This window comes from Symphalangus syndactylus, chromosome 11, assembly GCF_028878055.3.
Source record: "Symphalangus syndactylus isolate Jambi chromosome 11, NHGRI_mSymSyn1-v2.1_pri, whole genome shotgun sequence".
NCBI classification, from domain to species: domain Eukaryota; kingdom Metazoa; phylum Chordata; class Mammalia; order Primates; family Hylobatidae; genus Symphalangus; species Symphalangus syndactylus.
The window spans coordinates 16930494-17056589 of record NC_072433.2 but is presented as its reverse complement, the minus strand read 5'-3'; the positions used below and the strand labels follow the sequence as shown (position 1 = coordinate 17056589).

The window sequence follows — 126096 nt, the reverse complement described above, 5'->3', positions numbered from 1 at the left end:
GAGGGGAAACTTGTCTGTGCACAGAGCCCAGATCTTTGCCGCATAGACAAACACAAAGTGAGGGGACGAGTCTTAACAAATGTTTGCCAAGTCCCCGGCTGGCTTGGGAGTCAGGAGTAAGCTTGTTTGGCAGAACAAAGGGGAAAGCAGCCTCCAAGGGGCCATAAATAGCAAGGAAAAGGGAGTGGCCTGGGCCTGAAGGCTCCATGAGACCTTGTCTCCAGGCTTGTGTCCTCTGCCAAAGCTGCCATCATCCTCTCCCACGTGCTTTAGGCCAGCTGGCCAGAGCTTGGACCATGTTGGTGGCAACCTTCTTGCCCCACAAGCTCCATCTCCCTGGGAGTCCCTGGGTGCTGGGTCACCTGAGGTGCTTGGCAGGCTGGGAGGTCAGTGTGACTTGTACATCCCGAGGTCCCTCTTCCTGTAGGAACCAGGAAGTTTGGCTAAAGTCAACAGTGGTAAAGTTTCCTAAGAGGCAGAGCTGGTCTAGCCCTGGGACCTGGGAGCTTGTGACACCTGGATATACTCAGGCTGGGAGGGGTCCAATACTGCCGTCCCCAGAACTGGGGGGCTCAAAGGAACCTTGTTCTTTCTGCCCATATTCCAGACAAATATGGCCACCTACTTTTTCAAAGGAAGAGGGCAGGACAGGAGGCGGAGGGTGGCAAGACCAGACACTTTGCCTATTTGGGCCTCGGTTTCTTCACTGTAATATGGGATCCTCACCCTTGGCCAGCCAGCTCTGATCCCCCACCTTCTCACCCCCTGTAACTATGAGCATCAGGTGAGGTACCGCATCAGAGAAGGCTTCCTAGAGGAGGTACATTCGCACTGGGGCTCGAGACCCTGGCAAGACTTCCTTCAGAGCGGGTGAGAGGGTGTTTAGGAGAATGCACAGATAGGCAAGCACGTGGAGCTGGGGAAGGTGGGCAGTGTTTGGGGACCTGCAAGTTCAGTTGAGTTCAGGGTGGCAGAGCCCAGAGTGCTCATGGGGGTGTGATGAGGTGCCTTTCCCACCCCCTGGGGACCATCTCAGGCAAGGATGTCTAAGCTGGGAAATGGCCTGAGCAGGGCTCTGCTGTAGGAAGGTAGGGAGGGAGCAAGAGGCGGCGGAGCTGGTCTGGATGAGAGGCCAGTGGTGGACTACAAAGGGCCCCTGCCCTTTTCCTTTGAGCTGGGAAGGAGGTCTCCTGGCAGGGGGTGGGAAGGCCAAATTCCTGAGTTCACTCTGATGATCTGGCCTACTTAGCGAGGCTGGGCCTCCTTTTTTTCTGAATGGAGGCAGCCCAGACCCCCAGGCTCTGGCCCCTGGACCCCCAACCAGGGATGTGGCCTGAGCTCTCCATGCCTCAGTCTGTGTCTCCATGCTTCCCACTGGCTCTCCATGCCCTGTGTCCAGTATTCTTCAAGGCACCCACTCCATGGGCCCTCAGGAAGAGGAGGGCTGGCCAGGAGACTTGGTAGAGAAAGTCCGAGTGCTTTCCCCATCCTGGGCTCTGTCACAGGCCCACCCAGAATTACTGTGGAACTATCACCAGATGTCCAGGCTTCCCCAGCTGTGTACCTTACTTTAGAGGTGAGCTTGGGGCCTCAATGCCTAAGACAGGAAGGACTCAACCCCAGGTCAGGTACTTTCTTTCATTCCAGCAGCCTTGTGGGGTTCCCACCTGGCCAAGGGTCCATCTGGGCCTCTAGCATGGCAATGGAGAAACCCTCTTTAGCCACCCTCACCCTAGCCTACAAGCAGGGGAAGAGGGGCTCCCAGTGTGTGTGGGAACTGCTTTATGGGAAGGCTGGTGACTGGCCCTCCCTCCTGGAGGACAGAGGAATGCAGGCTGGGGCCTTTGTGGAGTTTGTTGCTGGGTTCTGGGTCCATACGTCTGAGTTCCCTGCTTCCTGCTTACACTTCTGTTTTGCCTTCCACTCTGGTGGGCCTGGGATGGTTGGAGAGTGGAAAGAGAGAAGCAAAGGTCCCCACTTCCCCAGCCACCTTCATTTAGGTGTGGACTTTTCACCAGCGTGTGTCTGAGGCTAGATCCCTTGAGTTCATTCTCTGTTCTCCATTTTGATTTGATTTTTTTTTGTTTTATGGTATGTACTTAAGAAAAGGCCATCTCAAAGCCTTTTGGGAGAAAGTGGGTCTAAATATGTAAACATAATTAAATCATAAACACAAATCACTTAAAAAAAAGACATTTTGGAGAAATGTGAATAGTTTAAAAATGGGGCAGATGCTCGGCTTCCTGACAGGTACCTGAGTTTTTATAGCAGTTTTATTTGTGATGGCCCAAAGCTGGAAACAACTAAAATGTCCTACAATAGATGAATGGTTAAACAAACTGGAACATCCATACTATGCAACACTACCCAGGAATAAAATGGAATGAACAGTTGATTCCTTTTGGCCAAGTCTCAAGGGCATTATGTTGAGTGAAAAAAAAAGCCAATCTCAAAAGGGCACATACTGTCTGACTTCATTTATGTAACACCCTCAAAATGACAGACATTTCAATGTGGAAAACAGATTGGGCCAGGAGCTGGGACTGGTGGGAAGAGAGGGGGTGAGTGTGCCTGTCAGGAGAGCAGTGTGGAGATCTTGGTGTTGATGGAGTGATTCAGTGTCTGGATTTCGGTGGTGATCTCATGAGTTTACATATGTGATAAAATGACATGGAACTATATGCACACTTTATACCAATCAATTTCCTGGTTTGGCTATTGTGCTAATAAGATGTAGCCACTAGGAAAAACTGGGTGAATCTGTATTATATCAGATAAGGAAATATGGGGCAACTCCCGTGAATTTATATTATTTCAAAATAAAACGTTTAAAAATGTAAATACATAGGCAGTTTGAGGTTCTGCTTGTGGGGCGGCGGGCATGCCCTCATGGCACACCAGGAGCTGTCTCGGGACCTGGGAAAGGCAGGAGGGTGAGGGGCTAGGGCGATGGAAGGGGGAGATCAAGAGTGGCGCGGCAGAGGGAGAGCGCCCTGAGCCTCGCTGGAGCCCATCCCGGCATGGCTGCTGGGACCGACAGGCCGATCGCGGGCCGCGAGCACATCTCACAGAGCCTGGGCACAGAGGGCCCGAACTGTGCCCAGCGAGGAGGAGGCGTGTGGGTTTTGCCTGCAAGGGTTCTGACCACGTGGGGACAGCGAGGGCGCGTAGAGGCGCGGAGCTCAGAGGTACACTTGGGGTCTCCGCGCCGCCTCACTCTTCCGCGCGAGGTGCCGAGTGGCCCAGCAGCAGGTGCTCGCGCGCAGGTCCAGAGCGGCGCGTTGCAGAGCCCGCTGTGCCACCGAAGACCCGTGGAGCCGCCAGGGCCACACTCGGGCGTCTGTTCCCAGCCTCATGGTTGCCAGCAGCGCCAGCGCAGGGGCGCGCAGGCGGTGAGAGCAATGATCCAGCCACCTGGGGCAGCTGTGATTTACCCCAACCTTGGAGTCCACACGGCTGATACTTCAGGCGACACATTCCCGCCCGCTCTCTGGCCTCCTCGCCAGTCACCCCGGAACACTCCCCTTTGCTGTGATCCAAACGGAGTTTCCCCAAAGCGATCTACGTTGATGTGGCTGCCTTGTCCCACATCTTCACCAATCCCAGACTCCAGGTCAACACCTTCAACATGAGACTGAGCTTGCCCAGCCTACATTCAAGGTTCTTGGTAATTGGATGCCGGTCCACCATTTCTGTGCACCCTCTGCTGCCCTTTCCCAGACATCTCTGCCTCCTCTCCGTGGGACTCACCAAGGACCCAGCACCAGCTTAACTGACTGCAAGGAATGCCTTTCTCCTCCTCTTCTTTCTCTTCCTTTTGGCAAACTCCTATTCACCCGTTCAGGCCCTGCCCAGATACCTCTCTTCTGAGAAGCCTTCTCTGGCCTCCCTTCCTGACCATGATTATATCTACTCTCCTGTTCTCTTGCCATGATCCTGGAGTTTTGTATTTAGCATGTCCTGTCTTTGTAGGCTTATTTTTGGTCACAGGCTTTTTGGGAGTCAGGACTATGCCTTTCTCCATCTCTGAAGCACTCTCCTTTCCCCCAAGCACAATGACATGTTAGGAGCCCAGTATGGTTTGCCACATATGTAGGGCAGGGGTTAGGGCCACCATCATTCAGACGAGGCTGGTATGAAGGTTTCAGGCTCCCAGGGCCCAGCCAGTTTGTGAAAACAAATGGTGAGTTCTGGCCTCTTGGCTACTTTGTCGAGTCATCCAATGTAATGCTCCTATTGGTTGAGTTCCTTCTGTGTGTCCCATCGTGCAAGGTTATGTACTGTTGCATGGGCCATTTTACAGATGAGAAAACCTAAGGCCCAGAGGGAGTTACTGCCTCAGGCAGCAAGGGGAGGGATTGGGATTCAGACCTAGGTTGGCTGATGCAAGAGCTTCCTGCCCTGGTGCTTTCAGCCTTTTCACAATCCTGGCAAGTTCAGGGGAGTGGGGATGGCAGAGTCCTAGCTCCAACCTGGGTGTGACCCCAAACCCTGCTTGGGGAGGGAGCCCTGAAACGCTCTTCCCAACTTCAGTGGGCTTTGGGACAAGGGCTCCAGAGTGTCCTGATGAGGGCTGCTAAGTGGTCTCAGGAGAACCTCAGTCCCAGCCTCAGCCCTGGTTTTGTTTCCATGTGGCTTTGGCTCAGTCAGGGCTTCCAGGAGGGCTTGGATCTGCAGATTTATTGCCGTGCTCAGGAATTTCTTGTCCACCTCAGATATGGGTGTCTGGGGGATGGCCGCTTGGACTGGGAGTAAAACTGAGGTTATCTTGATCTCCAGATGAGGTTGTATCTGCTTGTGGAGTTGCTGGGGAAGGCTCTTTGCCTTGGATCTTGCTCACGCTCTCCTTCCGGCCCCTGATAAAGAGTCCCAAACACAGGGCCGTAAAGGTGGTCATAAAAATGGAGAAGAAATGCTGGCGCAGCTGGCTTATCAAAGCGTATCGCGACGCCCGCCAGGTCTCCCTACTTCAAGTTTATTTCTCCTCCTCTGCTTTCTCTCAGAAGGTGTCTCGTAAACAGCTAAGAGGGTCATTTATAAATGTCTCCTGCCTTCCTTCTCAGCACAGGCGCTGCCGCCTTGCTGTCTTCCTGCTTCCAGGTACGTGGATGATAAAGGGATGGTCCAGGCATGGAGCACAGTGACCTTTTTCTCCCGTCTTCCAGGTGCCAGCTGAGATGAGACGTGAAAGCTGGAGGGGTTCGGCATCCCAGAGAGGGGTGAGGCTCCCAAACGTGAGTGACAGCGACCCTGGTCTTGCCAGCATCCTTCCATCATATTGGTGGGGAGCAGGGGGGTGGGCTGGCCTCTGAGGGGGCACCTTGCCATGGGCTGGCCTCTGTAGTTAACCCACATCACAGAATGAATCCTATGGCATCAGAGCTGAAAAGACTTTAGAGATTGCCTTCCGCAAGTCTCTCATTATTCTAGTGATGCCCAGGGGTGGTGGGGGACACTTTCCTGCAGTGGAACCAGAGGCAGAACTCGAATATCTTGCCTCCTGACTGGGTGCAAGAAGCACAGACTTATAACCATAACAGCAATAATCCCTCCTGCGTGTTTCAGGATGCGGAAGGCTTTGATGGTTCCCATTTTGTCTGATCTTTGCAGTGACTCCTTGGGCATAACATGTGATTCCCATTTTACAGATAAGAGGAACTGATGCTCACAGGTGCTGGGTGCCTGGGGCCAGCTTGCCTGGAGCCTCTCTTGACAGCTGTGTTCACTCTTTGGCCCTTCCATTCTTGACAGAGTTTTTCTTGTGGAGTTTCTTCTCATTCATTTTCAAGAGCGGCTCATGGGACATAATCTAAACACAGCTTTCGACTCCCTAGTCCTCCTACCCTAACCTCCTGAACTGTCAAGCCCACAGCTTCATGGTCATGAGACGAAGCAGAGTGGGGTACTTCCCTGGGTCTTGGTCCCACTTCCTGGGGGTCGTTTGGGATCCTAGCAGGTGAGAGGCTCATGACTGGGTTTGGCAAATCTCCCCAAATGGTGAGAAGCACTGGGGACTCAGAGTCCTGGGCAAGAGGGCCCCAGATTTTGAAGATGGGTGGGTGGGGTGGTCAGAGTGGGTGTGGGGTGGGGGGCCCTGGCTGTGGGAGCATGAGCCTTGCCTGAGTCCCTGTCCCTCTGGCAGCGCCCAGTGCTTGGCACGCAGCAGGCACTCAGGAAATGCAAATTGTACAAATTAGCTCAGCCTCGGTGGCCATGGTAACTGCACCTGCCTTGACCACAGAGTGGCTTCCCCTTTTTTTTTATAGTGCTTTTTGTTAAAGGTTATCTATGTATTACACTATATCTATTTAGAACCTCCTGCCGTGCCCCACCCGAGTCAGGTAAGATTGTTTTCACATTGGCTGCTCTTCAACCCAGCAGGACTTGGTTTTGCTCTGGGCACATCCATCTCTTGCACGAGGTGGGAACTCATTCTGCATTTCTGCACTTCCAGAGCTGATTCCTTCAGGCAGGCCGATTTCACTTGTGAATAGGCCTCCACAAATAAGTTCTCTGTGATTTAGGAGAATAGGTTCTCCCTTCATTCAGGAGCAAACAGAGGCTTTATGTGGTCTGGTGACTTCACTGGGGTTGCACAGAGAGCTGGCGGCAGATCCAAGGTTATGATCCTGGCCTCAGTGTCTCTTTTTGCCCCTTGTTTCTTGTTCTTTCCCAGAATAACTTGCTGAGTGGTTAGGGGATGTGCAGGCTGCTGTGGTGGCGACCCCTGTGAGGCCAGGTGGGGGAGGCCCTTGTGTCTGCCTGGTGCCTGTAATATATTTGAATTATCTCCACAGATGAGCCCTGATTTAGCAAACAGTCTAGAGTAAACCTAGCTTGAAGACAAATACAATTGACACTGGGCTTGAGTGGTTCAAAGGTTATTGGCACAAAGCTGTCGGCTTTGTTTAGCCAAGGGGCTGTATTTATGATGGGTGATACGCAGTGCCATCCATAACTTGCCGGCAAGAGGGGCTGACGTCGGACCAGAGACAGCTTATTTACACTGAGCCTGGAGTTTAGTTTCTCTGCTGGGACATGCAAAGGCAATTCGATTCTTGGCCCATGTTGCTTTATGGGTTGCTGGCTTAGGTCTGTTGTCATAATTTGGGTCATCAGTTAACCTTGCTGGGGAGGGATAGCACCCCTCAAGGGGATCATTTCCTGGGTGTGTGTACAGCAGGGTGAACTGGGGGAAAGGTGGAGATGTAGGAGAGGTCCTTGGGGCTATTCAAAGCATGTGATCAATGGGTTTCACATTGACCCCTAATTTAAGCCTCACATACACTGGAGTAGCAGCATGTCTGAGTCCCTGGGGCCTGGGACTTGATTCCTACCTGTATCTCTTGGATGCTGTGGCTAGTTTAGGGGAAAGGAACCGTGGGGCAGACTTGCACTGAACAGATTCATGTGGTTGCAGTGCTAGACAGGCAGGCTTTATTGACACTGGATTCCTTGGGAGAGAAATTATCCCAGGAACGAGCAAATTGTGGCTGTAAGGAGCCACGGCCAGTGCAGGCAGAGGTGTGTGAGGTTGCTATTAAAAGCTAGCCTGTGGTTTGGCCTTTTGGAGAGCAGCAGGCAATCTGTATCAGGGCCTTACAATATGCTTCTCTTGGTGACTCATTTATGCTACTGGCTAGAATCTATCCTGAGGAAATCATCATAGATGGGGACAAAGATTCATGCACCTGGATGTTCACTGCAGTGTTATTTATAATCGCAAAAAAAGGAACAAGTTAAATGTTCAACAGTAGGAAATTTTTTATTACATTAATTATGGCATCTCAATAAAATGGAATACTATAAATTGACTCAATTAATGTATATAAAGAATGTTTTATGATTTGCAAAAGTGATGCTAAGTAGGAGAAAGAAATATTTTATAAATTGTCTGTAAAGTATGTTTTCTGTTGTATAAAACACAGCAGAATGTGCGTTAGCTCAGATGGCGGGATTCTGATTGTTTAATTCCCTGACCTCTTCATGGAATATATTTTCAGTTTCTACCAGAGGTATATATTACTTTTCAGCCTCAGGAAATATTATTGAATAAATAAACAAGAATCAAAGTTTACACTTCTTTGGTGGTCCCTACCCTTCTCCAGACCTCAGTTTCCCTGGGTCTAAGAGGAGATGCTGGGCCACTCTTGTTCTGCTCTGGCTTGAGTCCTGGGCTAGGAGGAATGATCCTCTGAGCCAGTGCTGGCAACGTGCCTGTGATCACCATGTCCTGGATCTAATGGGCCACCTAATTTTAGTGCATGCTGGGGCAGCTGCCTAAGTGTGGCCCCAGCTGCCAGGCAGACGGTCAGGGCAGCGTTGGCAGTATCGGCAACCTCTCTGCCAGGCTAGTGAGGTCAGAGCACGGCTTGGGACCCGGCTGGGTAAGTCACAGAGCCGTGGGGGAATTCTCCAGTGCTCATGACACAGAACATCACAGCCTGCATTTGGAAAGAAATCCACTAGCCGGGATCCTTGGATTGAGCAGATGGGAAGGGGGTGCCTTTGGGGAGTGAGGGAGAGGAAAGGCCTGCATGCTTTGAGTGCTGAGTGTCATTTTGCTGGAATTCCAGAAGTCACCCTGCTATCAGGGTTCCCAATTTATGGCTTGAACTTGTCTCTGAGCCCAATTCCATTTGTCAGCTGAGGACTTGCACGGAGACGTGAACGTTTCCCTGAAAGGTCTTGGCTGAGGGCATCTTCTGATAGTGGGCAGCTGTGGGCACTGTATCCTTCGCCAGAATAGCTGGAGTGTGAGGTCTTCAGGGGTATGAGCTTGAGAACATCTCTACCAGGAAGATGGTTCAAGGGCAAATGGAGAGCAGGGCTCGGTTGGTGAGGGAAGACGGGGATGCTCTGGCCTCCTCCCTGGTCTCTTGCCTTCAGCTTTGTGTCACTTGCTTTGCAAGTCAAGTCACCTTTCTAAACCCAGCTCTTATTTGTCACCCTCACCCCCACCCCTGTCTTTGCTCTGCAGAGGCCATGAATAAAGCCAAGACCCCTGAGTGTGGTGTTCAAGATCTTTGCCTAACTTGACCTCAACCTATTTTCCTGCTTTTTTGCTCACATACTCCCTACCCTAGCTAAACCATAGCCTGTCCCTTCTCTATTCTTGAACACACCATACATTCTCATTTCCCTTAGGCTGAAATTTTCTTCTGTGACTCTACCTCAGTTTAGTCACTGTTTATTTATGGAACACCTACTATGGGACTGGGCAAGACTCACCAGACAAACTCCTATTCAACCCTCAAGACCCAAATGTCTTTCGGTCTGACATGCCCTCATCAGCATGACCTCCTAGATCATCCCATCTCTACTGATGATGATGTTTTATATCTCATATTCTTGGAGCGTTTTGTCTGCTTTTCCTACTGGGCCTTGGTAACTTTCCTCTGTGCTCCTGGCACAAGGCATAATTTTCTCTAAATAGCTGTTGGGTGTCGTCATACGGAGAAGAGTCATTAGTGAATGCCAACAAAGCAAGTGAAAGGATCTATTCCCTGGAGTTGTAAGGAAATGGGATAATGATAGCAAATAGTGTCAGTTTACACTTACCAAGCACGTACCATGTGCCAGGCACTGTACCAGGTGCTTTCCATGCATTAACGCATCTAGTCCTCCTCGACCCAAGAGATCAGTGTGGTTACCCCCTCATGTTACAGATGAGGAAACTGAGGCACAGGCAAGTTAAGTCACTTGTTCAGGCTCATGAAGTCAGTAAGCAGATGAGCTGGGATTTGAACCTATGCAGCCAGGCTCTCAAACTTGCACAATATTTCTTCTTTCCTACCAGGCACAGCAGTGATATTTGGTCCCTGGGAAGTGAAGGGCACCCCCGTACCTGGTGGGTCCTGGTGCTGATGGTTGTTGGCAACCTTGCAGAGGTGCATGGTGTAGGGGTGGTCGGGGATGCCCTCAGGGGGTCAGGGCTTTCCTGGATCTACCCTAGTGACGTACTCAGGCATATTTTTACATCTCCTTCCCTTACCCTCACTGCCTGCCATGCAGGGGATGGCAGTCCCCTCTTCTTTGCCTCTCCGCAATGTGCATTTATTTTACTTACAGTTATGATGCACTTACTGCCCAGGCACTGGGGATGTAATGGTCCCTGCCTCAGTGGAGCATGGTCTCGTCAGCTGGCATGGCTTTCACATTACTTTAATCCTACATTGCCGGTCTGGCACAGATCCCAGGTGGTGCCCACCCCTGCTTGCATTTATCTCAAGCTCTGGGATGGTCTGGGGCATTTCTGAGGACCCCATGCCTTTCCCCACCTTCTATCTGTCCAGGGCTCTGTTGTGCAGTGTCTGGAGAACATCTTTAATGCTATGGAGGAGGTCGAAGCTGGGGACAGTGATTCTTTAATGAGCTGACTGAGTAGTTGAGAGCACTTCAGGAGGAGAGGGGCCTGTCTGTTTCTGAGACCCATCATGGGCCATATCTGTGCTTAGTTTTCAGTGTCTGCTTCCCTACTGGGGCCAGAGTGGAGATGCCTTAAGATGAAGGAGATGAGGATGACTGTGAGCTCAGTATTTGTTTGCTGGGGCTGCCATAACAAAGTACTAAAACCTGGGTGCTTAAAACAGCAGAAATGTATTCTCTCACTTCCTGGAGGCTAAAAGTCCAAAATCAGGGCTGGCTCTTTTCTGGGGGCTCTGCGGGGGCATCGTTCCATCCCTCTCTCCTGGCTTCTGGTGATGGCCGGCAACCCTTGGCTTTCCTTGGCTTGTGGATGCATCACGCCAGTCTGTGCCTCCATCATGTGGCATCCTCCTTGTGTCTTTGTCCAAATTTCCCTTTTCTCATAAGGACACTGGTCATATTGGATTAAGGGCTAACTTTACCCCAGGATGACCTCATCTTAACAAATTATATCTGGAATGACCCTATTTTCAAATAAGTTCACATTCTGAGGTTCAGACTTCAACATGTCTTTTTGGGGACACAGTTCAACCCGTGACAGACTCCCTGAGAGAAATGCCTGGGCGCTGCTTTGTGGGATTGCTGGACTTGTGGCTCAGTTGTCCTCTTTCTCTTGAGGGGAGCCCAGGAAAGCAAGCATGGATGTCCGGCCCACCTAGGCTTCAGCGGAAGGGTTTCCCGGCCTGGCCTCACAGCTCTGGGAGGGCCTTGGGAGAGACACGGATGATCAAAGATGGCTGAGGGGGCCGGGGAGCAGCTGAGTCTCTGAGTGCCTCTTCTGCCTCTCCTCTTAGAAATGCAAATGGCATCTGTGCAGGAATCCTTTTAAGGGATGAAAGCAGTTTTTAAAAAGACATTAATCTCCTCACTCACTTCCTTCTGATGGTTGGAGATGAGTGACAAGCCTCGTAATTGAAGATGGTGGGGCTGATAATTCGACAGTAGCCTCGGGAGGGATGTCTTGGGCTGTGAATCACTGCACTACACAGACCTGATCGTCTCCCTGATGGTACCTCCCAGGCCTTCACAGCCTCTTGCTGGCATACGAAGATTCACACACATGTGAAGGCTTGAGTTGCCTGGTTGTTAGGGTGCGGGATGCAGCTTCCTGGCCCAGGGAATTTTTTTGGGAGCAGCTGCTGCAGTGAGCAGGTACCTTTGTGCACAGGCACCTGCTAGGTGCGGGGGTGAGAGTGTATGTGCATAGTAGGTGTTTGATGTCTGTTGAATGGGAGCATGTGAGGCTCAGGGTAGGGCCTCAGATGCTTGGACAAGCTACACGTGGCCTCCCTGACACTCCAGGGCTCTTCTTGTCCTCCCTCACAGCAGCCTTCCTAGCACTCTCAGAAGGACCGGCCTCTCCCAGCTCATGGGGACCCACTGCCCAGGATGCTGCTGGTGAGTGTTGGTTCCTGGGGGATACTTGACCTTTCTGTTGCAAATGCTTACACCCACGCTTGTGCAAGTACACTCAGATCCCCTACTCTCGGCTGAATCTGGGGGTTGTGTGAGGATGCAGGCAGCAGTGAGTGCAGAGGAAGCCAAAGAGGGACTTATGGACCCCAGGGAGCCCCTGATGGGCCCATCATTGGCCCTGATGACTGAGGTCGGGTCGGTGTTGCTAGCACCTCGGATAGGTCCAGCCCTAAGCTGGGCTGGGTCTAAGCAGAGTGGAGATGAGTGAGAAGCCTTTCTACTCCACGTTTTCCCACAGCACTTCCGATAGAGCGTGTTGAGGGGGTCCCAGAAAGTGCAGCTCTCAGATGGGCTGTGTCCTAGAGACAGTGTGCTGAGAGGCTGGGGAAGTGATTTGGGGCTGTACTCTGTGTGTGTGTGTGTGTGTGTGTGTGTTTAAGGGGTATTCACTAATTCATTTACTCATTCATTCATTCATGTATTCATTCTAAGGTGCCAGTCACCATGTTTAATTCTGGGGTTTCAAGGTGGGGACAAAACTGACATGGTCCCACCCTGTGGGAGCTCACAGCCTATAGAGGGAGACAGACATCAATCCAGCAATCGCACCAACAGACACAAAAGTACTGATACTGCATGGGGACAGCACTCTCTGCTGAGTTCTGCCACAGGTTTGTGACTTCCCTCTTCATGCCAGGGTATTCACACGTTTCGCTTATCTGGAGACCTCTTTGCTGAAGTGAACGCTTGTCTGTACACAGCAGAACAGCTAGCTGGGTATTTCTGACCCCCATTCACTTGCCTTTTAAACCACCTCCCAAAGTCTCCAGTGGCCCCAATGTTCTGGGAGTACAGTTTGCACATCATGGCATTGGAGGGATAGCAAAAAAGCCTTGCAGCTTTCAGAACAGCAGCAGCAGGGCAGTGAGAAGTTGACATTGCTGTTGCAGGATGATGCACCCAGCAGAGTGGTCTGAGAGGGGCTGTGGCAGTAAAGGAAGGCTGTGTCATCCAAACAGAGGGATGAGTGGGTCTGGGACCAGCCTGGGGCCAGAGTGGGAGACTGAGCGGCTAATGGGAGCAGGCTCTGCTATGGAGTGCGGGCCTGCCCAGGGGCCCCTGTGGAAGAGGTGGGGGCCAGGGCTACCTGTGGGCTTGTGCTGGTCTCAGCATGGACTCTTGGCCCATACTTAGAAAGCAGGCTGTGTCAGTCACAGAGTTGAGCTCCTTAAGCGACGGCCAAGGGCAGGTCCTTCCATGAAGAAGCCTGAGAAAGGGGAGGGCAGGGTGGCTGAAATCTCTGGGGCAGTGTTAGTTTTCTATTACCGCTGAAGCACATTACCACACACTAAGGGACTTTAAGTCAACATGCATTTATTATCTTACAATTCTGTAAGTCAAAAGCTGGACATGGTCTCCCTGGGTTAGGATCAAGGCCTCAGTCAGGCTGTGTTCCATCTGGAGGCTCTAGGGAAGAATCTGTTTTCTTGACCTTTCTAGCTTCTAGAGGCTGCTTGCATTCCCTGGCTCGTGACCTCCTCCTCCATCTTCAAAGCCAGCCGCACTGCATTTCTTGGACACCCCCTTCCATCGTTGCTTCTCCCTCTGACCAGAACTGGGGAATACTCTCCACTTTTAGGGACCCATGTGATTACACTGGGCCCTCCCAGGTAATGCATGAAAATTTCCCCATCTCAAGACCCCCAAACTTAATCACATCTGCAAAGACCCCTTTTTCCATGTAAGGTACATCATTGCAGGTTCTGGGGATTGGGTCGTGGGCATCTTTGCTTGGGGTGGGTGGGAAGCCTTCTGTCCTGGAATCTTGGCAGCCAGGGACAAATAAGCTTGTGACTCTTATTTGACTTTGAAGGTAGGCAGTCCCCCAAGACTCAAACCTACAGAAACCACGCCCCCTAGCTAGAACTGGGTGTGGAGGACGCTTCTCCATGGGTCATTTCTGGTGGGGACACCTTGACTGTGAGGCCTGCCCCTCCTCGACCTGCCCCAGCCCCGGGGCGGGGCTCCTTCTCAGGCTTTCTCAGCAGCATGCCTCAGCTTGGGACTGCACTCCTGGTGGGGGAGGGAGCTGCGATGATGTGGGGCACACCGAGTATCCCCATGGGAGACTGTGGCTTCTGGGGATCCAGACAGGGTACCCCTTCTTTCTTTTCTTTTTCGTTTTCTTTTCCTCTTCTCTTCTCTTTCTACAGAGTCTTGCTCTGTCACCCAGGCTGGAGTGCAGTGGCATGATTTCAACTCACTGCAACCACTGCCTCCAGGGTTCAAGTGATTCTCCTACCTCAGCCTCCTGAGTAGCTGGGATTATAGGCACCTGCCACCACACCTAGCTAACTTTTTGTATTTTTAGTAGAGACGGAGTTTCACCATGTTGGCCAGGCTGGTCTCGAACTCCTGACCTCAAGTGATCCACCCACCTCAGCCTCCCAAAGTGTTGGGATTACAAGCGTGAGCCACCATGCCTGGCCAGGACCCATTTCTGAGTGAGGAGCTGGGGCTGAGCAAATGGGAAGCCCAGGTATCCCAGGGTGCGTTTCCTCCCTGTGCCACCTCCAGATGCTGTCAGGCGCCCTCTGACCACTGTGTACCTTCTTCTCCAGGAAGGCCCTTTAGGGTGGGTGCTGACCTTCTCTAGGAGCCCTCACTCAGGGGGTCTGGGATGTTGACCCATGACATGGCTATGAGGTTGCAGAGACTCCTCCAATGCAGAGGACGGGCTGGGGGAGCGCCCTGGACTGAGCGGCCTTCCCCGCAGTGCCACGGAAGCCACACTGGAGCCTGAGGTGAAGGAAACACCAGTACTACCGATCCTGTCTTTATTTAACATTTTGGTATTTTATTCATCATAGACTTTTGCATTAATTTTGATTTTTAGAAATACTGTGTGGAAATATTGTTTATCTTGATTCCTGAGTTTTTTTGGCTCCCTTAGCTTTTGTGTTTCACTTGCTCACCCTAGTCCTGGCCCTGCCTCCCAGGACAGAGCAGGGAATCTCCATGCCCCGGAGCTGACTCTGGCCTCTGGTCCTCTCTCCAGAGGAGGAAGGCGAGAGTGAGGTGGGTGTTCAGGAGAGGACGGGCTGGTGATATGGCGGTCTTGGTTTTTCATGGGATCTGCTGCAGTGACCTGGCAGGCATGAGCATGCGCTGGGCTGAGTAGGCCCTGGGGGCAGGGGCTTTTCCTGCATCTTCCAGCCCAGCTCCAGGTGAATCCTCTCACCCTTTGTGGGGTTGGAGGCCCTGCCTTGGAGCATCTGGCTGCCTGGGACTAAAGACACCTCCCTGCTGGGGTGGGGAGAGGCCAAGGGGCATGGCTGTGGAGTCTGAGGATAGGAGAGGAGGCTCTCTGAGCTGGGGACCCCGGCAGCCAGCCCCGGCAGCTGCACGTGTATCCGGGTGGCCGGGGGCCGTGTCTTGCTGGGTGTCTGACTGCAAGCCGTGTTGGCAGGGCCTGGGCTCCTGGGCCTGATGCTCAGCACGCTGTCAGCACTCAGCAAATAATAAATAATAATAATATCTCCAGCATGTTTGGGAGCTCGAGGAGGGAGGGAACACAGAAAACATGTGTTCTGTCTCATGGCGGGTGCCGGGAAGCTGAAGTCTGCTCTGTGCCTCTCTGGCTGGAATTTGGAGGGAGGCACACCCCCTCCTCCTAGCTGCAGCTTGGGACACAGGGAGGGCAAGCCAGGAGCTGGCGCTTGTGCTGGGAACGCGGGGCTTGAAGAGGGTTGCCTGGGGAGGTGCCCTTGAGCTGTCCTTTAGAAAGAGCCTGGACTGTCCTCAGATGTCCTCTGGGATTTGGATAGTTGGACTTGGACTGAGATCCTGGCTCTGCTCCTTCAGACAAGTCACTTTGCCTCTCTGAGCCCCTCAGTTTTCTCACTTACGAAAATGGGAGGTTACAGCAACTGTTAGAGTGGGTGCAAATGGTTGGCACTGCTGGCAGCGTCTCTTGGGCATCAGTGTTGCGGGTCCTTCGTGTGAGGCCTGAGCTTGATCCCGTGGCAAAAGACTATAAGGAGCAGGACTGTGTAGGTGGCTGACACTAGCAACTTGCTCCAATGCAGCTGACACCCATTACTGTTTGTTGATTGACTGCGGGACCCAGGAGCTTTCAGGGGCAGGGGATGGAGGTTGAGTGCTTGATGTCAGAGCCCTCTGGGGACTTGATGGCTCAGTGGGAGTCTCCTGGGTGACTCCTGCACCTGGGGGCTCAGCACCAAATCTTGGGCTGCAGCTCCCAGGCTGGGGGCCAGATGGGAATGCTGTTGGGCTGACACAGCAAAGGCTTGGGAAGTGCCCCAGCACAGCTCTCATGACCCCATCTCTCCCTAGCCTGCTTCCTCAAGATGCCAGGGAGGGACTGGAGTAGTAGTAGCACAGGTGCCACTTTCTATCCAGTGAGGCTGAGTTTTCCCCACCTGCTCAGCCATGAAGAGCCCCAGGCAACTCCTAGAGGGCACCTTACCGCGCCCCTGAATCTGACTCTGTGGCTGCTCTCTGGGTGAGCGAGACCTGGGGAGCAGATGTGCAGAGGTCCTTGAGAGGTGGCCCCTCTTGGGTGCAGAGGCCATGGGGCCTGTGCAGCCTCCCTGTGAGACGACTGTCTCCCACAGCCCCCTTTCCAGGGCCCTGTAGCTCCTCTTCTCTCCACTCCTGGGTCTCCAAGTGGGCGTTGCCCCTACTTACCAAGAGCCTCCTGCCTCCTGCCCTGAGGGGCCGGCTCCTCCTGGGTGGGCCAGCAAGGCCTAGACGGTCCCTTTTGCCTGGCTCAGGGAGGTGCCACAGGGGATGGGCCACTTGTCAAATACTGTTGTTTAATTTTCTTTACTCAGACTCTGCTTGTTCCAACACCCTGCAATGACTCCAGTGTTAATCGAGCACCAGGGACTATAATTATCAGGGGTTGAGAGACAAGAATCTCCTGGTGGTGCGGCAGCTGCAGGCAGGAACTGCAGCTTGATCTGCCCCTGGAGAGGAGCTGCTCCAGCCTGACTCGTGTCTGAGGAGCCGCCATGGTTCACACCCTTCACCCCCACATTTGTCTGCAGCTCCACAGGGATGGTGCGCTCCTAGGGTCGTGTTCAACCTCTGTCGGTGGGGCAGACATGGGATGTGATTCATATAGAGTGTGGCTGGCATTGTTCCTGAGCATCTGGGAAGGACAGGCCCCTCTTGTAGTCTTTGCAGATGTGCAGAGGCTTCCGCTCTGAAGGAAGGGCAGCCCTGACTGCATGGGTGCCCAGGAGGGGGGTTGCAGGGTGCCCACAGGCCGTGAGGACGCTTTGCTCAGCACAGGTGCAGACTCTTGCATTGAGTCAGGAATCATTTCCCTGGAGTCTAGTAGGACAGACCAGACTCAACAGCCAGGATTTTGGCTATGAAGTTGGGGTCAACTGGTCACATGCTCTGAGTGCTTAAAAAACACCAGTGAAGGCCACCTCCAGATGTACGAACAGTCATTCAGTGTCTTGGTTGATCTAGGGGTCTGGGTGCTCTCCTGGGGCTGGGTCCCCATTATAAGAGGCACAGGCAGCCTGGTGCTGTGACGATTGGGCACCTTGTCATGTTGGGGTGGGCAGCGGGGTGGGTGTGCTCTCAGAGCTGGGGATGGTCTGGGAGGGGTTGCTTACCTGGGCTCGGGTATGGGAAGGATACGTGTGAAGAGGTGGGAGCAGCTGGGCTCAGCTTTGGGGAGGAAGGTTTGGGTTCAGCTGCTGACTGTTGGATGACCCAGAATGGAGAGAGTTGGGTTGTTGGAGACTGACCCCTGGTCATCGGGGGTTTTGGCAGGCAGAGGTAGGGTAGCTGCTGTTGACATGTGGAGAGATGACTCCTACCTGAGGAGGGGCTCGGGCGAGATCTCTTACCCTGACTGAAGAGTCTCTAGCTCCGAGGCTAGCCCTGGATCTGCCACTGACTGGCACCTGCCCTCTGGGTAGGTCTCTCCCCTCTCTGTGTCTGTGTTCCTGCCTGGGGCAGGATCTAGGGGCCTGATTCCTCCTGGATTTTTCTTGTGGATCGTATGAGGGGACATGGGGAGCAGGGTGCAGGTGGGGGCTCTGGGAGCCTTCTGTGCCTATAGATGCAGCCATAGGATGCAGGCACACTGAGCCAGGGTGCTGCAGAGGTGTGGAGGTCGGTATTTATGGATGGAGCACTTTCTCCTAGGACTTCTGGTTCTCTAGTGAGGCCCTGAGGGCATAGGAATGTGACCATCCCATGCATGTCTGTGCTCTTGGGGCTGGTGTTGGGACCTGGGAATATGGGAGCCATCTGAGGTTGCAGGGCTGTGGGAGGTGAGGCCCTCACTGGAGTCTCCTGGCTCAACTCCCATGAGCACTGCATTGGCTCAACTCCCATGAGCACTGGCATTGGCTGAGCACACAGTAGGCCTTTCCTCAGTTAGCACATTCAGTGGGGTCTGCCAGGAGCATAGTCCCAGGTGCCAACGGAGTGAGTCTATTTTCTGTGAGCCAAAGATGGGCTTCCCGAAGGTCTGCTGGCCTTCTGGGCTTGCTCCAGGGCAAAGGGTTGGGGTCTGGGGAGGAAGGAGAAATTGGAGCTCACAGGGAGCATCAAAGGGCTGGTGCAAGGTTTATTGGGGCCTTTACTGCCCTAGTTTTCATTATTTACACCCTGTTGGTTCTAGGAGCTCCCGTTAAACGTGTAATAAATATAAAAATATTTTACAGGCCAGTGAAAATTCCACAGCAAAAATAACTCTATAAAGAGGGATTTCGCCCTGCTCTGCCCGCTGCCGAATTCTGTGTGGCATTCCTCTGAGCCTGTTGGCTGGCAGCAGGGCAATGAGGTGGCAGGGTTCCCTCGTCATGGCAGGGGGCATGGGCTGGGTGTTTAATTAGCCCCTTTACCAGCCTGTGAACGAGCCGCTCCTCGTAGGCTGGGCCTGCCAGCTCTCCCAGGTGGCGGTGTGTGGGAGTGGGCTGCCGTTGGGCCTGGGTCTCAGGTTGGGCTGTGGAGGTCTGTGATCCAGCAGCAGGGAGGAAGGGCAGAGGCTGGAGCTGCTGTCCTGGCACCTCCTGGCCCTCGCTGGGCAGCCTGAGGTGTGGCCAAGGAGGCGGGAAGGAAGGGTGGTGTTGAAAGACATTGCAGAGCAGTGATTTGGACCAAGGGCTCCAGGGTCAGACTGCCCGGGTTCCAGTCCTGCCTCTACCACTTAGCTGTGTGACCTTGGGCAGATGCCTTGCTCTTTCTGTGCCTGATTCCTCCTTTGTGAAACCCCGTCTCACTTGATTGTTATGAAGCTGCTCCAACCTAGGATGATCCCCCTGCCTTGGGATTCTGGTCCTTCTCCCATAGGCTTTGGCCCATCCTGTTGGCATCCCCCAGACCCCTAAACTACTACCATTTGGAGCTGGACGATTATAAGAGACTCTCATACATAATTGGTCTTACCCCTGCTGCCTGTGCCTTTCCTGCTTCTGCTCATCCTGACTCTCGAGGGAAGCCAAGTCAGGACCGGGGAGGACTGGGAATGGAGTGGCAAAATGTGGAGGCACCATCTTCATCCCTCGTGGGCAAGGTGGGGGAGGGCTGCAGAGTGCCATCCTGCCTATGGCCACCCCATGCAGACCGGCAGCTTCAGCACAAGCCCTTCAGTGGAGGAATGGTGGTGCTGGTGCAGGGAGGCTGATGTGAAAGCCAGCATCCACTGGCCTCGGCATGTGCCAGGCTCTGTGCTTTCCATACTCCAACCCCAGGAGGGGTGCTGGTGTGACTCCCATCTTAGAGATGGGCCTGCTGCTGCCAGGGAGGCCTAGCAGGGAAGTTGTGGGAATGGAGGAAGCCAGGGTGGTCTCACCACTGGGCCACCCTGTCCATCTCCAGGTTGGGTGGAGGCTGCTGTGTGCTGGCAGTGCAGCGTCAGGGCTGCTCCCAGTGCTCTGTCCTCCCCGGCGTGGCCAGACCTCCCCGACCCCTCCTTCCCGGCATGGCCAGGGCTCCCAGACCCCTCCTCTCTGAGTGCTCAGTCTCTCCTTTGCTTTGCTTTCCTGAAGAAAGTGCCTTGGAAAGCCAGCTGTGAAAGGGATGTTGTTACAGAAATTTCCTTAAATCTGCTGTAAATCTGTAGAGATGGTAAATCATTCCTAAATGTTAGTACTTAATTTTAGTCACAGATTTAGCCTCCTGTTAATAACAAGGAACCCCAGAGTGAAAGTCAAAATGTGTGTTTTGATCAGGGTGCTCTACTGCATTGCCTTTTCCTCCCTTAGAGGTGGGGGTGACAGAGGGACCATGTCACAGATGAGGAAACAGAGATGCCGAGGAGATTATTGGATCACTAACATCGCAGTGGCAGGAATAATGGTTTGCCACAGTCTCCAGTGGGTGGAGTGCATTCGTTTTGGTTCTGGGGCTGCCTTGGCTCTCTGAGTGGCCTGGACCACAGGCAACAGGTTGCCAGCCCAAAGAGTTCCCCTCTCTGCCAGCATGGCCAGCAGTGTGGATGCTGGTGTTTGGGGCAGTGAGAAGTACAAGCTGTGTGGCCCTGGTAAGTCTCTGCCTCTTGGGCTTGGTGTGCCCACCACAGCCTGGAGGATCTGATGTGGGTGCCCACCAGGCCCCAACCACTGTGACAGACAGCACAGGTGCAGTTCTGGGACCTCAGCAGGCCTGGGAATGCAGAGAGGGCCTCAAAGCTGCCGGGTTTGGTGGGCACATCAAAGGCGGCATGGGCGAGGGCCTCCAGTAGGGCTTAGGGGCTGAGGGGTCTAAGCCCCCTCAACGTGGGGGTTCTCCCTTCTTTCTCCAGGGGCCCTGCCATTAGTCCAGAAGCCTCTTGCTCAAATTTGCAGTCCAGGCCCTGCTGCTGTCCATCCTTGAGGCTGGCAGGTGTGCAGGCCCAGCATGTTTTAGGGGCTGCAGGGCAGGGCAGGGCAGGGCATATGACTGACTCTATGTCTTCCTGTCCTCCTGGCCTGATCTGCTTCTTCATGGCAGGACAGGGGCCAGGCTGGAAGAGCCTCCCCCTTGGCAGGCCCTTCTTTGGCTCTTCTGGCCCTCTGAGCTCTTTGCCTTCTGCCAGCACATGCCTTTGGAGCCATCGACCTTGGTATAAAAAACTGTGCTTCTGGCCGGGCATAGTGGTTCACACCTGTAATCCCAGCACTTTGGGAGGCCGAGGCAGGCGAATCACCTAAAGTCAGGAGTTCGAGATCAGCCTGGCCAACATGGTGAAACCCTGTCTCTACTAAAAATACAAAAATTAGCTGGGCGTGGTGGCAGGCGCCTGTAATCCCAGCTACTCGGGAGGTTGAGGCAGGAGAATGGCTTGAACCTGGGAGGTGGAGATTGCAGTCAGCTGAGATCGCACCATTGCACTCCAGCCTGGGGCACAAGTGCGAGACTTCATCACAAAAACAAAACAAAACAAAACAAAAAAACAAAACCCAAAACAAAAAAAACCACCAACAACAAAAAAACTGTTTCTATTGCTGTGAGCAAACCAGGCCAGATCCTTGAAGGCTGGGATCTCTGTCTTTCCCTCTAGACACGTGGGCTGGGATTAGGGGGCATTATAGAGCATTGGGATGACATTGTCCAAATGGAGCACACAGTCCATAGTTAACAACAGCCTTTGCCCAACTCCTCTGCCTAGAGCCAGCACACTTCGGCAGAGAGCCCCAGGAGAGGTAGCTGGGTCTCTCTGAGGCTTGCTTCTTAACCTCTTCTGGAGCTGACCACAGGTTTTTCCAGCTGTGGTTTAGGAGGGTCATGGTCCTCCCGAGGGGACTGGGGGTCTAGGGGATCAGCTTAGGGTGAGAGCCAGCCTCACTGTGTTGTGTGCTCTGCCTCACCCTGCTCAGGCTGTCAGGGGAAATGGCCATGCTGGGCATTGGGACCTCAGCTTTTTAGAGGGGGCTTCCTGTGGCTTAGCCCCCTGTCCAGTGGAGACAGTGACCACATTTTCTTCCCCAACAGTCCAGTTCCCCATTGCTGTTCCTAGGACAAAGTTTTGCACCCTCATCCTAGAGGATGCTGGAGTGACGCTGTGGGCCTGCAGAGTGGAGATTTCCAGGCCAAAGCCAGTGGCTTACTCTGCCCAGATGATCTGGCCCTGGCTGTGGAGAGAATGGCAGTGTGAGCTGTGGTAGCCACCTTCTGGGGCCATGGCCGCCATGCAGAGAAGGCCTGAGTGGGGCAAGAGCATCACAGGAGCTGGCCGGGCTTCTTCACTTTGCTGGAAGGCCACCATTGTTGCAAGGTGTTATGGACGGAGAGTCAGAATTTCACACAGGTCATGGCTGCTGAATACCTGCCCACCTCCTTTGTCTCTTGTGGGGGCTGCATAGGGGCTCTCAGCTCTGCGTGTTGCTTGCAGAGCCTCTCTGCTTTGAAGATGCAGACTTAGCCTCCCTGGCCCCGGCAGGCAGTCTTTAATCCCTCCTTTGTGTCGTCACTGGTTGGGGTGAGAGTTCATGAAGGAAGAGAGTACGCGGGCTATGTAATTAAGTTGCATGCTTGGCACAGAGACCTGGTTTTAATGCACGTATCTCATTTGCTGGCTTTTCCAGGCCATTGTCCCCAGCCCAGGCCCATGGACTAATTACAAGGTATGGGGCTCTGTGGTGGTTCTGTGGGCCCTGGCTGGTAGTGCTGAGTTGTGCCTGCTCTCAGGCTCTGTGCTGGCTGTGCTGCAAGGGGACATTGCCCACCTGCTGGAGGTGGCCTCAATGATAGCTCTGCTGTGACTGGATCATCACTGGGGGAGATGTTTGAATCCTCCCAAGCACTGTCAAGTTGGGCTGGCTTCTGAGATGGGCTGCAGCAACCCGTGGAGAAGAAAAAAAGGCAGAATGGGGAACAGAGCTCCCACCAGGGCTCTGTGGTAGGCGTGAGGAAGTGCATTCCGGGAGGTGGACTCTCCCCGTTGGTCGTGGTGTGGTCGTGGTGCAGTTGTGGTGCAAGAGCACTTCTATGGAGCTGTTGCTGTCAGACACATCTGCCGAGCCTCTCTGTTTGGGGCTTTGTGGTCCTGCCCCTGCTCCTGGTCTTTGGACTGTGGAGGGGACTCTGGTGTTCCCCAGAGGCAGATACAGAGGTTGCACGTGGGACTCACCATCAACAGCATGTCACGGATGAAGAGCCCACCATGTCCCATCCCCGGTTGTGGTGCATTACAGTAATGAAGTGTGGATCCCCAGCTCTACAGAGGGGCGTGGGTGTGCCACCCACATTCGTCACATGCAGGGAGCCCCAGTGCCCTGAGCATACTGTACAACAACAGCAGCTCTAGGGGGGCCTGTCTTTGGTTCCCAGTGAGTATGTTTGTCACCACGTGCATTGCACTACACATCACCTGCCGTTTTACTTGCCTTAGATTTAGAATAGATTTGAGGGGGATGGTTTGCGTGACTCATTTCTTCAGAAACAGTATCCACCACATTTTGAATAATTTTTTTTTCTTTTTCTCAGATTTGTCCCCAGGAAACAGGAGGTATTCAGGGTTATTTGGCTCCCGAGTATGCCTGGAGTGGAGGAAGCTAGGAAATGCCACGTGGAAGTGCCAATAATAGCTTTGCCATCAGCGTTTCCTCTCCAGAAAAGCGGTGGGGTAAATAATAGCTAACATTACTGAGAGCCAGACTGTGCCAGGCTCATCTCCCTTGATGTGTGTTATTTTAATCATCAGTCAACGTCTTGAGGTAGGGACTATTAGGAAACCTATTTATAGGTGAGGAAACTGAGGTACGGAGAGGGTGACATGTCCCATATCACACAGCGAGGAGGTGATGGTCCCGGATTGGGAAGGGGGATGTCAGCTGCCAGACCCTCTCCTGTCTCCACCAGGAAGGGCTGACCAGCATCCTCACTTGCGGACCCTGGTTACCCAGAGCCACAGAGGAAGTGTGCAGGGGCAGATTCTGGCCACATTGGCCAGGATAGGTGTTGTGGCTCCGGAGAGGGGAGCCCAAGCAGAGTCCTCTCTACTCTGAATCCACCTGACCACCAGGCCCAGCTTTCCTGCCCCTCCCCTGGCTGCCTGCCTCCAGCAATATCAGGTGCAGCAGGACTCCGAGAAAGCCTTGAGAGTGGAGACTAACTCTGTTTTAAAACCATGAGCCCCCCAGCCTCAATCCAGCAAGGAGCAGTTGGACCCTACAATGTGCAGAAGGTATTCCTGCCTATGAAATGGCCGGTGAGCTGTCCCCATGCCAGATGACAGGCATTGGCGGTGTTGTGGGGAGGCCTTATGATCTGTCAGTCACACAGTGGGCTGCTGTGTGTGTCTCAGAGAAGAGCTGCCACAGACACAGGGCAGGCCCCACCAGAGAGCCGTGTGATTCTGGGTCCCGCATGGGTGAGCACCTCTGCTGAAGCAGGCAGGCTCTGTCTGGGATCTGTGGTCTGCGTGGGAACCCTGGCCTCACTGAACCAGGCAGAAGGTCTTTTTCCAGCCGTCTGCCCCACAGGACCCAGCCCAGGGCTGCTGTGGGGCCTCAGTAAATGCTTATTCCACATACTTACTTTGGAGTTCAATGAAAAACAAATAGTGGACAATCCCTGCTCTTGCACAGTGGCTAAGTTCTCAGTGGACTTTGATGGGCAGACCCTCTTCATCCTCACAGTGGCCCAGCAAGAGCACCCCACCTCACACGTTCTTGCCAGCCTACCCTGTCCCTCTGGCCTCTGTACCTTTGCACATATGGTTCCTTCTGCCTGGCCTGCCTAATACCTACTTGGCCTTCAGCTGCTTACAACAGGCTGTCTCTCCTCCAGGGGCTTTCTCTTATCCCCACAAGCCTGGGGTTGGTGGGGCGATCTCAACGAAGCAATGATCACACTGTGCAAAATAGGCAAAGAGGCAGTTCCACCTCCCTCAGAGACGAGGACTGTCTTGTCCTTACTGTCATGTCCCTAGCATGTCATATGATAATAATGAGTGACAACAACGATAATGATGATGATAAGCACTCAGCCTGTGCCAGGCACTGTGCACAGCATTTTTCCGATGTTTACTTATTTACTTCTCATATCAGCCCTGTGAGGCAGCTACTCTTCTTATTGCCATCTGGCATGTAGGACACAGGCACAAAGTGTCTAGCTCGGGCAGTTTGTCGGGGCTGCTCTTAACGCTAGGCCAGGCCGCATCTCCGGGGTGCTCTGGAGCGTGTGATCTGTATCTAGTCATTTTGTCTTTTTGTCTCCCTCTTCACATGAGGGCCAAGGGTAAAGGGTGAGGGGCTTGGCTAAGGGCATGTGACTGGTAGGAACAGTAGGGGTCTGCAGACCACATTAGACCACAAGCTCTTTGAAGGCAGGGACTTGGACCAGTTTGTTCTTCTGTGTGTCACTGGCTTTTGGCTTGGAGCCTGGGGCATAGAAGGTGCTCATTCCCCGTGAATGACATCCAGGAGTTTTTGATTTCCTGGCAGTGACATCCCTGAATCTCACACCAGGAACCCCTGCAAAGAGGTGTTTGGGTTGATGGCTGTCAGAGGTGGCCTTGGCCGGCAGGGACAGCAGTCTGGGGGTGTGAGGCAGACGGAGGACCACCATGGGATACACCTATGATCCTGTCTCTAGCCTCCTGGAGGTGACTCTGCCCCTCAGATGGGGCCCTGAGTTCACCTTGGTCTGAGAGCAGTGCCATCTGGGAACACCTGCAGGGATCTGGGGCTGGAGACTTCCATGCAGCCCCCTACAGGAAAGGAGGTGCCTGTCTCAGAAGGTGAGGCTTTGTTTTCCCTGCAGCCTGGAGTGAGCTCCTTGTCGGCTGGGAGGCCCCTCCCGTTGTGAGCAAACATGGGCTCTGTAGGAGGTAGCACGGTGGTATGGCCTTTTGTTGGGCACACCTGGCTCAAACATCTTGCGGGCTGGGAGTGACTCTGTCAGTCCCTCCTCTCTGCATAGCAGCACGGAGTCGTTCCGAACATTCTCGTTTGGGCTCTGACAGCTGTGTCAGCTGCTGGCCTCACTCACAGGCAAAAGGCACGTCGAAAGTAAGGTTTAAACCTGTTACTTGCTGCCGCCTTCCTGCCTGGCTGGGTCCTGCTGCCCTGGCCCCAGCTGCACGTCTGTCCTCTGCCTGCCTTAGTGCCAACATCCAAGGCCCAGCTCACCATGTGTTTCCCCATAGCCCCTAGACACAAAATAACACCCCGTACTACACGCACTTTCCTCCAGAACCCTTTATAAATAGTCGTTAAAGAATTAGAATCACCAGGTTAAGTCAGTAATACCAGATGCCCCGGGTGGCAGGGAGGAGCACACTGACCACAGCGAGCTTGGACCGCCTCATCATTTGTGCCAAGGTCAGCAGCAAGCCAGAAAAAGGGCAGATCAAAGGTTGCTGTCATTGGCCCTTGAGCCTAGAATTGAGAAATCCATAACTGAGCTGTTCAATGAAATTATTTTCAATAACTCTCTTTTGTGCTAATAAGTCACGTCGTCTTCTGAAAACTCAAGCCTTGTTCGCCTTAGGCTTGTTATTAAAATAATAATTGGAGGTGTCGTCTCCCCTTTGTAAACTAGCAGCACAATGGCTGTTAAATAGAAAAGAGAACTGTAATTTATTTTAAGATTCAGGGATTTTGTGTTTGCAAATAGGCAGCAATTATGAAATGAATACTGTAATTATAACCGCTCTGGAAAGACGAATGAGGTGGTAACTAGCTGAGATGTGTTTTCTGGTTAGAAAATATATTATCTCAGTTCTGAGCAAACTCTGCTGGGCTTCCTGTCCCTGGGTCTTTGGGCGCTGAATCAGAGAGTGATTAAAAGTCTGGGAAAGCTCCCTCTCCCCCTGATTTGCTGAGGGAGCAATGCTGGCCTTTCTCAGATGAGCGGGGTGTTCTCTCAGAAGTCAGGCCGGGTGAGGGGCTCAGCAGGAAGACTTACAGCCAAAGCCAGAGAGGGGAAGTTATCCACTCTGCTCTCTTCTTTTGTCACTGGTGACAGGGCTGTGTGGCCTGTCCCCAGCCGTGTCGAGCTGGCTGAGCTGTGTCCTCCAGCTGTGCAGAGCTTCCCCTCATTTGGTGTCTCCCTTGGGCTCTGCCAGATCAGACAGATCCTTGCTGGAGATTCACGCCCTGGAAAGCATGACCCTTCCTCCTTATTTCCCTTTTGGGGAATAATCTGGAACCCACGATTAGATCCCTCAAAATCAATTATCTTTATCTGGTGATGTGTTTTTCCAAGAAACACTTCTAATGTTTGACTTTCTTCAGGGCATCCTTAGAAACATCTCAAGACTTGCTGGATGTTTGAAGGTCTCTCTGGATTCCTGGCAGGTGGTCTGATGCTTGAAGGTTTCCCACAGCTGGATGGGAGGGAATTCAGGTATGCTGAACATTGACATGTGACTTGTCTGGAGGAACTCAGAGACAGAAAATAGGACCTAGTGTTAGAATTCACAGGTCTCTTTACTCAGCGTGGACCCAACCTCAGGATCTTGTGGCTCTTTTAATAGATATCTCAATTGGAGCCAAGGTTTAAATATTTGAGAAAAATGAGACTCAACACAAGTGTGAAGTGAAAAGGACATTGCTACCTTGATTAAGAAACAAATCAGCAAAAGTAAAATTCCTTAGTAGACAGTCAGCTCCTTGAGGTGAGGATGCGTCTGCTCTGTTCATTGCTGCTTCCCCAGTTTCTGGAACAGTATCTGGCTCAGAGAGTCGGTGAATAAACAGGAAAAAACCTCAATAATAACTGGGTTTACTTGAAATCTTTCCTGTTGGAATGATAAACGCATCCTGGATTTGTGGTTAGGGCCCAAGCTCTCCTGGAAAACCCTTCTTCTTTGGAGAAAGCAAAAGGACCTGTGCTCCTCAGGTAGACCTCCCAGTTCTGTTGCCTGGGAGGTTGTGGAAGCAATCCTGCTGATTTTTCAGGGTGCTGATTTAGTGAGGATCCTGTTGTGGGTTGTTCTTCCATACTTTCCAGTCTCTTTGAGTAGTATTGGCATCAGTGGCCTAATATGAACATTAGCTGGGGTTTCTGCCTTAGTCATGTATGTCTAAATGTGTCTGTATTTGTTTATGTGCACAAATAGCAAAGATCAATATATTCTGATAAATTAAAGCATACTTTTTTTTTTTTTTTTTTTTGAGACGGAGTCTCGCTTTGTCGCCCAGGCTGGAGTGCAGTGGCGCGATCTCGGCTCACTGCAAGCTCCGCCTTCCGGGTTCACGCCATTCTCCTGCCTCAGCCTCTCCGAGTAGCTGGGACTACAGGCGCCCGCCACTACGCCCGGCTAATTTTTTTGTATTTTTTTTTTTTTTTTTTGAGACGGAGTCTCGCTCTGTCGCCCAGGCTGGAGTGCAATGGCGCAATCTCGGCTCACTGCAAGCTCCGCCTCCCGGGTTCACGCCATTCTCCTGCCTCAGCCTCTCCGAGTAGCTGGGACTACAGGCGCCCGCCACCACGCCTGGCTAATTTTTTGTATTTTTAGTAGAGACGGGGTTTCACCGTGGTCTCGATCTCCTGACCTCGTGATCCGCCCACCTCGGCCTCCCAAAGTGCTGGGATTACAAGCGTGAGCCACTGCGCCCGGCCTTTTTTTGTATTTTTAGTAGAGACGGGGTTTCACTGTGGTCTCGATCTCCTGACCTCATGATCCGCCCGCCTCGGCCTCCCAAAGTGCTGGGATTACAAGAGTGAGCCACTGCGCCCGGCCTTTTTTTTTTTTTTTTTTTTTTTTTTGAGAGATGGAGTCTTGCTCTATTGCCCAGGCTGGAGTGCAGTGACGCGATTTCGGCTCACTGAAGCATACATTTTAAGAGTACCATAACAGGGTATGTTGTACTGTTTGCTCATCTGAGATCATGTCACATATGTAACTGAGTGCATGTTGGTCATTTTCAGGGATGCAAATGGGATTTGTGTGTTTTCCACTGATGTGTTAAGCCAGAGCACTGGGTGCAAGGCAGCCGGGTCTGTTGAATACAGAACAGGACTGTGTGTGTGTGCATTTGAACGCTCCTTGGTCCATGGGACTTGTGCTCTGAGGCTGCAAATCAGTATGTCTGTATTTCCTCTTTAAATTGGACTTCTAGAGAAGAATTCCTATCTGGGGTTAAACAACTGACTTGGCATTGATTGGGACAGGCCTGGTCTTCTGTGGGTGTGGCTGACCCTAGGCGTGGACATGGGAGTCTCTGAGAGGCTTTGGATGAGCCTCCTCCACCCTCACACTGACCAGCTGCTGACCCTGGGTTCTTAGGGTCTCACTGCCCCATGAGTTCTGGTAGCAGAGATCAAGGTTCCCAAGCTTTTTCCTTCTTTGCAATTCTCACTGGGCTGGCGTGAGTGCTCCTAGTGAGGGGCCTATTGACCCATGGCTCTCTCCTCTCCAGGGCAGATGTGCTGCCGGAGCAGAGGAGTTGTTTCTGAACACCCAAGCTGTGGCTGGGCTGAATGGCGAAAATAAACACACACACATCCTCTCAGTCACCCGGCTCTTTTCTTCTCCATGGGAGTGCTCAGGGTTTCAGCATCACTAATATGCCTATTGTGGGCCCGATAAATGGGAAAGAGGCATTAACAGGCTGCAAGGCCTCATGGTGACAGAAGCTGCCTGCAGAATGCACTGCGGGTTCGGACTGGGGTGAGTCACCGCCAGCCTGGGAAATGCACTGGTGATGATGGATGGCCGGGGTGCTCGGATGTGCCCCTGACAGTATTTGCACAAACAGGGAACTCAAAGGAATGGGTTTTTTGAAGAGCTTATATAAGTCAGTTGGCAATGCACAGATACCCAGCTGTGTGGCATGACAGGACAGGGCTTTGCGTTCCTGTTCAGAAACAGGTGACTTTCAGAACCAGTTTGCCTGTGTCAGGACTTGAAATGGTTTGCTCTGCACTTCTGTTGTCATAACCCCCCTTTTCTCTTTGCCTTTCTCTTTATAAAAACTTTCTTTGCAAAGGGATTCTCATAACTGGGACAGTAGGGCTACTGTTGCTTCCAGCAGCTGCCCAAGGGGTTTGCTTTTCTTTGGGACTCTGACTTCCTTGAAAGATGCGTCAGGGAGGGAGTGGCAGGTGTGTGTGGCTGGGCGCTCTGAGAGGTAGTGGGGGGAAGGGGCAGGAGTTGGGGGGCATTGCTGGAAACGAACTTTACCACATTCCTGGGGTCACCTCCGGTGTCTGTCCTGGCTCTGGGGTATAGAATGGACACAGAATAACCTCACATCCACATAGCAATTTGCTAGTCCCTGGCACGTAGTAGGCATCTCATTTGCTCCTTCCATCAGCCCTGCTGCAAGGTAGGCAGGGCAGGGGTTGTTGTCATTTGTAAAGATAACAGAGTCAGACAGGGGTTAGCCCTTGCAAGGTCCCCCAGCAGGCGAGAGGGGGGCAGACCTGAAACACTGATACAATGCATTTCAGTCCCATTCCTTGCTGCCATGGTCCCAGCCTGCTCTAGCCCTCTGTCCTACTGGCTTCCTGGAGGTGCAAGGGCCTGGTACATAGGGCCTTCTGAAATGTGGAGCCTGTAGTTTGAGACCACATCGAAGTGTGGACCACACCCCATTGTTGAAGCTAGGGCACCAGTCCCTTACTCCCCTGGTGCTGTGGGACAAGCTGGTACTGATCCAAACCTGCTTGCATTGCACAATTGATTCTTTCGATCGCTATTGAGATTAAGAAAACCATTAGCTACAGAGGCAGCCTCTTGTCCAAGATTTTGTTCTAGATTTATCATTTATTTACAAGAAAAAATTTTTTACTTATTATAAAGTAGTACATGGTTATTGTGGAAAGAAAATGTGAAGAAAAAATATTCTAATGATCTCACACCTTTGTATGTAAAACAAAGTGGGATCATGCTAATCATTATTATTTTTTTAGGTGGAGTCTCACTCTGTCACCCAGGCAATGGCGCGATCTTGGCTCACTGCAGTCTCTGCCTCCCAGGTTCAAGCAATTCTTCTGCCTCAGCTTCCCAAGTAGCTGGGATTACAGGCACATGCCATCGTTCCCAGCTAATTTTTGTGTTTTTAGTAGAGACGGGGTTTCACCATGTTGGCCAGGCTGCTCTTGAACTCCTGACCTCAGGTGATCTGCCTTTGAACTCCTGACCTCAGATGATTCGTCAGCCTCAGCCTCCCAAAGTGCTGGGATTACTACAGGCGTGAGGCACCTCGCCCGGCAAATTATGTAACATTTTTATAACTCCAATTTTTCCTCTTATTTTATTGTGAATGCCTGTGACTGTCACTGAATAGTCCTAAACAACATCATCTCTAGGGCTGCAGACCATCTTCTCATTGGTTGGAACCTAGGCTGCTTGTAACTTCTGTTTTCCTCAACACTGGCAGTGTACAACCTCATGGCCAAATCTGCTCACATTTATTCTTTAACAAATATTTGTTAGGTGCGAGGCGTGTTTTCCATGGGCTAAATTCCTGCAGGTGGATTTGGTGGGCTAAATCATGTGTTTTTAAAGTTACTAAATTCATGGTAAAAAGTTTCAACAGTACAGAAGGGAATATAGTGAGAACTTGAAGACTTCTCCCTCCTCTACTCTCTAAAATAACCACTGCTAATTTCTTAGGTATCCTTCCAGAAGTTGTGCGTGTGTGCACGCATGTGTGTATGTGTGTACCTTTTAAGGACAAATTGATTCATAACTTTCATGACAGTAGGAACAATGATTTTTCTATTTAATAAGGTATCCTGGGCAACTTCCCACATTAGCGTGGCAGCTTCATGATATAGCTGTACCAGTCTCTTATCAATGGACTCTTTGAAAAAAATTACAAAGCATTTTTTTTTTTTTTTTTGAGATGGAATCTCACTCGGTGTAGTGGTACGATCTCAGCTCATGGTAACCTCCGCCTTCTGGGTTTAAAGGATTCTCTTGCCTCAGCCTCCCGAGTAGCTGGGACTACAGGTGCACGCAACCATCCCTGGCTAATTTGTGTATTTTTAGTAGAGATGGGGTTTCTCCATGTTGGTCAGGCTGGTCTCGAACTCCTGACCTCAGGTGATCTGCTCACCTCGGCCTCCCAAAGTGCTGGGATTACAGGCGTGAGCCACCGCGCCCGGCCACAAAGCATTTTTTTTTAAAAATGCTTCAGTGAACGTCCTTATGTCTTGGTATAGTTGCACAGCAGAACTGGAGAAATGCTAGGAGCAGAATTGTTGAGTTGGAGAGTTATGTCCATTTACAGTTTTTATAGCCATTGCTAAATCAGTGTGCATGTTTTATACTCTCATGTGTGTCAGCAAATTATTTTACAGGAAGGCTATATCTACCCCCTTACCAGCAGAGTCTAAGAATGTCTCTTTCCCCACATCTTTCACTACCACCATGGATTATAAATTTTAAAATGTCTATTTATTAGGTAAAAAAGAAGGAATTTGGTTTTTGGATATTAATTTGCATTTCTTCTGTTATTAGCATTAGGTCCTCCCTGCAGCTGAGATAGTGCTTCCTAGCAAACAGCTTGCAGCAAGCTTGGTCCCAAGCCTTCTGACTAGCCTCGTCTCCCCTGGGAGATTGCCTTGTGTAACCCAAGGAATTGTCCCCACTTCTGATACGTGCCTGTGGTTTGCCTTTGCTTCTGGAACATGATTCCGGTAAGAGCCTGCTGACTTTCTGGTAAGGGACCTCCTGGCGTTGTCTTTTTATTCAGTGTTATCATCCTTTCAACTTGGTGGCTGCTCCACTCACCCTCACACCCTCCTGACTTCTCAGTCCTCTGGTGCCTGAGGTCATAAGATGTAGTTAGCTCTGGCTGTGTATGAAGGAGGGTGGAGATGGAGCTGCCCTGCCAGAAAGCAAGTCTTCGACCTCTTTCTGAAAACTAGATGAGGACTTGCTGAGTCCTTACCATGCACCAGGCACTATGCTAGCTACTTCACATATATCTCTCCAGGAATCCTCCCAGCAGGCCTGGAATGAGGGCCACATTACCCCAGCTTGCACAGGTTCAGAGTGGTTGAGGAACTTTTCCAGAGTCACAGAGCCAGCTGGTGGCAGAGCTCAGAGCTAGTTGATTTCAAGGCCTGTTCTCCTTCCACCGTTTATGCTGCTGAAGACAGGCAGACCCTCGGCTCACACCTGTTAGGAGTCTGGAAACCCACCACCAGAGAAGATCTGTTAGTCAAGATTGAAAGGGTGCTTCACACCTGGTGCAGGCTGCAGGGACACCTTCAGGGCACCAGAGAACATCCCCACTAACAGCAATGGTGACTATTATCCCAGCCTCACTAGGTCCAGGCTAGCTAGGTCCCTCTGCAGTTCCCAGCCAAGGATCCCAAAATGAGCCTCTGGGGCGCAATCACATCATACCAGGGAGAGTCCTATTTCCCATGGGGCAGATCCTGTAGGGCCAGACGTGCCCACCAGCAAGCGTGGCCAAGACTTCTAGCTCAGGAAGCAGGCAGAGGACCTACTCACAGGCTTTCAGCTTTCTGGAATGGTCCCTCCCTAGCCTGGGGTTGATGGGGCCACACCTCCTAATATGTCCTCTGGGTGACATTTTATTTTTTAAAATGAAAACATGTTGGAATTAGTTATTTTAGTATGTATTTTCTTAAATTTCTAAAACTTTATTTTTTTCTGCTGATACTCACTGTAAAAAGTCCAAATAATATAATGCCTAATATAGTTAAGTGCTCAATAAATATTTGGAGAACAATGTATTAGTCTGTTCTCACACTGCTATAAAGAAATACCTGAGACTGGGTGACTTATAAAGAAAAGAGGCTACATTGGCTCATGGTTATGCAGGCTGACAGGAAGCCTAGTGCTGGCCATTTGCTCGGCTTCTGAGGAGGGCTCAGGAAACTTACAATCATGGCGGAAGGGGAAGGGGAAGCAGGCTCATCTTCCACGGTCAGAGCAGGAGGAAGAGAGAGATGGGGGAGATGCCATACGCTTTTACACAACTCATCTACCTCTATTTTCTACTTCCCAGAGAAAAGCAATTTCAATCCTTCTAGCTGATTTTTAAGAATATTTACTTTTATAACTCTATAAAACATGTTTGTATTGTTTCTTTTAAATTGTTCAGTTTTGAGGCTGGGCACAGTGTCTCATGCCTGTAATCCCAGCACATTGGAAGGCCGAGGTGGGCGGATCACCTAAGGTTAGGAGTTCGAGACCAGCCTAACCAACATGGTGAAATCCCGTCTCTACTAAAAATACAAAAAAAATTGTTCAGTTTTGAGCATTATCTATTTACTTCTCACTGTGGGAGATTAGCCTCCAGCTTTCTTTTATACTTCTCACCCACATGCTGTATCCCATGCCCTCATGATACTCCCCTGTGCTCCCCGAAGAGTTCTATGTTTTGATAAATCAGTTATTTGGGCTATGTCATATTAGACTATGAGCATTTTCTTTTGGCTACATGATGTTTTGTTCCCCCACAATTAATAATTATTGTTATGTGCTTAGTTTTCTGTGTATTTGTCATTATTTTGTTTGCACACTGTTCTCCGGTTGTATAAATCTCCTCTCAATGTATTTAGATGCAATAGGTATTTACTAGGTTAATGTTTCTGAGAAAAATCTCTCCTGGAACATTCAGACTTGCTCTGGTCTGGGCTGGTTGCCCTCTATGCTGGGTGTACATATGTATTCCTGAGATTTTCCTTCACCATTATCCTGGGAATTAGTTTTATTTATCTTCCAAGTAGGATTTCCTGCCTCTTGAATCCCATGCCTTCCTGCTTGGTTTACTCCCTCATTTGTCAGAGCATACTCCCTGTGGATTCCCAAGAAAGAGTGCATTGCGGGTAATGTTTTTAAAGGCACTTACATGTTATAAACTCTTTACTCTCCTATCACACTTAATTCGATAGTTTGGCTGGGTATAGAATTCCAATTTAGAAGTAATTTTCCTTGGGGAGTGGAGCCAAGATGGCCGAATAGGAACAGCTCTGGTCTCCAGCTCCCAGCCCCAGCGACACAGAAGACGGGTGATTTCTGCATTTCTGCTTGAGGTACCGCTTTCATCTCACTAGGGAGTGCCTAACAGTGGGTTCAGGACAGTCGGTGAAGCGCACTGTGCGCGAGCCGAAGCAGGGCGAGGCATTGCCTCACTCGGGAAGCGCAAGGGGTCAGGGAGTTCCCTTTCCTAGTCAAAGAAAGGGAAAACAGACGGCACCTGGAATATCGGGTCAGTCCCGTCCTAATACTGCGCTTTTCCAACGGGCCTGGAAAACGGCACACTAGGAGATTGTGTCCCGCACCTGGCTCGGAGGGTCCTATGCCCACAGAGTCTTGCTGATTGCTAGCACAGCAGTCTGAGATCACGCTGCAAGGCGGCAACGAGGCTGGGGGAGGGGCGCCCGCCATTGCCCAGGCTTGCTTAGGTAAACAAAGCAGCCAGGAAGCTCGAACTGGGTGGAGCCCACCACAGCTCAAGGAGGCCCGCCTGCCTCTGTAGGCTCCACCTCTGGGGGGCAGGGCACAGACAACCAAAAACTCAGCGAGAACCTCCACAGCCTTAAATGTCCCTGTCTGACTGACAGCTTTGAAGAGAGTAGTGGTTCTCCCAGCACGCAGCTGGTGATCTGAGAACGGACAGACTGCCTCCTAAAGTGGGTCCCTCACCCCTGAGCAGCCTAACTGGGAGGCACCCCCCCAGTGGGACAGACTGACACCTCATTCAACCGGGTACTCCTCTGAGACAAAACTTTCAGAGGAACTATCAGACAGCTGAATTTGTGGTCTCACGAAAATCCGCTGTTCTGCAGCCACCGGTGCTGACACCCAGCCAAACAGGGTCTGGAGTGGACCTCTAGTAAACTCCAACAGACCTGCAGCTGAGGGTCTTGTCTGGTAGAAGGAAAATTAACAAACAGAAAGGACATCCACACCAAAAACCCATCTGTACATCACCATCATCGAAGACAAAAAGTAGACAAAACCACAAAGATGGGGAAAAAACAGACCAAAAAAACTGGAAACTCTAAAAAACAGAGCACCTCTCCTCCTCCAAAGGAACGCAGTTCCTCACCAGCAACGGAACAAAGCTGGATGGAGGATGACTTTGATGAGTTGAGAGAAGAAGGCTTCAGACGATCAAACTACTCTGAGCTACGAGAGGAAATTCAAAACAATAGCAAAGAAGTTAAAAACTTTGAAAAAAAATTAGAAGAATGGATAACTAGAATAACCAATGGAGAGAAGGGCTTAAAGGAGATGATGGAGCTGAAAGCCAAGTTTCGAGAACTACGCGAAGAATGCAGAAGCCTCAGTAGCAGATGCGATCAACTGGAAGAAAGGGTATCGCTGATAGAAGATGAAATGAATGAAATGAAGAGAGAAGGGAAGTTTAGAGAAAAAAGAATAAAAAGAAATGAACAAAGCCTCCAAGAAATTTGGGACTATGTGAAAAGACCAAACCTACGTCTGATTGGTGTACCTGAAAATGATGGGGAGAATGGAACCAAGTTGGAAAACACTCTGCAAGATATTATCCAGGAGAACTTCCCCAATCTAGCAAGGCAGGCCAGCATTCAGATTCAGGAAATACAGAGAACGCCACAAAGATACTCCTCGAGAAGGGCAACTCCAAGACACATAATTGTCAGATTCACCAAAGTGGAAATGAAGGAAAAAATGTTAAGGGCAGCCAGAGAGAAAGGTCGGGTTACCCACAAAGGGAAGCCCATCAGACTAACAGCTGATCTCTCAGCAGAAACTCTACAAGCCAGAAGAGAGTGGGGGCCGATATTCAACATTCTTAAAGAAAAGAATTTTCAACCCAGAATTTCCTATCCCGCCAAACTAAGCTTCATAAGTGAAGGAGAAATAAAATACTTTACAGACAAGCAAACGCTGAGTGATTTTGTCACCACCAGGCCTGCCCTAAAAGAGCTCCTGAAGGAAGCACTAAACATGGAAAGGAACAACCGGTACCAGCCCCTGCAAAAACATGCCAAATTGTAAAGACCATCGAGGCTAGGAAGAAACTATAGCAACTAACGAGCAAAATAACCAACTAACATCATAATGACAGGATCAGATTCACACATAACAATATTCACGTTAAATGTAAATGGGCTAAATGCTCCAATCAAAAGACACAGACTGGCAAACTGGATAAGGAGTCAGGACCCATCAGTGTGCTGTATTCAGGAAACCCATCTCACGTGCAGAGACACACATAGACTCAAAATAAAGGGATGGAGGAAGATCTATCAAGCAACTGGAAAACAAAAAAAGGCAGGGGTTGCAATCCTAGTCTCTGATAAAATAGACTTTAAACCAACAAAGATCAAAAGAGACAAAGAAGGCCATTACATAATGGTAAAGGGATCAATTCAACAAGAAGAGCTAACTATCCTAAATATATATGCACCCAACACAGGAGCACCCAGATTCATAAAGCAAGTCCTCAGTGACCTACAAAGGGACTTAAACTCCCACACAATAATAATGGGAGATTTTAACACCCCACTGTCAGCATTAGACAGATCAACGAGACAGAAAGTTAACAAGGATATCCAGGAATTGAACTCAGCTCTACATAAAGTGGACCTAATAGACATCTACAGAACTCTCCACCCCAAATCAACAGAATATACATTTTTTTCAGCACCACACCACACCTATTCCAAAATTGACCACATAGTTGGAAGTAAAGCTCTTCTCAGCAAATGTAAAAGAACAGAGATTATAACAAACTGTCTCTCAGACCACAGTGCAATCAAACTAGAACTCAGGATTAAGAAACTCAGTCAAAACCGCTCAACTACATGGAAACTGAACAACCTGCTCCTGAATGACTATTGGGTACATAATGAAATGAAGGCAGAAATAAAGATGTTCTTTGAAACCAACGAGAACAAAGACACAACATACCAGAATCTCTGGGACACGTTCAAAGCAGTGTGTAGAGGGAAATTTATAGCACTCAATGCCCATAAGAGAAAGCAGGAAAGATCCAAAATTGACACCCTAACATCACAATTAAAAGAACTAGAAAAGCAAGAGCAAACACATTCAAAAGCTAGCAGAAGGCTAGAAATAACTAAAATCAGAGCAGAACTGAAGGAAATAGAGACACAAAAAACCCTTCAAAAAATTAATGAATCTAGGAGCTGGTTTTTTGAAAAGATCAACAAAATTGATGGACCGCTAGCAAGACTAATAAAGAAGAAAAGAGAGAAGAATCAAATAGATGCAATAAAAAACGAAAAAGGGGATATCACCACCGATCCCACAGAAATACAATCTACCATCAGAGAATACTACAAACACCTCTATGCAAATAAACTAGAAAATCTGGAAGAAATGGATAAATTCCTCGACAAATACACCCTCCCAAGACTAAACCAGGAAGAAGTTGAATCTCTGAATAGACCAATAACAGGTTCTGAAATTGTGGCAATAATCAATAGCTTACCAACCAAAAAGAGTCCAGGACCTGATGGATTCACAGCTGAATTCTACCAGAGGTACAAGGAGGAACTGGTACCATTCCTTCTGAAACTATTCCAATCGATAGAAAAAGAGGGAATCCTCCCTAACACATTTTACGAAGCCAGCATCGTCCTGATACCAAAACCTGGCAGAGACATAACCAAAAAAGAGAATTTCAGACCAATATCCTTGATGAACATTGATGCAAAAATCCTCAATAAAATACTGGCAAACCGAATCCAGCAGCACATCAAAAAGCTTATCCACCATGATCAAGTGGGCTTCATCCCTGGGATGCAAGGCTGGTTCAACATACGCAAATCAATAAATGTAATCCAGCATATAAACAGAACCAAAGACAAAAACCACATGATTATCTCAATAGATGCAGAAAAGGCCTTTGACAAAATTCAACAACCCTTCATGCTAAAAACTCTCAATAAATTAGGTATTGATGGGACGTATCTCAAAATAATAAGAGCTATCTACAACAAACCCACAGCCAATATCATACTGAATGGGCAAAAACTGGAAGCATTCCCTCTGAAAACTGGCACAAGACAGGGATGCCCTCTCTCACCGCTCCTATTCAACATAGTGCTGGAAGTTCTGGCCAGAGCAATCAGGCAGGAGAAGGAAATAAAGGGTATTCAATTAGGAAAAGAGGAAGTCAAATTGTCCCTGTTTGCAGATGACATGATTGTATATCTAGAAAACCCCATTGTCTCAGCCCAAAATCTCCTTAAGCTGATTAGCAACTTCAGCAAAGTCTCAGGATACAAAATTAATGTACAAAAATCACAAGCATTCTTGTACACCAATAACAGACAAACAGAGAGCCAAATCATGAGTGAACTCCCATTCACAATTGCTTCAAAGAGAATAAAATACCTAGGAATCCAACTTACCAGGGATGTGAAGGACCTCTTCAAGGAGAACTACAAACCACTGCTCAATGAAATAAAAGAGGATACAAACAAATGGAAGAACATTCCATGCTCATGGGTTGGAAGAATCAATATCGTGAAAATGGCCATACTGCCCAAGGTAATTTATAGATTCAATGCCATCCCCATCAAGCTACCAATGACTTTCTTCACAGAATTGGAAAAAACTACTTTAAAGTTCATATGGAACCAAAAAAGAGCCCGCATCGCCAAGTCAATCCTAAGCCAAAAGAACAAAGCTGGAGGCATCACGCTACCTGACTTTAAACTATACTACAAGGCTACAGTAACCAAAACAGCATGGTACTGGTACCACAACAGAGACATAGATCAATGGAACAGAACAGAGCCCTCAGAAATGATGCCGCATAGCTACAACTATCTGATCTTTGACAAACCTGACAAAAACAAGAAATGGGGAAAGGATTCCCTATTTAATAAATGGTGCTGGGAAAACTGGCTAGCCATATGTAGAAAGCTGCAACTGGATCCCTTCCTTACACCTTATACAAAAATTAATTCAAGATGGATTAAAGACTTATATGTTAGACCTAAAACCATTAAAATCCTACAAGAAAACCTAGGCAATACCATTCAGGACATAGGCGTGGGCAAGGACTTCATGTCTAAAACACCAAAAGCAATGGCAACAAAAGCCAAAATCGACAAATGGGATCTCATTAAACTAAAGAGCTTCTGCACAGCAAAAGAAACTATCATCAGAGTGAACAGGCAACCTACACAATGGGAGAAAATTTTTGCAACCTACTCATCTGACAAAGGGCTAATATCCAGAATCTACAATGAACTCAAACAAATTTACAAGAAAAAAACAAACAACCCCATCAAAAAGTGGGCAGAGGACATGAACAGACACTTCTCAAAAGAAGACATTTATGCAGCCAAAAAACACATGAAGAAATGCTCCTCATCACTGGCCATCAGAGAAATGCAAATCAAAACCACAGTGAGATACCATCTCACACCAGTTAGAATGGCCATCATTAAAAAAGCAGGAAACAACAGGTGCTGGAGAGGATGTGGAGAAATAGGAACACTTTTACACTGTTGGTGGGACTGTAAACTAGTTCAACCATTGTGGAAGTCAGTGTGGCGATTCCTCAGGGATCTCGAACTAGAAATACCATTTGACCCAGCCATCCCATTACTGGGTATATACCCAAAGGACTATAAATCATGCTGCTATAAAGACACATGCACACGTATGTTTATTGCGGCACTATTCACAATAGCAAAGAGTTGGAACCAACCCAAATGTCCAACAACGATAGACTGGATTAAGAAAACGTGGCACATATACACCATGGAATACTATGCAGCCATAAAAAATGATGAGTTCGTGTCCTTTGTAGGGACATGGATGAAACTGGAAAACATCATTCTCAGTAAACTATCGCAAGGACAAAAAACCAAACACCGCATGTTCTCACTCATAGGTGGGAATTGAACAGTGAGAACTCATGGACACAGGAAGGGGAACATCACGCTCCGGGGACTGTTGTGGGGTGGGGGGAGGGGGGAGGGACAGCATTAGGAGATACACCTAATGCTAAATGACGAATTAATGGGTGCAGGAAATCAACATGGCACATGGATACATATGTAACAAACCTGCACATTGTGCACATGTACCCTAAAACCCTAAAGTATAATAAAAAAAAAAAAAAAAAAAGAAGTAATTTTCCTTAAGAATTTTGAAGGTTTTCTCCATTACCTACTAGCTTTTGATGTGGCTGTTGAAAATTCTCATGCCATTTTGATTCCTGATCTTTTGTGTGAAACCTGTCATTATTTTCTCTCTAGAGGCTTTTAGGACCTTTTTTTTGGGACCCATATTAGTCTGTTTTCACCCTGCTATAAAGAACTGCCAAAGACTGAGTAATTTATAAAGAAAGAAGGTTTAATTGATTCACAGTTCCACATGGCTGGGGAGGCCTCAGGAAACTTACAATCATGGCAGAAGGCGAAGGAGAAGCAAGTACCTTCTTCACTAGGTGGTAGAAGAGAGGAGAGCTCGTGATGGAGGATCTGCCAAACACTTATAAAACCATCAAAACTCACTATTACAAGAACATGGGAGAAACCACCCCCATGATCTGGTCACCTCCCATCAGGTCCCTCCCTTGACGTGTGGGGATTACAATTTGAGATGAGATTTGATTGAGGATACAGATCATATCAGTTCCCAATGTTCTGAAACTGACACTTGGTATGATTTTGGTATAATTCTATTTTGCTTCATTGCTAGGCACTCAGTGGGCTATTCAGTTGGGAAACTCATGTCCTTTAGTTTTAGGAAATCTACTAGAATTATGTATCTATCTATCTTCCTATCCTTTCTATTTTCTGCCTCCCTTTTTGAACTCTTATGTGGCAGATTGTAAAAACAACCTGTTCCTTGTCTTCATGCCCATTGCCATGTAACTTTGTGGCCTCTCCTACTCTGACTCTGGGCTCAGCCATATGTCTTGCTTTGGGCCAAGGGGATGTTGGTAATCAATACAAGTAGAGGACTGAAAGCCACTGAAAGTGACCGAGCTTGCTTGCTCTTGCCTGCCCCCATTGCCATGAGAAGAACATGCCCAGGTTAGCCCACTGGTTCCAGGAAGGTATGAGAGACAGGTGGAGCAGCCAACATAAGCAGACATCTGGATACATGAGCAATAAATGCTTGTTGTTGTAAGCCACTGTGATACAGTTGTTATTAAGAATTTTTGTGGCAATAATTGATATATCTGATTGTTTGGATATTGGACTTCTTAGCATAGTCCTCCAATTTTCTTTTTACTGTTCTTTCTGGGAGAGTCTTTCAACATTATCTTTTATCCCTCCTACTGAGTTTTTCATTTCTGCTATCATATTTTTAATTTCCAAGAACTCTTTTTGGTTCTCTGAATGATGTTGTTGCCTTGTAGCATCCTATCTTGTTTCATGGAAGCAAGATCATTTCTCATTGCATTCAGTATTATTCTTTAAAGTTTTCTCTTCTTGCATTGAATCTTTCCTCCAAATAGCTTTGTTATTCTGTTTTCTTTGTTCTCTGTCTTTCATATTAGATAATTTCTTCTAATGTCTCGTATTTCTTGCCTGTCCATTCATATTCACTAACAAACTGGTTGGAACACTGTGTGTGTGTTGTTCACAGAACAGCAATCTTTTTGGGGGAACTTCTGACTCTTTTTTCTAGGGCTGGCTGGAGGACTCGGAGAAGGCCCCTCCCATTCTGCAGATTTAAGGACATTCACCTGGCTGCCAGCCTTATGGGAATCTGGTGGGGGAAAAAGTCAAGGGGGCCTTGACATTCAGAATGTAAACTTTCACTCACTTCCTCTGTTTTCAGTATGGTACTTTACCTCTCATCTGTCCTTGGTGTCCCCCAAACCAGAGTCCTTCTGTTTAACTCTTCCCAGAAAATCCTCCAGTCTTCTATCAGCAGGGAGGGGGGCAGTCACTTGGCTGCAGGGAGTTGGAGAGGGTACCTGTACCTCTGAAACCTGATGATAAGGGCTTTCAGCTGGCCCTCCTGCTCTCAACCCCTCCTCCCACAGGTCTCTGGTGCCTCTAATTCCTAAGGCTTTGTATAATTCTATGGCAAATGTCAGGTGGCTTTTTGGCTTTCTTCACTGCTGACTTAGGATTTATTTTACTTAGGTCTGTTAAGTCAGTTCCCCTCATCCATCTGCTTTCCAGTTTCCAACATTTTGTTGCTATGGTTTTCTCTTATGTTCTTCCTATCCTTGTGGATTTAGGCCTTTTGGGGGTACATAGTGCTTTACTTTAATGGGATGTCTTTATCACTTCTTTGATAGTACATGGTCATTATAAAAATCAAAGCCATCCAGAGCAAGTGAACTTCCCTCATAATATGCCCTCTCCATAGCTACTCTTAAGTATTTATCCTTCCAGATAGTTTTGCCTTTGTGAATTGTATGCATGTGTATGCTGAAATAAATACTCACATATATAAACACACACACTTTGCAAATATACATGAGATCACATTACACTACACTGTTCTGTAACCAGTCTTTTCCCCCAACACCAAGTCTTGGATGTCTTTCAATCGTATTTAAGGAGCTACTACTTTCTTTTGAATAAGGAGCAGGATGTTCTATCATATTGTAACTTACACGCCTAGTCTCTTATTAATGAACATTTAGGATACTTTCGACTTTTTGCTGCTCTGAATGTGAGTGTACCCACATCTTTGCAAACCTGTCCTTTTGTTTCCTTAGGCATTTTCTTGAAATGGGATTGCTGGATGGGCATGCATGGCTAGGATAGTGTCAGATTGCTCTCGAGAGAGGCGGGCCAGCGTGTACTCCACTCCTCGGCAAGTGAGAGGGCTTTTCTCCTTTCCTGCTCCTGCCTTTACCGCTCTTTTTAGTTGTTGCCAGTTAGTTGGGTGAAATGGTATCTGATTGTGCTTTGACTTGCCTTTCTTTGAATAGCGAGGCTGAGCCTTTTTCTGTGTGTCTGTGGCCAGTGTGACGCCTCTATGAACTGTTGGCTTTATGTGCAGCTTTTTCTCTTTCAGAAGGGAGGCCTCAGACCCCACTTCATCCCTGGCTTTGCTGCCTGGGTGTCATGGGCCTCTGGGGTCCAGAGGCTGTGTGGATAGTGGGGAGAAGCATGGGGTGAGGGTGGGGTAGTCCAGAGAGCAGTGTGTGCCACCCTCCCAGATTTCTCTGATTTCTTGGAGCAAAGTCGCTTAATTGGGGGTCAGCACAGCCTTCTCCCCCATTAGCAGTGGCCTGCAGTGACAGGCCCCGAGGGCAGTGTGGCCCCCTTAGGTGGCTCCACATATGGCTCCATCAGTGCCTGAAGCCTGGTTGGTAGTTCTGGCACTGGCCTGAGTTTTGTCATTAACAAGGGTTTACATTCCATGAAGACAGTTGCCTTAAAAAAAAAAAAAAAAACTTTGCAAAATTGTGAAATATAACACATATAGAAAATGTTCAGTTTAACAAATTATTATAAAGCAAACACCATGTAACCACCACCCTGGGAGACAGTTGACTTTTAATAATACCGTGGCAAGTGGAGCTGGCACTTTGCCCTTGACTGTTGGGCTGATGTTACCCTCCAGCCCACCCCAGGGTCTCTGGCTGGGGAGGGGCATCCCTGAGTCATGGGAGGACCACTCAGGTGTGGGGGCTATAGGTAGGGGGCTGGGGTCTGGTCCGCGGGGAGGGGGCATTGAGTCTGTGACTTGTGCTTTACCTCTCAGCCTTACTTCCCTGACTTGTGCCCTGATAGACTCAGGGAATATTCAGACCTAAGTAATTTGGGTGGAACCTGAAGGAGCAGGAGAAGCCCAGAAATCCAGAGCAGGAAGCTCTGGGGCAAGCCAGGTTGGTTGGTTTGGGTTTGGGTCAGACACAAGGCATTGACCCCCAGAGGCAAGGCCATGTTGTGTGAGCACAGCCTCCTCCTCCTCTAGGAGTGTCCTCTGTGAAGAAGATTTTCCTAGTGGGTTGGACGGGGCTGTGGGCAGCTGAGGGGAGACTGGAACTGCCTGCGCTGTGTGCTCTTGACTCTGGGCTGGGGCCCGGCTGGAGAACCTTCCTGTCTCATGGTTCACCTCCCTTTGCTGCACCAGCCCCGTGGTGCATCCCCAGAGGGGATGTCTTCCCCTAGTGACCAGCCCTGGGGAGGGAATGCCCCAGGGCATTGAGGGACATCCCCTACACACAGTGGACAGGGCTCAGCCCTCACACTGCTCACCCACCTCCACTTCCTGCCCGCTCAGTGGCTCCTTCATTTGTTCAGCCCCTACACAGCTTCCTGCTGTCAACCAGGCATGGGGTAGCAGTGAGGAGCAGGGCAGAGTCCAATGCCTACCCTCAGGGAGCTCACAGTCCAGTAGAAAGTTCTCTGAGGATGGGATGGGCTCTCTGGTACTGGGTGGTGCAGTGAAGGGGATGGAGGGATGAGCAGGGTGGCATGCAGGGCTGGGCATGGAGCAGTGTGGTCAGGGAGGCGTTCTGCATGAAAGCAGACCTGAAGCAAGGAGACTGCAGGCTAGGCCAAGGGGTTGGGAAGAGTGACTGTGGCAGGGGAAGAGCATGTGCAGAGGCCTCGTGATGGGGGGGTGCAGGGAAGGTCAGCATGGCTGGAGAAGAGAGTGAAAGAAGGAGTGAGAGCTGGGTGGGGCAGGTGAGAGGGGCTGGAGCTGCAGCCCCCATGAGCTACCCAGGTGACTGTACCTGGAGGGGGCTTTGGCTATAGGCACACTGGGTCAGATTTGCATTTGAGGATCACCGTGGCCACTGTGTGGAAGAAGGGTCCAGAAGTGGGGATTGGTTCAGTCACTCTTGCGGGGATCCTGGTGGGAGCAGTGGCAGGGGCATGAAGAGGACCAGGGTAGGAGGGGCAGGACTTGCCAATGGGATGGATGCTAAAGGAGAGGGAGGAGGAGGGGCTTGCATGAGGGCAGAGCTACTCCAGAGTTGGAGGTGCTGGTGGAGGAACTGGTCTGGAAGGGAGACAAGTGAGTTCCATTTGGATGAGCCATGTTTGAGGTTCATCCAGTAGGAGGTGAGGAGTGGGCCTTTGGGTGGGGCTCAGTAGAGAGGTCTGGACAGAGCAGTGGGAGTCACCAGCATGGGAGTCACCCCTATCTGCTTGCCTACCTCTGGCTCTTCCCTCTAAGCTGTTGCTCTTGAGTCACCTGGACCAGTCCCACCTGGGCAAAGGGTGGTCCTGCCCAGGAGGCTGCCACAGCTCACCTGTGTCTACCTGTGGGGCGTGTGCACATGTGTGTAGTGGATGCTCTTGCATAGCTCCAGCTGAAGTTAGGTTGAAGGGGCTGGAGGTAGAGTAGGCAAGAGCAAGCAGAAGCAAGGAGGGACTTGCCCCAGAAAGATGAATTTTGCTGCATGGGGTTAGGCTTGCCTCATGGATGCTGGCAGATCCTAGGCTCTGCCCCATGACTGGATTGTTTGACAGACTCCCTTCTCTCAGGGATGGTGTTCTGACCATCAGCCTGAGGGCTGCCTCATTAGACCAGTATCCCCTGGGGCACTAGAACTTTGGAGTACAAGCTGAAATTCAAGGCACACCAAACCCAATTCAAGCTATTTAGGTGTGGGTGGTGTTCTAGGACCTTACAGGGTATGGGCAGCTTAACTCTCCCCTTTTTCGGCCCCTGCTCCTGCCAGTCTGTGGACAATGTGGACTTGTGGACTTGGCTTTAGCTTTTGGCAGAGAGGGAGGCTCAATGCATCAATTTGCTGTTCAGAGGAACAAAAATTGGCCATGTTAAGCCATAAGTGATGTTGGGTCCCTTGGATGGGGCTTTGGGCTAAAATTTTAGATGGCTTTTTCCTTTAACCCCCAGCAGTGCCTGGCTAGGAGAGTCCACTCTGACAGTGAGGACCCAGCCTGCAAGGGGAGTTGTAGAGGGATCAGTCATCTTGGTCCAGAACCTTATGCTGGGGCACCAGCCACAGCGCCTGAATTGGCCAGGAGCACGGTGCAGGCCAGGTGAGAGAGCATGGCTGTCTCAGGAGCCTTGCTCCAGGGTCAGGTTTGCTTAGCAATCAATCATTTCTTCCAGCTGGTAGCATCAGGCAAGGCTTCATGAGGGAGGTGGCCTATGGGGTAAGGCTTAGAATATGAGGAAGTGATTTGGTCCTGCAAAGTTGGGGTGGAAAAGACTTCCAGGGGGATAGTCTTGAGCAACTTTAAGAATACAGGAAAGTGGGGACTTGTAGAAGGGACCAGGGGATGTTCAGATGATGTGCAGAAGTGAAACAGGAGACTGTCTGAAAAAGCAGGTAGGGGCTAGGTGTTGGAGGGATGGAAGAACTCCTTCTGGGGATGGAGAACTCTTATTAGTATTGAGAAGTGAGGTGTGTTGCTAGTTTTTTTTTGCTTTTATTATTATTTTTAATTGACATAATAATTATACATATTTATGGGGTACAGTATGATATTTTGATATACGCATACAGTAAGTAACAAATCAGGGCAATTAGCATATTCATCACCTCAAACATGTATCATTTCTTTGCACTGGGAACAAAGTCTGCTCTTCTAGCTGTTGGAAAATGTGCAATAAATTGTTATTAATTATAGTCACCCTATGTTGCTTAGAACATGGGAACTTATTCCTCCTATCTAGCTGTAATTTTGTATCTATTAATCAACCTCTGTCTATCTCCTGCTCCCCCACCTCCCAGCCTCTAATAACCACTATTCTATTCTCCACTTCTAGGAAATCAGCGTTTTTACCTTCTCCATATGAATGCGAACATGTGGTATTTGTCTTTCCTAGCCTGGCTTATTTCACTTAACATAATGTCCTCCAAGCTTATCCGTGTCGCTTTGAATGACAGGATTTCATTCTCTTTTATGACTGGAAAGTATTCCATTGTGGATATATATCACATTTTCCCTGTGTCCACTGATGGACACTTAGGTTGATTTCATATCTTGGTTATTGTGAATAATGCTGCAATAAACATGGAGATGCAAGTATGTCTTTGATACACTGATCTTTCTCCCTTTGGATATATTCCCAGAAGAGGGTTTGTTGGAGCATACGGTAGTTCTATTTTTAGTTTTTTGAGGAACTGCCATACTGTCGTCCATAATGGCTGTACTAATTTATATTTCCACCAACAATGTATAAGAATTCCCCCTTCTCCACATCCTTGCCAACACTTGTTATATTTTGTCTTTTTGATAATAGCCATTCTAATTGGGGTGAGTTGATATCTCATTGTAGTTTTGATTTGCATTTCCCTAATGGCTAGTGGTGTTGAGCAGTTTTTCATATACCTGTTGGCCATATGTAGAAGACCTGAAAAGCACAGTCAATAAAAGTAAAAATACACGAATAGGATTATATAAAACTAAAAAGCTTCTGCACCACAAAGGAAGCAATCAACAAAGTAAAGGGACAATCAGAAGAATGGAAGAAAATATTTGCAATCTATTTGATATGGTTTGGCTGTGTCCCCACCCAAATATCATCTCGAATTGTAGTTCCCATAATCCCCATGTGTAGTGGGAGGGACCCGGTGGGAGGTAATTGAATCATGGGGTGGTTACCTTCATGCTGTTCTCCTGATAGTGAGTGAGTTCTCATGAGATCTGATGTTTTTATAAGGGGCTTTTTCCCCTTTGCTCAGCACTTCTCCTTGATGCTGCCATGTGAAGAAGGATGTGTTTGCTTCCCCTTCTGCCATGATTGTAAGTTTCCTGAGGCCTCCCCAGCCATGCTGAGCTGTGAGTCAATTAAACTTCTTTCCTTTATAAATTACCCAGTCTTGGGTATGTCTCTATTAGCGGCATGAGAAGAGACTAATACGGTATTCATCTGACAAAGGATTAATATCCAGAATATACAAGGAACTCAAAGAACCAACTAATCCAGTTAAAAACTGGCAAAATACCAGAACAGACATCTCTCAAAAGAGGACACACAAATGGCCAACAGGTGTGTTGCTATATGTGATGTCAATGTTAAAAAAAGTTGAAGAAAGATGATCAGGTCCCCTAAGTGAGATGGTTTGGATGAGGGAGAGGTGGCTGTGGGAAGTCAGGCAGAGATGTCCTGGTATTGAGGACAATGGTATGGAGCCACCCAGCACCTGGTGACCCCTGGGTTCTCGGTAGTTGCAGGTGGAACTGAATTGTGCTAGCTGTTAAGTACTCAGTGACTTCAAATGAGCCTGCTGGCTCATTTGAAGGCCATAGGGTCTCCTGAGAAGAAAGGAGGAGGCCTCCCTGTCTGCCTACTGTGCTCAGGCTGGGGTTGGAGCTGTCACAGTTTACTTCATTTACTTTGGTATCATTTGACGTTCTTACAAAAATACATACTACTAATTAAAATGATAAGCGTTTTGCTCTAATTCAAAACAAAAAAGAAGACAGGGTGTCTGAAGTACCTGGGTGGTGATGGGCTGTGTGGGGCTGAGCTCCAAGAAACGGCTCTGAATTGTAGCGGGTCAGGGGTATCTGGTTGCTGTGGGCAGTGAGGTGTCTTCAGAAAACTGCAGCACCCAGTCAACGCCTGGTTGGAAAAGGTATGTCAGGTTATAATACAAGACGAACTGTCATCACAGATTAAAACACATCTGGCATCCAACGGTAACAGTCATTTCTTGGAACATTTGCTAATCTTTTAAAATTCTACCAATGTGAAATAAGTCAACTGCTTGAGACTGGCTTGCTTAAAGGTTATTTATTCATTCATGTATTCGTTTAGCTAATATCTATTGATATTAGCCTCTGCAAAACACACATCAGAAGGCAATGGATAGAAGGCAGGTCCCGAGAAGATGTGAGTCAGAAACAGTGCACGTTTCACCCCCATGTGTTTTAGGATCCTGTAGTTCCTGGGGGTATAAAAAGCAGCTTGAAATGCTGGTTTATTATTATGTTTATTATTGTTAGATTAATGTGAAAAGCACTAAAAAGTGCAATTATAAAGGAAAGTCATAGGCATGTGGCATTTTGTGGGGCTCCCACAGGCTACATGTTTGGATGCATGTATATAGAGGAGGAGGAGGTAGGAGGTGGGAACAAAGATGTGAGGTGGGAGGGACAGGGGAAGAGACCAGTGTGTATTGTCCTAGGGCAGTGGGTTTCATTGACGCCATTGTAAAATCCTGTGCTGGTTAAGCCTGCAGGTTCAGGCCCCACCCCCAAGATTCACATCTAGAAGCCTGAGCTGGAGTCTCACAGGTTTACCCAGCCACCCACCCTAGGTGGTTCTGAGGAGTAGTGGGACCCATGGAGAAGTCAGCCCAGTATTGCATTTTCCGAAGATGCCAAGTGGGGAATGGGTCCTGTCTGTTTCAATCACAGTGGATCCTTGCCCTTGGGAGGATAGAGATTTCCTGCTGCTTTGTATGTCCCCGCTGTCAAATACCAGAGGCCTGGGAATCAAAGACAGTCTTGTGAGGCCCAGACAGCAGCCATGGACATGGTCATAGTGCAGGCTGTGCAGGGTCGTGGTGAAGCCTGTGCAGGCTTCCTGGAGGAAGAGGCCTTGAAGGGTTGGGAAAACCCTGTGAGCAGGAAGGTGCAAGGCTCTATTTTGAGTTCCAGATGGGCCCCATGCTGCTGCCTTTGGAATCTGCTTTGGAGTGCACAGGATCTGTGTTACCCATTCTAGACCTTGACCAAAGCGCCCAGTGGAAGGTCTGATACCCCATAACAGAATAAGTGCTGACAGGAGAGTTGGAGGGGGTTTGAGCAATATTTTTTCCAACCATCTCAGTTAACAAACAGGTAAACCAGAGTGCAGACAGGAGATGGCCCATGGAGTCGTGAAGATGGGCTGTGCAGTCAGACAGAATGGGACCCTCTCCACCTCTGCCATCCCAGCTGGATGACCGTAAACAGACCATGTGGCCTCTCTGTGCCTCATTCTGCTCATCTGTAAGATGGGGAGAATAATGCCCACACCTTAGGGTTGTTATGAGGATTTCACATGACTTTTCTTGGAGCCTGGCACCCAGCAGGCGCTACTGTTGTGGATGTCCAGGCTGCACCTGAGTCAGTGGTGGCCAGACTGGGACAGGCTCCGTGACCTGCAGCCCAGAGTTCTGGTCTGTGCCTACTGTCATGGGGGCCCTCTGATGCTCTGCAGCCTGGCCAGGCCCTTGCTCCTGTGGTGACAGCTGGGATTGGGATGTGGGGCAGTGAGCAGTCTCTGTTTGCTAGCTTTGTATATTGCTTAATAAGGAAAACACGGCTTGTCCTGGCAAACAGTGGATCCAGCCATATATGGGGAAAAGGAGTAACTTGGATACAGTCAAGGATGCAATTCTGAGCTCTTCTTATTTAAAACAAAATCAAAGGCAATATGGAGTTGCCATGTTTGCATGTCCAGTTTGAGTATGGAGGAATTTCTGTTTATAAATGGGTAACATCTAGCAGTGTGAGCTTTAGAAATAGCTGTGAACTACTTGGGTAGCAAATCCTTTCTCCACTTGAAAGAACGTGGCCTAGAGGAAGGGTCCCAGTGGATGGGGCCTAGGACAGTGCCCAACAGGCAGCCAGCACTCAGAAAGCCCAGGCCGCTGTTGCTGTTTGCTGATCATTCCCTGTTCTCTTGCTAGACAAGAGCTCTCTCCTGAGCTCCAGAGACAGACTGCCAGCTACCTGCTGGACATCCTTTCTTCACTCAGTCAGTTCAGGCTGAGTGCCTACGGTGTACTCTCATGGGCATGGCATTCAGCTCAGGGACAGGACGTTGAGGGAGACACAGTCCAGGGGATAAGATGTTTGAGGACACGTGACCCAGCAGGACAGGGTGTGTCCTGCCCAGTAGTGGATGCTCTCCAGGCTCATGCTCATGCTGCAGTCTTTGTCCACACACCTTTCCCCAGGTCTGCTGCCCCTCCCATGGAAAGCTCCCTTTTGGGGCCAATTAGGCTAAGGGCATGGGAAAGAAAAAGAAAGTCCTGGGTTTCCAGCCCAGGCAGAGGATGCTGCCATCCCTTCTGCTTCCAAAGTATTTCTTGATTGTTTGTCCATGGCTCCTGCCTGAGTCTGGCCTCTTGCTGCTCACCCACCCCTGTGGTCTCCCTGCCAAGCCTCTTCTCTTCCTCTCACTCATGCCCTGCCTTTACCTGGCCAAAGTCAGGCCAGCCTTTGTAAAGCTCTTCGGAGCTTTCTAGCACCTGCCTCCAGGGTTAAGTGAGTGTCTTCCCTGTAGCCTCACCCTCCTCTGCCTGGGGCTGGTGTGTGCTCTGGATCCCTGGCAGGTTTGGAAAGGGGCCTGCTCTCCTGGGAGATGAGGTGTTGAGACCTGCTGTGGGTGGTTGTCCTCTGGTTGCCCCATGTCACTGCCTGGGGATGGCCCTAAACACCAGACCTGTGACTGTTGACATCCCCTCCCTCATGTTTGCTGAGAGCCCAGCCCCATGGAGTGCTGGGGTGACTGTGTGCTGCTTAGCTGGGGGCAGGCCTGGCAGGTGCACAGGTCGCCACAAGAGTGTGGGGCTGAGTGACACACTGTGGTCCAGTCCTGGAATTCCTCAGTTAAAGCAGAACTGGTAAATAACGATCCCTTCAAGCTTCTGGCCGTTCCCCAGGTCTGCTACCTCTCCCATGCTCTGTCTTGTCACTGCCTCTGCTCTGGCCAGAACAGGCTCAGCCGCTTCTTGGCAGGGACCTCTTCTCGGACTTGTCCTATGGCTGTTTCTTCCCCGCATTCCTAAATGGAATGTGCCTGTTCCCCAGATTGGACCTTCAGACCTTCCTGAAACTGTCTCCATCTCCCTGGCCCAGGAAACCATTCTGACCCCAGCCAGCTGAAGGCCAAAGTGAGCACTGGCCCCTCGCCTCCCTCCTTGGGAGTCCTTGCTTTACACTACTTCTGGAGGGCAGGGCTCTTCCCTTCTTTCTCTTCTCAGGGATGAACAAGCTCAGAGCTGGCACACAATAGGTTGTTGGCCCCTGAGCCTTCTTCCCCGTGTGACTGCCTCCTGGGCTTTTCGTTGTAACTTTTGTTTGAACACAGATTTCTGTTGCTTAGGCCTGATTAGAGAAGGCCTGAGAATCCCTGGCTAGTGAATCTGACCTCCTAAACTCCCTTGCCAGATTCTTCTATGTCCTGAGTTCCTTCTTGATTTCTCCCTGACCTCCATTGTAGTCCCTTAGTGCCACAGGCCAGGTGACCCCTGTCCTTTGTCAGTGGTGGATCCCAAGCCAAAGCCTGGATTCAGGTGACCTGAAGATGTCAGGTATGGCCAGTGCAGCAGGTGCGTCCTGTGTGTGTCTCGGCCAGAGTGTGGATTGTGGACTGAGGGCCTGCCTGGAGGTTGGCTTGGCTCCTAAGTCACTGCATCTTCACCCACTTGCTGAGCCCTCAGTCCTTACCTGTTCACCTGAGGGTAGGGGGGTCTTCCTGAGATGTTGGGGTACAGCCATAGTACCCACCGTTGCCTCCTCACTCTGGAGAGGACAGGCAACCAGGGTGGGATTCCCAAGCCCCCCTCCTTCCATCCTAGAGTGTGGAGGTCATCCCCTGTGGCGTGTGCAGCCTCTTTTCTGGATTGGGTCCCCAGGGCTCAGTGGAGGCCACTCTGTGTTCCCCACATATCACAGTGTGGGCAATGTTGAGCCTTTCCATTGTTTTCCAAGTATTGTGCTCAGACTTGCTCTCCCGGGCCCCTCTTACTCAGGATTCCATCTTGCTGCTGCTCTTGTGGCATTTGCTGATGGGGCTGTGGTCCTCCCAGCTCTCTGCCCCATCCTTAGACAGTAGTGGTTGAGAGCACAGGGTTTGGAGTTATGGAGTCTGGATTTGAATCCCAATTTCCAGTTGTGTGACCTTGGGTACGTGACTTGACTTCTTAAAGCCCAAGTTTCCTCATCTGTTAAGTAGGGATACCGACTAACAAATTGTGCATGAAGAGTACTGTGCTTGACACAGAGCAGGTGCTCAGCAACAGGCACCTGGGATAATGATGGTGATGGTGGTTCCGTTGTCCCACCCATCTCCCCTTTGGGGCCTGCCACCCAGGTTGCCTTTTATGTGTTCAGAGCATCTGGTGAGAGGGAGCTCCTTTTGGGAGCCAAGTTCAGAATGTAAAATCAGTGTAAGGTGGTAATGGGGTCCAGGAGGGATCAGAGGAATCTATTAGGAGGAGCCTGGGGTGATTTAAAGTCAGGTGTCCAGGCACCTATGGGCAGCTCAGGTGTTTCTCGTACCAGTGGGCAGAACTACTGAGGTGGGTGGGGACCTCCCCAGATATGTGAGAACCAGAGTTGACTTTTATTTTTTAGCTATTCAAAAACCACTGTTTTTCAAATCAGCAAGAATAAGACAAATAATCCCATTAAAATGTGGGCAAATGATATGAATGGACATTTCTCAAAAGAAGATGTACAAATGGCCAAAAAACATGAAAATAGGCTCCACATCACTAACCATCAGGGAAATGCAAATTAAAGCCACAATGAGATACCACCTTACCCCAGCCAGAATGGCTATTATTAAAAAGTCAAAAAGCAATAGATGCTAGCGTGGATGTGGTGAAAAGGGAATGCTTACGCACTGCCGGCGGGAATGTAAATTAGTACAGCCTCTGTGGAAAACAGTATGGAGATTTCTTAAAGAACTAAAAGTAGATCTACCATTCAATCCAGCAATCCTACTACTAGGTATCTACCCAAAGGAAAATAAGTCATTATATTGAAAAAACACCTGTGTATGTATGTTTATTGCAGCACAATTCACAATTGCAAAGATAGGGAATTAGCCTAAGTACCCATCAACCAATGAGTGGATAAAGAAAATGCGATATATATACACCATGGAATACTACTCAGCCATAAAAAAGAACAAAATAATATCTTTTGCAGCAACTTGGATGGAACTGGAGGCCATTATTGTACATGAAGTATCTCAAGATGAAAAATCAAATACCATATGTTCTTACTTATAAGTAGGAGCTAATCTATGGGTACACAAAGGCATATAGAGTGGTATAATAGACACTGAAGCTTCAGAAGGGGGGAAGGTTGGGGGGAGTGAGGGATAAAAAACTACGTGCTGGGTACAGTGTGCACTACCTGGGTGGCAAATGCACTAAAATCTCAGACTTCACCACTATATAATTCACTATATAACCAAAAACCACGTGTACTCCTAAAGCTGTTGAAATAAGATAATAATAATATGAAATGACTTTCCATGTTCTTGCTAATAAAAAAAAAAACTCCCCTGCTTTTTGGACCTACTCTGTACCAGACACTTACTAACTCTGAATTTATAATGGTAAACTAAAAAGACACAACCAAAGGGAAACTACTGCTTGCTGTAGATTTTTCCTAGGTTAGGGAAGTAAAGTGAGAGTTAATATTATTTTTAAAAAATGATATCTGCTTACTTAAAATTTCTCAGACTATACATAAAAGTGCAAAGGAAGGAAAAAAATATAAGGAATTTAAACAAAATGGAAATTCCACTACCAGAAATGTTGACATTTTGCTGAAAATCCCATGAACATGCACCTATATATATAGTGTATTATGCTGTTTGTAATTTTTCCCCCATGAACCTGCACCTGTATATAGTACATTATGCTGTTTGCAATTTTTTTCCATACACAACCTATATGGTAGATTGTCCATATTCATTAAGATCATATTTTTATAGGTATTTTATACCTTGAACATATTTTTCTGATTAGGAAGGTAGTGCACAGCCATTGTAAAATGTTCAGATATACAGTGATTTTTCCCCTTCTCCAAGGATAACACGTTCCGAGACCCCCAGTGGATGCCTGAAACTGTGGATGATACCAAACCCTATATACATTGTGTTTTTCCCTATATATACATACCTATGATAGTTCAATTTATAAATGATGCACAGTAAGAGATTAACACCAATAACTAATAATAAAATAGAACAATTATAACAATATGCCAGCATCGCTACTCTTGTGTATTGGAGACCTTGTGAAGTAAAAGAGAGGTTGCTTGAACACAAGTACTGCGCTACCACAGCAGTTGATCTGTGTGACTCTTAAGTGACTAGCTCCTAAGTGACTAGGCGGCAGGTGGCATCTACGGCGTGGATTTGCTGGACAAACGAACAGTTCACTTCCTGGGTGGGAAGGAGCAAGATGTCTCGAGGTTTTATCATGCTACTCAGAGTAGTGTGCAATTTAAAACTTATGAATTGTTGTTTTCTTTTTTTTGAGACAGGGTCTCTCTCTGTTGCCCAGGCTGGAGCGCAGGGCACTGTGATCTCGGCCCCTGCCACCTCCACCACCTGGGTTCAAGGGATTCTCGTGCTTCAGCCTCCTGAGTAGCTGGGATTACAGACGTGCGCCACCATGCCTGGCTGATTTTTGTATTTTTAGTAGAGATGGGGTTTCGCCATGTTTCCCAGGCTAGTCTCAAACACCTGGCCTCAAGTGATCTGCCTGCCTCACACTCCCAAAGTGCTGGGATTACAATCACGAATTGTTTATTTCTGGAATTTTCCATTTAATGTTTCCAGAGTATGGCTGACTGTGGATAATGGAAACCGCAGAAAGTAAAACTGCTGATAAGGAGGGGCTACTGTAGACATGTAGAATGGGAACAGTGACCATCTCTATCATCTCAGCCTCAGAAGTAGAATGGCTCGTTTGCAGAGTTACAGTGTTCCACGAATATCATAATTTACTCGGCTAGCCTTCCCTTCATGTCTGTTTAGGTTGTGGTTTCCAATTTTCTTTATTATAAACAAACTTCAGTGAATATCTTTGTCACAATATCTTTTTGCAGGGGCAGAGGGTTGCATGTTTATCATTCTGCTACATGGTACCAACTTGGCTCCTACACAGGGTACTGACTACAAAGAATGCCTGTTTCTGACCAATCTGGGCTTTGTTAATCTTTCTATTCTTTGCCAGTATGATATAGAAAATGATGTCTTGTGTCTGTTTCCGTTTATCTGATGGTTGGTAACCATTGGTATTTCTTATTTTATGAATTACTTGTTCATGTCTGTTGTCAGGCCCTGAGCCGGGCTCTTCCCACTCCCCCTGAGTGATCCCTCTCCCCACCTTGTGGGGCACGTGGGAGAGGAGGCTTAAAGAATACCAGCTGGGGCCAGGCATGGCAGCTCACTCCTGTAATCCCAGCACTTTGGGAGACTGAGGCCAGGAGTTCAAGACCAGCCTGGGCAACATAGTGAGACTTCATCTCTCCAAAAAAAAAAAAAAAAAAGAAGAAGAAGAAGAAAAAGGAATACTAGCTGGAAGGTAATTGGCCCTCACTTCAGATCACTGAACTCTGAGCCCAGGAGGAGCAGAGGCTTGTCCCAAACCACAGGTATGGTTAGAGGAGAGCCAGGTCTGTGACTCTTAGCCCACTGACCTCACATCCTCAAACCAGGGTCAACGCAGAGCTGACCTCTTGGCATGGTGATGGGATTATGTGTGCTCAGTCTCAGAGCTGTTACACAAGATTCCACTGCAGACACGGCTGACTGGCAGTCTCCCTTGTAGAAATAAGCAGGTCAGGCAGGTGCCCAGGTGAGCTCTCGCCCCACTGCTGAGCAGATGGGAATTATGTGATTCCTTTGGGTCTTAGAGTTGTAGAATACACTGGTCCTTAAAGATCGCAAAGTCCAATGCTGCCACATTTATTTGAAGAAGCTGATGCTCCAAGATGGGAGAGAACTTTCCCAAAGTCCCCTGCCACGTGGACAGCAATGTCAGCTTTCCTACATGCTGTAATGAGTTTGGGCGCACTCTAAGATCCATACCCTGGAATGAAGCCTGTTGAGTAAGCACTGCAGCCGGGACAGCTCTTGGCTGCCAGGGACAGTGGTACGGAGGTGTTAGGTAAAGCCAAAGCCTAATCTCCTGGAACTCTGGGGTAGCCCTGAGGATAGGCCTTGCTAAACTGCTGTGGGAAGGTGTTGGTGGGGTGGTATACTCTGGCTCCTTCTCTGGGCCTTTCCTGTTCTATGCTCTTCATGGTTGACACCAGGGGTGTCTTCCAAGAGCATGATAAGGATCACTGTCAAGTTTGGCACCTCCTGACTGCACTTTCAGTGCCCCAAGTACTGCCCACAGGCTGGTTCCCATGAGAGAAGCAGCCCAGCATCCCATTATTTGCATAATCACCTTGGCCAGTGATGCTGTGTGTGTATGTATGTGTGTGTGTGTGTGTGTGTGTGTGTGTGTGTGTACATGCACACCTATATACATGTGCATAGAGCTGTTGGTCTTTGGGACCCCAGCCTACTCTCTGGGCGAAATTGTAGAATCACTCAGCCGGGTCTGTGGGTGCAGCTTTCCAGCATTAGCCTGTCTTCACTGTAGGCATCGCTTTGGTGCTTTTGCCTTGGTCCTTCTGCACAGCGGCACTGACATCTCCCTTTTTTCCACAGATGGAAATTCTGGCTGATCTTGAAGACTCAGCTCAAATATTCCTCTGGCTCTTTTTCGAAGTCTTCTCTACCTGGCCTCGTCCAAAGCTCAGGTGCCCTCCCTCTTCTGAATGCTGATCTCTTTCTTGTGTGTCGTTCACATGGTCCTTAAGCACAGGATGCCTTTGAACGCCCTTCTCCTGAACTTTCCCTTACACTTTATATTGTTATAATGTTCCATGAGATGGAATTTGTTGATGCAATGAGGCGGTGAACTCATATTTCCCATATTTGTGTGTTCTCAGCAGTGTGTGTTACATAGTAGGCCCTCAGGAAATGTTGGTGGCCTGGTGGATTTGGAGTTAGCCAACACATAAACACGAACTGAAATGTTTTCAGGCCCAAGTGGGCTTTAGGTTCCTGCCTGCACATGCCGGCCCCCTTTCAAAGGGGTGAAGAGAGAGCCGCAGTGATGATGGGAGAGAGGGGATCACTGAGGACTAGGGATTAACAGGGTAACACGGAGCCGGTGTTAAAAACCTGGCGGTGCAGGTTTTTATTCTCCCGTGCAGTGGGAAAAGGGTGCACAGGCAGTGAAGAGGGAGAGGGGCACTCCCACGCAGAGCAAGGTTAGGATAACTTGGCTGCTCCCTTCACCTGGAAGCCCTCCTGGAGAAAGAGCAGTGAGGGTTTCGAGCTAGGCAATGGCATGTAGTTTATTCTCAAGGACTCTCTTTGGACTCAAATCTTCCTTTTTTCCAGTCCTGTGAGCCCTCAGAAGATTGTACTAGGTGTAGGGGATACTTAACCTGGATCCTAGAGGGACGCTAATTGCTAATGCTGACCCAGGGTCTGTGTTTGAGAGAGAAGCATATTGTGCTTGCTGTTCACTGCTTGCTTGTTCACTCTGTGTCGAGGCTGGTGATGTGATCTGATCTGCTAAAAAGCTATAATGGGGCTTACCTTCTTACAAAGCTGGAGCAGTTGGTGACTGTCTCTGGCATGGAGGAGAGGTGTAATGTTGTGGTTTCTGCCATCCAGGATAACACCCAGGTTCCTAAGGCTAGCATGCCGTGACCTCCTTCCCCAGGCTCCCCACGCTGCTCTGTAGAACTTCTTCTGGCCCTGCTGAACCTCTTGCGTTTTCCAAACTCACCGCCTGTCTCACACTGCTATGCTTTTGCTGATGCTGAGTCCTCTGGTTGGACCCACCCTGTCTTCTTCACCTGTTATCATGGGACTATGCCCCAGTTATCCTATTAGACTCCTGAGTAGACTCCTGTGGGAGAAAGAGCATGGGCTTTGGAGTCAGCTAGATGCGGGTTCAAATCCTGACTTGACCACTTGTTTACAACGCACTTAAGAGCATTGACCTTACAGAGCTGTTGGGAGGGCTAAACCGAGGGAGACTGTGGATGTCCCCTGCCCAGGGTGTGCCTGCAGCTTCTTCTCTCCTTTCTTAGCTTCTACTACCATTCTTAGTGCTAGGCCCAGAGATGCCTTATTCCTCTGCTTATTTTTCTCATTGGAGCCCTTTCACCCCACAAACGTTTATTGAACAACGACAGTGTGCCAGGTACTGGACACTGGGAATAATTTTTGTTTGGGTGTCTGCTAGCAAGGAGTTGTGGAGGAACACAGTGCTGTGAGAGCCCTAGTAGGTGGAGAGATCTCAGCTTGTCAGGGATCAGGCAAGGCTCCCTGGAGGAAGTGGCATTTGAGCTGAGCTCTGGAGGATCTGTGGGAGGTAATTTGGAGAAAGTGGGAGGGAAGAGCATTTCATGCAGAGGCAGCAGCGGGGTGAGTGGCACCCAGTCAGCATACGCCATGGCAAAGTCTCGACCTGAGAGGGCCAGGACGCATTCAGTGCCAAAGCAGGACAAGATCACATGTGCATTTGAAAAAGTGGACAATGGATGGACAAGGGCCAGAGAGGAAGCTGGAAGACCAGTGAGGATGGGCACTTGTCCCAGGGAGGGACTTGGCAGGTTGGGATGGGGGCCGTGGAGAGAATTTTGGGGGTTCAGGAGGCCAAGGTGACAAGGCGTGGTGATGGGTGGGATGTGGCAGTCGGGGAGAGGGAGGAAAATGATGACTCCCAGGTTTCCAGCTGATGTGACTGGATGGGTGGGTGGAGAGCTGCGGGAAGAGCAGCCCTCAGCTCATCTCCCTGCAGATCTGTGAGGGGTGGGCCCTCAGACTCTCATCCTTCCTTTGAGTGCCCAGGAGGATTCTGGAAGATGTATTCCTGGTTGATGTTGGAAGACTAACCCTGGGTCCCCTGTCGGTCTGCAGACTTGACTGTGGGTCAGACTTGACCTCGGGGTCGTGTTGGGGGGCTGGCCTCTGGCCCATCTGGAGGAGGCCCAGCTTCCCTCCAGGGCTCCATGCAGGGGCTGGTGTGCTGGCCTCCTTGGTCTCAGGCAGAGCCGCCTGTGTGGGGGGCTCTCACCACCTCACTGAGGCAGACATGGGTCGGTCTTCCTACCGGCTGTGTTGTATCCAGCAGGAAACGTTTGGAATATGTGAGTGTAAGTGGCCGCAGGAGAGAAATCTACAATTTCTCCTATTATCGGGAAAGAGCTAGACTACCAGAGGCTACCAGATGTTCTGTGTCTTATAATGTATGTTTTATGGCAAATGAAAATATATATAAAATCTGTACCCAGAGAGCTCCCTGCTCACTTAAAGGGGACTGGATTCTTCTTTTATTCTTACCCTCTTCAAATTTTAGGCAAGAATTCCCTTCCGAGCAATGAACTTATCTGCCAAGTTGGGGCCCAGAGGGAACCCTTATGGGGGACTCATAAACCCCGTCTTTTGAGGAAATCTTGGGGCCGAGGCCACATTCAGCCCCACATGTTTACACAATAGTCTCTCTCAGCTCCGAGGGGCCATTAGAGTTAATTGGGTGAATAATCTGTGTTTAAAAAGTCCCTAAATACATATTTGCATAATCTACACTTTGCCCAAGCCTGTGAAAGCCTATTTGTGGGATCTGGAGTGGGTCCTGGGCGTAGAGTCTTCCCCTTGTGCTTCCAGAGCAGCGTCTCCTCTTGGTGACTGTCCTTTGGTAGGGAGGAGGACAGGCAGGCTCATCTTCTGCCTGATGCTATGGCAGTGCCTGTATTAGCCACTTATCTTTTTTTTTTTTTTCGGAGACAGAGTCTCACTGTCACCCAGGCTAGAGTGCAGTGGCGCAATCTCGGCTCACTGCAACCTCCACTTTCCGGGTTCAAGAGATTCTCCTGCCTCAGCCTCCCGAATAGCTGGGACTACAGGCACATGCCACTACGCCTGGCTAATTTTTTTGTAGTTTTAGTAGAGATGAAGTTTCACCGTGTTAGCCAGGATGGTCTCGATCTCCTGACCTCATGATCCGCCTGCCTCGGACTCCCAAAGTGCTGGGATTACAGGCATGAGTCACCATGCCCGGCCCGCCTTAGCTATTCTTGAGCCTTTCACAGATATTCTTTGTGGCTCGCTGGTCCTGGGAGATACTACGTGGGAAAAGGGTTCCATAGTCTAATATGTTTGGAAAATACTGTATCGTATCTATTGTCTTGGAGAATCCTCATGCACATTATTATATCAAAGGCTGTGAGAAGTCCTTCAGTAAAGAAACTGATTTAACTTTCTCTTATCTAGCTTCTTTCAAATGTATTTGAATCTAAGCATGACCCTCCTGTATCCCTGATGACCATCTACAGAACTACAGCAATCTGTAGAAAACATGTTGGGACACCAACAATGAATGCCACTTCCTTTTTCACAGGGGACACTTTGTGTTTTGACCACCTGCACAAACAGTGCCTGGGAGGACTCTGGAAGACTTATTCTTGGTTGAGTTTGGAAAATTAGCCCCAGTCTCCTGTATTTGTGTTTGCTGCCCTTAAGTGAGGCCATAGCATAGAGTCAGGTAGGATGGGCAGGCACAATTCCTCACAGTGCTTTTCACACCACTACAGCCCAGTCTTGGTTCTTGGAGCAGGAAAGGGACAAGGCATTTGAACTAGACACACATGGATGGTTGCATGAAGCCCCAGAATTCCTGGTCAGGGAGTCCTTACAGACCCCCGGTCCTGGGCTCCATTGGTTGTTGGAATCTCCTCTGCAACATAGCATCTGTGAGTCCATGCCACAGGGGTCCACTGGCCTGAAGTTATGGCACTAGGAAGAAGGCATCCAAAGGTGGCCTCAGGCCAGAGCCTGCTGGGAGCAAAAACCGAGCTCTCCCAGTCATGTTGAGCTGCTACTTTGAGTAGTCCTGCACATCAGTCTTCACCAGGTTCTCAGCATTGACTGACTGCACATGAGAATCAGCTGGAGAGATAAAAAAATCCCAATGCTCAGACAGCACCCCAGATGTATTCAATCAGAACGGGGTGGGGATGGGAAGCTCAGGCATGAGTAGTTTGTCAAGCTTCCCAGGTGATTGCAATGCACAGCCATGGTGAGCAGTTGCACCAGAGCCACGTTGGGAGAGTAGGTATTGTAGGAAGTGGAGGTGAGCAGGAATTTGTGGCTCTACCCTGGGCCCAAGCACAACTGCATCTATTTGCCCTTGAGAAGCAAACAAACCCATGGTCCTGCTTGGGCAACCCTTGGCAGGGTTGTGGCAAACCCCTTGGGCAAGGAAGTGGGAGCATCCTGCTGTGTTCAGATCAGAGATACCATCTTCAGGTAGGTGAGGAGGATTGCCAACATTCTTGAGCACCTACTGTGTGTCAGGCACTGTGCCACGCATGGCCTCATTTAACTCTCACATTCCCTCACAAGCTAAGATTTCCATTAGAGGTGTCAAAACTAAGGCACAGAGAGGTTATGGAATGTACCCAAAGTCACAGCAATGTTCTTAAGTGATAGAGCAGTGAATTGAATCTGGAATGTCAGGTGAAGAGCTCTCCATGTGGTACTGGTGAAGGGCTTGTTGTTCATTTGGGCGGAGTCATTTGTGGGAGGATATGGCTAGGGTCAGCAGAAGAGGTTTCTGTGTGTGTGTGTGTGTGTTCACTGAATTTCAGGGTTGGAAGGGTTTTTCTGTGGGCTGAGGGGAAGGAGATGGGACTAAGGAGAAACAGAATCAGTCGGGTATTGGAGCCAGCTCTCACATGCAGATTATGCATATTTCTTCCCATCTCTGAGTTCAGTGACATCTCGTTGGAAGCTTGAAACCAGCCACAGTGGGAGTATTTACACCACAGAAATTGGCAAACACTACAAATCAGGTGTTTATTTATTTTCTCAGAAAGCTGGCTGTTAAACATTTACCAGCATGCCACTGGAGGGAACCCAAATCCTAGGCCCAGCTCCTTTGGATTAAGGAAAGGGGGAGAAGATTGGGCCCAGAAAGAGAAAATTGAACGAGAAGCTGTTTGTACAAGGGAGTAAATAGTTGCATCAAGGGAAATGAAACAGGAGAGGGGAATGAGCTTCTGTGACTTGGGGCAAGACAAGAGGAGCATGATTAGTGCTCAGTAAATGTTTATTTGTCTTAAAATTGGGATTATTGAAAAAACAGCAGATTTAGCAGCAGTAGAGACTGGGATAGAGATGAGGAAAAGGCAGGGGCCATTTGTTAAATGTCTGCAGACTGCCATGGAAGTTTTGCCACACCACGGCAAGGAGGTGAGTACAGAGAATCAAGTTGCAGCTTGCAGGTCTGTGGCCAGAAAGAGATGTTTAAGTCCATTTCCTGAGGCTGCCTCATGGAGGTGGAAGCGGACAGAGGCTCCAGCAGTGAGAGGGTTAAACCAGAATAACAAGGGGGTGATTTATCTCAGCCCCAACATTCCCTTGCTCATGGCTCTGACTGGCCTTGCTAATGCTCCCGGGTTGCAAATTTACCTATTTGTCAAGTCCCTCTCCACAGCCTGGCTCTCTCTGGCTGCTTGTGTGGTTTATTAAAGAGGCCTTTGCTACCTGTCATCTCAAACAGCCTCCTTTATCCAAAACAGAATAATAGAGATATCTCCCTCCAGGGACACGGGATGCAAATGCCTGAGGACAGGTTGCCAATTTGCTGCGTGTATTAAGGGAAGGAAGCTGTCAAGGGAAACGGCCGGGATCCAGGCTCTTCTAACAAGCTCATTTCTGGGTTGAGGGGAGACCTGGGCTGCTCGAGTTTAGATTACGTGGGCACGGGCCTCTGCTTTCCTATGGACAGCTGTCAGCAGCAATCGAAACAAAATTGGCTTTCTTCCTTTTCCCCTTCCCCCGCTCGTCCTCAGTAGCAAGGCCCTGCCAATAACTGTCAAGAAGCCATCCAGCTGCTGAGGTCGCCTCGCCCGCATCGCAGTGTGCCCTGCTCTGCAGTGGGTTGGGCCCTGGTTTACAGTCTGTGGAAGTATGTCCTGGCTGGCGCAACCTTGTTTGCCGGAGGCTGAGGGGAGAGGGGTTGTTTCCTCCTCCCCTAGAGAGAGTTTAATCAAAGAGGGAATTCTGTCCTGGTGGCACCTGGGAAAGATGTTCCTCCTGGCCCTCATCATAGGGGGATGCAAGGGCTTCCTTCCTGCCGGGAATCTTCCCACTTGACAGACTTTGGTTTGACTCTTGTTCACCTTACAAAAGAGCACTGCCCTGGCTCTGGAGCCGGTGACCTTCTGCCTCCAGGATGGCTGGGCAGCGAGAGGACTCAGGCACAGAGAGAAGGGTCTGACATACCCACCAGATGATCGCTTTATCTCCTCTGTTCCTCACAGAAACCCTGTGCAACCCAGTCCCACTAATTTCAGAAAAGGAAGTTGCAACCCAGGGGCCTACTAGAAGCTGGGTAAGTGCCAGGCTCAGAACTTGAACCCAGGACAGGACTGTTTCATTTCCTGCAGAAGATCAAGGCCTCTCTGGCCACCCTTGAGGGCCCTGCGGGGTCTCCTGACCGTAGGAAGGTGGTCTTGGTTGGGTATGCACGTGGGACCTTCTGGGTCCCTAGGAGCTCTCATGACCCACAGGTTCCCTGCTCCCCACCATGTCCTCAACTCCACTCCTGCTGCTGCCTCAAGACTGAGGTCCCCAGGCAGGGCAGCGAGTGCCCAGAAGTGTTCCATGAGTGTGGCAGGGGTTTGTTCTGGAGCTGGGCAGAGGTGACCTCAGAGCTTGGAGACACCTGCTGGGGCTCATGCTGCAGCTGAGGGGCCAGGGCTGGGCCAAGGAGGGCAGAGCCATGTGGGAGACTAGCTTAGCTCAGGGTCTTCCTTGACTGGGAGCCAGACAATGCTTTGGACTCTTTAAAATGAGCCTCAGAGTGGGGTTCAAGGCCCTGTGGGGCAGGCTGAGCATCTGTCTTTGTCAGGGAGGCCCCTCTGAGCCAGAGCACCACAGGGTTGGCTGTTGCTTTTGAAGGTTTGATTTCTCTCCAGTCCTCTTACTGCACCTTGTTTTTGGCAGAGGCTCAATGAATTCTTATTGCTAGACTGCCTTACTCCTTCCTCTTCCTTGGTGGTGTCTCATCTGCTTGGGGCCTCTTTTAGCCGCCTACCAACACTGATGGCAGGTCCAGCACTGCACATGCCTAGCCTCCATTTCCGTCACAGGTGTCCTAATTTTCTTGCTCACCTGTTGCAGCCTCTTCTCTCCCAGCTCCTTTCCCCGAGGCTGATGGCTTAGCCAGCCCAACCCACCTCCCCTGTTAACATCCCCATTTTACAGATGAGAAAACCAATCCTCAGAAAGGTTAAGATCAGAGCAGGATTTAAGCTCGGGCAATCTGACCTCAAACAGGAGTATTTCTCCTTCTGGCAGGGCTACATGTTGGGGGTGACAGAGGTTTGGGCTTAGGGGTGAGGGCTCTGTCAGCCTGAAGTTCTTGCCAACCTTGAGAGTCTTCATCATTTGAGCTGTTCTGGGTGTCAACTCCTCTGTGAAGAGCGTCCAGGATGCTTCCATGTAACCCACAGCTCAGGGTGCCTGGCAGGGAGAGGATAGGCTGGAGAAGGAAGGCCTGCCGAGCAGGAGTAAGGGGGCCCCCATTCTCTGGGGCTGGCTTTGCTGCTGTGGCCCGGCCCCACAGGGCTGCTGTACTGGGGCTGCCCACTGATGGTGCTCCAATGCGGGAGGCCAGGCAGGGGCTCTGCATCGGGCTGGCCAGCCATAAGTAGGCCAGCCTGACATGGTCCTTCTGCACTCCATGGCAGGGTAGCTGTCCCACCGCCAGCCCAGAGGCAGTTGATGGGGAGGCCAGAGGCCTCGGAGTCCAGCTGAGGCTCGCAAGGCCACGTGCATCTACCCAGAGTTCCTTCCATGGACAGTGCATACTCCCTGGAATGCACCATCAGAAAGGCAGCTTCTAGGGTGAGGGAAAACCAGCCCAGGAAGGAAAGATGGAATACTGGTGGGGCCCCACACCCAGATGCCATCAGTGTGCTTGGGGTTATACCACAACTTGAAATGGGCCTGGGGTAAGTAGGTCACTGCTTGTCTCTGAGCCCCAGTTTTCTCATCTGGTGACTGACATGTAAGCAATTGCCAACACTTACTGAGTAAAGAACAAATCTGTAAAGTGAGAGTTACCGTAGTTCCTATCTCAGAGGCTTGGGGGGAATTGAATGAGATGAAGGATGGAAAGCACCTGGTATGCAGTAAGCGCTCAGTAAGTGCAGGTGGCCCTTCTTTCTGTAGATGGGGCTGTAGTCCCCCTTCCCCTTTCACAATGCGTCTTGCTTGTTCTAGCTTCCTCTCTATCACCTGGGCCTCCGCGGCTCACTCTAGAATACAGACTGTAATTTCTCTGGAGGAGATTCCCTTAGGAGCAAACCTCAGGGACGTCTTTAAATAGACGTGAGAATGCCAGTGCTGGAGAGGCCCGCAGAGGCAGCATGGAACGGGCTTAGACTGAGGAGCCAGACAGACCAAAGTCTCATCTCAGCTCTGTCAGCTGCCAGCTTTGTGGCCTTGGGGTGCCCACCTCCCGTCTCTGAGCAGGCTCAACAGTTCCTGCCCCTTGGGGCTCTTCTGAAGTTGAAATGAGTCTTTGTCAAGTGAAAAGCTGTGAGTATATTTGTTAACATATGTGCAACTGTATTGGGAAAAGCTGCATCATTTATGATCTTTTCCAGTCTTCTTATTCTGAGGGGGCATCTGGGACCCTGAAAGGGATGGGGTTGGCCTGTGATCCCACAAGAAAGGAGCGAGAGAGACATGGGGCTTGGGTTGTGAGGCAGCCTTTTCTTCCCACGTGCTCTCCTTGCCTCTGCTTTCTGCAAGCACCAGGAGGTAGAAGACAAAGGTATATCCACAGCTATTAGCACCTCTGGGGTCTGACATCTGGCCCTTGCCAGTGGCGACTGCGTCCTCTTTGTCTGAAAGACCTAGTCTTTAAGCCAGGGCCTACATCGAGGTCCTTCCAGACACCCTAGAGGCAAATGCAAACCTCTCCCTCATCCTGCTGCTTTCCTTAGGGCTGAGAAAGCCTGGGCCAGCAGATGCCCTGTCAGAGCCTAGGGGAACCAGGCTTGGCTTGGGCAGACGGCATCTCAGAAGGGCTTGTGCATTTAGGGAAAACCAGCCCCAAATAACTCCCAGATTCAGTCCTGAGCTATGCAGGTGAAGGCAGGTAGGAAATTACAGCCACTTGAGGCTTTCTCTCCCAGCGACTTGATTAAAGCTGAGGAGTGTTAGAACTGAAATAGCTGGGAAAAGTGCCCTTTGATATGTTCATTTGGTTTTAATTTGGGGGGACACAGGGCAGCACCAGCTTGTTTTATTTCTGCTTCCTTTTAGCGGCTTTCACTTGGCTCCTATCCCCCCATTTCCAGACCCCTCCCCTGCTGGAATTTGTGAATTTCAAGGTCAGCTGAAAGTCAAGCTTTACCATGTTGGTGATGAAATGCAAGCAGATGTGGCTGGTTTGGCGGATGGTGGCCACACCCTGAGAGCTGTGCTCAGTCCTGTGGGTGATGCCTGGCAAAATTAACAAAGTCTGATCGCTTACAACCCTGGGTTTCCATCCCGGAGATTCAGATTTCAAAGCAAGTGCCAATCAGCATGTGTTTATCTAGGGGAGTTGAGAAGTGATGCTGGCTGGGGAAGGTGTGGCTGCCTCATCTTGGCGTGCCAGCTACTGAGAGCAGTCGGAATGGGTGCCTGCACTTGGGTTTGGCCTCTGTTATGTGGTGTTGGCTTTGCTGAGGATGTTGTCTGCTGGTCCTTCTTGCTAGGGAAAGGGACTGGTGGATTTTCCAATGCTAGTTTCATATCACATGCCCATCGAGTTGCCCTCTTCCCCTTTGCAGCGGGTTAAGCCATTGGCGAATGCTTGCCGTGTGACGAGCGCTGTGTTGGCAGTGACCTCAGGGAGAAGGTCAATTTTCAGCTCGGCTTCCTGGCATCACCCACACCCCTCTGTGACTCAGAAAGTGGCCCAGCCGGCTGCCTCCAGCACTCTGGTAGACCTGTTGGGTGGTGCAGGGGGAGAGCTTTCTGATACCCCAGTTTCTTCCGGCACTTCATCAGATGCCACCCCTCGGGTTCTGTGCAAGGTCTCACAATGTCCCCTGACTTGGGTCTTGGTTCTGCTGACGCACTGTGGCAGTTTTGTCTAAGGTACACGTGGGAATCCACCCTCCTGGCAATGTGCTGGGATTGACTTACTAGGAAAGCAGCGAGACCCAGCAGCCTTAGGTTTCTTTCTCTGTGTTCACCAGTTCTTCCCAGTCCAGCATCCTGTACTCTCTGCCTTCCAAAACCTAAGCACAGGGCAGAGCAGATGCCTGCTTGGCCCAAGAAGGAGATGAGCTTGGGAGCCCACGCTGTGTTGGAAACCCAGCTCTCTCTCTAGTCAGCTCTGGGCCCTTGGCCAACTCCTTTCGCGTCTCTAAGCCTCAGTTTCTTTGTCTGTAAGAGGGGATAATGGTGCCCACCTCACTGAGTTGCTGTGAGGATTAAATGAAACAGTGCATGTAAAGGGCCTGGCACGGTGCCTGGTACATGGTGCTCAGTAATGTTCACTATTATAGCTATTGTCCAAATCCTCGGAGAGCAGTCGGAGAAACAGTGTGGGCAGGGACCTACCCAGCTCCCCTATGGCCTTCAGGGTTTCCTAACTGCAGAGCCCAATTACCTGATGTGCTCCTCAGCTGAGGAGCACAGCCTCCTCCCCAGGGTCCTTGCCCCAGCTCATCAGGGAGCAGAGACAGATGTGGCTGGGGAGTTAGACTGAAATCACCCTCTCCACCCTGCCTTTTTGAGTGGCAGTGTGCTACAGAGAAGTGACGTTTAAAAAAATGTTCCTTAAATTGAGGAGTTGTCCAAAACGGAGCTGGTTTTCACAGCACAGTCGTTTTTGGATAAGAAAGCCTAAAATGAGAAATTTCTGAATGCAGAACAAAGCAGAAGAGCCTGCCACAACAGCACATGTGAGTCAGCCCGAATCCCCTCACAAACAGCCTGCCTTGTTAAAATCAGTCCCTTGGTGCGGGGGGGATTAGCGCTCTGCAAACTTCCCATCCCAGGCCTGCCTGCATTTTTACTTTCCCTGCTGCATGGTTCTTGCTGATATTCTTCCCTACACACCCAGGGGATTTCCCCACACATAATGGGGGCCACTCCCATTGCGAAAATGATGGAGAGTTTTTTCTTTGCTCTGGCAGGAAAAGAGTAACTTCTGCTGGAAATACAGAGAGGCAGAGACATTAGCTGCAACAACTCCCCCTGCTTTGTTCCCCTGGGTGTTTTGGGAAGGAACACAAAGAGCTGAGTGGGAGTGCCTTGGTGGGGAGGGTCAGGTCCCTCTAGGTAACTGTGTAGGACTCCCAAGGGTCATTTCTGTTCTTCCTCATCCTCCAGGAAGTACTACCTGCTTTACTTACTCCATAGCAATTTTTTTTTTTTTTTGAGACGGAGTCTCGCTCTCTCACCCAGGCTGGAGTGCAGCGGTGCAATCTTGGCTCACTGCAAGCTCCGCCACCTGGGTTCATGCCATTCTCCTGCCTCAGCCTCCTGAGTAGCTGGGACTACAGGTGCCCACCACCACGCCCGGCTAATTTTTTGTATTTTTAGTAGAGATGGGGTTTCACCATGCTAGCCAGGATGGTCTTGATCTCCTGACCTCGTGATCCACCTGCCTTGGCCTCCCAGTCTGTAGCAATTTGTGACAGTTGATGGGCAGAGTTGGAGCTGCCACTCTGGGGCTCAGAGTATCAGGGCCCTCCTATTGCATAACTCTGGGGACACTTTGCATGTGGCACCCCTGGGTGTGTGCAGTCTGAGGAGCTGGTTGGGGTTGGAGGAGACATCTATAGGATCTGCTGTCTGCCCACTGTCCAGGTCACCACCTGCTGGTATGGCTTATGGGCTACAAGAAGTATGTCTAAGATAGAGCAGGGAGGCCACACCCCGGAGCAGGTTCCTGTCCCTCCACCCCAGTCCAGCCCTGTGCCCGCCTCTGCTCCTACCCCATGGTGCTTTGGTCTAGCTGGAATAAGTCTGGCCGGCCAGCTGGCCTGAGTTCTGGAGCCCAAGACCTTGCTCGCCCTGTTGGCTGGGCCCCCTCAAGCTTGGGCCGCTCATTATTTCTCCACTGGCGGGGGAGTGGGAAGACCAATTATCAGGGCCTCACCGCCATGCACTGCCTTTGGATGCATTTTCTCAAATGGCGAAACCCTCTTTGGGGAGAGGCAATTTGTTGGGGAGCTCAGGGCAGTGTAATTTATGGGCCCCCTCTTGCCTGGCTAGGAGTGAGGTGGCTGTGGCTTAATTTAATTAGCTGGATTGAAGCCGAGCAGATCACCAGAATGGGCCTGGAATTCTGGTTTGAAAGGCATATTTCTCTTCAGAGCAAAGCATAGCTGAAGAGGAAAAGGTCTAAAGTTACTTCATTCATTTGGATCCTTTGGTTAGAGATGTCTTCCAGCTTGAAATATAAACCCACTTATTTTTCTTAAGAATCCAGCCCACCAGCTACAGTATTCTGTTCATGCATTTAATAGCAATAATTGAACAGAGCTCAAATTATCATAACCTAATGCTCTCCAAGTCAGATCCAACTGTGTCACATTTTTCCTATGGGGAAGTGAGTATATTTGGCAGGGCAGAGAGAAGCCGCCAGCCTCATGCACTGCAATGTCCTGTTGATTGAGTTTTAGTGGGTGCAGCCACAAGGCTGGGGACGTTGAGGGGCTGCGAGAAGGGGGCCAGACAGCAGGTGCTCCCTAGCTGCGATCCATAGCTCTCAGCTGGGCATGGCTGTCTAGATTGTAAAAGGACACTCAGGGCAAGAGTGAAAGCTAGGGCTGGAAGTGGCCACCAAGTGCTAATACTTTTGATAGCATAATGATCATTAGGGCAGCCCCCTTAATTTACAGTTTTGCTTCTGAGAGGCTGTAAGATGGCTTATGACAGGTCCTGGATCCAGATTTTCAGCCTTCTCAGGCAACAGAAGGAAGGCTCCAGGGCTGCCATTCATAGACAGACTCTGGAGGGGACTGGGAGACCTCTGCCATCAGCCAGCTGATCTTAGGTAAGCTTCTCTGAGGCTCAGTTTTCACATCTGTAAAACTGGGATTCTGGTACCTCCCGTTTCCCGCCCCCCCCAGAGCTGGTTTGTGACACCAGAGAGAGAATTGATGCAGGGGAGAGGGCCCCCGCAGATTGCTGCCAGGGTGTCAGGATCATCAGCCCAGGGGACACTCTCCTGTGAGGGGAAGCTGCTGGCCTCAACCCCAGCATCATTTTGAGCTTTTCAAAATGGCCAGCATGATCAGGATCACCAGAACAGGGGCTTCTGACTGGGGGTGGCCTAGATTTGAGCTCTGGGGCTTTCCCCAGATATGGCCATTGTGTGGATCTTGTGTGGCAGAGCTGAGCATATTGTGTTTCTGAGCTGTTCCCCAGTGGTTCTTGTTCTCCTCAGCCCATGGAGGCCAACCTTCAGGTGAGTCACCTGTGAGAGGCATTGGGCTATGTGAAGGGAGGACAAGCACTTTTCCAGCCAATGTGCCCCAAATAGGAATTCATTCCCGGGGCCTTATGTAAGCTCGCCCTCTCTCTCTTCCTTTTTCTTTCTTGAGCTCCAAGTAAAATTGCCAGGAAATCCATGCTGGGTTTGGTGATGGTGCTGGGGCTTCCATGCGGGGTGCTGGTGACGGTGTCAGGGCTTGTGGTGGCAGGTGCTGGGCACACAGTGGACACCATCATCCTCACAGGGCTGGGCTTGGAAGCTCAGGGTGTTTGCCCAATGCCATCAGAGAAGCTGGGTCTAGTCTATTGTTAGCAGATAAAGCAATGACAAAGGCAGTGAAAGTGTTCTGGGGGTTGATTTTGATCTGTCTCCCCCAAGGGGATTGCTTGGTTATCCTTTTGTTATTTAACAAAGCAAACGGGGCCTCTGCTCTTCAATCACAAACTGTAATGTTGACTACTTCAAAAAAGCAGAGGGAATATTATTCCAATATTTATCTTAGCACAAAACTAACATTTCAGGGCCTGTACCCATAATTCAAATGTTGATGGGGAACACATTGTGTGAATGTGGTGCAAATATAAACAAGGGGAAATTGCTTATATTTAATAGGGAAACATGAAGTAAACATTTTTGAATAAAATGGCAAAGACTTGGTTCTACTAGTTGCAATTTCTCAGTTGAACATATTTAACTGGCACTGCTTAGGAGTTATCACGTGGTCTGAGGGTTCAGCAAGGGTTAAGGTTAAGTTCTTATTATCAAGATGCCTCTCTGAGCCCAAGTCCTTGATTTCACGTCCCTGACGTGCTGGGCACTGGCTGATCTAGAAGCTGGTTTGTGGCTCTGAGAAATTCAGTGTGGTTCCTTTCTCTCTCTCTCTCTCTCTCTTCATATTTTCTTCTACTCAAATGCTCATTAGTGCCAGGAGCCCCTATAAAGGCACATGGGAGGGGGAAAGAGGCCCCTTGTTAAGGGCAGTTGCCTTCCAGCTGCTTTATAAGAGGCTCACCCAACCCAAAGTCTATGCGACTCCCTGAGGGATCCCCCCTTGGAAAAGGGAGGTGTGGGCCCCCGTGGTCTAGCCCTAGGAATTCCTATGCAGTGGAAACCTCCATTGCTGGTGGCATCTTGCCTCATGCGAGGAAGGCCTGCAGGCCTTATGTAAATACTCAGGTGCCTGTCTGTACAAATGTGGGGCCTCAACACCGGCAGGCTCTGTTTCTGTTACTACTTCAGGGTGTGGAAGTGTGGGCATTCGCAGTTCTTTCTGCCATCCTCCAGCCTGTGTATCTCCCATTGGGGAAGCGGTTCTGGGAGTGTTACTTGCACCGCCCACAGCCCCATTCCCCTGGCATGATTTGTTGGGTGATGAGCCTATGGTGGGTGGAGATGGGGTCTCTGTGATGCTGCAGGCTGATTCCTGGGACTTCACTTTCAGTTTCTAAATGTGTCTTTCCTGTAAGGAGATGGCCCTTGTGACTTCTCCAAGTGGAAAAAGGACACTTTAGGTTTGTCCCCATGGCTCTGTTCATGATCACCATCGTGTTTCCCAAACTTTCATTTCCTCATTGACTCTGTTTAGTTTTTTTTTTTTGTTTTGTTTTTTTTGAGATGGAGTCTCGCTCTGCCGCCCAGGCTGGAGTGCAGTGCTGTGATCTCGGCTCACTGCAAGCTCCACCTCCCGGGTTCACGCCATTCTCCTGCCTCAGCCTCCTGAGTAGCTGGGACTACAGGCACCCGCCACCACGCCTGGCTAATTTTTTGTATTTTTTTTTAGTAGAGATGGAGTTTCACCGTGTTAGCCAGGATGGTCTCGATCTGCTGACCTCGTGATCCGCCCACCTCAGCCTCCCAAAGCGCTGGGATTACAGGCGTGAGCCACCGCGCCCGGCGAGCTCTGTTTAATATTTTTAAGGGCTTCCAGAGATAAAGGAACCACATAAGCCTTGATGTCTCCTTTTCCAGGGGACAGAGATAAAGCAATACTCACTGAGAGGAAGTTCATGGGGTGGGAGGGACCTGGAATCTCATCGGTTCAATTCAGGAAACGCTGACCAGGCACCAGCTGTGTGCCCAGAGCTGTGTGATATGCTGGGGTGGGGACAGGGGCAGTGGTGGGCCCAGCATAGAAAGAGGTGAAGTTAGGTCAGCTGTGGTTTCTAAGATGTCACATGAGGAGGACAGAAGTTAGGCTCTTACTTTGAAAATGCAGAGGCCATTTGTCATAGGGGCTCTACTCTGGGGGCTAGTGGTAATAATAATTAAGCTGAAAAATGAAAAAATTATAAAGCTAACACAGTGCTTAGAAACATGCGAGAAAGGGTTCCAGGTGCTTTGTGGTATTAACTCACTTAACCCTCACAAAAAACCTATGAGGTCAATAGTATTCGACACATTTTACTGATGTCGGGGGTAACCTCTTGTTCAGGGTCACACAGTTAGGCCAGTGGAGCTGGGTTCTGACCCCAGGCAGTCCAACTCGAGGGGTATGGGCCTTTAGCCACTGTATTAGTGTAAAGGAGACCCCAGTACTGAACCTATTCCTTCTGCAGCCTTTTCCCTGGGAACTTGGTGTTTTGCTGAAGACTCTGAACTGGACGTTTTCCTTCTGTGCCCAGGGATGAGCATGATAGTGTTTGGGGCTGAGAGAAGAGAGCAGGTTGGGATGTGACCTGCCACTCTCCAAACCTGGGGCTGAGCAGGCTTTCATCTCAGGCAGAGTCTGAGATACAGAGCTGTGGGCTGCACAGCTGCTGCCTGCTGTCTAAGGAAAGTGTGGCACCCGCTCCTCCCAGCCAAGGCCAAAAGCCTCAGCCTAAGATGGGAGGCAGAGCTGGGGCAAGAGTTAAGTGACTGAACTGAGGCCACTCTGTGCCCTCCTCCTGTCTTTTGCAGGGGCCACTCTCCAGGAAGTAGGTGCCATTGAACCCTTCTCCCAAGCGAATTCTGCTAATTCTGCTCTCCTTTAGCAAGCTTTCAGAGTCGGGTTCTGATTTTGCACGCCTGCTGTGACCATTTCTTATTCCTATTTTAAATGCTGGCAGACAATCTGGCTGACTTGTGTCTGAGAAGCAGTTGGCCATGCTGGGATTGTGACCCCAGTGTGTGGTGTATTACCTCAGTGAGGAGTAGATGGACCCGGCCTGGGACAGGAAGGAGGAGAGAGGCTACAGGGGCATGTGATGGAGGAAGACGTGGTGGTGATGGAATGAGACACCAGTTCTGAGCATTTTCTAATTTGAGGCATCACCCAGAAAACCTCCAGATCTGTAGGAAGAGTGTGGTTTGGGGACATTTGGTTAAAGCAGATTGTTTCCTCCTCACTGGGGAATGTTCAGGTTGGGTTGTGGCTGTTGGGAGAGTTGTAGTGGGGCAGGGAGATGGAGTCCTGGTGAGAACTGCCGCCTGGAGAGCTTGGGAAATGAGGCTTGCTGGGACAAGGCAGTTGTTGAATCTGAAGAATAAAGCAACACACAGGGACATCGGTGTGTCTGGAAACGTGATAAATGTAGAGCTGTATATGTAACATCATTTGCCTTTTTTTCTTGCAACTTAATTATATTCTTCCTCTTCTCAACAGGGTTTTGGTCTTCTCTAGGAATAGCACAGGGACGTGTCACATGTCTGGTAGCCATCTGGTACCCAGGGAATGACTTGAGGGGCCCCCTGTGTGATTTCTGAGCCGGGAGGCAATAGAGAAGGAAAAAGGGGTATCAAAAGCTCCCGTTATTTGTTTCCATCGGTTGCCAGTTGGTGCTGATGACGGATGTAGTGGGTACCCTTGTGTGTGATGTGACACCCGTGTCTCAGCTGTAGAGGTGGAAAGGTCAGCTTGGGTGATGTGGGGACTGGCCTTCAAGGCTTGAAAAATCACCCAGACAGAGGACAGGCAGAGGCAGCTCATTTTAGGTGTCCTTCAAGAAAAATAAAAACAATGCTTGGCTTATCCATAGAATCATTTCCTGATGTCATGGAAACAGCCAGAGGGCAGGGCGTGTGGTGGCGAGACCTCCTCTCGGGGAGGTGTTGGGGCAGGGCTGAGGGGTAGCCCTGTTCCCTCTATCCCCTCTGTCCCCTCTGTTCCCTCTATCCCCTCTGTCCCCTCTGTCTCTGTTGTGCACTCAGCCTCTGTACTACCAATCCCCTTCAAGGCCCCAGCAAAGGGCAGAGCATACCGGGCTGTGTTGCATTAGCACCTTGATTTCTCGCTTTTGTCTCTGAGCTGCTGGGCCAAGTGCCCATTGTCTCTGTCTCCTGGCTCTTTTCTCCTTCTGGACTGGTCCACCCAGGGCCAGAGTGATGATGGGACCTGTGATGGCTCCAGGCTTTTCAGGGCCACCCTTTGTCACCTGGCCTTCTCCTCGCCAAGGCAGGGTCTTCTGGAGTGTGGTTTGTGTACTACCAATAGTACCCCCGATGACTCTGGGAGGTCCTGTAGGGAACTTTTTTTGAAGTTAATAGTTATGGTTGTGTTTGATGCCTATTAGAAAATGTTCACCAACATGTGAGACTGTGTTTTCTCAGGTATTGGAACCAAGGATGAGACCCCAGGTCTGTAGAGGCAGCAGAGGACGCTGGCAAGAGCAGGGCTCTGGGGCCAGACTGCCTGCTTCGAATCCTGGCTCTGCCACTTATGGATTGTGAGGCCTTGGGCTTACTTCCTCTTCTTGTCTAACTTGGGGATAATAATAGCTCCTACCTCCTAGGGCTCTTGTGAGAATTGAGTTAATGCATGTGAGGCATTTATAAAGTGCTTGGCATATAATCAGGACTCAGTTGGTGTTAGCTGTTTTTATTACTGTCATTAAAAGTATTTAAAGAAAAACATTGAACAAATCATAGTGCAGGCTGGGCGTGGTGGCTCATGCCTGTAATCCCAACAGTTTGGGAGGGTCAGGCAGCCAGATCACTTGAGGCCAGGAGTTCAAGACCAGCCTGGCCAACATAGTGAAAACCCATCTCTACTAAAAATACAAAAATTAGTCAGGTGTGGTGGTGGACATCTGTTATCCCAGCTACTTGGGAGGCTGAGGCAAGAGAATCATGTGAATCCAGAAGGCGGAGGTTGCAGCAAGCTGAGATTGCACCACTGCACTCCAGCCTCGGTGACAGGGTGAGACTCTGTCTCAAAAAGAAAAAAAAGCATAGTGCACATGGCCAAGCCCACAGTCATTGTTCTTCCTGCGTAGACAATCGCGGGTGCACATATGACCCCAATATGACCCCTGCCACTTGCCGTCCATGTATCCTTGGGGAAGGTAATCTTAGCTGGCTCCTCAGTTTTGTCTATAATGGGGAATGTAATGCTTAACTTGTGGAGTTGCAAGGTTAACTGAGGCCCAGCTGGGATAGCAACTGGCACATAGGAGGCACTCAGTGGTAGCTATTGTGATGTTATTGGCATTGGTTATTGGTACTGCTACAACCACCCTGTGAGCTCCTGAGGGATGGGACCACGTGTAGTCATCCTTGGTGCTAAACAGGCCCAGAAGGGATCTGTTTGGAGCCGAGGGGCCCACCTTTGCAAGGGAATTGGTGCCTTCCAAGAAGGTACAAGGCAGATGGGGTATCCTGCCCAGGGAGCTCAGGTTGCTTTAGGGAGAGACACCCGAGGTGGGGCCAGGAGAAAGATGGTGTTGGGACTTCAGGCTGCCTGGAGCCTGGAACCCCTGTTCTGAGGAACGTGTGAGAAGAGAGCGGCAAGGTGGGTATTTAAGTCTGAGTTACCCTGCTTAGCCCTAGTGGGCCGCAAAGGCTCCAGCCTGCCCTCCCAGGGCCTAGTGATGTGATTTGTGAATTGAGGTTAATGTCTGCAGGGCCTGAAGGGTGCCCTTGCCACCATGCCCTGGGCCCCACAGCTGAGCTCTTTGTTCCCAGTGGGAACTGGGCTGACACCCACAGGTAGAATCCTCTGTGAGGCTGGCACCATGGCTAGCCAGGCCTGCTTTTTGAGAAGACAACTGAAAGGAGAAAGGAGAGGCTTCTAGAAGCCTCATGTGGGAAAACCTACCAGGTCTTACCCTACCCTGATGGAGTTAGGGGGGCGGGGGCGCAGGGTTGTTGGGGATGCTTGCAGAAGCAGCAGCACTACTGTGTCCTAGGGCTGGTGGGCATGGGCCTCTAATGTCTTGAGAGGATTAGGAGGGCTCTTTCAAGCGGCCTGGAGCCCCCTCGCAGGCGAAGAAAGTGAGGGTTCTGAGCTCTGGCCTCATGTCTCTTGATGGAAGAGGTCTTCATTTGGCTGCATGCAGAGGGTTAGAATGGGGGGTGAGGTCATGGGCTCTGGAGGTCTGTTGAGGCCATGGCTGCTTTTCTGATATTTTTTGCCCTTGTATTTTGCTTTTGTGGAAGAGCTTCATTTTAGACCCCAGGCTCTTTCTCTGTTGTTTTCAGTTGGTGTGTCCTCAGTTTTATTCTATAGCTATGTATGGGGATAGGCAGAGAGTGGCCATTTCTACATGGGAATAATAGTAATCAAAATATATTCTTGTGGCTGGGCACAGTGGCTCATGCCTGTAATCCCAACACTTTGGGAGGCCGAGGTGGGCGGATCACTTGAGGTCAGGAGTTCGAGACCAGGCTGATCAACATGGTGAAACCCTGTCTCTACTAAAAGTACAAAATTAGCCGGGTATGGTGGTGCATACCTGTAATCCCAGCTACTTGGGAGGCTGAGGCAGAAGAATTGCTTGAACCTGGGAGATGGAGGTTGCAGTGAGCCGAGATCGCACCATTGCACTCCAGCCTGGGCAACGAGCAAAGCTCTGTTTCAAAAAAAAAAAAAAAAAAAAAAAAAAATATATATATATATATTTTTTTTTTTCATGCCATTTACTGTGCATGTCTCTGTGCTTTGCATGTACTGCCTATAAGCCCCAGGAGGTAGGTGTTATCTCCATTTTACATATAAGGAAATTGAGTTTCAGAAACCCTCAGTGACTATTATTACTACTTGTTGTGATTATTTAAAGGAAAATGTTACACAACTTAGTAAATGAACTAAAACTCAGGACTTCTGGCCTCTGAAGTCCATGCTCTTAATCTCTTCTAATAGCCTTTATTTTCTCTTGTTTTTTATCATACCATGGTACAAAAAGGTAAGAGAGGATTTCATTGCCTGCCTCTCCTGGACCTCATGGCCTATAGAGTGAGGATGGTGCGTTGAGATGAGGCACTGACTCCTCCACCCTGGTCAGCAGCCATGGGCCCTTTGCTGTCCTTACAGACAATGCAAAGTGTGTCCAACTGCTTGGGGCTCTGCTGAGGTTTGTGTGAGAAGCATTTGTGATTCTGGAAAACTTTCCCAGGATGACCCCAGTGATGATGATGCTCTACCCTGGAGCTTGGCTTGGGTCTGTCCAGAAGGGCTGCTGCTGTGGCTGTGGGCACACAGAGCCCTGTCCCTGGCCCAGCAGGTGTGTGGCCTGTCTCTGACTCCCTGCAGCACCTTCCCTGCACCCCAGACATCCTGTGTGTCTGTTCTTTTGATGCCAACTTTGGGGTCCCATGCAGCCATCAAGTCAGAAGGGGGTTGTGCTGTCACAGGGTGACAAGGAGATTTTTGTTCCCCTCCCTCTCTGCTTAGCCTCATTTTGCTGTGCGAGCCTGAACCTTAGGTTTCTGTTGCTTTCTCTATTGCACAGGGATGGAAATTCCTGCCAAGTCTGTGACACAGTGTTGCTTTGAGGACTGCTGAGGTTTGTCAGGGCTAAATCTAAAAGGGTATCGTGGTTGCCTTTAGACACCTCCTGAGAGGGCTTCCCTGATCCCCCCTCCTCATGGCTTAGAGGCTGTGTATCCACAGTTCACTTATACTTACTCTATTGCAGTCATCATCACACTGCAGTAAAACCACCAACATGTGAGATTGTGGCCCCACAATCAGAGAGCTCTTGGGGCAGAGTCTGTGCCTTGATCACCATTAAAGGCATAAAGCTGATAATTACTCAGTAAATATTTTTGTGGAATCAGTAGATGATTGGATGAATCCATTTCCAACCCAGAGAATTTGCTGGATGTGCTTGTTAGGTCTTATCCTATCTTTCAATCAGCAAAATATTCTTTCAAATAGAGGATTGGGAATGTTGAGGAATTGGACGTGATGTTTCCTTAGTAGCTCTATCTGAATAGTCCGTAGATAGAGCAGGTGTGGCTTGATCCAGCACCCAAACTTTCTCCATGACAGGGTTTAATTCTCCCCATTCCTTGGTTCCCTTCAGTAGAGTTAGTTCTGTTCTCAGTCCCCATATGGTTAAAAGATGACTGCCGCAGCTCTATCCCTACATCCTATCTTACTTGATCCAGTGGGATAGGTTGAGAATCTCTATCCTAGCATTCCTAGTAGAGGATTGTGGCTCACTCCGATTGGATTGGCATGGTCACGTGCCCTCCTCTGAACTAATTACTTGGCCAGGGTAATGCCATGTACTGATTGGCCTAGATATGGGACTTGTGCTTCAAGTGGATTGAGATGTGGGAGAGATGGATTCTCCAACAAAATTAGAGCTTTTGCTAGAAGAAGGGAAGATGGATATGGGGAGAAATATAAGTATATTCATCATAGATAGCAATGTATATTTTAGAAAATCTGCACATCAGTGCATCAATTCTAGGTTCCTTCAGGCTGAAAGGATGTTTTCCTCTTTGCTTGTCTACCTGAGCTCCCATGGACCCATATGTGTAGTCTCGTAGTATGTATCTAGCTGCAGCTATATTGCCCCACAGATGCCAGCTTCCTGGCTTGACTGGGAATGGCTGTTGGCACTGGGCTCTGCAGTGCTGTCTGGCTTAAATAGCTCTGAATCTGCATGTGAGATTCATGGGTTGTCAATTTTGGGGTCATTTGTTCCAGATGTCCAGATAAGAAAACCAAGGCCCAGAGAGGTGAAGGCACAGCCAGTTGGTGTCAGAGCTAGGATCAGAACCAGGTGTCCTGGCCACTGCCTGAGCTCTCTTCCTTATACCTTCCCCGACTCCCTGATACCATTTCTACTTTGAGAAGAGATTTTAGAGCCATAGACAGACAGGAGATATATGCAGGAGGATAGAGGACTCATCATGAGAGATTCAGTAGCAGAATGAAACCTTGTGGGACCATTCCGTCTCCAGGGGCGACCCTGAGCCTTCCTGCCCTCAGGTGCCCAGCTCAGCCTCTGCAGCAGACCTCTGGTTTCTAGAAAGTCATCAGTTATTTTGACCAGCCTTTGCATTTCTCTTCTCTGGGCTGAGTGATTAGGGTCTCTAAGAGCAACCATTATCTGCACACCTTGGGAATGTGTGTTTTTCACACATGCAGCCCTTCCAGAAAGATTTAGCCTGGGGATGAAGCAGACGGACTCTACACTGAGGGCAGATACCAATCATTTTTACAATTGTTTGCAACAGGAGAGGAAACATGAGCTTAACAGTTCTGTTGTGGATGGATTTGGGAGAGAAACACGAATGAATTGTCAACAGGATGGCTTCTGCTTTTATCCTGGGATTTGCTGCCGTTCCCTGCGATCTGGCTGCTCTGTGCAGAGCCCCAGGATTTACAGACATTCTTTGCAGGTGGGGGCTCATTGTGCGGTGCAGCCTCGGGCTGGGCCGGCATCTGTGGAGGAGAATCTGTCAGGTGTGTTGAGGAAGGGAGCACACTCCTTAGGGTGGAATTTGGAGCAGCCCCCTGTACTACTTCCACTTGGGGGAGGTACCCGAGCAAGGGGCTCAGACCTTAGCGGGCACATACTGGCTTCCTGAATTGGTCTAAGCCTGCCTAATGTTTTCAAAAGCCCTAGACAGCAGTAACTGAGAGGAACAGCCTTTTCAGACTCCTGCCAGGAAAAAAAAAATCATGCTCAGAAATCCATTTGTGGGGAGTTTGAAGTTTGAAGCCCTCCAGCTGCAGACGGGCAGCTTGGGTGGTCGGGCGGGGTGGGGTGGGTGTCCTCGAGTGGAAGGAGAGTGTCGCGTGGGACAGCTAGGGAGTGTGACTAGGAGAGTAGCAGTTTATTTCATAGCAACAGTGGAGTTGGCATTTGACAGACCTAGGTTCAAGTCTTGGCTCTGGCCTGAGCCAACTGCAAGATCTTAGGCAAGTGACTTAGCCTCTCCAAATCTGTTTACTTATCTGTAAAATGGAGACAATAATACCTCATTGGTTGTGAAGAAGATTAAATGAGACTATGTACGTAAAGCTCTTGGCACAGTGCTTGATACAATTAGTGGAAGTGGGGGTTACTGATATTTTTATACCAAAGAGATCCCAAAGAAACACAATCCGTGCAAAACAGTGTGTTCTCTATGCAAATGCAGCCTCCAGACAAGTTCCTAGCCCTACTTCTAAGCAGATGGCCACCTTCAAGCCTCTGTTTATAGAAATTCTGGAGCCATCATGGATTAATATTGGTGCAGACAATAACATTTCAAAACAATTTGCCACTTTTTAACTGTCTGGCGGATCTGGGTGGAAAAGGACCCTGGATCTAATGGTGCATGCTTCTTGGTTCAGGAGAAGAAGGCAGATTGGCAGCTGGTTACGTATACCTGAGTAGTAAAAGATGGCATAGGCTGAAAGACCATAGGGAAAAGCAGAAATTGGGGCCCAGAATAGTTTCCCATACCCCACCCCAATAATAATTAGAAAAGGCAGCCAAGGGAGGAAAATCTTCAAGGGCCAGCCTTGGGTTTGTATGAGCCTTTGCCATTTTTGTATTCGTAACATGGTTGCTGCCCCTCAGCTGACAGTTCTACCCCCGTTTTACAGAAAAGGGATGGCTAAATAGCCTATTCCAGGTTTCACAGCTAGGAAGGAACAGAGCTGAGGCTCAAATTCAGGTCTGTGTCCTGCCCTCTCCAAATACACTCTTTCAGAAACACGCCATGTCCAGGAGTGCCAGGTGGATGGGGGGGTGTCCACATGTTAACGTTCAGGCATCGAGAGGCTAAGAGATCTCAGTTGGGCATGGTGACCTGGGCATTCTTAGAAGATGAAGAAAAGTGCCTGGCAGTTTGGCGTCCCACATGGCCTGGGCATTGCAGGGCCCTATGTGTCTGTTAGTGCCTGTGGCCCCTACTGCAGCAGGCAGTACTCGGGAGGAGGCACAATTGCTCTAGGAGACCTTTTCCAGCCAATCTCATTCCCACATTCCCTGGGCTGCACCCTGCCCCACCTTAGGTGGGTGAGACGCTGGTGGTCTTCTGTGGTGATGGGGTGCAGGGGTGTTGGGGGAATTCAGGGAGTTGGGATGTGGAGAAGCCGCCTTGGATGAGCACACTGGGGTGGTGGCAAGCTCCTCTCCCGCTTAGTGGCTCCTCCTGGCCACCACATGGGGAGATGTCCCACTGTTACCACTCTATTTTGGCAGCCTCTGCTTCATGGTACCTATTATGGTTGCAATATTGCTGTCGTTGTCTGGCTGTTTGGTTAACAGCAGTTCCCACACTAGAATGTGAGTGCCATGAGGCCAGGGCTTGCATTCAGTACTATACCCTTAGAACCTAACACCATGCTTGGTACTCCTTGTTTAATTTATTCTTTCGTTTTCTTGATGTTCATATACTGAGTGCCGCTTGTTTTGTTTTTGTTTCATGGTGGGTGCTGTGTTAGGAATGGGATGCAGCGGTGAGCCCTGCATTCACATCCCCACCCTTTTGGAGTTTAGTCTAGTGGTATCCTGGGAGCTCAGGTGTGCTGCCTGAGTGAGTGAATGGTTCTGTGAGTGGTCCAGGAGGCCACTTGGTCAGGACATGGTCACTGAGGCGGAACCTCTGTTAGCTTTTCTGGGCAGTGGGCGGCGGGACTCCAGGGCTCCCCTGTTGAAGGTGGTCAGGACCAGTGCTCTGTTTCCCTCTGATGAAGGGGGCTGGCAGGGAGCCCAGGGCTCACCAGTGTGACCTGTTGGGGTTTCAGATTTGTTCCATCTGAATAGTCAATTAATTAGTAACGGGAGCTATCCATCATCCCTGGCTCTTGTGTGAGTTGCTGGGTACCCCTCTTTCTTCCTTTCCATTTGCTCAAATTGAGCAGCCTGATGCTGTGATATCATTTGAAATGTGGCCAAGAAGCAATTAATGTGCTGTTTGCTGACAAAGATTTGCCGCGGCTGCAGGAGCAGGGGCTGGGGATGGGAAGGCCTGCACAGGAGAGAGGAGATGAGAGAGCAAACAAAGGTGGGGGAGGAGGTGCTGCTACTGGTCTTTGCAGGGTGCCAAGCCCAGGCGGGAGCGGTTCTCCTTTCCTTGAACCTTCTCTCACCCTTCCCTGCCCAGACCTGAGTGCTGCCTGCAGGGAAGGGCCTGGGGGATGGAATGGAATGGAATGGGTTTCCTGTGGCCTCTTACAATGACAATTCTGATGGCAGCTGCCAGTTACTGAGCCCTTATCTTGTACAGAGTGTGCTGGGGTCATCCCATTTGATCCTTACAGCAACCCCAAGGGAGATGTGTCATAGGCCCATTTTATAGGCAAGGGCACGAGAAATGACAGGACTGGCCCCAGGTGACCCAGTCTGAGAGACTGGAAAAGCCTGCCTGTTCAGGCAGGTGCCTGGCAGGGATGGGAAGGGTCAGCCCCTGGGCCCCTGGTCAGGTCATGGTGACTTGTGTGGGGATGAGGGGCTTGATAAATGGCAGCATTGTGTAATTGATGGCTGCCTTTAGAGGGTGGTTAATAAGAACCAGGTGGGGTGGTGCTGACCCAACCCAGTAGATGGAGCAGAGGCCCTGGACAGAATGAGGGGCTGTGGTACACCTGTCCCCACCCTGCGTGGTTGATGCCCTGGTGGGGCCTGGGAAGTCTTTCAAAAGCCCCTGCAGACGGAGCTTGCCTGATCCAAGGAGGGGGTGCCCATCCTCTATCTCAGTGGCTTGGGCACCTTGTGCTCTGCTTTTCATCTTTCTCAACAGCTTTTCGGGCCAGCCTGTGAGGAGTCCTGCCTGCCCTGACTGTTGACTCATCCTGGGTGGAATTATGTACAGAAATTAGTCAACAGAGGCCGTTCCCAGGACCACAGGCAGCTTGCTGCAGGCATTGCGCAGGCGCCGTGCCTGCTGGGAGTGTCTTTTCGGACACAGAGCATGGGCTTCATGGGTGCGCTTCCCGGGCTGGGATTTCTGCTCATTGCAGAGCCACATAATTAGAGGCTGATGGCCTGGCCCACTGCCCCATGCCTAGTCCCATAGAACCTGGGTGGGACAGTGAGCTCTGGCTTCTTCCAGCATGCTCGGGAGAAGTGGAGACCCTTGGACTGGAAGTGCTGGCTCCTCCCCACTCAGCCCCTTTCCAAGCACCTCATTGCCAAGCACAGTGTGGGGAACTGAGGATTTGGGGAAAATAGCACATGGGTAAGTTGTCAGGGATCTTGGGGTAGGGGCGGGAATAATCTAACATAAATTGATGTAGGCAGGAGAAGCACTGTCCTATAAGCAGATCTGTGTGTTGATTTCCTTAAAGTAATACAGACACATGGTGAAACCGTCACAGAGTAGATATTACAAAAGGGTAAGTGGTGATGAGTGCACCCCTCCACCTGTTTCCAGCCACCAGTGTCCCTCCCCAGAGGCAACCACTGTCACTGATGCATCAGCTGTGCCCTCCCAGAGGCACGCTCATTCAAGCACTTAGGGGTCAATGCTTAAGCATATATTCCATGCACCCAGACTTTTGCTTTTATGTACATGCTGAGCTGTCCTGTTATTTCCTTTCAACATTTGGTATATCTTGGCATTCATTTCATATCATCTTATACAGAGCCACCATGTTGCTGTTAACAGCTGTATATTAGTCCATTGTATAGATGGACGATACAAGGTTTTTTAATTATTTTTTTTTTTTTTTGAGATGGAGTCTCGCTCTGTCCTCCAGGCTAGAGTGTAGTGGCCCAATCTTGGCTCACTGCAACCTCCACCTCCCAGATTCAAGTGATTCTTCTGCCTCAGCCTCCCAAGTAGTTGGGACTACAGGTGCGTGCCACCACGCCTGGCTAATTTTTTGTATTTTTAGTAGATAAGGGGTTTTACCGTATTAGCTAGGATGGTCTCGATCTCCTGACCTCATGATCCTCCCACCCTGGCCTCCATGTGAGTTTTTGACCAGTGCCCTATTGATAGGCTTTTTGGCTGCTTTCTGTCTTTTGCTATAATAAATAATGCTGCTGCAGCAAATGTCTCAGTAACCATATGCACCTGGGAGAGATTCCTAGAGGTGGAAATGCTGGTCAAAGTGTATATGCACATTTAAATTGGTTTGATTCTATCCTATTGCCCTGCCAGGAGACTGAGGCAATTTCCTCCCTCACCAACGAGGTACGAGTGGCTTGTTTCTCCATATCTTCACCTACACAAAGTGCTATCAGACTCGTGGATCTTTGCCAATCTGATAGATGACAAATCGTATCTCATTGTGGTTTTGTTTTGCATTGATTTGGTTGTGTGTGGCTGGGTGCAGCTTGCGTGGTGAACACATGTGCCGTCCCCAAGGCGGGTTCAGAAGGAGTGCTGTGTGACTGGCCTGCAAGGCAGGTCGGCACTCTCCAGAGGGCTCTCACCAGTACACATGCACTCAGTGACATGTGCTGAGCGACAAGAAGGGGCCAAGGAGACCAAAGGCCGGGTGAGGAGAAGCTGCTGCCTGGAGTGCTGGGGAGGACATGGCTGTGATTTCACTTGCCCATGGTGACAGAGAAACAGAGTAGCCCCCAGACCAAGGGAAGAAGGTGAGGCAGTCTTCTCCCTGCCGTGCCTGGAGGGGAGTCCCACCTGCAGCCAGGGGGATAGGTGCTGCATTGTCTCTCAGAGCGTTCTCACCCTCGGGACTCCAGCTAGGGCAGCTGCTTGTGGAACACGGCTCCTTTCTGAGTTGTTGGGCTCCAGGCCTGGCCATCCTCGCAGCCCACAGCATTCTGTGCTGCAGTGCCTACAGGATGGTACACCTCCCTGATGTCAGCCTGATGTGTGGGCCTGCTCTCCCTGTCCCTGGCCTAGTGAGCCATCTTATTAAGAGCTGTCTGTTCTCTATGCTCTGCCTCCTTCCCTCTGTTCCCCATGCCCCAGTGCGAGGGCAGCCCCTCAGCACATCACCCGAGGCTCCTCTCTGACCTCCCTGGCTGCAGTCTCCCCCCAGCTCATCCTTCTTAACCACTACAGCTGCCTTGGCTAATTCCTTGCCCCTTCCTGGCAGTTCTGGGTATTGCCCCTCCTGCCTAGCAGGAGAACAAAGCCCAGTAACGGTCACTTCTGTGAGTGGCCCCTGCCGCCTGCTCTGGTCTCCAAATCCAGTCTCCCTCCATATCTACCCACTCACCCTCTCCCAGACAGACTCTGTGCCTTTTGGCCTCTGTGGCCTTTGTTCAAGCCACTCACCTAGACTGGGATCTTTCTCCTCTCTCATTTTCCTCTCCACTGCTGGAGACTGAGGTCACGGGCTCTGTGACGGAGCCATTCTCCAGTCACAGATTTGCTCTCTCCCCAGGGATTGCTCTGGGGTCAGTGTCCACAGTTCTTGGAACTAGTAGAGGTGGTGGTTGTTGCAGCGATAACGGCCAACATGTGTGGTGAGTGGCAGCGGTGAGACTCAGTCATGTGTCTGCCTGAGCACTGGTGCTTTTGGATGCTGGAGATCCAACCTCCCTCTGGAGCAAGTGTTGCCTCCCTACCTCACTCATCAGCTTTGTATGTCTTGCCTGCTGTTGTGGCCACAGCTCTTGGCATATACCCAGCATGTGTGTGCACTCAGTAACTGGTGAGTGAATGGACAAGGGGATGATGAGAGCATCGAAGGTTCTGAGCAGGAGAGTGACAGATCAGAGAGAGTCACTGGTCCTGGGCGAGGAGGAACTAGAAACGAGGAATCCATTTCAAAGGCAGTGAGAGAGTCTGAGGGGAGGAGGGCCTGGGTCAGGGAGGACAGTGGGGGTAGGAAGGAGGGGCCCACTCCACCTGATGCCTCCCAGGCCTCTCTGTCCAAGTGCCAGGCACAGTTCTGTCCCGGGCTGGGCCTTCCTGAAGGCAGGGCTGCTGCTTCCCATTGGTGTGTCCTTCTGTAAAGCAGCTCGCACAGGCCAGCAGACAGCAGGTGCTCAGGGGATGCTGGCCCAGAGCTGACCTGGGCCATGAATCCTGGTGAGAACTGGGTGGAAAGGCATTCCCAGAGGGCATTCTGTCATCCTTCCCTCTCTTCAATTACAGGTGAGAGCCAGGTAGAGAAAGACAGAGATGGTGGCTCTGTGGTTTGGATGCTGCTCCCATATGGTGGCCATGGAAAGTTGTTTAGTCTGTCTAATATGATGATGCTGATTACCATGAGCATCACTGAAGATACTGTGTGTACAGAGCCTAGCCTGCAGTCTGGGTGTGGGGAGTGCTTAGCTAATAGAAGCTCTGTGATGGTGATGCTAGAAGTCATGCTGAGAAAGGACAAACCAGAGTGAGGACAAGGCTCTGGATCAGCCCTCAGAGCACCTGCTCTGCCCAGCCCCTTTGGGGTTGCTGTGTGACCTCCAGCACCCAGCCACATTAGCAAAAGGCCTGCTGTACTGCAACTCTCTGACCTCTCCGTGGACAAGGTTGGCAGGACGTGGTCAGATGATTCTTCTTGTGCCCTCCTGGCCTATCCAAATGGGCAACCATGTCACTGACTTACCTGCCCCTCCAGATGTTGACCCAGTCCCCAGCTGCTCTGGCTATTGGTGGACAGGCCGGCCTGAGGCTGGCATGTGGAAGGGAAGATTGCTCTTGGCCTAAGCTGGTGCCTTGAGTGTTAAGACATTCTTGGGACCTGGTGTTTGGCCAGGACTCAGGCCCATGGGGCTGATGTCACCGAGTGTGAGTCCTGCCACTAGGCAGGCACGGGGTGATGAGCGGGAAGGAAGGTCTTGAGAAGCCAGGCAACCATTGTTGCCTGGCTTATCTGGATTAGGCCCTTCGTGTGGAGGGAAGAAAGGAATCCGCCTTGTCACAACTGGGCACCAGGCTAGAAACACAGTTGGTGTTCCTGGCAATCCCCGGCACTCTCCAAAGCTTATTTGTTGCTTTTCCGAGACACGTCCAGGTGCTCTCTGTTATGATAACCAGTGGTGACACAGTTAGCTTGAAATGGGATAAACAAACAGACCAAAAATAACTGGATTTGGGGTGGCTTGGCACCAAGTCTAGCGTGCAGGCTGTCACTGCTCAGCCAAAGGGTGAATATAGGCATCAAAGGCCTCCCACCCCTGGAGCCATGGGGGAGCTGGGGTTGGGAGTGGCTGAGCCCCTCTTCTCTGGGCCCCACTTCCCACCGCCCATGCGGCTATGAGGATGGAGGTGCCAGATGGTGCCTGGAGCCCGGAGGAGGGGTGTGGTGGGCCCGGATGTGAGCGAGGCATTTTATGTCTGTTTGGAGGAAGCTGGGCCAATGTTTGGACATCTTTATGGTTTTGGAAGTTTCTTGGCCTCACCCAGAGAAGCCATGGTTGCATCAGAATTTGAGGTCCTTTCCTCATGGCCCCAGAGGGAGAGAAGAGCAAAGAGAGCAAGTCCAGCGCCTTTGAGGAAGGATGGGGAAATGGGACACCTTTCTAATCCCAGGCTGCTGCTTTGTGGCACCTTGTGCCTCATGAAAGAATTGAGATGGTGTGTTTGGAGGCCAATCCAGGCAAGGGGGAGAGGCTGGAGGACACAAATATGATATGTGTAGAACTTCCAGGGTAGGGCATTCATGATTGGGTATGCATCACAGCAAAAGACCTGGTCAAAGGCCATGCTCACAGTGGGGAAGAATGGGGAGATACGCTTGGTGTGTGACTCCACTTGCACTCCCATTTCCAAACTAAGTCTTGGCTTCCATCAGAGGCATCAGCACCTGTCATGATGAGGGTGGTCTTTCAGATCATAGGCCTGCCTCCCCATTGACCCCAAGAGTCCATTCAACCGACAAATGTCCTGCCTACCAAATGTCTCGGTTTCCTCCTGGCCACGTGGTAGGATTCTACTTCTCTGTCACCTTGATGTTAAGTGTGGCCATGTGACTGGTGTGGGCCAACACAGCATGAACAGACGTGTCACTTCCACTCAGGTCTCAGCTCAACATCACCTCTCAGAGAGCCTGGTCCTGATCACCCAGTATAAAACGCTCCCACTCTCATTTCATGTGGTTGCGTTCCCATATTTTGCCTTCATAGCACTGGTGTGTGCACTTGTTTACTGTCTGTCTCCCCTCTAGACACTCAGCTCTGTGACAGCCAGGACCCCAGTCACCAGGTTCAAAGCTGCACAGGTGGTGTGTCCAGCAGCGCTGCCCAGTGACAGGAGACCCGTAAGCACTTGATGATTACTTGGATTGGAAGATGTGAGGATGCAGGGAGATTTTACCGCAGTGACGTAAGGGTGGAAACTTTAAAACATACTTGTTCGGTGCTGACAACGGAGTAGGAACTTAATAAAAACTTGTTGAGTGAATGAGCTCTGGCAGGGAGGGGGTGATGCCAATTCAGAACATGGGAGAAGACCATGTGCTGCCCATAGGCAGGAGCTGTGGTGCCCCTGCTTTCTCTCTGCCACTAGCTAGCTCTGTAAGTGCAAGGATCAGAAAAGCTACCGTGACTGTGGTGGTGACTTGGACTATCCCCTCCACCCCATCTCAATTTAGCTGGCACGAGGGAACAGAGAGCTGACAGAGGAGGTATGACAGGCTGGACAAGCCTCCCAGGCTGTGAAGCAGGGCCCTGTGACAGTTCTGGCAGGTGAGAGAGATTGAGAGTGTGTGTGTGTGTGTGTGTGTGTGTGTGTATGAGTGAATGAAAGAGGGAGCGAGTGAATGAATGAATGCTGGCCACCACCGCAGCTAGTAAGCTTCACCCCTGGAGGACCCCTGGCTGATCAGGAGCCTTGGAGAAGGGTTAGGGGCCCGGAGCGGTGACTCAGTGGTACAGAGGTATGGTGAGCAGGAGGAGGGACGGGCTCCCAGGCCTGTCCCTGCCCAGCCCCTGATCTTGGTTCTCAGAGCCCCCCCACAGCCCTGGGCCTGGCTGCATACCTGCTCTTCCCTTTGCCTCCTGGTGACTTGTTCCTCTCACTCAGGTCCACCCCCAATGTGGCTGCCTCTGTGAAGCCACCTTTGACCCCTGGGAGTCGGTGGCTCCCTCCTCTGCTCCCACAGGGGTTGGTCACTGTATGTGGGAGTGCTTATCTCGCCAACCTGCGTTACCTCCTCACTCATGTCCTCCCCGCCAGACGGTTGGGGCAGGGCCCTTATCTGTCTTCCCTCTGTCTCCTCACTCACCGCCAGGCACGTGGCCCCTACCCTGTCAATGATTATGGAGTGATAAGGGACACGGCATCTTCAGGGAGCTGAAGGGCTCTCGGCTGGAAGAGGAAGCTGCAGATTGTGTGGCTTCAGGGGCAGGATGCAGGCTGCCTCGCAGAAGCTCTATGCAGACCGATGCCAGCTCACGGGGAGGAGGAACCCCTGCCTATCAGAGTGTCCATCCATGGGCCTGGCCACCTTGGGGCCACCTCCCATCTCTCCTCTGTCAGCTCTCTGGTCCCTCGTGCCAGCTAACACACCTCCCATCTTTGGGGGTGTGTTAGCAGGGGTGGCTTGACCACAGCCCTTCCATTCCAGAAACAAGGGGGAGGTGTAGGTTTTTCCAGTTAGTTGTTAGAGTTTTTTTGGGACCCTGCAGACTGGGGTCTAGAGCAGCTGTGAGCTGAGGTGGCTGCCAAGGGGCTCAGGTGTTTGCCAGATGATAGAGGTGTGGTCTGAGGGTCCAGCCCTGATAGGTGCCTGTGCGCTGACACACGAGGCCTTACCTCATTGAAAACTGGGGCTAGGCAGCTTTGTCAAACTGCCTAGAGCACTGGAGGTTGGAGAGGAAGGGTGCCCAACCCACACAGGGTGTGACAGTGCTTCTTCTGTGTCCTCTGCAGCAGGTTGGGCAACCTGGGCAGGGCCATGCCATGTCCTGGCCCTGCACCCTTTAGAAGATCCACTCTCCCGTGCCCTGGTGGGGTTTCCTGAGGGAAGTGGCCACCCTATTCTCCCCACTGAGCTGGGGGTCCCCCTGGCAAATGGATGACCAACTGCAGTCCTGCCCCGGCTCTGGGTTTCTGAGTGGTCACTAGGGCAGGAGAGGAAAAGCGTCCCGACACAGCAGGCGGCTGGCACAGGATAGCATCCCTGTGGCTCAGTGCCACCACACGTCCCACGCTCCAGGCTCTGTGAAGGCTGCTGCGCTCGACTCTTGGGACTCCGTTCTGCTGTGGCTTCAGGACAGGCTTCTCCCGTCTTGCTGTGCTGCTGTACTGTTGTTCCCCGTCTGGTTCACTTTGGGTTAACTGTTGGGTGGCTGCATCCTGATCTGCCACACCCAGCTCAGCCCTTGTCAACATTGTCAGGCTGGGGCCAGCATTGTTGGTGGCCCCCAAATTCCTGCAAAGCCTTTCCATATCTCAACATGCCACGTGCAATAGAATGACTGCTGCTTGCACACGGCTCTTACGCATGCCAGGGTCTACCCACACGCACTGCGACCAGGTGATGCCTGCACCCGCCTGACCTGTGTATGCATGGGGTGCCAATCCCACCTTTAACCTCCTCCCGCCAGCCTAGACACCCCTGCCTCCTAAATATGCCTCTTTCTTCCCACATGTGCACCTTTTACACTCTCTCCTGGCCTGCTCACAGGTAACTCTTGTTGTGCATGACTTCCTCTGGCAGAGCGACCCTGTGATGTTGATCTAGGATGTCTGCCAAATGAAGGCACAATCGTCATCTTCCCTCCACTGACAGCAGGAGCAGTGCTGCTTTGTCCCCAGGCCCCTCGTGCTGCTCAGCCCATGGCCAAACATGCAGTGGAGGGCCAGTCTGCCCACTCTGGGCCAGATGGACCTGCCTGATGCTGCAGGAGATGAGATAGAGATGGGCCGAGGCATCTCCCTTGAGACACGCTGCACACTGGTGTGGCTCCTTGGTGACCTTGCTCTACCTCTGTTGCATCACCTGCTGCATGGGGTTAGTGGGTCTGGCTCACTGCCCTGATTGCCGGGGTGTGGTGAGCTGGAGGACCGTCAGAGCTGGCTATTGAGGTGGATGACACAGTCTTTGCAGAGCGGCAAATGGGTGGGAGGGGGGTGGCGCTCGACTCAACAAGAAAGATGGGCCAGAAGTAACCGAGATTATTGAAAGGGGAGCCAGAAGGGACTTGGCACTGTGACCAGCATATGACGTGGCATAAGTCTCTTGCCCTATCTTGGTATTACAGTTGTTCTGGACAAAATGTGGCTTCCTTCCTTGGACCCTGCATCTGGGGTGGGTCTGTTTTGGGGGCTGAGCCGGGTCACACTTGCAGCACCACCTGAGTCAAGCTTAGCTCCTTCACTTGTGCAGAGCACCTGCTGTGTGCTGGTCATTGAGCAGGACAGACATGGGCCTGGCCCTTACAGATCACCAGGGAAGGGACTGGGGGTCCTACAGACTTGCCCTGAGCGGAGGCAGGAGGACTTGGTGGCAGTGGTAGAGGTGGGAGGAGTATAATCTACCTTTGGGATAAGCCCCCCAGAAATTATTCCAGATAATGAAGTGGCAGCAGCAAAGCCCTAGGCATGCCATCAGCTCCCATGAGGCATCCCAAGTTTTTGGGTCTTGCAGGCACCTCACAGTTCAGTAAGCCTAGTTGTGCTGTGATGCAGGATAGCACCTCATCTATACCATAATAGTACACTATTGTAGTAGATATCTGTTCTAGCCATACTGTGCTCACATGCATAAACTCATATGATCCTAATCCTCAGTCTGGAGTAGCACCCCACTCCCCCCCCCCCCAAAACACTACTTTGGCCCTGGGTCTCATTGTCTTCATTATCTCAGATTTAAGTTCATTCATTCATTCCATGTTTTGTGTATGTTTCTTCCCTCTAGGATGGAAGCACTGTGGTGGCACGGATCTTGACAATCAGTGTGGTATCTCCTGTGCCCAGAACATGCATGGCACAGGGCAGGAACTCACCAGGTGTTTGTTCAATAATTGAATGAATGAATAAAATGCAAGTTGGACTTTTGCAACAGTCTGGTGAATTAAGTGCTTCTGTTATCCCATGTTCCAGAGCAGGAAAATAGGGCTCAGTGAGATGAAGTGATGGGCTCATGTTAGTTAGCTGGTAGGCCCCAGGGCTGGGATTGGCACCCCATGCATGCGTAGGTCAGGTGGGTGCAGGCATCACCTGGTTGCAGCGCGTGTGGGTAGACCCTGGCAAGTGTAAGGGCCGTGTGCGAGCAGCAGTCATTTTATTGCACGTGGCATGTCGAGATGGAAAGGCTTTGCAGGAATTTTGCTTTATAGGCATATAAAGGCCTTTATTACCCATAATGTGGACGTGGGTCCAAAGAGGATTCGATTTTGCTTTCTACCAAGGGGTTTGTCAGAGGCCCCTGTGGAGGCTGGAGCTCCTGGCCCTGCTCTGAGGAGGCTTGACCCCAGGGAGGAAGAAGAACTGGCTGCCGTCAGGGCCTGGGGTAGCTTGGGATAGGGCAGGATGGGGTGGCAGTGTCCCTGGAGTGAAATGCAGGTTTAAGCAGCCTTAGTGGGAAATGTGACGTTATGTAGCTCATTAAACCCTACAGAAGCAGGGAGGAGAGCTGCTTCTAATTATTAGGATGAAAATTAATGGAATACAATCTGTAGCCAGGCTGCCCAATGGTGGAGTAGGCAGGGATTTTCCGTGGCCGGGAGATGTTTGGGGCAGTCATACTGGAAGGAAGGGAGAAAGCCCCTAACTGTTTGCAAATGATGGGCTGGGGCTCCAGAAGGGGTCCTTGCAAATTCTCACAGCATTTCCCCCTTGACTCAGAATCAGGATGGAATGAGCCTGAGTGGGAAGCTGGACAAGGCTTGGTTTGCAGAGACTTGAGTCAGGAGATGGCTGCTCTGGTGTCCTCGCCAGCCTCAGGGCTGGAGGGGACATTGGATTTGTCATCCTGCAGAGGTGGATGTGAGCCTTTCAGTTCCTTGAGGCTGCCAGTGAGCTTCAGACCTGGCCCAAAGCTGAGATGGAACTTGAGGGGCTTTTGAGCATTTGCCTGAAAACCTTGCCCTCAGGTGATTCAGAGAAGCTCAGGTGCTGTGTCTGTAAATGGGCAGCCCAAACTTGCTTTGACTCCTGTTTTTGCCATAGGTCCTGAGGACAGGTGGGGTACCTTGGTTGTGCAGATCATAGTGATTGTTTTACCAACCTTCTAGCACTACTACTCCTGATAAGGGTGGCAGAGGCCTGGAGCTGAGAGCCACGGGCGAGTCCTGGCCCTCTAGGTGAATCAGAGCTTGTTGCTTAAATGAAGGATCAGGTCTGGTTCGTGTCTGCCCTCCTCCCAGCTCAGCCATGCACTGCAGGTCTCATGTTGGAAAATATTGCTCAAATGCTGCCTGGCACCATCTGGCACCATCCAGAGCTCAAGAGAGTGGATCATTTGGCCAGGCAGGAAGTCTGCTCTCAGGTGATCTGACCTGGATTAGGATAGTAAATACTCAATACATGTTAATTATTGATAACAACCTAAGAGACGGATACTGTATTATCTCTATCTTATTGATAAAGTCAGGCTCAGAGAGGTGAGGTGACTTGCCCAAAGACATATAGCCTAGAGGCAGTGTACTGGAACTCAGCAGTGTGACTCGCTTCCAAGCCCAAGTACGGCATTCCGTTGCCTACTTGATGGGTGAAGCAGCCATCTGAGCCTAGAGTTCCTTCTAGGACCCTCAAGCCTTCCTTGCAGCATATCTGGACTTCTGTCATTGTCAGGAGATGGAGAGGATAGCTTCATTTGGCCAGTGAAGAAACTAAAAGGCTGAGTGGCCTGTAGGGCTCACATTGTGCATGAATTGGCACTTGTCTATAGAAAATGGTGCCAGGACAATGGGTGTATTTTGGTTGAAGTAGTTGGAGCCCTTGGATGCTAGTGGTTCATTACAGGGGCCATTTCTGAGTTCCCTTGGTCTTGGGAAACTGGTTTTCCTGTGCCTGGAACCCAAGAAGACATTTGTGGTTCCCTGGGCTAGGAGCTCCCTTGGTGGAGGTTGCCTCATGGATGGACCACTAGGGTGTTGGGTGGCAGGGTCTCATGGGTCAGTGTGCACAGCCCGGGACAGAGTGAACAGTGGGATGTGCAGGGCTCGATTGGCCAAGCTGAACTGTTTTCTTGGGTTGTGTTATATTTATTTCCACTAATCTACTCCTCTTGCCTGTTTATACAACACAGAGATCTAATAACATGTATCTGAGGCCAGAGTAAATGAGGAACTTTTTGGAAAGAAGCATAAAAGGAAAGAGATCTTGGAATACCTAGCTAATCTGAGTTGCTGTCTCTGCTCTGAAGCCCTGCCTTTGAAAGCTCCATTTCTCCTCCCATCCTCTGCGAAAGCCAGATGAGACTTCTTGACATTAAACAAATGCTGGTATACTGACTTTGGTGTGGGGTTTGTACATGTGCCTGTTGAGAGCTGAATCCTTCCCATGGGTGGATGCTGGCATGGTGGCTCTTCCATCTAAGGATCCATCTGGAAAAGTGGCCGATTTCATCACTTACGTGCCAGGACCCCGGATGCCGGGGCAGGGGAATGCTGCAATCTAAACATTTACATTCTAAAAAATGGGAAATCATCTGCTTCGATATAAATTAGCCAGGGCCTGACGGGTTTATTACATCCTGGAATGCTTTCATGAGGCTTTCAGAGGGGTCCATGGTGCAGGCGCAGGTCTCCAGCTGGGATTGCCTGTGGCATGCTCCTGCGGGGGACCCACTTGGAAAACACAGGCAGGGGGCCAACTCCTCTTCAAACTCCCATGGGCTTGTAATGGATTAGAGTGTGAAACGGGAACAAGGATATACAATGAGAGACCCTAGGACAGTGAAGCACCCTGAATGACCAGCTTCTTGAAGCTGATGGGGAGAGGTCGGTCAGGGAAGAGAGGTGGGAGGAGCCAGGTGCAGAGGCCCAATCAGAGGCTGCGGATGGAAAGTGAAACAGGAGAAATATGCTCTGGGATTTCACAATAACAGGGTATGTGATATGACTCATAGAGTGGGAAGAGGGCAAAGGAGTGTAGCAAGAAATGATGAGGAGGGAAGAGTCTTACATCCTCTGGAGGAGTTTTCAGACAAGACTTGGTATGAGCCCCTGGGGTCAGGGGCTGGATTTGAACTCTGCTGGGTCCCCTAGAGTGGACTGAACCACCCTCTCTGCAAAGTCCCTAAGACTGGGCCGATGTTCCAAGGAAAGCTGAGTCCTATGCTCAGGAAGTTTGAGATCTCAGTGAATAGGTAGGAAAAACGCACAAACATAAACATACATGCCTAATAGAAACAAGTTGTGAACTCATTTATTTTCCCTCCCTTTGTCGTATCTTATATGCACTTACATTTCTCTGTAGGTTTACACAGATAAATGTAGAACAGATGCTGAATAACTGATTTTGGAGGAATTTGATTTGATGCTAATGACGAGTGATCTGGGATATCGGCTATTTTTCACTTGTTTGGAGCAAGAACCCTGCTTTGCACAAGGGGTATTATTTTGGGGGATTTTATTCAGAGCAGTGGTTTTCAAACTAGCATGCCTTAGAATCAACTGCAGGGCCTGTTAAAGCAGATCACTGGTCCCCACCCACCCTTGGAGTTTCTGCTTCATTAGGTCTAGGATGGGTCCTGAAAATTTGCATTTCTAACAAGTCCCGGGTGACTCTGTGGTCCAGGGACCGCACTTTCAGGACAACTGATCGAGAGAGAGAGAAGTGCATGGGCTTTGGTGGGAATCCTTTATACAACTTTGCTGGGTCTGAGAACTTGTGATTCATGCCTTTGAGAGGATGAAAGAGGATTCACGATATCCACGGAACCACTTCCTTGTTTTGAGAAGGAAGCTGGAGCCTCCTATAATATGGGCAGAGCCGGCTTGCTGCCACATGAAGCAGTGCCTGGCTTTGTGGATTTGCAGATTCATTCAGCAGGCATTGCCAGCATCCACTCTGGGCCCAGCCCTGGGTATGACGTGTCTTCAGCATTGGGGAAGACGCTCAGGCGGAATGGTTCCAGCACCAGTGACTCTAACAAGGGCGGGGGTGGGGTACTTCCTTGTGCCCAGCTGGGCTGCCTGCTGTGGGGGTATGGGACGGAGACATGACACAGTACTTGGCGTGGGAATGCTGGCTGTCCTCTGTGCCCTCCCCACCTGCCGATCCCTGGCTCCACCTTGGTCTTCAGGAACAGCTCTGTACCCCTCTGGGAAGTCAGACCCTTGAAGCTTGTAGGTCCCAGCAGACTCCCCACCCTGAATATCTTGGCTATTGGACCTCAGCCATGCCCCCTGCAAGCAAGTCCTCCTGCCCTCTGACCTCTGCTCTTGACAACAAACCATGTGTCACAGCATCTGTTTTGCATACATTTGCCACCATTTTCACTGAAGAGTAAACACAGAGCTGGACTTTGGGGACTTGTGGGCGGTTCTTCCTTGAAAATAGGCCAAGCCCAGAGCTTAGATGAGGACAAGGAGGGGCCTACTTGGAGGATCACTGAAGCGGTGCCAGAAGGTGAGTCAGGCCACCTGGGTTCCTGTTACATGATTCAGGCAGGCCCCTCCTCTCTGGCCTCAGTTTCCTCCTCTGTCACATGAGGTGTGATGATGACTGTCCTGCCCCTTTCCTGTCACGATGGGGAGGCTCCAGTGGGACGTGCCCTCAATTTCTCCCAAATGTGCGTGAATTGTTGAGGGCGTCTGGGATGCTGAGGGTGTCAGGCGAGCAGGTGGCCCTGAGGTTTGGGGGTGAGGGTGTGGAAGCCTCAGGGAGGGGCAGGGACCAGCTCTGAAGTTTAACATGGCTCTGAGAGATACACTGAGCACCTAGGTTAAAACCTGCAAACTCAGTAAGCCTAGACAGCAGGCCACATTTCTTGACCTCTCTGAGAATCAGCCTTGCCTGGAAAAAGATAAACAATAGTGCCTAGGTCTTGGGGTGACGTCATGTTTACCGGGCACTTGCTATGAGCCAGGCCCTGTATTTGGAGTTCAGTTAGGGGTGAGGATGACGACAGGGCTTATTGGGTGGCTTCAGGTATCAGCCGCAGGAGGCAGGCGATGCCTTTAGACGAGAGACCTGAACTTCGGCACTCCCAGTCATGCCATGCTTCCTACTCAGTCTTGGCTGGCCCCGTGGTTAGTGGGTAGAAGTAAGTAAAAACCCACTGAATGTTTATTAGGCTAAGACTGTGAGGAGGAAAGTTAGGCTCCTCTGGTGCCCTAGTAGTTTTTGATTTTTGTCAAAGGAGTACATATTCATAGCCCAGCAGCAATAAGCTTTTCATGAGAAGCAGCAGCCCCGCTGGGCCCATGTCCCTCCCTGCCTGGTTTCTGCTTTCTATAGGTAACTTTTTAATCCTTTTTTTAATTAAGTTTTTTTAAAATCCTTTTAGTGTTTTTTGATGTTTACCATATTGCTTAAAAAGATTGCTTATCTCACTTTTTTCTTGATTTTTAAATTTTAGTTATTATCTATTGACTTTCAATTATGGAGGACAGGGAGTAAGTTTTTCATACCAGTTCTCTTCTGACCAAATAGATACCCACACACTCCCCCTTCCCCAAAGCACAGCTGCCTCCAGGCCTCACTGTGCAAATACCCACGGTGGAGCTGTGTAGTGTACTGGAATCACATTTTCTTTTTCCTCAAAGATGTTTTGTTTTCCTTGGAATTAGGTGCATATTATCTGATCTTGTCATTTGCTTAGTTTTCTGTTACTTATTTATCCTCCCATTCTGGCTAAACTGGAGATGTTTTCTGAATATGTTCAAACACATCAGGTAGTTGTCTCCTTTTTCCTTAGTTGGGAGTTGTTCTCTGGGCCCCGCTACTCATCTGAGTCCTCCCTTCGCCATCATCTGGGGAACCCTGTTGAATCACCCATTTCCTGAAATCTGCGGCTTTCTCTCTCCATTTACTCCCTCACTTTCAAGACGTGCATCCTCCAGTGCCTTCCAAAGAAAGGGTCCATGGAATGCAAAATCTTTGAGATCTTGCATGTTTGAAAATCTGTTTTACTTTTCTCTTTTTTAATGAGATGGGACCTCGCTCTGTCATTCAGGCTGGAGTGTATTAGTGTGATCATAGCTCACTGCAGCCTCGATCTCGTGAGCTCAAGCCGTCCTCCTATCTCAGCTTCCTAAGTAGCTAGGACTGTAGGCTTACACCACCACATCCAGCTAATTAAAGTTTTTTTTTCATTGAGATAGGGCCTTGCTAGATTTCCCAGGCTGATCTCAAACTCCTGGCCTTAAGTTATCCTCCTGCTTTGGCCTTCCAAAGCTCTGGGATTCCAACATGAGGCACCGTGCCCAGCCTGTTATACTTTTATACTTGATTAATAGTTTGGCTGAATGTAAAGTCCTGTGTTGAAATTACTTTCACTTAGAAACTGGTCTTCCAGCCTCCTGCATGACTGTTGAGAAGTTGCATGCTTCTCTGTGTCCCAGTCTTTGGAACGTCATAATTTCTTTTTTTAATTTTTACTTTAGGTTCTGGGATATATGCGCAGAATGTGCAGGTTTGTTATGTAGGAAGCACAGCATACATGTGCCATGGTGGTTTGCTGCACCTATCAACCTGTCATCTAGGTTTTAAGCCTCACATGCATTAGGTATTTCTTCTGATGCTCTCCCACCCCTTGCCCCCCACCCCCGATAGGCCCTGGTGTGTGATGTTCCCCTCCCTGTGTCCATTTGTTCTCATTGTTCAACTCCCACTTATGAATGAGAACATGCAGTGTTTGATTTTCTGTTCCTGTGTTAGTTTGCTGATAACGATGGCTTCCAGCTTCATCCCTGCAAAGGACATGAACTCATCCTTTTTTATGGCTGCACAGTATTCCATGGTGTATATGTATGCCACATTTTCTTTATCCAGTCTATCATTGATGGGCATTTAGGTTGGTTCCAAGTCTTTGCTATTGTGAATAGTGCTGCAATAAACATACATGTGCATGTGTCTTTATAGTAGAATGATTTATAATCCTTTGGGTATATACCCAGTAATGGGATTGCTGGGTCAAATGGCATTTCTGGTTCTAGATCCTTGAGGAATCACCACACTGTCTTCCATGATAGTCGAACTAATTTACACTCCCACCAACAGTGTAAAAGCCTTCCTATTTTTTTCCACAGCCTCAGCAGCACTGTTGTTTCCTAACTTTTTAATGATCACCATTCTAACTGGCATGAGATGGTATCTCATTGTGGTTTTGATTTACATTTCTCTAATGACCAGTGATGATGAGCTTTTTTCATATGTTTGGAACATGATAATTTCTACACCACCCCCACCCAGAAACTTTGAGGATAGCATTTTCATCATTCAAGATGAATTTTTAAATTCATTGTTTTGGGCACTTGGTGCAGCTCCTTTTAAATCTCCAGACTTCAATTCCAGGGATTTGTGTTATTTATTTGATAAAAGTTGCCCTCTTCATGCACTCTGTTTTCTCTTTTTCTGGAGTTGTTCTTTTTTAATGTTAAACTTCCTGAATTGATTGCTTCACTAACTTTTTCTCTTTTTCATCTTTTTGTCATTTTATTTTGACACCAGCAGTTCTCATATATTTTGGCTTCAGGTCTTCTTTTGTCTCAGGACATCTTTACACTCTTAAAAATCATTGAGAATCCCAAAGAACTTATGTGGATTCTATCTATTGATATTTACTATAGAAAGATTAATGCTGAGAAAATCTTAGGATGTTAATTTAAAATAATTATATGTTAAGATAAGTATATAATTTTATGAAAATGTAGATATAGGCTGGGTGCGGTGGTTCATTCCTGTAATCCCAGCACTTTGGGAGGCTGAAGCAGGCAGATTACTTGAGGCCAGGGGTTCAAGACCAGCCTGGCCAACATGGTGAAACCCCATCTCTACTAAAAATACACAAAAAATTAGCTGGGCCTGGTGGCACACGCCTGTAATCCCAGCTACTTGAGAAGTTGAGGCATGAGAATTGCTCGAACCTGGGAGGCGAAGATTGCAGTGAGACAAGGTCTTGCCACTGCGCTCCAGCCTTTGCAATAGAGCAAGACTCTAAAAAGAAAAAAAAAAAAAAGTAGAAATACGTCCCAAAACAAAACATTTAGTGAAAAAATAATTTTATATTTTTTCAATTCTTCCTAAAGTGTAGCTTAATAGAGGACAGCTGTCTTCTCAGCTGTTTCTGTTTTCAGTCTCTTGTGATATGTTTTGATTTAAAGTATCTGAAGAAAGTCTGGTTTTGTTCAGATGTATAGTTGGAAGAGGGAAAGAGTATTTTAATAAGCTTTTAAGTTAATTGTAGATATCCTTTGATACCACACCAGAACTCAACATTAGTGCATTCTTAAAGGTTAGTTGTGGTGTAGAATTTTAACTGTGGCTGTGTTTGTAACATTGGTCATTTGGAAAACATTGGTTCACTGAGTTACACGGATCTTTCAAATGTTGACACATTTCTTGATATAATATCAAACAATCAGATTTGTAAACATTGCCCCTGATCTCAGCTGAAAAGCACATATTTGAAAGGTCTCGAGCTCATTGGGGCAGATAAGTTTTTCAGAGCTTTAATTTTGCATGAAAGCTCAAATTTTATCATTAGTAACAAATATTACAGTTACCTTAGTAACAAATATTAGTAACAAATAGTACATTCCTTGAAATTGACAGGTGTGTGCTGCTCATTTTCTAGAAAAATATATGCCAGATACCCAAGTCTGAATAACTGTCATTTGACTGTCAGTTGTTTTTTCCATAAAAATAGTACTCTGTGATAAAAGTGGCTAGTTTATCTCGCAACTTGATCTGTCGCTAAAGCGCTTTGCTTTGAGATAGCCATTGATCCTACATGGTGTGCTATGGAAGTGCTTTCTATGTCCTCTATTTTGTTATATAAAATAGTAAAAAATATATGTACTTAAAGTTTGAGATTTAATAGAATTAATAACTTGCTGCTTCAACAAGTACATAATTAAGTGGGACTGATTTGTTTTTACTGTGAGTGTGTGGTAGTGAAGAATGTAGTGACTGTGAGTGCAGTTGCTGCCACTGCCTTGATTTCTGTTAAGACTAGAGCAACTCTACCCACTATTGCTCTTGCACCATCAGTGCAAATATCAATGCAGTGAACAAGGCAAATAATGGCTTAGTATCATTATGAACATAATTTTGACTTTGCGGACCTCCTGAAAGGGCTTCAGGGCCCTTTGGGGTCTGAGGACCACATTTTGAGAACTGTTGTTCTAGACTAAGTCTAGAGGACCACATTTTGGGGTCTGAGGACCACATTTTGAGAACTGTTGTTCTAGACTAAGTCTTTGACTTTATCTTACAATCTTCTATTGGATTTTTTTTCTCCTGCTTTGATAGTTTTGAATTCTTAGAGCTTTTTGTTTGTTCTGTGTAGCTTTCAATTCTCATATATGCTTTATGTTTTCTTATTTCTCTGAATATATTGTAGTTTTTTTCTGAAGTTTTCCTTTGCTCCCTATATTGTATCTTTCCTCTGGGTTCTTTTTATTTTCTCTTGGTTTTAGTCTTGTCTTTTGTGTTGGAGACTTTTCTCAATGGCTTGTGATTCTTGGTTTGTATTTGAGACAAGGCATCAAAATGCTGGTTGGAAGCTCTCTGGGCATGGGTGGGGCCTGTTGGCTAATGGGCTTCTCCAAGATGGTATTGGATAGGAAGCCACCTCTTTTGATGAGGAACACTCAAATAATGGCATCTTTAGGAGTTTTTCAGGGACTGGTTAGTTTCTGAAGAGGGATCATCCAGTCTTCTGCCTGATGTGTATAACTTTTAGAACCAAAAAGAGAAAAGGAATTTGGGGGATTTTTTTGTTCAGTATGTTCATTTTCATAGAATCCTCGGTTACAGCATCTCACCATAGTCTTCAGTTTTTTTTTTTTTAATCCCTGGATCCAGAGGGATCTCTCTTGCAAGTTTGAAGAGAAATTATTACTTGGTTGTCAGGGCTGAGGGAAGGCACCTGGGGGATCCAATTATTCCTCTAAAGACTGTAAACCAGTCTGTTTTCTGTTGCAGCTGCACCTCTGCCTTCCAAGCACCTATTGGCTCCAGTTCTCTTGCTTTTGTGAGATTCTTCACACACAGCCACTTGCTTCTTGAAGGTTGACCCACTGGAGGTGTAGCAGGCTGGAATCTAAGTCAGTATCACTCATTCATTTACTTGCTGGCTTCCAAAATAGTGTTGACATCACTAATCTGCTCTTATTTTCCTTTTCTTTCTCTTCATCCTCTAGGACTTATGCAACAAAAAAATCTCCTTTACTTTGTGTTAGCAGTTGTATTAGTCTATTCTCATGCTGCTAATAAAGACATACGTGACACTGAGTAGATTATAAAGGAAAGAGGTTTAATGGACTCACAGTTCCACATGGCTGGGAAGGCCTCACAATCATGGTGGAACACAAAGGAGGAGCAAAGGCACATCTTACATGGCGGCAGGCAAGAGAACGTGTGCAGGGGAACTGCCCTTTATAAAACCATCAGATCTCATGAGACTTATTCACTATCAGGAGAACAGCATGGGAAAGACCTGGCTCCGTGATTCCATTACCTCCCACTGGGTCGCTCTCACAACACATGGGGATTATGGGAGCTATAACTGAAGATGAGATTTGGGTGGGGACACAGCCAAACTGTATCAGCAGTGTGGTGGACACTCTAAGATGGTCCCAATATCTCCTCCTGCTGGTACTTATGCTCTTGTGTAATTTCCCCAGCTTTGAGTGTGGTCACAACCTGTGACTTCTTTCTAACCACTAGAACATTCTGTCACTTCCATGATACGTTACATCAGATCGTAACATCAGTCTTGCTCAGAGACTCCCTCCCTTGCTGGCTTTGATGAAGCAAACAGCAATGTTGGGAGGCCCACATGGCAAGGACCTGAGGGCAGTCTCCAGCTACCACCCAGCAAGGAGCTGAGGGTGGCCTCTTGCTGAAAGCAAGCAAGCAACTTTCAGTCCCATGGGCTATAGGGAACTGAATTATGGCAACCCCACATGAGATTGGGGGTGCCAATCTCAATCCTTCCCCATATTCTGCCTTGAGATGAGATTGCAGCCTCATTGGTATATTTTTTGTAGCTTTCGGATGAGACCCTGATGCAGAGGACCCAGTAAAGAGCAGACTCCTGACCCTTAGAAACTGAGATAGTGAATGTGTACTGTTTTAAGCTGCCATGTTTGTGAGGATATTATTGTGCACCAATAGATAACAAATACAGGCAGGATATGAGCTGCTGTGTTGAACTGGAAGTTTAGCCCTCGTGCTTTGGTTTCTTGGGCTGGTAACCATGTGTAGTGGAATGTCCAGCCCCAGTGGAATGGTCTTCAGGAGCTTCTCAGGATTCTGTTGTCCCAAGGCCTCATTTACATTTCTTCTTACAGAATTCAGAATACTGGACAAGAGGGGCCTCCTAGGTTCAGGGGGGTACTCTCCCTCATGAGGGGTCATTCTTCCTGCATCATAGGGTTGCTGAGGTCAGAAAACCTTTGTGCCCAATGCATAGACTATGCATATACCCCCAATTGTCATGCTTGCAAGGGGTCTGCAGCCCAGATGTCATGGGTGGGGTGGGTTGAGGGATGCTGTGTAAAACGTCATTTGAAACACCAGAATTTAAACTATTGTGGATAAGAACTATGGAATGAAAGAAGGGCTGTTTTTAGGAATGTAAATGACTAGGGCAGGGGGAAGCAACAAGGTGCTGTGGCAGGTGCACTGGGCCAGGGGCCTGGGCTTGGCTGCTCATGTCTGCTTTGTGCTCACCAGCTGGGTCACCTTGCACAGGTGAGTTAACTGTTCTGCCCTTAGTTTCTTTACCTTTCATTCAACCAGTTACCCAACATTTAATGAGTATCTGATGTGTGCCAGGCCCTAGGCTAGGTGCTGGGATTATAGGGATGAACATGATGTGGTTTTTGTTCTCAAGGAGCTTGGTTTGAGGTAGGAGTAGAGGGACCCCAGAACGGGCAAAGTTTGTAAACTGGGGTCCTGTAGACACATTTGATTGATTCATCCAGTGTTTTATATTATTGGAATTTGTTTTAAAAAAACTAGGAGATATTTGGCTAGAAATTTAGATTTCTGACTTCTCTAGAGAAATAAGATTTGGTAACTGTCACCAAGAGCAACCCTTTTTAAATGGGCATGGACCAAAGTCTCTATTAGAGAAGAAGGGGGAGGCTGGGAGAACTGTGTTTCAGGGAAATGAGCCAGTGCATGCAGAGCCACGTTTTCCTGGGCTGGCCTCACTTCTTTGTGTCACAGCTGAGCCCAGGAGCTTCTGAGTTTGGGACCCCTGCAACTCAGGATGCAAGTGTTGGATGGGGCCATGGGGGCCAGAGGATGAAGGGCATGTTATGTGTCCATAAGTGCCCCCTCCATTCTGGGTTGTTATGAAGAGCAAAAGGGCCAGCTCCCACCTGTGGAAGCCTCTGAATGACTTGGGGCAGGCAGATCATTCACTCATCAAAGCTCTGAGGGCCGCACAATGTTCTGGTGAATCGCCCTGTACCACGAGTCTCATCCTGTGTATGGCTCCTGGAGTGCAGGATTTAGGTCCCAGCATGATCAGAATATGGTTTTGGAAATGGCTGTGGGGTCCAGGTGACATGAGTCTTGTTTGCTCAGACACTTGGCCCCTCCAGGGTCTGGGACCCTCCTCCTCCTCTGGTGCCATCTTGTAGCCCCAGGGACCTCATTGTCTTGTGGGGACTGCCTCTTCGTGGAGGGTCCTGTCACAGGAGACTTTTAGGAATGGCATCCTGGTGGGCTTGTGCTGATGGGTGCCCCCACCTTAGCCCTGCCTGAGGCAGCTCTGGGGAAGGCTGGGGAGTCTGGCCACTTATCTCACACCATTAGGCTTATAGCAGTGCTGCTAGCAGACAAAGACTCGAAGGGGATTAGGGGTAATTACCAGGCAGCTCTTTCTTCCCAGGGTTTAATGGGCCCAGCCACTGTAATTGTACCTGCTGGTCTTGGGCTGTTCCCTTCCATCCAAAGACCAGGCCCTGGGCTGGGTTTGGGCATTGAAGGGCATGTCCTGGTGCTTGTCCACCTGCCCACCTATTGCTGGGTGGCCAATGCATGACTTCAGTGTGGCATGGCAGCCTGGCAAGGACTGATAGCAGAGCTCATGGTGAAGAAATCAGGGAGCCCATTGTGTGCTAAGGACCTGCTAATGGGAATGCAGGGGACTTCCCACCTTGTCAGGGCCTGAGCTACTCAAGAAATCTCCATCCTTGTTGAGAGGGTTATCTCTGTGGCCTGTGGGAATGTCCAGAGGGCTGGGCATTCTAGGGGCAGGGCAGTAGGGATCTTGCCCAGCCAAGTGAGGTGAGACCTGCCTTAGGGATAAGGGATGTGTAAGCTTTGGCTCTGGGCAGCGTTGTGTGGATAGGGGAGCCCCAGTCTGTGCACCCCGGCTGCTCTGGGGGAGCGTAAGGCCCGCGCAGCCCTGGCTGTGGCCATGGGCACAGGCTGGCGGGCTCCAGGGTTCCTGCTAATGGACCTCACCCCACAGCCATGGAGGGACTACTCTTTTCACCAGGGAATCCCCACTCAGTCCCTCACCCTCTGAGGAACGTCTGCATCAAAAAGGCTCGAAAAGAGTTCAGCAGGGGCATTTGAAAATTCAAAGTATGCATCCTTTTAATCCTTTCAGGGAGCCTGTAAGGTGATATTGATGGCAATGTTTTTATTTCTTAGAATTATTTTTCCAGTCATTCACGTGAACTCAGAGCACCATATCAGTTTTCCACCTTAAGTAAGAGGATTAAAGACATTGCATAATGCAGGGCCTGAGTTAAGAGCCCAGGCCCCAGAGCCTTGTCACATCGTGTAATTGGAAGTAATTGCCAGTGTGGGGTTTGAGAAAGGCGCCCGATTGGGTGGTGGGGGCTGGTGAAACCTCTTTTGAGCCCTTGTTAAATGGGGAGGGCAGATTAAGCTGAGCAAGCGGGTTGAATGGACAGACTGATGTGCTCACCCCTCTTGGACCTGAGCATCTTACCTGGGCGTCCTTTGAGGGGAACATAGGGCTGCTTTGGGGGTGCTGCAGGTATGTGGGGGAGATAGGAGCAAAGCTGTCTCTCTGTGTACAGCAAGGCCTGTGCCTCTTCCTGGCTGCTGCCTCTTCATTCTGGGGACAGGAGCAATGCAGGGACCGGTTGTATCTTACAGAAGACCCTCAGTCTCTCTGAGCTGACCCCTGCAATATCACCAATCAGATGAGATCCAGGTTATCTCTTGGGGAAATTGGAACCATAGATTGGGGTGGGAGGGCTCACCTTCCAGGGGGTGTAGCTCTTCCAACATAGCATTTTTTGATTCCAAATCGAACTTCACTTGGATCTTGTGCAATACAGCAGCCTTGCCACAGCTGTGCAAATGCCTCTTAGGGCCAGAGCCGTGCCTATCAATGGGGGCCCTTGGCTGGGGAGGGAGACACTCAGCTTTCTGAGAAGTGATTGAGCCCCGTGGAAATGAAGGTGTTTTGGAGTAGCCTGCTCTGGCTGGGTGTTGTGGCCATCGAGCACCCGCTCCTGTGTCTTTCTCCTGTGTGGTTCTCATTTAGCCACACTGTCCCCCGCTTTCCCCAGGTTTTGATGCCTCTTTCCCGGGGTGGGGGGTTTAAAGTGGGAAAGCAGGCATTGGCACTACTCACAGTAGCAAAGACTTGGAACCAAGCCAAATGTCCAACAATGATAGACTGGATTAAGAAAATGTGGCACATATACACCATGGAATACTATGCAGCCATAAAAAATAATGAGTTCATGTCCTTTGTAGGGACATGGATGAAGCTGGAAACCATCATTCTCAGCAAACTATCGCAAGGATAAAAAACCAAACACTGCATGTTCTCACTCATAGGTGGGAATTGAACAATGAGAACATGTGAACACAGGAAGGGGAACATCACACACCGGGGCCTGTTGTGGGGTGGGGGGAGGGGGGAGGGATAGCATTAGGAGATATACCTAATGTTAAATGACGAGTTGATGGGTGCAACACACCAACACGGCACATGTATACATATGTAACTAACCTGCATGTTGTGCACATGTACCCTAAAACTTAAAGTATTAAAAAAAAAAGTGGGAAAGCAGGAAAGAACATGGCTGTTCCTCAGAGGTCCAGGCTGAGAGGTTTGTGGCAGCTTTCAGGGGTGAAGGAGGGCCAGGAGAGGGAATGAGGAGATGAAGCCCAGTTATGAGCCATGTATAATTTCCCAGGATTTTGTCCATGATGCTCCAGGATTCTCTGTGCCCTGGCAGTGGGCTGGGAAGCCAGAGGGTGTCTTGACTCCTTTCCCCAAAAACTGTTCTCAGTCCTGGCCTGTCCTCTAAGGTCATCTCTGTCGCCATGCAAAAGGAGACATGATCAGGGCCCCATCACAGCCATGATCCCTCTGTCCATCCTAGACTCACTTTCAGTTGAGGATCCTGGGCTCATGGCTCCCACGTGGATGTCCCGGGATGCCCCATAAGTGGCTGTGGCTGATCAGGGGTCAAAGATCACTCATGGGTCACCCCATCTGAGTCCATTGCTGAGGACAGGCTGAAATAGAGTGTGTGTGGCTATGTGTGTTGGTGGAAGGAGTTGGGTTCCCTACTCTATTTACTGGTGCCAGCCATATTTCTGGACCTTGGGATCACATTTTCTTTACTGGACCCAAGAGGGTTAGGGAAGAAAGGAGGAGACCCTTGGTTTCCAAGGCCCTGAGTTTGATGATTCTTGGCTAGATTCTGAAGACTTTTAAGTTTTTCCTGAAAACCTCCCTTGTGTCTCATCCTCCATATAAGAAGAAGATCCCTTGGGAATGAAATTCTATAAAGTATAAGCTGGGGTTTTCCTAAAGAGGAAAATTTCAGAACTGTTTTTACTGGTGAGATCTTTTTATTTTATTTTTTTGAGGTGGAGTCTCGCTCTGTCACTAGGCTGGAGTGCAGTGGCACCATCTTGGCTCACTGCAATTTCCGCCTCCTGGGTTCAAGCAATTGGTGAGATCTATTTTTACAATTAGATTGAAATTAGAAACTAATTAGAAATTGTTTCTTCTTAAAAATTAAGATTCTGCTTAAGAAAGCTGCTTTGGTTAAAATGGGGGTGGGGACTGGAGCCTCACCCTCTCCTCCTTCTGCTGCCTTTGGTGGCTCCTGAGGTGCCACCATGCAACTCTAGGGCTTTTTGGAAAATGGCTTATAAATCACCTTCTTAAGCTAAGTCCCCGGTGGGTTAAGGTGTGAAGATTAAGATCATGGGCTCTACAATCGAACAGCTTGTGTTCAATTCCTGGGTCTGCCACTCACTAGCTGTGTGACCTTGGGCATGTTTCTGAACCTGTCTCCTTTTGCTTATCTGTGAAATGGGCATAATAAGAATACCTGCCTTGTAGGTTTGTTATGAGGTTTAAATTAGTGTTTGGTACAATGACTTGCTCACTTGCCAAAAATGTTAGCGATTATTAACAGGGAACTCTCAAGCCTCCAAAACTCTCTAGCATCCAGAGAAATTCAATCTAGTGGTATGAACTGAAGCCATGCAGATATTGGGAGAGAGATTTTAAGGTGGAGAGAGGACCTTCCTTCACACTCTTGGGGTTACCTCCAGGTCAGACCAGTCCTGGTCTTGTGGGTAGTGACCTTGTTTGCAAGTGAGTCACAGTGAGGACCTGTCTCCTTCCCCAACTCCGTCCTAGCATTGAAGTTGAGCAGGATTAAACAGGGTGTTGAGTTGTATCATTCTCCTGCCTCTGCCTGGGGCGGGAAGGGTGACTAGCTCTAGTCTAGGTTGTGGCACAGCTCTGGTGAGAAGAGGGGGGAGGTGGCCTAGCCAGGAGACTTGTTTAGGATAGGTGTGCACTGACAGGACATGAGGACAGATTTGAGAGCCCTTCCTAAGGAGGCGACCCTTGTCCCTGGCTCCCTCTCCCTTCCTCTGCAGGAGTGACCCAACAGTGATGATGAGGGGCATCACCTTTGTTGTTTAAGCCTCCTCCTATTGGCTCTTGGTGCTACTCAGGGCAGCTCCTTTTATCCCCATCATACAGATGGGATAGTCGAGGCCTAGAGGGCTGAAGCTGTTTGTGTGGCTGATTCTGGGTCAGAACTCATGATCTCTTGACTGTGCTCTGCGGTTTTGGCGATTGGCAGATGTGCCTGATTGGCCTTGGAGGGATTCGTGGAAGGTGGGCACAGCTCAAGAGAGAGAGTGTTCCATTTGCTCCCTTCCCAGTGGAAAGGCCCTCGTCTGCTCCCGCTGGACTGGGCACTGCTCTGATTCCTAGCCTGTGGCTTAGTAAGTGCTCAGGAGAAATCTGTTGAATTAGTGAACAGTGGTTGGAGGTATTTCTCAAACATGACTAAATTGCCCAATGCACACAGAACTTGAATCATGACCTGAGTTGCATAACCGGCAGAGTTCTATGTTCTGCTGCAGTGGAAAAGGACTGAATTTCTATCAGGGTGGAAAAGAAAGATAAAGCCCTGTCAACTGAGGCATCTTATGGTGGACCTACTGCTGCTACATCCAAGTCATCTGTACCAGCCCTGGGTGCTCTTGCCCACCTCACCCGTGTAGATCCTCATCTTGGCCTCCTTGGTTGTTCTGTCCCAGGGAAGAAATGTTGACTTAGAAAATAGGCTGGGCTTCTGGGATATTCTGCACTGCAGCAGCCCCATATTCAAGGTATGATGAGGTGAGGGTGAGGAGATGTGCCCTCTGAAGGACCTTCTAGATAAAAAAGTCAGTGGCTTCCATCAAACCAGGAGCTTCCCACATGGTCTCTATGTGGTTGGCTGTGGGAGCGTCCAGGGTACCTGTTCCCTTCAGTGGAAAAGCAAGCCAATTAGCTTCTTTGGGCCCTGGGCCTCTTTTAAGATTGTCCTGGGTCATGGGCCAAGGCTGTGGTCTGCGCAGCTCAGAGTTCTTCTCAAGCAATGCCTTGGCTCAACTGGTGGAGCTTTTTGGAAGGAGGAAACCGTGGACTGACTGCATTTGGCAAGTAAACTGTAGGTGCTTGGATGATTTTTAGAACTGGTATCGGGACCACAAGGGCAACACATGTCCATTGCATGCTAGTATGTGCCACAGCCACGATAGACACAGGACCTGGAGCTTGAGCATTGAGGAGGGAGTCCAGGTGTGTCTCCTCTGTTATGCCAGGCAGCTTCCTCCCACTGGCAGCATTTTCCCAGGGCAGAGACCCACACTGTGCCAGGTCCTGTCCTGCTGACAGGCTACAGTGTAGGGCTCATAGAGCCAGCCCCCAAGGTCATGAGGACAGGGGAGACAGTTTACCACATACCAGGCCAATGATCAAGGTATCAACTCATCACAACCAGATTTGGTTTTATCTTGCAGAAATTTCAAAATTGAGCAAGATTTCAAAATAGTTATTTCACAGAGGTTTCAAAATGGGAAGACCTAAAGCCCTATCCTGTCAGCCTATCCTGGCCTGAGCTAGGCCAGGGTGCTGTCTGGCTCCTAACTCCTGTCTTTTCTCCCCAACCTCTTGCTACAGCTCTGTAGGATTGGGCTCCAGGTACTAAATCTTGCCTGATCTTGGGAAGGGATCATAAGCCATGTGCATAACAGCATGTCCTGAGAAAGGGCCCAGGGCATCATCTTCTGCCGTGTACAGCAATCTCTGGTGGTGGCTGGGGCACTGACCTCAGATCCAGGCTTGGGCACCAGTTCCCACTTGACTGAGTGGTCTTGGGGAAGTCCCTTTACCTGCAGGCCTTGGTCTTCCTACCTGAACAACAGCGGCGATGGTGGGTTGCACCAGAAAGTGTCAGCTAGTCTGGTTCCAGGCTCAGTATCCTCACACAGTGGTATGCTCGTCCCCATTTTCTAGTTTAAGCCATCACGCTTCCTAGATTGCACCTGGCTATGCTGGAACAAATCCAGCCCCACTGGGAAGCCTGCTTTCCTTGTCTACTCCAGCACACAGTGATTTTCCTTCCTTGTGATTTCCATTGACCCATTCACTGGGCACGCTTCCTACCTTGCGCTGTAATCTCTCTCTCTCTGTCTCTCTTCTCTCTCTGTCTCTCTCTTTGTAAGTATGTTTTCTCCATCAATATTGGGAGCCCAAGTACTTCCTCCTCCGTGGCATGTAGACATACTCGGAATCCACAAACATGACAAATAACTCAGAATCATGGTGACCTAGGGAGTGAAGTATCCTGTGCATCATATATTTTTCCTTGGGTTCTAACAGCTTTCCTTGGGGCCTAGCGTGAAGTGATTTTGGTGGTTCCTCATCATGCCTGCAATTGTGTGGTCTTTTCCACCTGAGGGTTGCCACAGTGTAGCTGCCCTCTATCCTGAGGTGCCCAGGGACTAGTGAAGGACAGGAATGGGGACAGGGCCCCTTGGCGCCCACTGCACAGATTCCCATGTGCTCACTGCTCCCCAGCCCTTCCTGGAGGCAGGCATGGGATGGGTCTGGAGGGAACAAGGACAGCTAAGTCATTGCCATGGATTTAGCCTGCTGGCTGGGCCCATATATGCACAGATTGTGGGGACGTGGACTCCTCCTTCCCATGCTGGAAATGGGCCCCAGAAAGCTACCACCTGCCACTTCTGTTGGGCGGGCGGGAGGAAGCTTGCACCATAGATACTGTGAAGTCTGCAGGTTTCACTCGGTTGGGATTTGTCATCTGGCAAACAGTCAAGTATCTGCCATACTTGGCCGAGTCAGCTGCAGCCTTCATGGCCAATCCGCATGATGAAGTATCCAGTCAAGTTTTGGCAATTCCAAAGGTGTGGCAACCTTGGTTGCAAGGGGCCAGTGGGGAGTATTGCGACAGAGGCCCTTGTGCCGGACCTGCAGGATGCCCCAGGAGGAAGGCAGAGGGTGGAGGGCACCCTTGACAGTTGACATCTGTGTCAACAGCGCCCAGTGACACACCAGGGGAGGACGAGCCTGCACTTGGCAGGCCAACAATGAGCTGATTGATGAAATGAACTTTCCCCTCAAAGGCCCCACCACTGCCTGGGGAGCCTGGGCCAATGGTGGTCTGCCTGCTTCCCCTGTAGGGATCCCCTGGCAGCCTCAGAGCAGGGAATGGGGGTGGGTGTTGCCTTCTGATGGGGTCAAGACTTGTCCAGGATCCTCTGGGAGCCTGCTGTGGAGTAAGGAGAAGGCTGGCAGCTCCTGGACATGCAGGAACAAAGGCCTGGGAGGAATGAGTGGTGTGTGAGTGGGAGTGGCTGGGCCCTGGGTGGGTGATGTGTCTACAGTGCCTCCCACCTGGCATGAGGAGGGAGGAGCTTCATGAGCTGCTGGCGAGGCAAGTATGTTTGTCCTCCCACAAAATGTGGCCCAATTTATAGGGGTTGCAAATGTTCCGTAGAAACCTCACCCATACTGCATGTCTGGGCTCAGTTCAGCATTGGGGATGAAAACCTTGGCCCTTCTTCTTAGACCATGTCCCTCCTTCTCCATGTATACATGCATGTGTGTGCACACACACACGTGCACACACACACACACACTGTGTGCACACACACGTGCGCGCGCGCGCGCACACACACACACACTACCTTGCCAGCTGAGGTTGTGTGATTCATGTTGCTGGAGAGCTCAGACTACTCAAGGCCATGGTGCTGGGAGACTCCATATCTGGATGTGGATATTTAGTCTAAGCAGGCCTCAGGTCATGGGACCCTCTAGTTGACTCTGCTAACAGAGACTTCTCCACCTACTTTTTTTTCTATGCTTTATCCCCAGATGAAGCAAGCCCAACAGACCTAGGTTACTCAACAGGGTCCTTAAAACAGGTCATTGCCTCTCTCAGGGTCTCAGTGCCACCTGCTCAATGGGGCAATAGTGTTGGCTCAGTATGGATCTTGGGATTGTGTGAGTTTCCAGAGAAAAAGAGGAAAAGTTCCTTTCAGAGCTGAGCAGAAGACTAGAATTCTCCAAAAATCCAAGTTTGTCTAGCCCAACTCCTATTTGAAACCTTTCAAGGCTCCTTCAATGGTAACATTCAGTGATTATTTTCAGGACAGAAGCCAAAATGCTTATCAGAATCTAGCCTCTGCTTATCTCAGTTCTTTAATGCCACACTATTTCCCTGTCCCCTTGTTTTCTACATTCCATCCATGCTGGCCTCTTTCTTAATATCTGACATACAGAGGCCTCATGGTGGGATAGAACGTGGAGCCTATTGGCTTCTTTGCTGGGAATGCCTTTCTTCCTACATCCCTCTCTTTTTCTTTTCCATCTAGTTAACTCCTGTTCATCTCTTTGTTCTTAGAGCAGTTGTCCCTGTAGATATTTTCCACCTTGTTTTTTATTTTTTTATATATCATAAACATAATTTTTTTAATAGACTGAGAAAATTCTGTTATCTGAAGTGTTGTAAATCTGTTTCTATATTTTGATTCATGATGTCTTATTTCCTTGTGTGCCTGGTTATTTTTGACTATGTGCTGGTCATTAATGCTAAATTATTTTAGAAATAATTCATTCAGAGAGGATTTTACTTGCTTCCTCTGGGCTGGGGAATGCTGTCTGTTAATTTAAACATGAGATTCATTTAACTCTCAGGTTATTTGAACAGGAGCTACAGGCTCACAAGAGGGCTAGTTTATTTGTAGTTCACCCTCATGCTGGGAGTGAACCCCTTTATGGGCTCATTTTACATAGGTGGAATCGACGCTTTGACTTTTGTCCCCCTCATTTTAGAAGGTCACCACCAACTTCTTCCAGATCAGAAAATGTCCTCAGGGCTAATGTGGCTTTGAAGGTTTGGCTTATTTTCTTATGTCCTCACCTTTTTATAAATTTTGGCTTGGTAATTCTTAGCCATGTTATAGCTTTTTGATTCTTTTGAGAAGATTGAATTTATTCAGACTTTTTCAGGTATCCTCTGTAGGAGGTTGGTTCAAGTTCACTAGCTCCTCCTAAGGGAGCAGAAGTCTCTTGGTATAATTGTAACTTCTCTAAGGAAGCATTCTCTGACTTCCCACATGGATCTGGCTTCCTAATTATGTCTTCTACTGATAAAATGAGTCTCTCTCCTTACTAGTTCTCACAATGGTTGTACTAATCAGTTGTCTGTATGGTTATTTGGTTAACACCTCTATCTCTACCTCCAGACCATAAGTCCGTGCAGGCAGGGGTGGGGCAGATGCCTATACCTGTTTTGGTAACCATTGTATCCCTAGCACCTAAAGCAGACCTTGACGTGTTATGTACTCAAGGATTACTTATGATTGGAATGACTTCTACTTCCTTTACTTGGTCCAGCAGGTTTGTTTCTTGTGTACCCTCTTTTTTGCCATTACTTTAAATATGCAACTCAGTTATCCTCTATTTCTACCTTGTATTTTGGATCCCTCAAAAATCAAGATGACCCTAAAATGCACATAGAAGTTAACAACATGAGCTTTACATTCAGAGAGTTCTGAGTTTGATCCTTGCTCCTTCTTAGCTATGTGGTATTATTTGAGTCTCTTAAACTCTCTGAGCTTCAGTTTCCTCATCTATAAATCAGGAAAATAATCATATCTATTAAGTTGGTTTTAAGATCAAATAAAATGATGCTTAGCATAATGGGTGACTTTGGTGGGTGAAATGAATTGGCACTCAGATCCATACCACCCTCCTTCTAGTAAACCTTCATACAAATGTTAAAAACTGTATGTCTCAGATTCCCTATGCCAAAAGTATGAATGTAGATGGGTTCTATCAGTTAGATGTATGTGTGTAAGATTTGGAAGGCAGATATGAGGTAGAGACTGTCTTCTGTCTTGGCAACAAACATAGCAACAGTAAACATGGTCATAGAGCTGTTGAATTTTCCATGTTAGAGTTCTAGTGTCTGGTCACTAGTTGTATGGGTATTAAGAGGCAGTCATGGTAGTGATAGTACTTTTATACCCCTGGATTGTAGTTGTGGCAGTGTGTTCTTGATGTCAAGTAGTTGCAGTGGCAGCTTTTTGATTCCTTACTAAATCAGGTATAGGTCAGCATCTAGGTATAATCCATCCTGAAGCATAATTTCAGTTTATTTGTGAACCTGTGAAACTCAGTAAGTTTTCCACTCTAAGAATATAGTGGGGGCACAGGCATAGGATAATAGTTCTGGATATTTCTGTCCAAAAGGGGAGACAACGTAAAGAATAAAAGAATCACTGGTCCCAAGCAATTTTGAAATCCAGCTGGGCAAACTTCATTTGATTTTAAGGCTTCTCCGTGATTCTTGGCTCACCATCTGGGTTTAAGACCCCACCTTCTAAGTCAACTTTCCTTTTTTCATTAAAGGTAGCATCTGTTTGCAGCTGAGGAGTTTTATCGCCTGTTTATTGCCTGGAGATTTTCAGAGGTCCTACAATCTTTTTTCTTTTTCATCTCCTCTCAGCCCACTTCAGTAAAAACTGCAGTGTTGGCTGGGCGTGGTGGCTCACGCCTGTAATCCCAGCACTTTGGGAGGCCGAGGCGGGCAGATTACGAGGTCAGGAGATTGAGACCATCCTAGCTAACACGGTGAAACCCCATCTCTACTAAAAATACAAAAAATTAGCCGGGCGTGGTTGCAGGCGCCTGTAGTCCCAGCTACTCGGGAGGCTGAGGCAGGAGAATGGCGTGAACCCGGGAGGCGGAGCTTGCAGTGAGCCAAGATAGCGCCACTGCACTCCGGCCTGGGCGAAAGAGCCAGACTCCTTCTCAAAAAAAAAAAAAAACAAACTGCAGTGTTTCTGCTGGCATAACATTCTTAAGAATCTTGTAGGTCTTTTCCTCCTCCACCAGTCTTTCCTAGATAATCTCATCTCTATTTTGGCTTCTCCTGAGATATTCAAGAGCATAGATAAGTCACACTCTTTTCAAAGAGGCTTTTGTGTGACTAATCTTTTGATCTTTCTGAGGTACTAGCAATGGGTTGTCAAGCCACACTCTTATTTTTGCCTCTTGTCATACTTTCTTGAACGTAACTCTTAATTTTAGTGTTTTTACAATCTAGATAGGCTGAGACTTTGCCTAAATCAAGTCATGGTTCCTTAAAAAAAAAAAAAAATACACACATACACAAAAACAAAAAACAACTAAAAACAATTTTTTCTTCAGTTTACCTCTTCTCTCTCTCTCTCTTTTTTTTTTTTTTTTTAGATGGAGTCTGCTCTGTTGCCCAGGTTGGAGTGCAGTGGCACAATTTCAGCTCACTGCAACCTCCACCTTCCGGCTTCAAGCTATGTCCTGCCTCAGCTGTCCGAGTAGCTGGAACTACAGGCGTGTGCCACCATGCCCGGCTAATTTTTGTATTTTTAGAAGAGACAGGGTTTCACTATGTTGGCCAGGCTGGTCTCGAACTCCTGACCTCGTAATCTGCCTGCCTTGGCCTTCCAAAGTGCTGTGATTACAGGCTTGAGCCACCGCGCCTGCCCAGCTTATCTCTTCTCTTTTGCATTTTACTATAAGGAGCAAAAATAAACCTGGCCGCACCTTTAACTTTTCTTGAACCGCTACTCAGCTAAATACACAAGTTCATCACTTGCAAGTTCTGCTTTTTACATAACTGCAGGGCACAATTCCACTGACTTTCTGCCACTATATAACAAGGATCCTCTTTCTTCTAGTTTTGAATAACATTTTCTCATTTTCTTCTGAGCCCTTACCAGCAGCACCTTTAAGATCCATATTTCTACAAACAATTCATTCACAACAATTGAAGTATTTTCTAAAGTGATTTTGGTTTTCTTTACCATGTTCCTCATTCCTTCTGAGTCTTAGTAAAGTTGTTAACATCCTTATTTCTAATAGTCTGTTCAAGGAAACCTAGGCTTTTCTGTCATGCTCCTTACAATTCTTCTAGACTGTGCAACTGCTGTTTCAAAGTCACTTTCACACTTTTAGGTATTTGTTACAGCAGCCCCACTTCTGGTACCAAAAACTGTATTTACTTCCTGTGGCTGCTATAATAAATTCCCACAACAAAAATGTATTATCCTGTAGTTTTGAAGGTCAGGAGCCCAAAATGGGTTCCACTGGGCTAAAATAAAGATGTCAGTAGGGCTGCATTTCTTTCTGGAGGGTCTAAAGAAGACCCTTCTGTCTTCAAAGCCACTGATTGTGTCTTTCTCACATTACATCACTCTGACACTGACTCTTCTTCATCTTCCACATTTCAGAACCCTCGTGTCTACACTGGAATACTGTAGTCACTTGATACACCCAGACAATCCAAGATAATTTCCTTACCTCGAAAGAAGCCATTTTACCACTGTAATTTCATCTGCTATCCTAAATTCCCTTTGTCACAAAAATGAATATTCACAGGTTCTAGGAATTAGGACATGGACATCTTTGGGGAGCCATTATTCTGTCTACAACACCTGACTTCCAAATCGGCAAGTCAGCTCAGTGGGATTCTGGAAGTCATTCCTAGGGGCCCACCTAGAGCCCATTTTCTAGCCCTTTTAATAATTTTGTAGCATCCAGTCTCCTGACCATGGGTACATTTCTTACCCTCTATGGGCTGCCACTTCTCTATCTGTAAAATGGGGTGATGATGACATAGTCATTAAGTAGCAGTGGAGAGCACAGAGGATACTGATTTATCTCCCAAACCCAAGGTAGGCATGCTGTGGTTACTGAGCAGCTGCTAGCCAAGAGTGCCTCAAGGAGGTGGCGTGGCAAGGGCAGTGAGGAGTCCCTGGAGTGTCTGGAGCTTATGGGAAGGGTGGAGGATATTGAACATCTACTACGTGTTGGGCACTGTGCTGAGCTTTTTTCACAATAGTTAAATTATTTAACTTCATCTGTGATGAGTGAAATGCTCTATTCTGTGCTATACAATATGGTAGCCAACAGCATATATGTGGCTACTGAGCCCTTGCAGTGGGAGTGGTGTGACTGAAGAACTAAATGGTCAATCTTATTTAGTTTCAATTAGTATTCATTTAAATTTAAATGGCTAAGGTGACTAGATGCTACCATGTGAGAAAGCATAGCTCTTACAGGTTACATTGTCCAGGGTCTTAACTTAGCATGTGACAGAATTAGGGCCATAATGAGAGAGGGGTTTGGAGTTGGGCAGTTCTGGCCATATGGCCACTTCTCTCTGACCTCAGCCCCAACCTTGAACATTTCTACTCCCTCTGCTGTTCCATCATTGGCTAACACGACCCCTGTAAGCCTTCTGTGTAACCCTCCTGCAGCCATCCCCCTGGAGTTGGGGTCTGTTCCAGTCAGGGAGCTGGCAGGAGATGAGGGTGTGTAGGGTGGCAGAAGCGCCCAGGCTAGACACAGGCTCTGGATGCTAGTACTGAGACACATGGCAACACCTTTGCTCTACGTGAGCTGTGGCACAGTCCTAGAGCCTGCTTTCCCAGGTACTAGCACATGTCACTTGTCAGTTCAGAGTCACTGGTGTTTGTCCTCTTGGGGTCTCCTTTTCCACGGTGCCCACATAATCACCTTTCTTGGCACAGGGAAGAGTAGGTGGCGTCATGGGGTGGAGGCTGGCAGTGCAGTGCAGTGAGGACTTGTGGCACTAGAGACATCAGAGCCTCCAGGCTATTCATCTTCGAGCCCCTGCCTGTGCCCCATGGGTGGCTTGTCAGAGCTGAGGAGCCATGTGTGATGGGGAAGGACCTGTGGTTGGTGAGCATAGGGATCCTGGCAGAGGCCAGCCAAACATTTGCCCAGGTAGAGGTTTCAAGCCTATGGTTTAGGGGATGTGCTTGAACTAATCCTGTTATTAGCTGGATTATCTCTTCAAACTGAGAACCAGCTCCCGTGGGTCCCGGTGAAACGCTCAGTCAGGAGCCAGAGTGACACGCCCCACCCAGGGCATGTGCTCGGTGTCAGTGAGCCTGCCGCCTGAGTGGCACCCAGGCAGGCTTCTGCTCCTGCTTCAGCCACTAGTTGTTCCACTCATTCATTCATCCATCAAACAGTTCCTGGTGCTAGCTGGGCACCAGGCCTGGAGCTGGGTGCTTGAGACCCAAAGGTGAACTACACCAGATAGGGTCTTGTGGACTTCACAGTTTAGAAAGGGAGACAGAGACAAGTGGAAGACTGAAAAATGGTAAAAGAGAGGTAAGTACAGAGAGATGGGACACTCAGGACCAGAGGCTGAGATGGGGCTGGGGAGGTGGACAGGGACCAGTAAGTGTGGAGGCCCCAAGGGTCCCACTAAGGCCATTCCAGAGGTGATGGAGTCCCTGGCACATTTGAGGAGCAATATGATCAGATGTCGAGTGAGGGTGCAGACTAGTGTCAGGGTGAGACCACTGAGGAGATGGGCTGTTCATTCATTTGTTAATTTCTCGTTCAGCCAATATTTGAGTTTCTGTTATCTGCCAGGCCCTATTCTAAGAGCTAATGCTATATCACCAAACATATAGACAACCATCCCTGTCCTCAGGGAACTTACATTCTAGGAGAAAGAAGGGTTGAAGGGAGAGATGGAGAGATTGGGGTTGGGGAGGGAAGAGAGGAGGAGAAGGAAAAGGAGAAGAGAGAATGAGAATACACAACTGTAATAAGTGGATGATGTAGTATGCTAGAATGTAAGAAAGGCCACAGAAAACAGCAGGCCTAGAGGTTTAGGAAATGCTGGGGGTACACAGGGTATGTCATGTCCCACGGGACGGTGAGATTTGAGCAAAGACTTAGAGGTAGATGTTATTTGTGTAGAGAGGGGCAGGAGCAGGGTCTTTCCAGATCATGAGAAGGGCAAAAGCAGAAACCATAAGGCAAGAACGTGTCCAGTGTGTTTCAGGAACAGCAGGGGAGGTCAGTGTGCTCAGAGTGATGCCGTCATGGAGGAGAGGCACAGACAGGGCAGAGAGGTGAGGGGTGCAGATCACAGAACTCCCAGGGGGTTTGTGGATAGCGTTCAGAGGATCTCTGAATGGGTTTCAGATTCCCACTTGGATGGAAAAAAAAATCACATCTTTATTTTTAATTTTCATTAGACTTTAAGTGAAATTTAGTACACCTTTTGATTGTGAATGTAGGCAAACAAACAAACAAACAAACAAACAAAAACCCTAACAGAAAGCAAAACACAGAAAAACTCCCACAAAAGTATAGAGACACTTGTGACTTTGTCAACAACAGAAACTATAGATTTTTTTTTAAATTTTGGTTTTGTTTATTGTGGTAGAATACACATAACATAAGATTACCATTTTAACTATTTTAAAGTGCACAATTCAGCGGCTGTAAGTATGTTCACAATGTTACGCCACCATCACCATTATCTAGTTCCAGGAACTTGTTACCACCCCAAATGGAAAGCCTTCTTTTCTCTTCTCTTCTTTTCTTTTCTTCTTTTCTTTTTCTTTCCCTTTCTCATTGCCTTTTCTTTTCTTTCTTCTTTTTTTTTTTTTTTAATTATACTTTAAGTTCTGGGATACATGTGCAGAGTGTGCAGGTTTCTTACACAGGTATACACATGCCATGGTGATTTGCTGCACCCATCCACCCATCATCTACATTAGGTATTTCTAATAATGCTATTCTTTCCCTAGACCCCCATCCCCCGACAGGCCCTGGGGTGTGATGTTCCCCTCCCTGTGTCCATGTGTTCTCATTGTTCAACTCTCACTTATGAGTGAGAACATGCAGTGTTTGGTTTTCTGTTCCTGTGTTAGTTTGCTGAGAATGATGGTTTCCAGCTTCATCCATGTTCCTGCAAAGGACATGAACTCATCCTTTTTTATGGCTGCATAGTATTCCATGATGTATATGTGCCACATTTTCTTTGTCCAGTCTATCACTGATGGGCATTTGTGTTGGTTCCAAGTCTTTGCTATTGTGAATAGTGCTGCAATAAACGTACTGTGCATGTGTCTTTATAGTAGAATGATTTATAATCCTTTGGGTATATACCAAGTAAGGGAATTGCTGGGTCAAATGGTATTTCTGGTTCTAGATCCTTGAGGAATCACCACACTGTCTTCCACAATGGTTGAACTAATTTACACTTCCACCAACAGTGTAAAAGCATTCGTGTTTCTCCATACCCTCTCCAGCATCTGTTGTTTCCTGACTTTTTAATGATCCCCATTTTAACTGGCATGAGATGGTATCTCATTGTGGTTTTGATTTGCATTTCTCTAATGACCAGTGATGATGAGCTTTTTTCAAATGTTTGTTGGCTGCATAAATGTCTTCTTTTGAGAAGTGTTGGTTCATATATTTCACCCACTTTTTGATGGGGTTGTTTTTTTTTTCATGTACATTTAAGTTCCTTGTAGATTCTGGATATTAGCCCTTTGTCAGATGGATAGACTGCAAATTTTTTCTAGAAGAAAACCTATGCAATATATAGTTTGCTAACTATTTCAGATATCTTGAAATATTTCTCCTTATCACTACTTTGAAATTACAGTACCCATGAGATCTTACTATTTAATGCATGTGCATAATAATATCACAAAAAACCATTATTTCAGTGTAACTGTTTCATTTTAATGCTATGTAATCTTTACGCATCTAAAACATTTCTCTGAGACAAGGTCCATAGGCTTCCCCAGACTGCTAGATAGTGAAGAACCTGTGATGCCGAATCTGCTAACCCACCTTAAGAACTTGGGCTTTGAGGGAAATGAGGAGCTGTTGCAGGATTTTGAGCATAGGAATGAGGTCTGACTTAGGCTTTTAAAATTTTTTTAGATAGAGTCTTGCTCTGTCACCAGGCTGGGGTGCAGTGACGTGATCTCAGCTCACTGCAACCTCCACCTCCCGGGTTCAAGTGATTCACCTGCCTCAGCCTCCCAAGTAGCTGGGACTACAGGCATGCACCACCAAGCCCAGCTAATTTTTTTGTATTTTTAGTAGAGATGGGGTTTCACCATGTTGGCCAGGATGGTCTCGATCTCTTGACCTCATGATCCGCTTACCTCGGCCTCCCAAAGTACTGGGATTACAGGCGTGAGCCACCGCACTTGGCCTCTGACTTAGGTTTTTAAAGCACGGCTCTGGCTGTTCTATTGCACCAAGACAGGTGGGGACTGGGGAGGAAGCTGTTACAATGAGCCAGGTCAGAGATGGGGGTGGCTCAGGCTAGGGCAGCAGCAGTGGAGGGTGTGAGAAGGACGTGAGTGCTGGATGATTTTGGAAAGAGAGCCATAGGAATTGTTATTAGGTCGCATGTGGGGTGTGAGGGGCATTGAGAATGACTTGCTGTAGTGGTCTGGCTGCCCCGAAAGATGGAGCCCTGCTCAAGAAGGTTTCCCAGAGGATTTGACATTTGAGCTGGACTTAGGTGGTGATTGGCTGGCTGCGCTGTGAGTTCTGCAGGGTATGTGCCTCATCTTCCCACCCTGGCAGCTTGCCTAGGACCCACCATCGGTCCTCATAACATATCAGTCCAATGCCGGAGAGAAGGTGGAGGCTCCATGGGGTTCTTGGGTTTCTAGCTTGGGTGCTAGGATGGATGGCTCTGCAGTGACAGAGTTCCTGCTATTCAGTGAAGAACAATGGGCAGAGACATTTGGTGATATTTAAACTCCAGGCTTCAGCCTAGGCTGAAAGTGAAAAGGAAGCTTTCTTTAGCTTCTCAGTTCTCTGTTTAGCTGGGACGACTGATTGATGGCAGTGGTTTTAATAACTCAGTAAACCAGGGCTACTCCATGCAGGATGAATTTGGTTGAGATGTAAATATTTTATATCAGAGTATTAACTGCTTATTAAAAGTGTATTGAGATTTATATGTTATATGGATATAATTATAGACATCACAGAGGGGTCATTTGCTTGTTGGAAACATCTCTAACAGAGCTGTTAATCCGGAAATGTGCGTCCTGCAGTCAGCTGGCCTTTAGGTAGAACATTTTCCCTGACTTATTAAGCAGAAATTAAACACAGGTATAAATGCTGCTGAAAATGCAGCTCTATTTTCTGGACCCACCACATGCAGATCACATGGAACTGCCAAGCCTTGATGTGGCTCCCCTGAGATAGAAGAGGCTGTTCTGTGGCTGCGAGGTCTTCACAGCTCGTTGTGACAGGGGGCACCCAGGGGAGAGTTGGGGCAGCTTGGCTCTTCCAGTGGGAGCAGGCTGACAGCCCAGGTATGGGGGAGGAAGGATCCTGCCACTGAACTCTACACCCAGGGCTCGGGGTGTGTTGACCCCTTCTTCTTGCAGCTTGGAGAAAGTTGCCACACTGTCTGGGGGCAGTTTGGAACCTGATGCAGGTAAGTGGGCAATATACAGTTTTTTTGAGCTGAGCATCTAGAACTTTCTCTGTATGAAAAATCGAATCTGTACAAAATTTGGGGACGGTGATCCATGGGAAAACATATATCTCTTGAATGACAAAAGCGTGTTGAATTGAGGGGGCAGCTTAGAGCACATCCACCCATCCAGCATGCTGAGTGCCAGGTACCATTGCCAGGCACTGGGGATACAGCAGGGAGTGAAAGAAAAATCCCTGCCTTCATGGAGCTTATATCCTAGGGGTAGGGGGGTGGGGGAGGCAAATAACAGATCATATGGGAGGATCGCTTGAACCCAGGGATTCGAGGCTGCACTGAGCTGTGATTGTGCCACTGCATTCCAGCCCATGTGGCAGAGTGAGACCCTGTCTCAAAACCCCAAAACAAAGGAAAACAGACAAATAAACTAATAATGTGTCCAGAGATCAGGCTGCACTTAAGAGTAGTTTTGTCTACCAAATCTAAGTGATTTCTGTATTTTTTTGGATTAAATTTTTTTGTTTGGTTTAAATCCACACATAGACACATGTCTGTGTGTCACAATGGTCATATCTTGGTTTTCTGGAGAATGGGCAGTCCTGGTTCTGGAGAGCTCACCAGCTTCCTTCTGCTGTTCTGCATGGAAATCTTTGTATAATGTTTTATTGTGTTCCATATTCCCCATTTCAGAAGGCAAGAAAGATTGTGATGTGCTTTTGTGGCACGTCCAGGTCCCCATGCCTGGTCTGGGCTGTGGTCCAGGGCTACCCTCCGAGGGTGAGGCGTACAGTTTGTCCTGCACTAAATGGTCCCAGGGGCTATACTTCTGTAGTCCTCGGGTCTGCTTTTTATAGTTTCCTCTGTCCTCCCTGTTGGCAGGCTGTCCCTCCCAACTTGAGCTCTCTCGTCCTTTCTTCATGTCCAGATACTTCCCGTGTGCACAGGGAAACAGT

The 126096-nt window shown here is 49.2% G+C and overlaps 1 long non-coding RNA gene across 1 annotated transcript; it reads left to right on the top strand.

The window, feature by feature from the left end:
- The first annotated feature begins 6317 nt into the window (after positions 1 to 6317).
- LOC134731702 (uncharacterized) lies at positions 6318 to 93880 on the top strand. The gene is made up of 3 exons (XR_010114176.1): positions 6318 to 6341; positions 27060 to 27171; positions 93805 to 93880. It is a non-coding gene; the product is annotated as an uncharacterized lncRNA (long non-coding RNA).
- Positions 93881 to 126096: the final 32216 nt, after the last annotated feature.